The sequence below is a fragment of the Liolophura sinensis genome, chromosome 1 (assembly GCF_032854445.1).
Source record: "Liolophura sinensis isolate JHLJ2023 chromosome 1, CUHK_Ljap_v2, whole genome shotgun sequence".
Lineage (NCBI taxonomy): Eukaryota > Metazoa > Mollusca > Polyplacophora > Chitonida > Chitonidae > Liolophura > Liolophura sinensis.
In genome coordinates, this window is record NC_088295.1 from 27,857,046 (window position 1) to 28,001,224 (window position 144,179).

General features: G+C 38.9%; 10 protein-coding genes across 13 annotated transcripts; 4 read left to right on the top strand and 6 right to left on the bottom strand.

The window, feature by feature from the left end:
- Nucleotides 1-7,356: 7,356 nt before the first annotated feature.
- Nucleotides 7,357-14,775, bottom strand: LOC135461654 (con-Ins Im2-like). Its single transcript, XM_064738841.1, has 2 exons — nt 14,475-14,775; nt 7,357-7,856 (listed from the first exon to the last, which is right to left on the bottom strand). Exons 1-2 carry the CDS (start codon nt 14,689-14,691, stop codon nt 7,666-7,668), a joined length of 408 nt encoding a protein of 135 aa, XP_064594911.1. The 5' UTR covers nt 14,692-14,775; the 3' UTR covers nt 7,357-7,665.
- Nucleotides 14,776-16,592: 1,817 nt separating this feature from the next.
- Nucleotides 16,593-36,440, bottom strand: LOC135480009 (mucin-2-like). 2 transcript variants are annotated; one of them, XM_064759818.1, is made up of 5 exons: nt 36,193-36,440; nt 24,384-24,611; nt 20,960-21,769; nt 19,301-19,606; nt 16,593-18,277 (listed from the first exon to the last, which is right to left on the bottom strand). In XM_064759818.1, exons 2-5 carry the CDS (start codon nt 24,577-24,579, stop codon nt 18,021-18,023), a joined length of 1,569 nt encoding a protein of 522 aa, XP_064615888.1. In that variant the 5' UTR covers nt 24,580-24,611; nt 36,193-36,440; the 3' UTR covers nt 16,593-18,020. The 2 variants fall into 2 exon arrangements, with proteins under 2 accessions (XP_064615888.1, XP_064615887.1); XM_064759817.1 differs by lacking the exon at nt 36,193-36,440 and adding an exon at nt 31,076-31,210.
- Nucleotides 36,441-40,003: 3,563 nt separating this feature from the next.
- LOC135480505 (importin subunit alpha-5-like) lies at nt 40,004-47,060 on the bottom strand. Its single transcript, XM_064760353.1, has 12 exons — nt 47,002-47,060; nt 46,494-46,667; nt 45,511-45,645; nt 44,967-45,148; nt 44,365-44,537; nt 44,035-44,117; nt 43,357-43,567; nt 42,428-42,537; nt 42,041-42,217; nt 41,688-41,870; nt 41,265-41,414; nt 40,004-40,611 (listed from the first exon to the last, which is right to left on the bottom strand). Exons 2-12 carry the CDS (start codon nt 46,557-46,559, stop codon nt 40,510-40,512), a joined length of 1,572 nt encoding a protein of 523 aa, XP_064616423.1. The 5' UTR covers nt 46,560-46,667; nt 47,002-47,060; the 3' UTR covers nt 40,004-40,509.
- Nucleotides 47,061-47,319: 259 nt separating this feature from the next.
- Nucleotides 47,320-67,464, top strand: LOC135469397 (centrosomal protein 43-like). Of its 2 annotated transcripts, XM_064748037.1 has the most exons (18): nt 47,320-47,417; nt 50,936-50,989; nt 51,223-51,277; nt 51,364-51,452; nt 52,193-52,345; nt 53,922-53,954; nt 54,583-54,639; nt 54,828-54,898; nt 55,438-55,499; nt 56,885-56,914; nt 58,445-58,581; nt 59,081-59,265; nt 59,892-59,978; nt 61,532-61,668; nt 61,873-61,941; nt 63,604-63,655; nt 64,259-64,409; nt 64,734-67,464. In XM_064748037.1, exons 1-18 carry the CDS (start codon nt 47,337-47,339, stop codon nt 64,812-64,814), a joined length of 1,584 nt encoding a protein of 527 aa, XP_064604107.1. In that variant the 5' UTR covers nt 47,320-47,336; the 3' UTR covers nt 64,815-67,464. The 2 variants fall into 2 exon arrangements, with proteins under 2 accessions (XP_064604107.1, XP_064604114.1); XM_064748044.1 differs by lacking the exon at nt 59,892-59,978.
- Nucleotides 67,465-68,905: 1,441 nt separating this feature from the next.
- On the bottom strand, nt 68,906-80,497 carry LOC135473476 (arginine/serine-rich protein PNISR-like). Its single transcript, XM_064753330.1, has 13 exons — nt 80,414-80,497; nt 78,091-78,204; nt 77,669-77,878; nt 77,328-77,473; nt 76,945-77,052; nt 76,462-76,573; nt 75,551-75,771; nt 75,118-75,237; nt 74,377-74,488; nt 73,783-73,836; nt 72,646-72,834; nt 70,653-71,999; nt 68,906-69,176 (listed from the first exon to the last, which is right to left on the bottom strand). Exons 2-12 carry the CDS (start codon nt 78,164-78,166, stop codon nt 71,923-71,925), a joined length of 1,425 nt encoding a protein of 474 aa, XP_064609400.1. The 5' UTR covers nt 78,167-78,204; nt 80,414-80,497; the 3' UTR covers nt 68,906-69,176; nt 70,653-71,922.
- Nucleotides 80,498-80,631: 134 nt separating this feature from the next.
- LOC135482237 (ubiquinone biosynthesis O-methyltransferase, mitochondrial-like) lies at nt 80,632-86,390 on the top strand. Its single transcript, XM_064762116.1, has 5 exons — nt 80,632-80,938; nt 82,202-82,484; nt 83,574-83,816; nt 84,316-84,475; nt 84,970-86,390. Exons 1-5 carry the CDS (start codon nt 80,745-80,747, stop codon nt 85,086-85,088), a joined length of 999 nt encoding a protein of 332 aa, XP_064618186.1. The 5' UTR covers nt 80,632-80,744; the 3' UTR covers nt 85,089-86,390.
- Nucleotides 86,159-90,586, bottom strand: LOC135474806 (microtubule-associated tyrosine carboxypeptidase-like). Its single transcript, XM_064754444.1, has 5 exons — nt 90,186-90,586; nt 89,577-89,727; nt 89,066-89,234; nt 87,361-87,528; nt 86,159-87,045 (listed from the first exon to the last, which is right to left on the bottom strand). Exons 1-5 carry the CDS (start codon nt 90,584-90,586, stop codon nt 86,159-86,161), a joined length of 1,776 nt encoding a protein of 591 aa, XP_064610514.1.
- Nucleotides 90,587-91,697: 1,111 nt separating this feature from the next.
- LOC135476970 (EEF1A lysine methyltransferase 1-like) lies at nt 91,698-96,214 on the top strand. 2 transcript variants are annotated; one of them, XM_064757128.1, is made up of 5 exons: nt 91,698-91,803; nt 93,251-93,412; nt 95,022-95,104; nt 95,423-95,700; nt 96,070-96,214. In XM_064757128.1, the coding sequence occupies exons 2-5, from the start codon at nt 93,266-93,268 to the stop codon at nt 96,198-96,200; spliced, it is 639 nt and encodes a 212-aa protein (XP_064613198.1). In that variant the 5' UTR covers nt 91,698-91,803; nt 93,251-93,265; the 3' UTR covers nt 96,201-96,214. The 2 variants fall into 2 exon arrangements, with proteins under 2 accessions (XP_064613198.1, XP_064613190.1); XM_064757120.1 differs by having other exon boundaries at nt 91,702-91,803; nt 93,248-93,412.
- A 904-nt stretch (nt 96,215-97,118) lies between these two features.
- On the bottom strand, nt 97,119-106,399 carry LOC135476959 (dehydrogenase/reductase SDR family member on chromosome X-like). Its single transcript, XM_064757109.1, has 8 exons — nt 106,269-106,399; nt 105,654-105,739; nt 105,027-105,207; nt 99,431-99,465; nt 98,958-99,146; nt 98,080-98,230; nt 97,484-97,652; nt 97,119-97,253 (listed from the first exon to the last, which is right to left on the bottom strand). The coding sequence occupies exons 1-8, from the start codon at nt 106,342-106,344 to the stop codon at nt 97,154-97,156; spliced, it is 987 nt and encodes a 328-aa protein (XP_064613179.1). The 5' UTR covers nt 106,345-106,399; the 3' UTR covers nt 97,119-97,153.
- Nucleotides 106,400-109,900: 3,501 nt separating this feature from the next.
- LOC135474879 (uncharacterized) lies at nt 109,901-111,803 on the top strand. Its single transcript, XM_064754574.1, has 3 exons — nt 109,901-109,957; nt 110,289-110,417; nt 111,609-111,803. Exons 1-3 carry the CDS (start codon nt 109,901-109,903, stop codon nt 111,801-111,803), a joined length of 381 nt encoding a protein of 126 aa, XP_064610644.1.
- Nucleotides 111,804-144,179: the final 32,376 nt, after the last annotated feature.

Consider the following 144,179-nt stretch of genomic DNA (forward strand, 5'->3'; position numbering starts at 1 on the left):
AAACTTTCCTCGGTATACATTTCCCAGGGTAAGGCTTGTTTTGAAAATGATGACCCATGACATGTTAAGTGGAATATTAGAACGATTTTGAGCTAAGGTGAACAAATATCAGTGAGAAAAAATAGAGTATCTATATATAGTACTGAAAAATTATGTCCCAAAATTGGGACTTATCGAACGCTGTAAATATATAGCTGAGGAGGATGTATGAAATCAGTGACAGAAAGTAACGAATCTTCATTTGAAGCTCGGTCACGTGGTCCCATCTAGTGTAAAATTTGTATTTACATGTGAATTTATATTAAGCTTGCTTGGCTAAACAATACATAATTATTTTTAGTTCGCGAGTACGTCTGCCCCAGAAACTTATCCTGAGCAAAGCCCTTATAGAAGAAGAAGTAGACTTCCGGCGGACAGCATTTTCATGATCCATTAATAGGAGATTCTCTCGCGCAGTAAATTCTCCACGGATTATATGTTAATTTTCCGCAAAGATTTCCCGTTTTATTTCACAGGTGGGCCATTTTCCAAAGGATCAGCACCCTGACGATGATGTTGACATAAATCACAACAGTTGGTTTTGCTCCAAGACATCCCCGAAAGGGACAGTTAATAATAAAAATTGATGTACAATGTATCAAACGTATTCTTTGGTTTTATATTTGCTCTAGCGCTAGTTCGCACAATTGAGCATAGTATAAATAAATCTTAAAGTGACATACTCACTCCAACAATGGTCAAGGTCAAAAAAGAAGGGCCACTACAGAATTTAACGTGGCGTTCTTATCTCAGGTCGTTTTCAGTTGTTTTTACACAGCAGCAATGGAGTTTCCACCTTTTACAAATACCAAGATTGCCAAAGGTTTTCTTGAATTTCTTGTCCTATCCTTATATTATTCAGAACGATGATATTTTTGGCATCATTACCGATGATTTTGACAAGCCTGTCATATATAGTCTGTAAACATTGACAATAGTGCTAATGACGCCACAATAGCACTGTACGCGTCAGCCAACACCTGTGTCGTACCTGATATGGACCTCACCCACGCTGGCAAACTTGCGAGTCCCAGGTGTTTAACGTTGTTCACATAGCCTATGTACAAAGACTGGCTCAGTTGTATAAGGCACTGCTCTCACTCAGGATGAGAAGTTACGTGTTCGAAAACAACGGTTTTCATTGGGCTGTTTTTATCAAATGTACAGAATACAAATAGATCTATAGCTATACGAAAGTCCGTCTATGCATGTTTAAAGTCACACACACAAAATTCAGAAGTAGCGCTCTGTTAAAAGCCTGCAGGAAAACAGGCGAATACATGAAAGGCATTCTGATGTAACATTCGTGGGAAAATGTGCATATCTCTTTTTTACTGTTTCTTTGTCCTTATTTCACACAGCACAACAACCAAAGCATCAAAATACATCTCAGTAATAGAGTACACAGACCATATCAATACTATACACTAATTAAATCCGCTTTAATTATGTTGCATTATCTTGTAAGACAATGAAAAGGACAAGAACGCGCAGAACCCTATATAATTTAAACTTATTGCCGCAGAGTACGACAAAACAAGCCTTGTTTATACCTCTAGGGCACCAATCAATGTACAATGTATCAAACGTATTCTTTGGTTCTATATTTGTTCTAGCGCTAGTTCGCACAATTGAGCACAGTATATATAAATCTTAAAGTGACATACTCATTCCAATCATGGTCAAGGTCACAAAAGAAGGGCCACTACAGAATTTTACGTGGCGTTCTTATCTCAGGTCGTTTTCAGTTGAATTACAAGAATCTTAACTTTTAGATTTTCTCAACACCCGTTCCTCTGATCAATTCCACTGATGTCAACTATACTGAAATGCAAAATCGTCACAAATTGTTTGCTTTTACATACATTCTGCCCTTAGCTGGGCATGAAATAAATAATAAGTACATACGTGCCATTTACATCTATGACAGGTGTGAATTTTTTTCCCGCACCACTGAAATTTATTCTCATATAATCCGTTATAGAAACAGACTAACGCCATTTTCCCGTTGTAGCATTTTCCATATCGTCTAAATAAATCAATAAATATCAGAAGCATTGAAATACTGAAAATGAGATCATTTAAAAACGCCACTGGTTTATATGCAGTTATCGATGCAATCGGAAGAAAAACATTTCTTTGGAATGCTCCAAAAAATTCGTTCATTAGAATATCAAATTCAAAGTTGTTTAGTGTTCAACGTAATGCACAACTGTCATCACCATTGTGTAATCATCGCACTGTTTGACAGATATAACAATGAAAAAGTTAAAGTTAGCTGCATGCGCGTTCACCTATAATTATAAATCAGAAGTGTTCGTTATATTAGGGTGCGTCTGCTCATTTCATAGTCTAAGATGTTAAGATTTTTTGCACGGTGTTTTTGAGCAGATGTTAACGACATATTGTGAGATGTGTTTTTACACAGCAGCAATGGAGTTTCGATTAAACGACACCTTTTACAAATACCTAGATGGGGTGGGGGGGGGGGGAGGGAGGAAGGGCCTCCGTGGCTCAGTTGGTTAGCTCGCTAGCGCAGCGATATGGCCCAGAAGTCTTTCACCAATGCGGTCGCTGTGAGTTCAAGTCCAGCTCATACTGGCTTCCTCTCCGGTCGTAATAGGGAAGGTCTGCAGCAGCCTGCGGATGGTCGTGGGTTTCGCCCGGTTTCCTCCCACCATAATGCTGGCCGCCGTCGTATAAGAAAAAATATTCTTGAGTACAGCGTAAAACACCAATCAAGTAAATAAATAAATACCAAGACGGTCAAAGGTTTTCCCGGATTTCTTGTCCTATCCTTATATTTTTCAGAACGATGATATTTTTGGCATCATACCGATGATTTTGAAAGGCCTGTCATACATAGTCTGTAAACATTGACAATAGTGCTAATGACGCCACAATAGCGCTGTACGCGTCAGCCAACACCTGTGTCGTACCTGATATGGACCTCACCCACGCTGGCAAACTTGCGAGTCCCAGGTGTTTAACGTTGTTCACATAGCCTATGTACAACGACTGGCTCAGTTGTATAAGGCACTCTTCTCACTCAGGATGAGAAGTTACGTGTTCGAAAACAACGGCTTCCACTGGGCTGTTTTTACCAAATGTCCAGAATACAAATAGATCTATAGCTATACGAAAGTCCGTCTATGCATGTTTAAAGTCACATACACAAAATTCAAAGGTAGCGTTCTATTAAAAGCCTGCAGGAAAACAGGTGAATACATTAAAGGTATCCTGATGTAACATTTGTGGGAAAATGTAATAGAGTACACAGACCATATCAAAACTATACACTAATTAAATCCGCTTTAATTATGTTGCATTATCTTGTAAGACAATGAAAAGGACAAGAACGCGCAGAACCCTATATATTTTAAACTTATTGCCGCAGAGTACGACAAAACAAGCCTTGTTTATACCTCTAAGGCACCCTACCCGCATTTTGCGAAATTTCTGACAATAACAAGGTCAACTTAATCATCCAAAGTTCACGATTCATGTGGGTTGCATTTCTTCAGCTATTTAGTGATATAAAAAATGGTATTTTCAAAAACCACAGGCGGGGTGCCCGGCATTACCACATGAGGGTTGTTTTACATGATAGATAAGTTTATGAGAGATACTAAGAGTTATGCACATTGTAGTCAATGCCATTGTCTTTGAATATAATTAGATTAATCTTAATTAATGGACGTTTTATATAGGTTGTTTATATTCACTGTTATTCACATAACGACTATTTTTCAGCTTTTCATTTTGGGCCATGTTTAGTATAAACCACGATATACTCTATGACAAATCTGCAGATATTACAGGTACGTTCAATTTCAGCCCAAGGCAGGGAATCCCCAGGATCCCGGGACTTCATGGGAATGTGGATCTTACGTGAACTTTGCTGGAGATCACTTTCCTTTACCAGTATGGCAATAACTGTTTAGTTGATTGGCTGGAATTTATCGTCGCTTTCAACATTATTTCGGTTATATCAGGAATCACCCTGTGGCATGTCGAACCCAATGCATGCTAACATATATATTCATATATATACATACCGAAAATACCAGATACGACATCCTATCCATTATACCGACACCTGTCCAACCATCTATTGCAGTATTTGACCTATTCCCTTTATGCCAGTTACATACGCATACTGAGGTCGCAACTGAGTTAAGCTTGTATGTGGAAAAGTTAGCCAGTTTAGTCTGGGCGGTCCAGTTTCCTTCACTCATATGAAATAATGCTTGAGAACGGCGTTAAACTATGTGGTAATAAGCTTGCTTACGACGAGATGCCTTGGTAAACATTAGCTGAATATACCATAAAGATGATTCGTTCGTCAAAATAAAGTCAAAATCTTTTGTGATTTTGTGAATTCCAAAAACTCCTAAAGTGGTTTATAATAAAGGTATAAAATGAACATTTCAGCCCAACAGGAAAAAAACAAAACAATCCTTAATCTTTATCACTTCGTTAAGGCACCTGAATAAAGTTTTCTGCAAGATACTCAAATTGCAATGAATTCTGCTCGACGCGTTTCCAATTAAGCACACTGCAATATAGCAAAATCAATACTTCATTAGATTATCCTTACAGCTGAGCGCAAACGGTTCCACGTATTCAAGGTTTAAATGTCAAAGCATAGAATTTCTTGGCCTACATTTTTGAGCGATTTCGTTGCATTCAGCGACGTGTCTATATTCTTTGATCTGCAGAATGATGGTTATGTTTTGAAGCTTTATAACACACAACCTACACACAAAACCGATTGGTCGATACAATGATCAATATCACATCATAGGTCATTCATTCTTTTTATTATATATATTGTGCAGGTCAAGTGGATTCTGTCGTGCTCTTGTCCGTAAATATTCTCGTCTTTTCCAATTGTAATTCTTTATGCTTGTCAGGTGACTCGTGCACTCGAGTCAACGGCAATGAGTTTCTTTAGTTAAATCTTGGCGCAACTAAATTCCACAGTGTGGGTCAATATGACATACCGACACGTCCTCGGATTGACCCCCTAGCCAAAACCATTTCCCGCAGGGCGTCATAATTTTGTTGATACCGCGTTACCGGCTCTTGTTGTGCTCATAGTTGAATTCCGCACTAGATCAGAATCGCCTTATATAACAGAGAGCGAGTCAAGTGTTTCCTTAACAGCAGTGTGTGTGTCTCCTCTTATGCGTGACTTTAACTGTTGGATCCCGCTGCACGCCACAGGTGGGTCAGGAGGCCAATAGGTGGCATGGCGTTGACGGATGAATCAGCCTTAACACGGGTTGAACAAGACGTCTTTCCACATTGCTTATCACGGTCGACCTTGCGTTGCTGGAACTCAATTAAACAAAGGCGAGGCAACAATTTAAGCTATTTTTAATAGCATCCCTATAATTTGCAGAAACTTTCAAGAAGGCAGTTTTCGGGAGTACTTTTACAGTCTGGCTCAGGTAGTAGAGAACCAATATCGCCCTGCCCGTAATGCGTCGTGCAGTGGCACGCCAATGGCAGATTAAAGGCGCCTTTAGAAGCCATGCATCGATCTCATACAGGTCGACTTCAGTTTGCCCGCAATTTTTTGTGCCCTGAGCGTAGAAGAACTTAAACATTGACAGTCTGTCTACTCCTGTGTGGTCGGCTATACTTGCTTGTCCTCTATTCTCTAATAACTTGATATGTCTGGCTGGTCAGTAGGACTGAACCAAGGCGATTATTGTCCCGAGAACCTTTTTCCCCCAATCCTATGAATCCACACTGGGAATTGACGTCAGCGTGAACTGATTATGGTCATCTGGGGCGTCCAAATTGGAGGTTAGCAGATCTAGACGGCAAGCCCATCGAATGATGAAGTTGTCCCGAGGCCAGAGAATTTGTTTCTGCAACTATAGCCTGTATGCGTCTGGGCTGCCTGTCAGAACACTGGTGGGACACAGTTTAAGTTTTCATAGCCCTTCAGTAATGGTTTTAACGCCTATTATAATGTCATATCATTTGGCAGAGTAGCGTTATCCGTCAGTTCTCGACAGCAGGCATCAGTTCGCATTACCAACGACAATTATAAAGGCTTTAGCGACGTAAAGACACATTGACATCAAACCTCTCATGGATACAATGTATAAGCGATTAAATTCATCTATTGATGTACTCTCTCGATATGGAGGTTACAAAGAGGTACATATATCAGCTAAATGCGTCGATGGATTCCCGTTGTTCGGGGCCATTGTGTGTTTAAAGATTTCTTCAACTTTAAAAAGGAGAAAGATCTGAGGGATTGGTCGCAAGTCGATTCATGTCCAAGAGACAAGGGATTCATCTCAAGTCGATTCATGTCGAAGAGACAAGGGATTAATGCCAGGTCGGTTCATGTCCAAGAGACAAAGGATTAATCTCAAGTGGGTTTATGTCCATCAAAACGGATTAATATCAGAGCGGTTTATGTTCAAGAGTTTGCATTAATCCCAAACAATTTTGGTCCCATAAACAAGCGATTAATTTGTTCGATTAATTCATGTCCATGTGACAATTGATTATTCCTCAAACGCTTCATGTCTACGAAGTAACGAAATCAAATCCAAGAGACAAGGGATTAATCCCAAGTCGGTTTATACCCAAGACAGCAGGGGTTTATCCCAGTTTGTTTCATACCCAGTGTACAAGGAATTAATCTCAAAGGATTAACAACAGGTCGATTCAATTAAAAAAGACAAGGGATTAATCCAAGGCTGGTTTATGTCCAAGTGACAAGGGGTTAATGCCAAGCCGTTTAATGTCCAGTATACAATGGATTAGTTCCAACTCTGTATATGTCCGTTCCTTATGACAAAAAACAAAGCAAAATTCGGATGGCCTAAGAAGACAAGGCGTTAATCGCAAGTAGTTTTATGTTCAGTAGACAATGGATTAATCCTAGTTCAGTTAATTCATGTTCAATGGATAAGGGACTGATCCCAAATAGGTTTATGCCCAAGACACGTGGGATTAATACAAAGTCGATCTATGTCCATGTTAATCCTCAATCTGGTAATCTAGGTACTCTCCTTTCCTGTCGTTGAGCGTAAAGGTATAGGTCAAATCCTGGTAGATCTGATGTCATTGCACAGCGATTTAGTGAGGTACAACCATGTGTGGTGTTTTCGACATAGCGCTCGACTGAGGCAGCATGTCGACATTGGCACAGGCCTGCGATAAAAACACCGTCCAGAATGAGCGAAGTAAGAATGAAAGCAAGCATATCTTACACCAGTCTATGACCAAACATTGCACTCGACAGAAATATATTTGTAAATAAATAACACTGCATGGAATAGTGCACAATGATTTTTTTTATTTTTTCTGCTATTTTACCATCAAAAATAATCCATTTACAAGTATAAAATCAAAAACAGATAAAAAAAAAACAGAAAGCAAAACATCAGAATCTACATTAAGCAAAAAACAGTACAACATATATTGTGCAAACAAGATACCATCATGCAGCTTACATCACACTATAAATAAGACGATTCCTATGGTAGTTCAAATTTGGCATAACAACACCACTTTTATATCATTTAGAGAAGATGCTGCTCTTCAAATGGACTTCGGACCAGAGTCAGTACAGCATTTCTGCCCTCGCTTCAGTTAAGAATCGGTCGACCTTTTGGCATAGATGTTAGGGGAGCGACAGTACTGTTGTAATTCCCTGAAGCGACACCTGTGATAACAACATTCACATGTGATGCCCTTTTCGTACAATGTCCGTTTACTCAGGTAAGTTGAGGCGTCTCTCTTGTTCAAAAAGATTTCCTTCAGGCCCACATCTTCTGCAGTACCTGGAAATTGAAAGAATTAATTTTGTTTGGTTTTGATATTGAATAGGAGTAATCGTTATCAGCAGCTATGACGTCAAACGTGGATTAATCTATCTTAATGCCAACACAACACTATATATATATATATATATATATATATATATATATATATATATATATATATATATATATATATATATATATATATCCATTGATGTTTAAGGCCGTACTGATGAATTTTCAATACTATAACACTGACCTTCTGACTTAAAGCCGCAAACAAAGCCGCAAAAAGTGATCAGAACACTCATTGGTAAATGGCTTGAATGGCCTGACTGAGATCGGTTGACCAAACCGCTCTGAATAGTCACGTTCTCTAGCCAAGAGCTCGGTCCTGTCGTTTCGCTGTCCTCATAGTGTCAAAGCTATACTTGGTGAGAACAGGTTTACAATGATCTTGAAGTAATTCTGAATTCATATCACATCAGTATATGGAAATAATAAAGACCCTAACATCGGAAAAACACAAATAACACAACCGACGCATCTACTCGGAAAGCATCAGAATCACGTGACTCCGTTACTAGGGTGAACCCGACTACTCTCCTTAAAGTTCAGATCATTTTCTTTATCCACAGTGGTTACTTATAATTCCTTGTGTTCATTATTAAAACATGAATTAAAGTTGAGATTTACAAGCAAGTTGTCAAGAGTTTATCTTTTTTCCGGACAATGCCGAATGCAAACGTCTCGAATCTATAATGGCGGTTAGCGAAGTTTGTCTTGCTGTCGATGAACCAGGTACATTTGTGTTAGTTCCAGATTAGTGAATGGAAGAGTATAGATCTGTATTTTTTAAGGCTAAGATGGGAAAGATGAAACAATTCAAAGATCTATCAGAAACATTATGAACCTTCTCGGTCGATGCGGATGAAGTGCAGACTCCACTATTACCACACTGTCTCATAGGAGATACGATGTGAATGCTCTTGTCAGAGTATTTAGAGACTTGATACTTTATGCAACATGAGATTTAATAAGGAATCAGATATTCCTAATATTGCACAGCACAGGCGTTTATTTATAGTGTGCCAAATGGCTGGTGATGAGCACAAAGCAGAAAGCCATAATAATAGATTCGTCTTTCACAAAGACCGAGTAACCATAAAAATACTCAGTTCCATTGTCAGTTCTGATGTCATTGTTTTGTCGCAAATTGCTATGTTTTTCTGAGCGATATAACAATCACTTGTATCACTGTTTATAAAATTCTTTGACACATACAACTTTATAAAATTTCCATTTCAAACATAATACTCTAGCTTCCGTAAACCGAATGCTTCTGTCATAACAATTTTATTTTCATTGTTTTTCAGCTCCCTAAGCTAAGAAATCTTATACTGATTTGGTGTTGAATTTAATATGGGATTTTTTTGGTATTTATTCTTTTGCCTTGTAAAGATTTTTATGTTGATCCGCGCTACCATCGATTATTTTGGGTTTATAGAATACAAAAAATAACAACCCACCTCAGCTTTTTTCATTGTGTAATATGCTTTAAAATTTATTTAGATATAATGTGCATTATTTAAGAAATGGACGATTTATAAATGGTGTGGAACAGCTTGTGAAAATGTAAGTTGGGAAGTTGAATAAGCGATGTAGACTGTGACTGGGAAAAGTCCAGTAGTTAATTTATTTATCTATTTGATTGGTGTTTCACGCCGTACTGAAGAATATTTCACTTGTACGACGATGGTCAGCATTACAGTCGACAGTGCGCGGAGAAGACACGACCGTCCACAGATGCTGGCAGACATTCCCACGTACAATTGTGCTGGTGTACTATGTAACAAATATAGGCTCATGCAAGTTAGGTTCGACTGTGATTTAGGTTTTGGTCTCTGTCAAGTACATATTTATTTTAAGGTTGTAGTTTATCCATAACACTCAAATCTCCACCACCAATAAATATAATGTAACTACGTATGTACATGTAGACAATGAGGAAACAAATCTCTTCGGCGGCATCTCTTATGTACGCCGCAAAATAAAAAGATAAATTTAATTAGAATGACCCAATAAGCTTTCATGACATGCACAACTACAACAACTGATGGAAACAATTTATTCGTTTGATGGAAATTTTCCTTGATTTTGCATTAATGGCATACTAGACAATAATACTTTATATGTCAGCCATCCCATTTAGTGCTAGTGGAGGCTTAACTTCGCGTCAACCGTAATATAAACGTTTGTGAAAACAGAATCGTTTGGAAGTTTAGATGTAGTTTGTAATAGAAATACAAGGTCAGAAGGCAACATAGACGTCCATTTAGGGTTCTTAGTTAACTAATCCTGAATCGAACTATACCCGAAAGTTCGCCTTTCATCTCTATACATACATATAATGATCAAGGTCGTCCGCCATTCGTCTGCCCATCAGTTTGATCAGCTATTATTGCTACGTTGCATTCTTCTCACTGATGACCAGCATCGGTGAATATTCCACCCAGCTTTTATCAGCAGTCAAGCAGGCTCTCTGCGAACGACAGCGGACAAAAGTGATATTTTATTAGCAGAAACACAAAATGTTTCTAGCCGTGTACACCCTTAAAAGCAATCTCCATAAAATTCGTGAGAAAACTTTTCGCATTCCCATCTGGTCAAGGTATTGATTTCGTACGCTTGATCTCGTTTTCAACTCTGTTACGATTGGCTGAATTTATATCCAATCAAATCTCGTCTGCTAAGTCTGCGAGGTTTCGCCGACAGACCTACTAATTTTCCAACCATGATGAGTAACTATTGTCTGTTCGTCCTACACAATTTCAGGTTGAGTAGAGCTGAAATTTCCGGATGATATGTTTAGTACACATGAAGAGTAAAACGGTAAATATTTACCTGTTACGATAGGATGCGTTCGATTACTAGTCTTTACTAATTATTGAGTTGAGCGACGCCTCGCATCCAGTTTCAGCAATAACTGTCATTTAAAAACTTGCGTCTCATCTTAAGCCTTGAGGTTGTGTGTGTTGATCTAACCTTTCGACCCAAATAAATTATATCGTCTCAGAATGACATTTGCTAACAACTGCCTTCATGGTACGTACAGATGGTAGTTTTATACGATAAATAGTAGCAGATCGAAAGTGTGATTTGTGACACATTGTCTATGGATACTCTAGGTTTCTCCAAAGGCTTAAAATGGCAGACATTATTTCCATTAAGTTGGTTAAGGTAGCCAGCAAATTTATCAGTAGAAATAATAGTTAATATGGCGATGTGCACTGTTATTATTCAGTCATATTTAATCTCCATTTGGTCTATATACATGTATACTCACGAACAAACTTAACAATGATAGATATGTTCGTATGTCAGACATCTCTATACTTCAGTCCCCATAAACCATCTTACTTGGACATGTCTCTTTTGTTTTTCTTGACATAAAAAGCGACTTATGAATTTGTTTTCTTAGATTTTATGTTTCACACGAGAATTTCTTAATGGTTATGTAATTGTCTTAATTACATCGGTCATATCAGCGGATCGCGTGTTACTTGAAAGCATTCAGTTTGGCAGCCTATGTGACATATTCGCAGTGAGGACGGAAGTGACCTGACCTGGCTGTTATCTGGTCAGTACTGGAATATAGATTACCTATATTGACTACCTTTGTCTGTGATGTTTTTCTCATGCAAACTCCATAGTAAAGGACAGGGCATCGATTTGCCTGAGATCCTTGGCGGATGTAGCCTTGATTGGGTTGGTTCTCACTCTTTGTGGGAGCTCATATCATGCGAGTAATTGGGAAATCTTGCGACTATTTTGTCTCTATCCATGGCTCGACGCGAAACGATACCCCCGAAAATGTCACCCGGTCATTGATACAGGCATGTGGATAGATCTAAGGATTTAATCGTGTTTTCAGAGAAAGGGAGAGACAAGAGAGTGACGCGAGATAATGCTCTTGTGGGTCATCAGAGCATATTTACACCGAAGCTTAATAAGGCTGTGTCGACCTCGATAACCTGGATATTTGTACAAGCCAATTAAATAACAACAACGACCCAACTAGATATTCAATTCACACGCAACTTTTGTGCGTCTTAGAGTGCCTTTTCTACGTGTAGTTAATGTTATTTGTATGGGTTCGTATACAAATCAGCTTCCTGGAAAAAAATTTATATCGTCACAAAAATTCGTTAAAACTAGCAACAAATCGCCTCAGAGTTGTGATACACGTATATACATCGCGACAACATATCAGAAGCACGAACATTTCTGGATATTTTACATTACTGTCATTTCAGTCATGTATACAGCAGATGCAAAACATTTTTGCACATTTCGACTCATATATGGATTGTTGACAAATTCTTAAGAGAAAGCCATCTACCTTACCGTATAAGATGGGATAGGAAACTCGTACCGTTTTTCTGTCGAATTAACACGTTTAAGGAAAAAATCTTAACAAATATTCTCTAAGCCTTGTCAGTTTTCTTTCCTAGAGTTTTGTTTCATTTGGGATTCTTCAAAGGTGCGAGCTTTATGATGTTAAATGGTTGTTTTTCATTCGCTCGTTCAGCATGAAAGGGATAGTGCAACAACTGGTTGACCCGTATCAGTAAAATGGCTCGTGCGGGGCTTGCCTTCGGTAAGGCGTTTCAGTGAGGCAGCACTAGATAAAAGAACGGTGGAAATCCGTCCTGCAACAAGGAGGCTCATTACATGCATTCTAAAGATTCCTTCGTCGTCACATGACTGAAAAAATGTTAAATACGACGTCACACCCCAAGCACTCGCTCACTCACTCATTCGCTCGTAGTTGGTCGTGTTCTTATAGAATAAATAACAGTCGGTTAATAAGGTAAGGATTTATTTGTTCATTTATTTGGTGTTGTGCGTTGTTCTCAAGAATATTTCACTTATACGACGGCGGCCAGCATTATGGTGAGAGGAAACCGGGCAGAGACCGGAGGAAACACACGACCACTCTCATGTTAATATCTTCAGGAAGAGAAAATAGTAAACCTGCACAGGAATGCCAATGTTATTGATGCCGTCTACTGCCGAACAGATTTTAGATGAAATATTGATATAGATTTATAACCTAGGAAAACATTCCAATAACCAATGCGCTTTAGAACGGAAAGGACATGCTAAATGTGTTTTTTCACAAAGTGATGACCTGTGTTCAGTGTATCAAGCAATGAATCAAACATGACCCAGCTAACAAAGGCGTGGCGACATATCTTCATGGCGAACAATGGAAAATACAGAATTTATTAGAAATAGAATTTATTTGATTTTTTTTTTACGCCGTACACAAAAATATTTCCCTTATACGACGGCGGCCAGCATTATGGTGGGAGGAAAGAGGAAGGTATGGATAGAAAAAAATCCCATGCATGTTTGTATTACAAAGGGTCTTTAAAGTCTATTCCATTTTTCGGTCATCGCGTAAAAGCCGGTGAACATCTCATTTCGCGATACGATTGAACACCATTGTGTTGGAAGTGGATCTGACAGCTATATCTACTTGGGACGTCGTTTTCCGGTCGACGTGACGTGGACGAAGATCCAATACCACGCTTATGGTCAATGTCTGCTGACATACATAATGTTCCTACTACACAATATGTTGTCAGCATACATAAGCTATTTTTTATGTTAAAAATGTGTATATACCAACTGTCAACCAAAATGAACGTATCGGATCAACATTCGCAAGGCCAACTCCCAAAACAACATTCAACACAAACCACCCGAGATCTAGGTATAAAGCACAAAATTAAGAGGGATTCATAAACAGAGTAGCAGTCAAAAATTTGCTTAACACTGCAATCAAGAAGGTTATACCAGAGGTGTAACCATTTATATTGTATATTAATCATTTTATGCCCTTACATTAGAGTGATTTATCTATAGACTTGGAGCAGGTTTAACAGAATGACCAATTGCTACTTTCTGATTTAGCTCTACCATTTACAAATATCTTACTCTCCTATACAAAATAGTATAATATAATCTGAATTTCGTTGAAAATTTCCAGCAAATTTCTTTCACTAACTATATCTTTATATATATATTTCAAAATAATGACAACGGTTTAAAGAAGATTTATTACTCAAACAAATTCATTCGTATTCAAAAATATAATTATATGCTATATTCAGGGTGTCCTAATATATATCCTGCACATTTTTGTCGACATTTATACACGTCGTAGTTATAGTTTCTTCGAGAAAATGCTTGATAACGGTGTTTGTACCTATACCGAAACTTCGCTCACTGAAATGATAGAAGTTGTGATCCATACATTTGTTATGTTGGTTAATGTAATCACAGAAAGTGGTGACGTATAGCGTTTAAATGTACACGTGTACCGGGCTATGGTGTGAGTGAGCCCTCGGGAAACATAGTTTACGTCTAGACAAACAATATACATTTATTCAAAGACCACTATGTTCCAAAAAATGCATACAGATAAACTGTAGCTGAAAGTTGGAGATTTATAAATAATAGACTTAACTCAGACAAGGCTACTAGGTACCTCATATAAAACCGCCGTCCACATTAACAAAATCAGTCAATTTGATAAAGCTACATAACAGTGTCGACTTTACTACTCACTTATAACGCTTCTCTTTTTGTTGGCGCCATTGATGCCGTATGGGAAGCAAATGTCTGTGACTATCTGCACCAGGTTTGCCCCGCAGACAGAGCCGCTGACGGGACCCTCCCTTCTCCTCTCACTCGTACATAGCTTGTCTAAGTCAGCATACGTACATCCTAAATACATGACGAGCAGACAGACGGAACATACGCTAACGCAACCATGCATTATCATTGTGATAGCTGGCAAAAGAAACTTTTCTCCTTAAGAAACCCTTTACGTTGTATTGTTGATTCTGGCCAGCCCGGCGTGTGCTCACAGACTGGGTCGCTCCGGCATTTTTGTTGGACCTATCAGCCATTATTTAACCCGATTTTATCAGACATATCGCCTAAGCTCCCGCGTGGGTTATGAAGTGGTCTAGAGTCTTGGTGAGACATCAAGGAATTTGTGTTTTAAGCTGTTGTTTGCCTTCGCTGCTTACGACAATACCACCTTCCGGCGAAACGTGTGAAGGCAATGGTCTGGAGATCGCATTGGTGGGCAGAATATGGCCTTGCCCAGATACAAAACTATGCTCAAGAAATGCATGTAAGGTCGGTGTTTAGAGCCAAGACATATAAGCGATAAGAGTTTAGAGATGTGCACATGTGCATGTGCTGGATTCAAAATGGCTACGAGTAGATCACTCAGAATGGCGCACGGTTACCTTGGCAACCAAGAGACCCCAGCTAGGAAAAGAAACATCATTGACGTGAACAGACAACTTTTGACATGCACTCTATCCTAATGGTTCCTGTAAACATTTTTAATTACATTTCCATTTTCAGTTTTGACCCCAAATAGGTCCTTTGGTGACAATTACGTCATTCTGATCCACTTCCAGGGACTGAAACTTCCACTAGTTTTTATTTTCAAAAATTGTATCCCTCCATTTTAGTTCACTTTTTAACTCATTCAAGCAAACTTAGAACCTTTGACTGAAAATGTTACACGAGCATATGCGTTTTGTTTTAACCAAAAGTTGTAATATCCAAATCCCTATTCTGACGACCTACTTGATATATTAAGATTGATTAAAATTTAAGAACATTTTGCCGACAATTTAAGAACATTTTTGCCGAACCTGGACATCCGTAAAAAAGCAGTTTTTTTAAAAAACCAACATCTTAGCTATTCTGAACCTCATCACTCAACTCGTGTCAATTTTTTTTTTCAACATTCCCATTTGAAAAAATGAACCATGGCGGTATTCAAAAATGAGGTCATACGTTTAGGTGATACATGATCTCTGTCATCCTCGACCACATGAGAATAAATATGAAAATAAAAGCTGACGGTATTAATAAACTATAATGGAAATCATAATGCTGGGGTAAATATTGAACATTATGAGAGAGTTTTTTATCGTCACGGTGCATGGCAACTCCAGGACTTTGTTATTTTCTGCAAGTGCCTTCTGGTAGTGCAACTTGTGTGTAGCTAAGGATTCATCCTGAGCGGCTTTTTCAGTCTTCATGAAAAAGAAACAGATTTGAATTTCGCGTGAACTGTTTCCAAATATTACGCGCATCACGTATTGCAGACGAATGAACCCTGTGCATCTTCATGGATCTCTGTGTATACTTTGATCATTAGCCACAGAGACACTGCTGGCTTCATTCTGATGCAACATACTTTCTCTCTCGAATGAATGATTATCTATTGACGTCGTGTTTACAGACATGTTTTTTCCTTGCAAGTCCATCATATTTTCACCCCGTCTAAAACTGTGAGAAATTGTATTAGTAAAACTGAGAAAACACTGACGCGTGTATGTATGACTGTACGCTCATAATATCAGCGGGAATACCTCACCATGATTCAGTTCGTTTAACATATGTGACTGCTACTCAGTGGACTTCCAGGCCATTTGTAGCCATGGATGAAGCTTGTTAGTTCCCCGTGATTGCCACACACAGGATATAGCCAGCAAATTTTTTCTATTGTACCAAAAGGGTCTTCGTACAATAGACCAAACGGAAGCTCTACCCGTCGACATTTCTGTCCTATGCAGACAGCGATAGGCGCTCTATCCTGCAAAAAGCAGATAAACCCACACACGGCAATGACATCAGCTTATAGCAAAATCCCATTTTATTTTACACATTTACAATGACCGATTAGTCGCCGGAAAACAACCATTGATGAATACCTTCAAATAGCATGTACTAGGCCTACCAATATTTGTGCGATGTTGAATAAATTTAGATTTGCTAGAAACGAAACATAGGCAAGCTATGTGTCAACATAATCATCCATAAAGGTGCACTAAATATTAACCTCCGTTAATCCTTAATTATATACAAAACAGAATCACATTCTTGCATAGGTAAGTGACGCTCAAAACCCTATATACGTACTAAAAACAATGCGGAGTTCAATTGGCATTATTTGCATATCTGGATTACAATGTTAGCTTGCATATGTCCAGATATTAAGATCAGTTAATACAATCCGCATTGCGGTAAAATACATATGTCAATGTTTTATTCAGAAAGAAAACTTTGTGATTCTCTGGAATCAAGAACTCCGTCAATTATGTATATCTCAGTCAAATAACTGTTAAACAGCACTACACTACATCTGTAAATAGCTGCTTTGACAAAGAGAAGTATCTGGACAGCGTGTCTGTAGCCCATTCATACATGCATGACCACTACACACTTGGCCTACTAACCGCTTACCTCTATGCGATGACCCCCGCCCACCCGTGACCACCTAAATAACGACGACTTCATCAACTATAAACAATTAAATCATAGTTCAACATAACCCCGCTTATTGCTCACTTAATTCTCAAGCTAACTGGCATTCAACTCGCGATGGAGACTGCGTAATTAGGTTAGATACTCGCAGGAGAATTGCAAGGTGCTCGCTTAAACTGATTAACTTATTCTGTGTTCCTCCTGCGCTATATACAGCCTTAATTAATCCTGGTCATTGGCATATTCTGACCCTGTAGAGACTCGCTCTTTCAATTAGTCTTGTCATGTTTCTGTCGTGGTAATCCTGCCACCCACACATACGTTCCAACACAGTGAAATTTTATATCGACAACTTTTTAGCCCTGACCCACAGGACAGACTTGACTGATTTAAGAGTAAGTGTTCTGGTATAATCGTGTACAAGTAATCCGGAAGTTGTGGTGACGTCAGCTTATGCAATTCGTCAGAAACCTTTTACAAAGTTTAAAATGTATCACAATCAGAGACCACTGATACAACACTTCCTATATAGGCTTCATACTTGATAAATCGTTTAAACTCATTTAAAGCTGCACCAAAATGTTATGAACGTAAATTGAACTATGAGAGAAAATTTAAACAGCGTATTTTAAAAGGGAAATATACAACATGGTTATCAAACTTCAAAACCAAAAACACAACAAGTATGGTCATATTGCACGGCTTTATAATTGACCACACCGGTTGATGAATGATATTGAAAGTAAAATCCTTTAAAAAATGGCTCCTAAAAATAAAAGCACACTATCCACAGTTCACTGGCCGCTGCTGGAAGTTTTAGTTGTACATGCCGTTGACCAGGTAGTCTACGCGGGAGTAATGCCGCCTTTGCCAGCCGTCATATAGGCGTTTGCTTAGCAACACTATCACAGCAGCAAAGAATAGGATTCCGAAGGAGAGGGCAGCAATGAGCGCGGCAGACATCGCCTTATCATTCGCCTCGATGGCAATATCGGCCAAGGAATCGTTGGCACTTATCAGAGGAGTGCTCCCAGCGCTCACGGAAATGGTCGATTCTGTGGATTCCGCTGAATCTATAGTTAAGGAAAAAAGTGGAAAACGCAAAATTAAAAGGACTGAAATGCCAAGTAGCTGATTATATTTATCCAGGTGACATACAGACAGTCCCGTGAGTTTTCTTTTTCATTTTAAGTGTTGTTCTCAGCACAGCCGATCCGTCATGACTATAAAATGAATGATTGTGGTATAACGCCACGTCGACAATATTTTAGCCATATTGTGGCGACCCTAACCACTACGGTTGCAGGTTCGAGTCCACCAAGAAACTTGTAGTGATATATTTTTATTCAATATTAAATGAACTAGTTTTGAGTGGGCAATCTAGGATGGCCCTCAATAGAACAAGCGGAAAGGTCCAGTACTGGTACAGGACCACAGTATCAGCTAACTGTGACTGGGTTGGGCGTGATGCCTAATGTCTTTGGCATGGCATTCCAGTGATGCAGCACGTAACATATTTTGGTGCGTAGATCGACCTGCTACAAGGAGAAACCGTCGTGTAATGGACAAATTAATGTTAAAAGCAACGTGAAGCCCAAATGAAACAAGTAATCAAACAAACAGACCCTGTACATTTCCCAGAAATTTTTTTAAAATTATTTTGTATAAAAACTCAAAACTAAACATTCTTTGGATCCGCCAACCCATTTATGGACACGAGGACATTTTGGTACATCACAGTAAAATCTTTTGCTCGCTTCGTCTGATCTCAAATGAATACTTTTATTCTCGGATAGTATTTTGTGACCTTCGATAAACTCTTAGGGTAGAGATACCTATATTGAGATGTCTCCCACCCACACTAGCCTCAGTAAGCCAATTTTCTACTCCTTACCCCCTGTACACAATCATTTGACCCCCTTGAACCAAGGCATGTCGTCGGAAATATAAGTATAGAGGAACAGAAAGGCAAACACATGGATCTCCAATTAACAGACTCTATAAATTATTGCTCTAATATGTGCCCCTCAGGTGTTGTACACGAATATTCATAGCCAGTATACATATCCCCCGGAAAACGCAAAAGAGATTCGCACCCGTTGCTGGCACCACTGCTGTTGTTGTTCCCGTCGTCCCGGATGACGTCGTGTCGGTAGTCTGACTGCCCGTTGTGTAAGACGTCCCGTTGTTTCCAGGAGTAACTGTTGCCTCAGACCCGGAGGACGTCGTAGTGCCTGCCGTCGTCGAGGTGGTCGGTGGAGACACGGTTGAGATCACAGTTGTTGGAGAATCGGAATGGGTAACAGTTGTTGCTGTAGAAGATGAATCATTTGATGACGGGGCGGAGGTAAGGGCAGTGATACTTGTCTGCCTTTTGGTTGTTGGCTGCTGAGTAGTAGTTCCTTCAACAAAAATAAAGCACTGGAAACTGTCAGACTCAAGAACAAAATATCCAACATCTAAAAATCTTACAAGAATCTTAATTCTACCGTTTAATGAATTATAAGAAGCTAAATGTCTGTAGATAACAACTATAACGGGCCTACTTTGCTACCTTAAATAGCCAGCGTATCTCGATTTCACCAGAAGCCAGTGTTCGTCTGTGATATAATATAAAGCCCAACAGCTTATCGCTGTCTAGCTCAGGCAACGTCAGTTACATATATATAAAAGAAAAAACGCTTGGAGAGAGAGAAGGATTTCGAGTAATTTTGTGCCAGTTCCAGAAAGTGATCGCTGACTACTAGGGACTCATTTTACCAATGCATTTTGTGACTGACTCAACCTATCATTGTAAGGGAAGATTATGCTCTCAAAGTACAAAAGAGAACATTTACTGCAAGAGTACACCGTTGCATTTTATTTCTTCATTAATCTATTTTATCGGTATTTAACGTTGTGCTCAGGAATTTTTCACTCACATATACATGACGATGCTCAAGTTTATGGGAAGAATGCCGGTTTAAACCGCTGATCTTCACCAGGCCAACATGAGTTGGATTCGAACACGCGACCTTCCTCGGGTCAAGGGCAAGGTCGTTTGTGTCATCTGAGAGTTCCCGCATTGTTGTCAAGATACTACAATCTCTACACCATGACCCGTTCCACTAAGAGATCATAGGTTGATTGTAACTATCATGTCCCTGACATGGGTTGCCATAATAGTTACAATCAACCTTACCCGTTATGGCTTCAATGATCAGGGCCCAGTTAAGCCAAATTGAAATGTTCCAAAGCCTCAGCAGAACACTCAACAACTTTAATTGTTTTCAGATTGCTATTTATCAGGAAAAGTTCTCTGCTGGGATTCCTACCTTGGACCACGGGGGATTTACCTCCACCAATCTTGTGAGGAATAGGGTAAGGGAAATATTTGGGAGGTGTTAGGAAGACAGGCTTGCCATCGTGTTTCATGGGATGGCTTGAGGGGTGTATTAGGGGGACCGGGTAAGTCCCGAGGGGGTCTCCATGAGCTTGGTTTCCGTGACCATTGTTGGACACCAAAGACTCTGATCTGTGTTGAGCAAGTTCTGTTTTACTTTTCTCACCCCAGGGACGAGAATTAGTTCGTGAAAACCCATTCCCTCCACCAAGTTTACTATCACCGCCACCATAAATATCAGAAAAAATATCATCCACAAGTGAGCTGTCAAGCGGGTGTGTGACTGGCAAGTGTTCTTGAAAATGTTTCCTTCGCCAGTCCCTTGACCACTGCCGTTTTTCGGCAAAAACAGTTTGCCCATCAACCACCCTACCTGAAACTGTATCAGTTCCACGGCTGACATTAAGGGACGCGGTCGTTGGGGAATTCGAAGGTGGTGGGGTTACATTTGTGTGTGGAGTGGTTTCTTCAGTTGACGATGTGACGCTTGGTGACTCCGTTACGCTCGGTGACTCCGTTACGCTCGGTGACTCCGTTACGCTTGCAGCGTCCGTGGCGTTTAGAGCTTCGGTAGTAGCAAGTGATGTCGTTTTTGTCTGATTGGGTGGCGTAGATTCTGTGACGCGTAATGTCGTCTCCGTCTCTGTAGCTGGCAAACTGGTACTTGCAGTAGCTGTTTGAAGCGTATTGGAGGATAAGTTTGAAATCGTTGATGTTGCCTCTGGGGTGACCTGAGTCGCGTCCGTGCTAAGTTGGGTGGGCGGTGGGGTTTGCAAGGCAGTTGTTGCTGCTACTTCTGTTGCTGCTGCCTCTGTTGCTACCGCTTCCGTTGCTGTTGCCTCTGCTGCTACTGTGTCGGTTGCTGCTTTCTCTGTGGCTACTGTCTCTGTTTCTACTGCTTCTGTTGTTGCAACCGTTGTTGCAGAGCCGGTATTTGCGTTTGTCGCCGTAGACGACGTGGAACTTTCCGGCGACGTCTCTGGCGCCAGCGTCTTTGCGCCTGTTGTTGTTGTTGAATCCAATTGACGAATCTGATTGTGTAGAAGCACGTCCGGCACGTTGTCTGAAATCAAATATAAGGTCGTGGCCGGCTGAGGGGCTCCCACACACAGGTTGTCCGAGGGACAGGTCAGTAGATCACACCTGTTATCCACGGAGGAGAAGAGTGCAACCGAACAACCATCTGTGGAAAGTGAAATATAAATAAAACAATGAAACCCCAAAATACAGAAAAGAGGCGTTCTTCAGAATGTCAGTTAGTACTTTACATAGACATGCGCGTTATGTAAAGTTTGGTAAATTGTGGAAAGTGACCACATATAGATGAGATAATGTGGGATGCAGTTTAAGATACATGTCGTAGATCCCATCTTAATATCTCAAATATTATATATTTTATTTCCTCTGTATCGCCCATGATTGCATAACGAAAGGGGATCAAATATGTTTGTTTTGGAATATATCTAACACACTGGTACACATCAAAGAAATTAGACCTAAAATATAAGTATTACCCCGTACTTGCAAGCTTTGTTTTATCTGCCTTCTGGTTTGGTTATCTGATTGATGGATTGGTTTATAGGAGGAAATGTTAATTTTTACCACGGCAATAGACAGGACTTGTTTTAGTGCCGTTTCCCCGGAAGACAAATGCGGGGATTTTGATGAGCCTCTCCCACCTTGCGCAATAAAGTGGTGGTCGATGGAAGGCTACTACTGACTGTTACCCAGTAAATTTGCGTGCAGACAAGGGAAATGTCTATTTACCTGATGTACACCATCATTAACGCTTGTATGTTCATTTACAACCGTATACTTTCGTGTCTACACCCTGAAAAGACATTTCACCCTGGCGCGCCACTTACCCTAAATCACTACAGAGTCCTACTTGACTGGTGGAGGTTATATATCCGATCTCGCGAGATGATATCCTCATCAGCAGGTGTGCTACAGTACACGTGCTTCTTTAAAGGACAAGTACCACATTTTTCATCCATAGCGATTACAAAAGAAGCTGTTGAAAGGCCACAGTGCAACAGACATTGCGTGGATATGCGTTTGGTAATAGCTCTTTGAAAACAAATGCCCTTCCAGGCAGCGTCGTGGGTTGTTTGTAGCAATGAATCTGTTCGTATCAACCAAAGATTTCGCTCTTTTTTTGTATTACGCTTCGCGTTTAATTTTCAATTCGTGCGCAATAATCTGATACCATCATATCCAGGCGACCACTGTACACACATCTCGCACCAAATAAACTATGTAAAAGATTATTTATAATAACAAAACAGCCTGCAGCGAATTCCGCTTGGAATTTGAAACCATGTCTTTTTATTTTATATTTCATTTGATGCCTATGCAATTACGTGCGCATGTCTGTTAGCGTCAAACACATGTTCATGTGTACCTGAAAAGAATACTCTGTCCTATTAATTAGCCAACATCCTTTTCTCCTTTTTGCTTCTATTAATTTAATAAACACTTGCACCGGATACTGATAATGGCACCTGAAAAACAAAAAGGTTTCCAATTCGTTTGAATTGTCGCTGAGGATATATTATGGCTTTTTTTCTATGTTGTTGTACAGAAAGACGACGATTGCTTTTTACAAGTAATTCTATTTAAACACCCACCATGTTGGCCTTCGTTTACACAGACATCAAAAGTAATCGTTTTGTGTAGGGGAAGCCTAATGATGAATTCCAGTATACGTACGTCCACCTTTAGATATATATGCTTTTGTTTATCCACACGGACATATTTAATCTGGTCATCGCACGGCTGAAGATATATATACACACACACGTATATATAACGTGCAAATTAATAAATTTTCAAATAATTTTGCCCCATCCAATAACTTTCTTTTCACTTCCGAATAGGCTTAATTTATATTATTTATATGTATCCATAATTAACTATATCAGCAATCAATAAACTTCATGTCTCATTTCGCTCAGCTGGTCACTGGTGCGAAGCATTCAATCTTCAGGGACAAAAAGACGTACTTACAAATGCCACGCAACATTTTGGCTGGGAAGCTGCAGCCTTGGAAACGTTAATAAATCTTACAATATACAATTAACAGTTTCCCGATCTAGGATTTCTGAGTGCATTCAAACCATGGAATTTTACCAATGGCTGAATGAAGAGGAAAGTTGAGCCTTATGTGTCCTTTTGCACAAAAGGTTAAAGGTTGAGTATTAGGTATTATCTGCAAATTATTCAAAATTTTTCATATATGAGGAAACACAAAGATCTCCATCAGACATCCTGTAAGTGGGATGTCATTATCAGACAACTCATGCAGCTGTCCGAATACTGTTCTTTTAATTTGAAGATCATCGATTTATTGATTAAACTGTGGCCAGCTTTACTCAATGCAATACTCAGAGGAATAGGCAAAATCAGATTTAATACAGACTGCATGACAATTATGGTAGTGCAACTGCATGATACCCAAGATGTATCATGTAGTTTGCTATAGAGCTAAGCATACGCCCTAAAAAAAGGACTTACACGGTTATATAACTTTAATTCCAAAACAATTATGCTGCTGTGTGGATACTATATACTTGGACACACTAAGCCAAATAAAAAGCGAGAACGGGATTCGAACATGTGACCTTATGAGTCAAGGTCTTGATATACCTAAATTAAAAGAAGTGATAGGGTTATTTTCACCATCATGGCATGAATGGCGTGAAGTCATCGTGAGAGATAAACAATAAATTTGGTTTAAACTAAACTTTAGTTTTATTCCTTGTAAACAATATACTGTATGTAGATTTGATACTAACCGTAGACGCAGCAGTACTGCAAACAATCCTCCCCGCTGGTGCTGGTGATGCGGAGCAGTAAGTGAGTGTTCGCGGATACTGTGGTATCCACGTGTATGGTGGGTGGTGCTGCACACATATCCGCACCACGCGTGTAGTGAAGGAACATGGACAGTAAAGCCAAAGTCCAGGTCAGCCTGATGGTACCGATAGACATTCTGTCGCAGACGTGAGATTCACCAACAGCACCTAGAAAGGCATAAATACATATAGTTTGAGATTATAAACATCTTAACACAATTTATTTATATTTATAAATATAAGTAGCAGTTGTGTTGATAATTTAGTTCTGTCAACCAATCAGTGAATCAGTGAATCAGTCACTCATTTTGTAATATGAATAATATAAACGCAAGCATATGTGGTGAGATATCAGGGTTTCTACTTATGTGATATTATTTGCGAACACGATGATAAATTCAGGGATTTCATTCTGAGAGAAGGTTGATCGAGCAATTAACGACGAACAAAAGTTATCAGCAGCCGGATTCGAACTCTAAACAAACACGTGGGTTGGTTGTTCTTTTTTGCTATTTGTGATGTTCTCTAATTTTCTGAAATACTTACATATCCGTCAGTAAGTTAGCAACGCTATATTTCGGGAAAAAACAAACAAATGACTTTTCTCGTGATTGAGCGATTTTAGCAAAGCGTTTTATTCTTCCATAACAAATTTAGCAATATCATTTGTATGGTATCAACATTTAAGTTATCTAGTTTTACTGCATCTCGATTGATAACTCTCCAGACTTGCAAGTAGGATTATCATATATACTGGCAAAAGGGAGACAACTACCAAGCAGCTTTCCCAAATAAAATGTGCAACAAAAGTAAGTTCTCCCCAAAACGTTGTTTGATATCTCCCTTAACATGTACCAGACCGCAGTGAAATTTTGTGCACACCATCCCAGTAATCCAACGGACGTGGTGTATCAAGGATTAACGTCCAGGTGCAGTTGTGGGCTAATGGGTATGCGCAAACTGAAAATCGGTCCATTTTGAAAATTTCATAAAAGGAGTCAACCAGATTTTTCATCGCCAAATTTTGATTTCATCAGAGAATTCGTGTTACCAGTCCTGAAATATTCGTGCGGGAGGGCATTAAAGACAAGACACACACCACAAGAAATTCATGCGGTTATACATCAGATCTGAGATGGTCAATTGCAATTCGCATTTTGGAGGCTAACACCCCCTGTAAAACAGATTGCACGTCGAATGGGGATGACACCAAACGCCATTCGGAAATTGCGAGAGAAGTTTCTCGCATCAGGAGATGCCAAGGACCTGCCAAGAAGTGGAAGGTCCTGGGCAACCACACAAAAACAAGATCGGCGAATCGTAAACGTTGCACTAAGGAACAGGAGGACATCACGTAGAAGGGTCTGAGAGTGCCACACAAAAAAAAAACCAATGCCATTTTCGACTCTAGCGCGGATTCAACTTTCTCCTCGTGTCACTTGACATCCATTTTGAATTTCAGCACCAGAGGTTAGAGAGCATGCTGGTGTCGGGCGAGACGGTTGAGTGCCCAAACAATCAGAAGACGTCTAAAAGCCGTCCGAGTACGTCCCAGACGGCTGGTGAAGAAAGTCTTGTTGCTCCGCCATGGAGCAACAAATCACGTTCGATGGACTAGACGGCAATGGGGCAACGTTCTTTTCACCGACGAAAGGCGTGTGTGTCTCCGTCACGCTGACGCTAGGAGACGTGTGTGGCGTCGGCAGGATGAACAGCATGCGTGCAGCCAGTAACGGCCTTTGGTGGTTCCAGCGTTATGGTCTGGGCAGGCATCAGTTTGACAGGCAGCACCGATCTGGTTCCTATTGACAGAAACTTGAACGCTGCTGGCTACGTTGCACAAGTTCTCAGACCGCATGTTTTGCCCTACGCAGCGGGCGTTGGAGATGGGTTTGTTTTCATGGACGACAATGCACGTACACGTCGTGCAATGATTGTGAATGACTTTCTTCCAAACTGAATGCATTGACCGGATCTAGTGGCCCGCGTGTTCTCCGGATCTCAACCCCATCGAACATCTTTGGAATCAGTTGAAAGAACCAGTCTATCGTCGAGTTGGGATAGAGTCCACTCTGGATTTTTTGAGACGCCGCCTTCAGGAAGAGTGGTTAGCCATGCCGCAACGTCGGATCGCACGCCTCATCAACACAATGCGAGTGTGTTGTCGAAATGTGATACAATCTCGTGGCGGCTACACACGCTTTTGATAATTAATGCTCATCGAGAGAAAATGATCGAATTCTGTGATAAAATAAAGAACTTCCGTTGAAAAATCTGCTTGATTCCTTTTATGAAATTTTTAAAATCGACCGATTTTCACTTTACGCATGCTCATTAGCGCACAACTGCACCTGGACTTTAATCCTTCAATACCACGTCCGCCGGATTACTAGGATGGTGTGTGCAAAATTTTATTGCAATCTGGTACACACCACAGGCGATATCAGGCAACGTTTTTTTTTGGTGGGGGGGAACTTATTTTTGTTGCACTGTATATATACCGGTAAACGTTCTTGAGTAGCATTAACAATGCAAAGAAGTATCTGTGGGGAGCATGACGCCGCGTCAACCCAAATCGCTTTCTGAATCCCACACCAAATGCCCTTCATGAGAGGCATGGATATGTGAATTTATGGTTACAGTGATTTATTTGCTTATTAAAAACAAATCTGAATATACTGCAAAATGAGATGCAAACATTACATGTGAAAAAGAGTGGACAATTTAGAGCAAATGTCCATTTTGGATCAGCTTCCTTCTCGTCATGAGGTGAAAGAGTTTTAAAAATTCTGACAGAATTCTTTTATATGAGGTTCAGTTGTTACACGTAGCTCTACCAGTCGTTCTGTCTTTCATCATGTGAAATTGCCTGAATGACAGGAACGAGTGCAAGAAGACATCGACTATTTACGAAATGTCACAGTTCTTAGGAATTTTGATCTTGTTGTTGATGAGTATCCTAAGGGGTAGCTGTTCGGATGCACATTATGACAGCAGCATCCTTCGGGCAAAATTAGCCTTGGGTGTAAAAGCCACACCTGCTTTTGCGACTTTCACAGTTTTGTCAGTAGCCTCATTGATCTCCTTGATGCCGCCATCATTAGCAGAGAAACAGCTGTTCTTGTAGGGAGGGCAAAGATGATTCAAACGCCTACAAGGCTAAATTCTGAAACTTACGTTAATTCTCTGTTGCGTCCATGCATTTTGTATAATGACTGAAACATTCGCATTAGTTATGCATGGAATTCTGATCAGGGAAACAATTATCGCTGGCTTTTTCTTTCATCTCTCGAGAACCTTTTTTGGTAGACCAATTAAGATGCCTGAATAAAGTCACTGCATGCTTCAAATAAAATAGAATCGGCAATGCTGGCAGCAACTTCGATTAAAACAAGCAAAAAGTTTATATCATTAATATTTAAATTGTTTTCAGATTTTTTAAAAGTTATTTCACTTGTAACAATTGATGGTTAATAATTATTTCTGTGATTCGCTTTTTGTATAAAACATGAACACAAACATGTCTTTATTGCGATAGCACGCTTACCGCTCAACCACTGGGACCCCTGTTCGTGCAAAGATGGTACGTACATCAATATATCTACAGTACTACTCATTCTCTATTGACTGATTAAAGAATACATTCTTTACAATCTAGGCGTCAAAACAGACATTCGTATACCAGTCAGTTCAACGCAAACCACGAAAGAACTGAGGAATTATATAAAGTATGAAATTCATGATATTGAAAAAAGGCAAGAAATGTTCTCGGCGAATGGGTGAAATCAATATCCGAATCGCGTACCAGGTTGGTTTGTAAGTTGTCGATAATGAAATATGTATCTCAGTTGCGATTTGCTTGCAAATCAACACAAGGAATATACGGGCTCTAGCCCCGGGTTAAGCGAAATTAGACACAGTTATGAAGTAGAGTACCAGAGAACAGATTGCTACTTACAAGAGAATTATCCTCATTGTAAAACTTAGAGTGAAGGCGTTGATGGTATAACCTTGAAATCTTCGCATAACATACAGGATCTAACGCATGCTACAAGGTGAGATATGTACACGCCATTTGCAGGACACTCCCGTATACTGCTGTCCAAGTAAGGATAATTCACAATGTCAAAGTTGAAACTCTCTCTCTTGACGTAAAGTCGGCGTGAGAGGAAACCTTTCAGTTGGTCTTTGAACAAAAAGTTCACACAAGATGTACCATCAGAATCTGTAGTCTCATTTAAATCCAGCGAAGGTAGATAAATATCTTTGACAGCCTTTGCTATACATGGGTTGTTTAACGTACCATACAGAATATCTCAATCTCTGCTGTATACAGTTAAGCACATATATGACCAAATGTCTCTCTGCTTTGTTTTTATGTTATTGTTCAGTTAATGTAGCCACAACATGTCATTTTAGTGTAATTCTAGACCACAGACGTCCAAAAAATGTTCTTTTACCCAATCCTGCTTAATGTAATGAAACTACTATTTAAGCATTTACATGAACAGCTAGGTAATTTGCCCAGAAGTCAGATTGTACCGTTTATGTGTGATAATATTTGACTCCTAGCACACTCTCACGGCTGCTGGTATTACTCCCCATGCTGTAGTCTTTCATATCCATGCAGTTGGTCTGCTTTTCAAAACATACGCATGGCAATTTCTTATCACTTTCTTGGGCTATCCTAAATGTGCTTTGGTGCAAAACAACAAAATAGCTCGTATACCACTCATAACCCAAATTTGTATTGAACCCATATAACTAAGCAAAAACAGTTTACACAACGGTGTAACAGTACATTTCTAATGCAGTCTACAAAGAATGAGAAAAAAGTGACAGACAGACAAATTTAACGGTTTGATCTTAAGTTGATAGTCGAAAGTATGTTGGTAATGAATTACAATTCGATCAGAGAATGCATCACAAGTACTAGTATTTCATACTTTGGATAATCAAATGTTTATTGCTATACTATAGCATTAAGATGATATTTCGACTCTCAAGTCAGAAGCCAATACATATGAACATATGCAGCTTATGACCAAGTCATAGAACATCTGGAATCAATGCAAACAGTACCTGCCCCCATAGCTCTGTTGTCCGCGTCCGCTTCGGGGGCGGCAGATCCAGGGTCAATCCAGGCTCGGGTTGCATCAAAGACTTTAACAGAGGATTTTTTTTTTTTTTTTTTTTTTGATTGGTGTTTTACGCCGTACTCAAGAACATTTCACTTATACGACGGCGGCCAGCATTAAGGTGGGTGGAAACCGGGCAGAGCCCGGTGGAAACCCACGACCATCCACAGGTTGCTGCAAGACCTTCCCACTTACGGCCGGAGAGGAAGCCAGCATGAGCTGGTCTTGAACTCACAGCGACCGCATTGGTGAGAGGCTTCTGGGTCACTACGCTGCGCTAGCGCGCTAACCGACTGAGCCACGGAGGCCCCCTTTAACAGAGGAAGTTGTAACTTCCTCGCTTGGCCTTCAGCATTAAGGGAAGACAGACACGTTGCCAGTAGATTTATGTATATATACTCTTCCCGAGCTCCCATGAAAAAAAACCCAGGCATTTTACAAATGCTCCAAAGCCGGAATTGAACTTGAAATTTCACCGACGTTGATGGAGTCTTGCGAAACTAAATTTATAAACTGAGGTGGTCAATATACATGCACTTCAGTGTAGCTGTCGCAGCTTGTCGCAAGGCGGGTTTCGTCATGTTCTCAGTAATCAATACTTTTTCCAGAACATTTTCTACGTTTCACGCCAAAACGAACTGGAGAATTAGCTTATACCAGTATATAAATTCATAACCAGATTAATGCGGTGCCTGATGTGCCTATCACACAAAGCCGTTTACCTCTGAAGTGCGATCAAGGATCAGTTTTACTTAAAACTAATATGGTACTGCTGTTTGGCGTGTAATCCAAATAATTTTTTTTTTTAAAAGTATCATATATAAAAATGGCCAAGCAGGGAATAACGTGATTAATCTCCAATAAATAAGGAAGACCAATACCTTTTTCACAATTTAATTTTTAAGTATTTACATCCAAGTTATAATTTCCTTACTAAATCATTATAAATATATCATTATCAATGCACACACATGCATAAACGTTATTGTATTCTGGTGGTGGACTAAACCTCCCCGTGGCTGCCCCTTTGTTTTGTTTTCATGTGATTGTCTATTAAATTTGTGTGTAACAAATTACAATCACATCACTCCTTCTTGGCACTACAGTGTGCGTTAGAAGTTGCTAATGTTTAAGCATTTACGTGAGCAGCTACCATAAAGCACTGTAGTAAACTGATGGGCGGCCTAGTTTCACCGCTTACGTGTGAACATTTGTTAATGATCACACTGTCGTCGTTACTCTGGTTTTAATCTTTATATGATGTAGTCTTTTATGTACTACTAAGCAACGTATATATATATATATATATATATATATATATATATATATATCACTGAAACATTAGTCTATGCCATATATAGTTACTGAACATAGCCATTTGTGATCGTGACACATTACCATCTATAGCTTGATGACATCTGACCTGAATGTGTATAAATCAACAGGAATAAATGCAGTTCGTTTGTAGATATATGTAGCAATGTGAAAGCCTACCTTATATAATCAGTCGTTTCGCACATCCTAACCAAGTAGGTTTTAAAATTCCGTTTTTCAGATTGTCCACGTTGTATGTATATATGAAGGCTTAAATCAACACGCTTTGTGAGGTGAGTATAGACGAGTATTGATTGTACGCCTGGTGAGATAATGCGTGTAAGGAGAGAGTAAGCATGGACGGATAAAGGGAGGTAAGCAGTGCACGTCAGCTGGCTGCAGCTGTCACCAACTGGGTCACAGCCGCCACACAACTATCCAAATTTTCACTGGTTCAAAAAATCGGTCGATTATCATTATACACACGCCTTAATTTCTGCTTTTCATGTATGGACGGTAAGAAAAGGTTTCTCCATTTTCTGAATTGCTGTAACTTAATTAACATGGACATGCAGAACAGGGAACATCCCCGAGTGAACAAGGGTATACGGTACACATTGAATATGCGATCGGGATCCACGCAACCAGTGGCAAATTCGAGAGATACTGTATAACAAGAGGTATGGAGCAAGTAAATCATTAAGCCAGTTCGGGCTTATTGGTTTTGATGTGAAAGTTTTCACAATTCTTTATATTTTACTGTTGAGTTGTGTTGAAAAACGTTAAAACCATGGAGAGTGCACTTAAAACTTCCAAAAAATATAACAGAAGGAAAAAAGTGATAGAAGGGATTTTACAATAAGAAATGTGGTATATGTGTCTTCACGATGTGGTTTTCACTGTATTATCATGTCTATCGACATACATGAACATAGCTTCGAGAATAGGCCTAAAGGATACCCGCATATACGGCTGTATGTGGGAGGATCGAAATCTATATACGTAAATATAGGAAAGTCTAATGTAATCAGCTACTCCGCAAATCGCGTGGAAAAGTCAACATATGTTTCATGACAATACTTGCTATGCTCATGTATCAGTCTTATCTTCAGAAAAACGCCCTATATTCGTCACGAAAACTCGTTTATCGTATAGGTATAAAGCTGATCAAAATGTCGTCATCATGTCACAGTTTAGGGTGTGAAGACTTCACCTGTCTGAAATGAAAAGATAGTGTTATATCAAGGGACATTAATTCTGTCTATATATAGTATGCTCGTATTTATTAGCCGCACGTGTGTGGCTCCACTGATCTGAAGAAGTAGGCCTACTAATCTGCCAAGCAGTACAACCCTGCTCAGTACGTTGGTACATTGTTAAATCATATGTCAGTTTCATTCGTTGAGCTAGCATTCATAAGTTACGGTTATCACTGAACACAAGATAAAACATCATCTAAGAGTCCGTGGACATCAAACTTTAAAAAGGGATTGACATGCCCAGATATATACAAGACATCACTGTAACATAAATAGATCCACGTGCTAAGGCTTGGAGGCCAGTCGTTTAAGGCGTACATGCACATGTAGGTCGTGACGCGACTGACAAACCCTTCGCCTGAGTTCGAGTCCAGCTCTCACTGGTTTGACTGCGGCATTAAGGCAGGAAGTTTGTCATGAACGTTGGCAAGGAGTATGTGGTTAATATGATCAGGACAATTCAATTCCCTCAAACTATGACCGCGGTCATGTACACTTTCTTCAGTATATCCTTTAAAAGTCGAAATATACCTTAACTGAATATACAATGTGGCGTTGTATACCGATTCATTCATTCTTAAACGAAAATACTTGCACTTGAGCACCCTCATTCCTGATATTGGTCGCATAAGTCTCTGAAGGTCTGCTATATAATGTTACAACCGTTCTAGACTACCACCTTTAACGCAATCTACTGGCGTATAACAGTCAGGCATTAGGTTATACCACAAATTTCATTCCATTTCAATTCCGCACAAAACAGCATATAACGTCGGCTTACACGAAGTCCACACCAGTAAAATGTTGGTCTATTGGTTCCTGATCCCAAGTATTTACATATTATATAGTCAGGCACATATTTAATGAGCCATATGAAATAATTTATGTATTTATCTATGCACATATTTAACGATGTACTGGATGAAGTTTCCATTATAAAGGACAGAACACCGTTATGGACTGAAGAATCCGACAAGAGCCATGGAGATATATATGGATTCCATGACAGGCCTATAAGCCCATGCCTGAACCACAGTGCCCTGTTTTTCAAAACTGGTTTAAGACTTTATACCAGATTTAACTTTAAACAAAGTCTTCAATTTTGTACTTAGCCAAAATAAAATTGTATAACATTATATTAAATATGAACTAAAACGGCTGCTGTCATGCTTTGACTTTTGAGAACTCCATTGGCTGCTGAGCTTGGCTAAAATTTCAGCCAATACACTTTCGAACAACTGGGACCAGGAAGCTGGGTTGATTTGATCTGATTAGCTTCGGCTAAGCAGCCCTATAAATTGATCGCAATTATGTCTGTTTTTCGGCCGGTCAAATGCTTTACATCCTATGTAAAGATTTCATATTTTTGAGCATGTTATCTTTATGATCATTTACTTTTAGCGAAGGGCCTGAGTGCAAGGCGACACGAAATTCTATGCAAGCGCCGTCGCAGCTGTATTGGGAATTTGGGCTTTTAGGCCGTATCCAAGATTTTTTCACTCATAATTACATAGCGCCGGTTGGATTGATATGCATGTCCCCACCCGAGTTCGAGCTGTGCCAATGCCTTTCGGTCGAAGCTGTTGGCGTATAATATAGCTACACAGGACCTCAGCTATGTCAGAGACAGTATATTGGCGTATATATACTGTATGGTTACGGATAACACCAGCTTTGTCAGATACAAACTATTGGCGTATGATTTTCACGCATGACACCAGTCAACAATCTACTGGCGTATTATGGTCAAGCATTAGGCTACCTCAGTCATGTCAGAGACAATCTATTGGCGTGTGTATACTGTATGGTTACGGATAACACCAGCTTTGTCAGATACAAACTATTGGCGTATGATTTTCACGCATGACACCAGTCAACAATCTACTGGCGTATTATGGTCACGCATTAGGCTACCTCAGTCATGTCAGAGACAGTATATTGGCGTATATATACTGTATGGTTACGGATAACACCAGCTTTGTCAGATACAAACTATTGGCGTATGATTTTCACGCATGACACCAGTCAACAATCTACTGGCGTATTATGGTCACGCATTAGGCAACCTCAGTCATGTCAGAGACAATCTATTGGCGTGTGTATATGGTCACCCATAGTCTCTCAAGATATCTCTTGATATTCAATCAGCAAGGCTCTTGTAGTTGTTACCTTGTCCACGCACTTCAATCATGTAACTGTCTGTAAATTTGCACTGAACACTTTTTCTCAAGTTGCCTGTACATAGCATACTACAAAAATCGGTTTTGCCTGTTTACATATTTATATATTTATTTACAATGTATGTATATATGACGACTAGGAGTCAATAGGTGTATGTCCATGCCTCCTTCTGGCAGGACGAGTCCATGCCGCGAGTGTTGCCGCCACTGAAGCATCATGCCGAAGACACCAGACAATGACATCCCAATCTATCGCATTATACCGACACAGGGCCAACCAGTCATGTTTCTCTGCTCTAACCCCCCAATGCTGAGCACCAAGCGAGGCAGCAACAAGTACCATTTTTAAAGTCTTTGGTATGACCCGACCCTGGTTTGATCCCGGGGTCTCCCGACTTCAAGGCGGACGCTGTAATCATTAGGCCTTTGAAGCGGTCATATTTATATGAGTTTGTGTTCATAATATGATTAGTGCCACGACTGATGAGATAGTGTTTGTACTGTTCGCTACCATCATACAGTTTCCTGTCATATAGAGGAATGTGCGTATCACTTTACTTTGCTGAAGCAATGATTAGGAGAGAGAACAGCGATACTGAGCATTAATGTCCAACCGTTTCAAACCACTAAATGATAAGTATGCTATGATTAATATTACCTATTTGAATATTGTATGAAAAGTTTAACGTTGTTCCTTATCCTTCATACATATCACACAGTGTAATGTACATATAACCTTTGACCTGTGCCATCATGGAATGGCTAGGGGGATCCACTGCCCCTGTTGATCTCCTATAAGCCATCGTTGCAATGACGCTTCCGTCCAACAAATAACATTCCTTTATCCCGACTGTCAAAACAATATATTGAAATAATATGCATATCAAAAAACAATATGACAGCACACAAAACAAAATTCACAACAATGTATTCAATCCAATTTCAGGGTCCTATATACAATATGGTATAATACATGTATATACAATTACATGTATACATAAATAATGCAAATTGCAGTTGTGACAAGTTGCGCATTGCTTATTGTGTTCTTTTCATATAGGCAAACACACAAGTCGAAAGACATCAAATACAACATTTCACTATAGCTACAACACATATACCAAAAGTTTGACATCTCCAACTGTTCATTGCAGAGCGCCAAGCGAGGCAGCAACAAGTATCATATTTGAAGTCTTTGGTATGATCCGACCTGATTTTGATCCCGCGTCTCCCGACTTCAAGCTGGACGCTTTAACTAGGCCACCGATTGAGTAAATGGGCGAAAAAGGCAACCTCTAATGTACTGCGTCCCATTTACAGGTACATAAATATCACGAATTGTATTAAACTCATACAAATTTATTAAAAAAAAAAAAAAAAATTGCCATCGCTCCATAAGGCAATGAATGGTGCGTCTAGATAGTCGTGGTTGCAGTTAGACATTTAAGCCATATGACGCATTTCGGGGATATTAGGCGGAAATCAATAAAATATGACGCGCGTTCTGACATGGATCATAGTTGTAAATCTTCACATACCTGTGGTTATTAACAGTTTACCGCCATGCTTGAAAATTTACTGTCTAAAGATTTAACCTATGAAATACCTAATTCTGCTACGCTTAGTCAATATATACGAGAGTGACGCCAGCTGTGCCAGAAGTTAACAAGAGCCATATGGCTGACTTCGTGGAGTTTTGGTTACCTACCTCAACTCAGCTAAGAGAGCTGATAATAATGTACCGGTAATGTTTATATGCCTCATTCACATGGTCACAGATTGTACAGGCGGTCAGAACATACAGTGACGGTGTTAACTACAGAATGAAGATGAAAAGGTGAATGCATTGTTCTCTTACTGTAACTGTGTCAACGTAGGCCTACATCATCCTGCTACTTTGTAAGCTGGGGATCCAGATCGCTGCCATCACCGTATACAGATGTACAAGTCTACGAGGCTGTAGTTCAGTTGTATATGGACGGTGTAAAGCTGTGCACAAGGAGCTGTGAGCTTTGTAAACTCTGTCCAAGTGTAAACACAAATATTTTCCTGGATAAAATCTGTAATCTATAGAGGTTATACCCTTCCTCCAGTGAGCCAGACTGATAACGTGTGTATAGGCTTAGCCAGGGATTACAGCAGTTGCAGGAGTATAACACAATTTGTTTCCATAAACATACGGCCTTAGTCATCTCCACAAAGCTTAGAGATGCGGGTACTGAACACAAGTACACATGTGCATATATGTCTCATATCTTACAGATGGCAAATGTACGCGTGGAATAGAGCACTTAGCCTGAACTACAAAAAGCCAAGGTCATGGTACACTCCCCTGTATGGCTGCAGCAGTACCTCAACTACATATATATTATATATATATATATATATATATATTATATATATATATATATATATATATACACGTAATATTACACTTATAGTAACGGCAATTCTGTAGTTGAGTTATGATACAGTACAATCACTAAAAAGCAGGAGTATGTGTTTTGCGTTCTTGTAGGTAAATCTGTAATGTTGGACTAAAAGAATATGTAGGCGTTCCAAACACAACCTTAAATTAACAAACCCAGTTAGCCGCTATCGTATGCACTGTAAGTGAAAAATTCTCTAGTAAGCCTATATGCTGTTAACTAACAATCTAACCATGCCGTTGTAGAAGTATATACTTTCACATTATATAATTGGCCGTGTATACATCTTCACCAGTATATTAATGGCCGTATATACGTCCTCACAATTATACAGGGTGTGTCCCAGAAGTCGCGACCATCCTGATTTTCTTTTTTTTCTCTGTTTCAGATTTAATACTGATTTTAATTTTTCCCTCTTTCAGAGTTAATTATGGCTAATAAACTAACAGTACAAGAGTTGAACTGGTTTTTACATTTGGAAGAGATGGGGCAACACACCGCTCTGGTTGGTGCGCGATTATTTACGGCCAATTATATATACTGGTGGAGACGTATAGACGGCCAATTATATACTGGTGAAGACGTATATACGGCCAATTATATACTGGTGGGGAAGTATATACGGCCAATGATATACTGGTGAAGACGTATATACGGCCAATTATATAATGGTGAAGACGTATATACGGCCAACTGCATACAGGGGAAGACGTATATACGGCCAGCTGTATACTGGAGAAGGCGTATATACGGCCAATTATATACTGGTGGAGAAACATATACGGCCAATTATATACTGGTGGAGAAGTATATGCTTGGCTTGCAGAAACATTCAAACTGTGTATATACCGTTATCCTCTGCTTGATATAATGGTACTCAAAATGAGGGATTTGAGAGCTTCAAAACGAGAAATACTGTACAGTTTGAGCTGGATAGAAAAACTATTAACATGCAAGCAATTAACGCTTTTCATAGAATGAATAAATTAAATCAGCAATATTTCAGCCACATCGTGGCGATAACATTTAAACCTAGAACCGATGTAGTAATGAGTACACAGTCTCAAATAAAATAGACGAACATGTTTAAAACCAGATAAAAAAAAATAAAAATAAAAAAAAATACACCTTGGTTAAAACTAGGAAACCAGGAACAAAATAGACCTGATCATAATACAGGCCTATATAGAGATTGCTAGACTAGACAAACACGTCTTGTCGGGTCACTATACATCTAAAGGCAGGTCACCGAGGACAATTAGTTCTGTATCTATATACGTCCTATCACCTGTGTAATCTAGAATGCGGATCACAAACGTGAGCTGTGATCACATTTTAATCGAACTAAGTCTGCGACATCAAACATGTTCGAAACAGCTCCCGAATTCATTCCGAAAAAAGTGGGGAAAAGCAAAAGGCTGATCTCAATTCTGAACAAAGCCGGATTACAATCCAACAGGGCTCCGTATTATTGTGGCAGCGCCTTTCATCTGTCCAATCTTTGGTTAAAAGCAAAATAATCCTGGATGTAGCGGATTTATACATTTCCAAAACGTCCCAGATTTTCGTTTCCAGTTTCCGCGAGCCGGATCAAACACCACAATGTTATTTTCATTTTCTTCCGAAAAGTATGAATTTTTTATATTATAGGTACAGTGTCTGATTGCCGCAAATTAAGAGCCTATCCTACTTCAATACGGCATTGATTAACTCTGTTTAGGGATAAGCACTGAAACTTGATTCTGCGAATCGGCTGATTGGCTCTCGTCTGCCCTATATAAGCTGGGAACTGGCCGACAGATGTCAAAAGCCTTTTTGCCAAACACCCAATAATCAAGTGTCCAAAACATGGGACAAATTTAAATCGATCTGGATCCTTTTTTTTTTTTTTTTCATGCGGGATATACCTTCCGGTCCAAGATCATTACACAAACTTCAGCTCAATCAGATTTTACAAATTAGACTTTCCTAAACTCCATATGTAAAATTCAGTGGCACGTTTCACAAAGCCCACGTAGTTCAACGTGCAGGTAACTATTTATTTATTTGATTGGTGTTTAACGCCGTACTCAAGAAGAATATTTCACTTATACGACGGCGGCCAGCATTGTGGTGGGAGGAAACCGGGCAAAGCCCGGGGGAAACCCACGACCATCCGCAGGTTGCTGCAAGACCTTCCCACTTACGGCCGGAGAGGAAGCCAGCATTAGCTGGAACTCACAGCGACCGCATTGGTGAGAGGCTTCTGGGTCAATACCCTGCGCTAGCGCGCTAACCGTCTGAGCCACGGAGGCCCCCTGCAGGTAACTATCATGGCGACGTAATACCTACAGCACTCCAAGTTACGCACATGTAACGCTGCGTACGCTTTGTAAAGCAGATCGTTTCCTTTCAATCAGTATAATTATGTATAAGAACATTAAGGTGAAATTTCAGAATCTTACCAGAATTTGGTGCGAAGAACTTTCTTGCCACGAAAAGTCTCGCATTTTTGTAATGTTTGGTCCATTATTGGGCGCTTTTTCATTTGGGTCAATAGTTTTTCCGGCAAAAAAGGTCAAGATCGTCGAAAGGCGTCGGATGGTTCACCAAAACCATGGTTTACCCAGGTTGAAAATATGGTATTATATCTCAGATTTCACCCCATTCTTAACCTTTTGGATTGGATCTTCAAAAACAATAGTAGAGTCAATGTCACTGCTCGTTACCAAAACAAACCTTTTGCGTCAAGCCATGAATCAGTCCACCAATTTTTACATTTTTTTAATCAAACAAAACCGAATGGATTTCTGAATCCCTATTGGCTCTTGGTGGGTCAAAGTTTAAATATTGCAAAAATTTTGTATTTAATCACGATTAATATCGTGTCAAAATATAGTGCAGTAGCCCTTTCGTGCTGTTTAATTTGAAGTGGGGTAGATATATTCACTCAGTTGTCAATGCTGTACATCGTAATGACGAAACTTAAAAACTACGTACTGAAAAATAAAACGATAACATACCCCCAGCGGTAACCTTCAAACAACGGATTCGACGGTATAGATTATATGCACCTTTTTTCATATATCCATTATCACTTTTGCCAACTATTCTTTAGGCAAGGAAATTCTATGGCTGTAACGAAGTTAAACTTCTGCAACAGCCGGATTGATTTTGGACACCAGAGAGGGGACAGCATTTTACATCAACAACAGAAAAACTCTGGACACATGCTATGTTTGAAAATTTATTTTTCTTCAGTGTATGTGTTATAAGTTAATACAAAACTTAGACCAGATTTAACACCATTTTGTGCTCGGAATAGAAATTTCATGCTAAAAAAAATGATTTGCACCCTATATACAGGTCTTTGGGGAGCTTTGGTACATGTGTAAATAATCGGTTTAATTTTTGAAGTATGTTTGCATGATTGAATTTATAAATGTATGTGTATGGAAAAAAACGTGTAAACCATGAAATGTAGTGGATATACGAAACACGAATGCATAATTGTAATAGCACTTGAAATGGAACTGGTATGACAGCATATTGCACCATGGTGTAAGAATAGGTTATTTAAGGGCTCCTTGAAAGTTCATAGAGCAGCTGTAATAATATGGGGTGCTGATCCATGAATACAGGAAACAAAACCACAATCCATTGGAATGGTTGAGCCAGGATTGAGGAGTCAGGCTGCCTTTGTTGTCAGGATAGCACTAGGGTAACGGGACTGGGCCAACCTTGAGCATTCACAGGTAAGTCATTCCTCAGAAGGAGAAGCCCTGGGCTGGGATAGGATTAGCTGCAGCTTTGAACTCGTACTGTCCTGTAGCCGTAGTTTTGGGAGCCAGAGCTGTATCTTCCGTTTCCTGAATAGCAAAACATTTTTATCAGAAATATAACACATTCACGACAAGATTAGTGAAATACCAACAGTGCATATCCATATAACAACTACATGCTAGAAATGTAACCTGACAAATCAATTGCAAGTTCCAAGCATTCATTTACTCGACATCATAATCAAGAATTATTTACTTATACGACAGCAGTCAGGTTTATGAATTGAGAAAACCGAAGAGAATGCTCTGCAGAGGAAAACCACACATGTGGGTCAAGCTGGTTCGATAGAATTGAGATTAAGTATTAAGATATCACAGGCTGATTGTACAAAAAGGTGTTACAATTTTATTTCTTTGATTGGCGCTTTACACTGTACTCAAAGAGTATTTTGTTTATGGTGGGAGGAAACCTATGACCTTCCGCAGGCTGCTGACAGGCCTTCCTATGTATGACTGGAGAGGGAACCAGCATGAGCTGGACTTGAACTCACAGCCACCCCATTGTTGAGAGGTTTCTGGGTAATAGCTCCACGCTGGCGCGCTAACCCCCTCAGCCACCAAAATCTGTTACAAGACAGAATATTTCCTCAAGATCATTTCCATCAGTTTAACAGCAGAAGCACATTCTTTTCATGCTAGAAGCCACGTTTTGACTGAATGTGCATGTTCTGTTAACTTACCTCTTCAGAGAAATACTTGTCAATGATTTCCAGCGCTGATGCATAGACATCAGGGTTTTCATGTCTCTGGAGCATATCCAGTTTTCCAAGTCCTCCAGCTTCCTCTATTAATTCGCACACATCTTCGTGTTTGCCTACACGCTCGGCGGTCTGAAAATGAAATATTTCGCAATATGTATTCGATTGTATTTGAAGCCTTAATTACAAAATAACTGATGAATGGTGGGTAGATATGTACTCGGTAACTGGATTTCAACCTGCAACCATATCGATGGCCAGGGCTCAATCGAACCTCTGAAACAATGAGCTTGTGTATATTTAAGCCCTAAAGCCATTTTAAGGTTGCACCATGTATCTTATTTACTTTGAATGGTATGACATTATAAACCCATTAATACTCAAATCCATAAACTACAAAATTACCATGAGAATATTGTGAATAGCATCCAGGATAACCAAGATGACTTTAGCCTCCTTCACACACAGGAGATCACACAGGGGAGGTAATACTTGGATCGAGACCAGGTAACTGATCTGCTCAATGCTACCACCAGAAGTCAAGTTTGTCACAGCCCAAACAGCTTCCTTCTGACTCTTGTAATCTCCCTGAAGGAAGAAACAAAGAAAAATGTTCAGAAGGAGATCTATAAAGCTTTAATAAATTATTTACCACACATAGTATATGAACCCAATGGTTAATAATAGCAGGTTTTACTCAAATTATGTATTCACAGAAACTATCAATATCCAGTCTGTCCCTCCCACCAATGTTATACCTTTCTGATGACATCAACAACCAAGGGAAGGATTCCAGAATTGATGACCATCTGAATTTGATCCTGGTTACCAGCTGTTATGTTTGAGATTGTCCAACAGGCCTCTTTCTGGATGTTGATCTTTGGGTGTCGCAACAAATTGTGGAATGCTGGAAGGACATCAGCATCTAAGACAGTCTGCCGCCAGAAGGAAAAAAAAAAAACATTACACGAATAGGCCAATGCTTTCTTTGCAACAAATTTACAAGTACAGGAAGAAAATGATTTTATACCATCAGAGACTTTAAGGATGAAATTGCAACGGATTTTAAGATGTTTATACAAAATTTTTGGCTTTGATTCATGCAAAACTCCGCAATTTGGATTATGCCCATAGAGTGGTCTTACCTGTGTTTGCAAATCGTTTCCAGTAACAATGTTCCCAACAGCTCTCAAGGCTGGTGTCAAAATAGAAGTTTCCTTTCCTTTAAGCAGTTCAACAAGGCGTGGAATGATTCCTGGAAAACAAAACATACTTTTTAGACTCATTCTCGGCCAACTTAAGTTTGACATGCCAGTGTTTTAAGGTATTAAAGGAGAAGAAAATTTAAATATCAAATACCACTGAAAAAAGTATACATTTTCTCGCAGGTGCATGCCATAAAAAAATTCTAATATGTACCCCAAGTTGACAAATTATAAAGTCAGCACCAAAATCTGCTGTGGGCAATTCCATTTTGCTTAAGAACTAGTCCTGAAGCCTTCTGTGTTGGGAGAATTGCCATCGGAAACCGCCGAAGTGCAGTTCACACATTTCCGGTAGAACTCTTCTTCCCAAAAGGTAGCAAACAGTACAGTTTGTTTTCCGCCTGACGATCGGGAAACCTGAATGTTGGACATAGGTTCTGAGTTTACACGAACTAGCCGGCAGCTGACTCATTGGCAGAGAGGCAACACACCCCCAGCATAAATTACAGGGTGTTAAAGATGGATTTCATGGACTCGGCGATATATGCCAGCTTTGCCATTTTCAGGCTTTACGTGTATGGCGAGGAAAAATGGCAAAATTATACAGCAGGCACCACCAGATAGAAAAATGTACTCTTTTCAGCCCATAATGTCATGTTTTTAGGTTTTCTTCTCTTTTCACACTTCTGAATTCAACACAAGGGAGAGAAGTCAGTATGGATACTTGCTCAATGTAATGATCTTTCGAAGGGTAACGAACTTTAGCAGACATCTTAAATTCATGTAACTTATTAATGCCACGTAGCATTAGGTCTAAAATCTGACAAGCTACACTCAAGTCAATTGATTGCTCCTAATGAAAAACATACCAATATCTACAACTTCTTGAATTTTCTCGTTGGTTCCATCTGTGACGTAGGAGAGAGCCCAGCAGGTGTCTGTCAGGACTTCTTTGTCTGTGTGGTGCAACAAACGAGCAAAGGTTGGCAAACACTGCTTCACAACCTTGAAGTTAGGGGGAGGATTTTTATTTCTGCACAAGTTTGACAAAGTCCAAGTTATGTTCCTCAGAAATCCAGCCTGAAACAGAAAAGTGATGACAAAGAGTTATAATTTCATGGAGAAAACTTGCATAGTGTGTTTACATATTCAAGCAATCCTCTGATAACCACCTGCGCTGACACCACTCCCGTAAGGCAGGCAAGCCACCATGTGGACAGAATTGAGTATTTATTTGATTTATTTGATTGGTGTTTTACGCCGTACTCAAGAATATTTCACTTATACGACGGCGGCCAGCATTATGGTGGGTGGAAACCGGGCAAAGCCCGGGGGAAACCCACGACCATCCGCAGGTTGCTGCCAAACCTTCCCAATTAAGGCCGGAGAGGAAGCCAGCATGAGCTGGACTTGAACTCACAGCGACCGCATTGGCGAGAGGCTCCTGGGTCATTACGGACAGAATTGCATACTGTAAAGTTTTAATATTTTATGCAAAATATCAGCGAGAATCCAACCAAAATCCACCTTTCAGAGACAAAACTTACTGAGGTGTCATTCTTGATGAGTTGAAGGAGGGGACCTACAATTCCACAGTCAGTCACTATGTTTCTCAGTTCTGGACCATCACCTTAGAAAAACAAAATTGATATATATCAAAGGTAAAACATGCATAAATGATTGAATGCATGTGATAGGTTAGACCTAACTGATATTACTTACCATGTCCAATGTACAGGCCCTCACAAATTTCATAATATAATGCTACACTACATTTCTCAAGTTTAATCTTGTATTTCTGATCATAAAAGAAAATAAAAAGGATGAAACAAGAGGTTTCGTACAGTGTGGAAAGGTCGGTCTATCTCGTTATTTACCTGCGATGTTGCCCAGGGCCCAGACAGCCTGCTCACACACACTCTCATTGTTAGACTCTAGCAGCTTGATGAATGGTTTTACAGCTCCAGCATTCACCACCACTTTGGTCTGGTCACTCGTTCCAGAAGCTATGTTTGTCAATGCCCAGGCAGCTTCAAACTGTAGACTAGGCCTGAAGAAAACGTACCACATTGAATATATGTTATAACAATATGACAATGTGTATGCAGCACACTCTTCTAATGCATGTTGGCTCTAAATGACAAAGTATTCTTTTCTGTGATCTTTAAGTTTCCAGTGATTTTGTTTAAGTCTAACATGATCTGTAACTCATCATGGTGAAATCTGTAACTCATCATGGTGAAATCATGTACCAAATAATAAATTTATAACGATTTGCCATTAGGAAAAATCCAAAAAATAGTCAAAATGGCCCAGATCTCTAATTTGATCTGTAACTTGTACTAGTGAAGCTAGGTCCAAATTGTCAATTCAGTATGATAAAGAAAACAGCTTGCAAACATCTGTTGTGAACCTGTAGTTTCTCGTCCCTCCCTTCCACTGAGCGTACTGGTAGGTGGACTGAATAACTCCTGCTTACCGGTCATTAAAAGTGAGAAATTCCACCAAACGAGGGACAAGTCCAGCCTGTATCACATCACTAATTGGGGGGTTTCTCTCTTTGGACAACACCTTTCTCACAGCAGTCGTAGCAGCCAATTCTCTTTCTGGGTCACGGCTCGCCAAGCCCTCTATGATTTGCTCAATGCTTAGTGCTGGTTGCTATAAAAATAACAGGGAACCTTGTTAGTCTGACAGCCAGCATGGTGAAATTTTATCAATAGACATGGGGAATTCTGGACCAGCCAGCTGTGGATACAAGAACGACTTGTCAGAGATGAGATGACTGTTTACTGTAAAACTGTTTTACATTTGTTGCTCTAATTTATATTTGGGATGGAGCAAAAGTCTTCCCTAAGTTTTAAGTGAACAGAATGCCAATTCCAAAATTCTGGAAAAATACAGTTTTTTCTTTGCATATACATGCATCTATCTTGACTGTGTGCATGCCTTAAAATTTTCCAATATTCACAATCGTTGTTGGTTGCCAATGTTGATATACGCATGAAAATACACATAGATACCCTGTTGGAGTTCTGTTCCTTCAGTGGGCTTACTGGGTCTTCATCAACTGTAACATTACGGCGTTTTAGGAGCTGATCATCCTTTTTAGTTTTACGCAGTTCAACAGACACTTCATTTCTTCTCCGCCGCATTTCCTGAAATTTCAAAGGAAAATAATTATATGTAATGAAACCAGTTTGAATGAAATTCATGCTCATATGTCCCCAATGTGATGAATTTAACATATAGGTCACCCATGGATGTTAAGTTTCTAAGGCCAAACTAATAACTGCAAGTATGGAAGGACCAGAATACAGAGTCTGATTCATAGTGGTATCAAACTTGCAACTGTAACACAGAAACCACCAAACTACCTACAAGTGTGGAGTTCATAAGTAACCAATAGAGCTAGGTGTGAGATTGGCTTTTCATGCACTATCATGCAAGATCTGTAACACTGGAGAAATGCCAATAGTACACCTTAATGAACCAACAGTGGTGAAACAGGTGGAGATAATTCAGTCAATATTGCTTCAGAGACAAGATCTTAAGCTCTTGATTCTGGTTAAGACCAAAATAAACTAAATTTTTCTTGACAGCTTGATATACAAATATAGAGGGATTAGTGGAGTTTATGCTGCTGTTTAGTCCTGTCGTAGAGGATTAGACCATTCACTGAAGAATCTGTTTTTCAATCATTTACGTGGGTAATCAATAAGTTCACTGGGCAGCTACTCAACATTATTACTCTCTACGGTGTACTACTTTTTTCATTCTCTACGGTGTACTACTTTTTTTTCATATGGTGGATCTCCAAACAGCAGGCCTAGCCTGATCACAATCAATAGTGTCTTTTCCATCCTATTTATATCTCTGATGTCATTCTGCACATCAGTATATGTCAGGTCATGAAAATTTATTTTCATGTAAGTTATTCATCTGTCAGTTTCACATTACCATACTGAATTACACCATATGCAATGATGCATCACCGATAACTTACATCCATGTCACGGCCTTTGTTTTTGTAGGTCTTCAAGCGCATGTTTTCTTGAGCTGGAGCAGGCATGATTGACTTCACTTTTGTTTATGATACCCAGACTAACTATGGTTATAAAATCTGTCAGCTCTCTGAAGACTAGCTCTTACTTCTGGTCGCCCAACAATCTAGTAAGCTCTGAAAAAAGCACAGAAATGAGAAAAACAGATTATGTATTATCATAACTTCAGATTACCAATTCAACCATTAAAAGTAATGTAATACACTAGTAGCCAAATCAATATTTAGGTCTAAACCATTATAAATGATTATCCAAAAAATGAACCAAATTTCCTACAGGATATTTTTAGTCAAAATGTATTTTACTTACATTTTGAGATTGAACAAATGCATGGCAGAAATTCGTGAAGAGAAAATCTTATCAGCGGTAATTCGTAAGCTAACCTTTATCTCTGGGTTGAACACTGTTAAATCGCAATAAAGCGTTGTATAAAAAAAATATCTACATTACCTTGTTGATAATCGAGGAGTTTCCTCACCGCACGTGCGGTACGCTCAATGTCTTCCTTGGCTTTGAATATGCCGGGTGAAGTTTATGTGTGCCATTTGATTGGCTCCCGCGAACGATCAACATGCATGTAATTGGTCATTGCTATGGAAACGTAGAAAATGATATCCTCATCGTCCTTATGAAATTATTATAAGACATGGGAACCTAAACTCGGTGATGAACATTAACGTTTGTTTTCGCAACTGCCTCGGAAAGAGCACAAAATTTTTAACTTTCATGTTCTGCGGCGATAACTTCAATGCGCATGCGCATGGCAATGTTTTCAAACCGTCAAAATGTCTGCAGACGAAGACACTGAACTGAGAGATTTAGTTGCTCAAACTTTAGAATCAAATGGTGTCCTTGGAAAAATAAGGGTAAGTAAAGCTACCACAACATTACTTATGAATTTCCCTTGTGAGATTTGTGTTATATAGATCAGATGACTCTAGCCTAAACGTGAACGACAGGTGGTTGTTCCTCGCCGAGTCCAGTTTTCGTGACGGGAGCATGTGCTTGTGCTGACATGTTGTGGGCAGCCCTTTCTGTTACGGCATGTGATTTCAATTAAGATGTATGACTGTGTGTATTTCATAAATTATTTTTTGTCCACTTGACAGCTTGTCGGTCTCAATTGATTTTCTTCCTCGTAAGATGGATTTGGGTTGGGATGGGTTCGTTCGTTCGTTCTTTCGTTCTATAACGTTCAACCCAAATTTTGCCAGAAAGTCTAGCTTGAGACCTCTGTCTAAGGGTGGCTTATATATACTGATATGCGGGGACTGCTGGCCACAATTAGCTTGAGAGCTGTGTGAACCCTATTCCGGTATAATGCTTGCAAATAGCTACCTCCTCATTCAATTTCTTTTCAGGTGCGTTAGAATGCACATAAAGCCCAGCAGTTCTGAAAGCTAAAATATTTACACACATTTTGCCACAATCAGTACTTGCCTTTACATCACCACTTGCCTTTACATCACCACTTGCCTTTACATCACCATTGTCTTGTAAATCTTAGCCAAAGTCAAAAATAGGCTCATATTTAGCAGGTCGACGTGTGCTGCCATGTTTGGAAAATCTGTGCAGTGAGGCACGCATACGCAGCAGTGGTTGACCTTTCCGTGAAATATAGAGTGGAACAGGTACCAAAGATAACTCCCACTTTTTAACTGCAAACTTAATTTGACAGTTCTCACAAGCTCTGGAGTCTGTCATTCTGCTCAATTGCAAATTCACACTTCTGCAGTAAAATGGCTTTCTGTCTATCAAAACCAACAGCCAGCTGTTCAAAACATAGTGATATCGTGAAAGATCAACCACACATATGCAGGGAGTAACAACCCGGTTTATTAGGTCACAATGTCGGCGTGGCATGTGGGCTAAGTTACAACTGTGAATTATCTTGGATTTACTGGCCGTAAAGGCTACAAAATGTGGAAAAGATTGGCAGAGGAACAGAGAATGTCTTGGTGAACATAATTTACTGGAGTTAATGCATGGATAGGGTTATTTTCCACAGAATTTTTTTTTTTTTTTTGGGGGGGTGCTGTTCTTAAATGCCACTATTTTAACCTGGAAGACTCCTCGACTGTGATCTATACCCAACCGCACATTAAAAGATCACAGCTGAGATCCTTGGCTACCAGAAAATCCTTACTAATACACACTGCCATCCTTAGCAAGCACTTGTGCACCTGATTATCTCATTCAGCATACTTGTTAGCTATTCTACAAGTATGCAGAGCCCTGGGCCGAATTCCACAAAGCCGTTTTAATGTAAAGAGCACATAACTACCATGGCAACCAGCATTGTAGGCATTACATTGCCGTGGTAGTTACGTGCTCTTAAAGTTAAGAGGGCTTCATGCAAGATGGCCCTTGGGGGCTAGCTATCTGTCCCGCATGAAAAATTTCACCACCCTTTACTACAGGAGCCAAACCTGTCCTTATGTTTGGTATACACAGATTCCCTAAGTCATCCAAATGTACTTATGTCAAAACCAGCATCGATAAACCTTGTTCGAACACATTAATCCAGCCATTTAAACTTTTCAATCAAACAAGTCGTACCAGCATCTGCCATGTTGTGAGTTTGAACCAAGTTTGAGACAAGTTCAGGCAAGGTATGTGCTATAAGACATGACTGTTTGAAAATTTCTTCCATTGGTGTTTTTCCTCTAGGAAATTATTTGGTTTTTCTTTTTTTTTTTTTTTTTTTGGCTTTCCAGAATAAGGGAACTCTTGTCATTGGATTTTGTGTCTATCTTTCGCGGAGCCAGCACATACCTTGCTTAAGGTTCAAGCATGAAACATGGAGGACGTCAGTTGCTCTTTTCGATTCAAAATTCTCAACGACTGGGTTGTCATTAATAGAGGGCTTGCTGATGCACATTTTGACGTCTTTTAAACGCGGATAACTTATGGAATCAGTGTATACCAAACATTAGGATGGAGTTTGTGTAATTTTCCTGCTGGGTTAGATATGACGAAGAGACGGGTTGTATGTACCAAGTCAGTTTAACACATCTCGATGGGCTACATATATAATACACAGTACCTAAATCCTTTTAATACAAGATCAGTCTGTAGGCTGAGACATTTACACTCATTTTGCAAACATTGACGCCAACCTTCGTTGGATAATTCCTCAAAAAATCCGTCAAAATTGGAGCTACTAGCCACTTGGTGCCATGTCAGCCAGATTGACTCTCGATTGGTACATCGATTACGTTATTAAAATGACATCTAAAAGTATGTCACAACTTTACTTGAGTATTACAGGTTAAAGAACTCCTAGAAGATTGCGAATCCATCAGCGAACATAAGTCACCTGACGTATGCCCAAGATCTAACCAGTCATTATAAGTTCACGTCTGATTTCTCAGCAGACAACCATCAGGATCTATCATAACAAATGACACATTTCAAATTTACTTGTAACAGTGACACGTAAACCTTCGGCTCTGCAAATGATGTATCGAGTCAGGCAAAGTCAGAGAACAGGACACCTCTTATTGTTTATGCTTGTAACAATTAGAAATACTGTATTAGTGCCTGTATGGTAATTTTCAGATCTGCATTGTGAAAATCAGAAAAGATAAAAATGGATAAAGATAGTGTAGCAGCCTTCCAAATTGTTATATGAATACAAGAATTGTTTACATGTAGTGAGTATGCCAGGGAGTGATTACAAGTTAAAACAGGGGGTTTATTAAAAGGAAGCCACCAGCTACCTGAGCCTGCTTCTATAGTAATATTTTAAGCAGGTAGCCATCTACTTTTGTTTCATTTAATTATCTGCAAACTAGCCAACTAGTCTTCCAGGGTAGCCTTCTACTCAAAGCCCTGATATAGGATGTTTGTGTTGAGGACCGACTTACTCTGTGAGCCAGGATTATATTCCAAGTTGCGCACCGCTACACTCACCATAACAGAGCAGCTGTGGTTAAAGTAGATCAAGATCTTGTGACATTTTGACAGAAAGAAATGTTGACAGGATGAAATGCAAATGTGAGTTATTAATTCATATTTCTCAGATGCTTTGTTTCTGTTCAGGGGCCTCCGTGGCTCAGTTAGTTAGCGCGCTAGCACAGCGTAATGACCCAGGAGTCTCTCACCAATGCGGTCGCTGTGAGTTCAAGTCCAGCTCATGCTGGCTTTCTCTCTGGCCGTATGTGGGAAGGTCTGTCAGCTACCTGCGGATGGTCATGGGTTTCCCCCGGGTTCTGCCCGGTTTCCACCCACCATAATGCTGGCCACCGTCGTATAAGTGAAATATTCTTGAGTACGGCGTAAAACACCAATCAAAAAAAAAAATAAAAATGTTTCTGTTCAGTTAGGTAGTTTAACATGTATATATTATGTGTATATATGTTATTTTTTTCTTTCGGTGCAGGCAGAGCTGAGGGCAAGTGTGTTTTTGACTCTAGAAGAGCAGGAATCTGTCCAGGTAAAGTATTCTACATGTACATTGTGGTCCTAATAATATTCATTGCTGCATTTCTCTCAGTATTTCCCAAAATTAATTTCATTCTGAAAAATTTTGGGGGGAGGGGGTGGCTTGAGTGTCTTCATTTTTGAAAAGTGTGTTTAAACATACTGTACTCATATCATATATTGTAAAAATATTCACATTCTAATGAATGATCATTTTAAAATACTACTTTGTTCACTTTTTGGCAGAATAAAACCCCATTTCTGAATGCAGAATTGAAGAAGTTTTTGATCACCAAAGAAGGTAAGTTGATCTTCTTCTTGCAGTATGTACTTCCTAAGCCTAGTCTTAATTTAGCCACATACATAATATACATTCATTGGTTGTAGGAAGGCTGGTGGCTGGCTTGGTGCAAGAGTTCCTGGAGCACTTCAATCTTGAATTTACTCAGGCGGTGTTTGAGCCAGAAAGTGGGGTGGTAAGTCAAGTGAAGTATATTACTGTAGAGGCTTTCCAGCTTTATTGAATTTCTTACATGTAAATGGTGTACCAGCATTGCTTTGATTGTCAGAGGTGCCTGACCATGGCTGTTAAGGGTTTCAATCACTTTAAATGGAGCAGGGAATTGTTTTCACAAAGTGCTCTTACGTGGACGTAATCTACATGTGCCATGGTGACCAGCAGTGTTGCCATTACGTCACCATGGCAGATATTTGTATGTAACGGCAGGTGTGATTTTTGGAAGGGGCGACAGTGTTTGTTTTTTTTTTTGTTTAGTTTGATATGACAGTTAACCTGTTTAGGAATACATGTAGTTCCACTCTCTCTAAGTAAATGTTTTCTTTGATAACACAACCAGTGGTCTTATTTCAAGGTGGAAAACACCAGCCCTGATGGCTTAGTTGGTAGAGCGTCTGCTTTTGGGGGCGGTAGATCCAGGGTCAATCCTGGGTCGGGTCACACCTAAGACATTAAAGGAGGAAGTTGTAGCTTTCTCGTTTGGCGTTCAGCATTAAGGGGATAGCGCAATGACTGGTTGACAATGTGGGGTTCGTCTCTAAGAAGGAGCACTAGATAAAAAAAACGGTGAAAAGTCCTGCAACAAAGCGGCTCCTTTGTCGTCATATGACTGAAAAATGGTTACGTACAACGTTAAGCCCTAAGCACTCACTCGCTCACTCCAGACAGAAAACAGTAGATTTGTATGTTTTGTTACAGAAATCTGTTTATGACGGTCGTGAATCTCTGGCTCACGAGCTCAACTTACATGTAGACGCTACCATAGGGGACAACAACAAGCAGCCCCTGCTGAAGGAGCTTGTCACCAGGTTACAGGGAGAGAAAACCAACAGATCTGGCTTTGATACCAGTGTAAGCATACAAGCTGTAGGTTGAAAGTGTGGCTGGAGGGGTAAAAGTGCGGCTATTCAATCAGTAACACATTAATGACATGATTAGAAAAGTATCAACAAGTGTAGTGTGTACTTGTATGCAATGTGATTATGACAGAAGAAAGTTTTACTCATAATCCCCGAAATACTTGAAGTGGAGTAGGTCTTTATAGTGTTAAAATAGATGTACATGTATAGTGACCAGAGACTTTTGTAGAATAACATTAACAAGTTAGTGTACATGAAATCCGAGGTAATATATCAAGTGGGCATAAAAAATGGGACTTAATTGATGCTACATTGCTCCATTATCCTTTGTTCAAACCCTTTCAAACTGTAGACAATCAAGTGGCATGATTTTGTTAATATATTGACCAATTTTCAAGGTCATAGCTTGAGTAGTCTGTACACAGAGTTAAAATGAAAACATAGCCTTAAAAACGCACGTTCCGGTGACCCACATTGAATCACCTATCAGGGTCACATGGAAAAATTCACTGAGGATGAACTAAAAGCACGCATCAAGGATTGCTGGAAAAAAATTACTTTTAAGGAGATTCGGGACTCAATCACTTCATGGAAGAAACGTTTGCGCACCATCTGCCGAGAAGATGGAGGAAAAATTGAACACCTTTACAAGTAAAACAAGGTAGAACATCATTTCAAAATGTCCGGAACATGCGTATTTTGATTTTGGTCCCATGAACAGAAATCTTAAAGGATGAAATTGAATTTTGTCTGTATACTTAGGACATAATGGCTTTTGAGTGTGTAAATTTTTAGAAGCTGACGTAGGAGGGTTTCGGAGATATTGAGTGTCAAAGTACGACGCATTTTTTTATGCCCACCTGATATAGGTATTAGTTGTGGAAAATTTAATACATGTAGGGTTCGATGTGCATCACTAATCTGAAGATTAGGTGTTTCTAGATTGGGTTTCTAACTCATTTGGCATTTACATATCTATACAAATAGCTTGTTCCATAATCAGTACCATCAGAAGTCAATTGCATACAAGTATGCAACTTCCCTATAGCTAGCCTCCATGGTACTTTTCTTCGATCTTAAACTCATTATGTGACGTATCTGTGCAGCCATGTATTTTTCTTTTTCTCTAATGCATATGAGAATGTTTGAGAAACAGCTGGTGCATGATAATTTCCAAACGCGGTTGTGTTGAAATAGACTTAAAATTAAGTCTAATAAAAATTACGACAACGAAATGTTTTTGATAGTAATGGGTTCTTAATTGCATAGCAACAATGATTGTCGAAATCATAGTTTTTAAATATAAGAGTTTCAGTTTAAAGGTGTGGCCAGTTCTTGTCGCAGCTGTGTACAATAAGATTTCCCATGATTCAGTTCACAATTTCCACCCATGAGGTTCGCATATTTCTTCACCAGATGATGTCACGTGTTCTGTGCCGTGGAGACTAGCTATAGAGAAGTTGCATACTTCTAGATGATGAACTTGTTGTACTGTGTATAACCATTGATGTCTACTTTGACATTAGCTTCTAAGATTCTCTGCTGTTTTTTGCTTTGAACTGTAACAGGTACCCTGTTCTGGCGACTGGAATATACCAGAGGTAAACCATCTCGTCCTTCAGTCACCTGTTTTATTGATTTCATTGCTGTAAACATAACAACATTCTCTTTCCTTTTCTCTGGCTTGTGTTGGGCTTAACTCCTAAATATTTGATGTATATGTTGCACATTGTCAGTTGGCTTTGTTTCTTCAAGATGCATTGAAACATGCTGAAACTAGAAGTAAATGTATTACCTAAGGAATAGAATTTTGGGGTTTGCTAAGCATATTAGTTGTGTATCAGCCAGTTCACATTAATTGTTTATAATTTTAATTATTCTCAAAAACAGAATATTTATACATGCATGTATTGTTCTATGCTGACTGAGAAAACACTATTTCATGTAAGGGCCAGTTCTAGCCATGTCTTGTGAGGGCCAGTCCATATTATATTTCTGCATTTAGCGAAAGCCGATAAAAGCCACAGTTTTTGTGAAGGCCAATCCAAGCTATGTTTGTTATGAAGGCCATACCAAGTTGTATTTCTTGTTAAGGCCAGTCCAAGTTATCTTTCTTGTAAAGGCCAATCCAAGTTATATTTCTTGTTAAGGCCAGTCCATGTTATATTTCTTGCAATAGATAGTCTATCCAGTGTGGCCTCCTCTTAAAATTGTCTCTGCTTTTTGTAGGATCTGTCTCCAAAGCAGATTGAAGACGCCAGGAAGAAATTTGAATACTATGATAAGGTCTGTGTAATAGTACTTGTGTATGTTGTGCTGGTGTTTTTTTTTTGTTTTGTTTTTTTTTTTTGGCATTATTATTATTGCCATATGGCTTTATTTTCATGTTTTAAGTTAGAATAGATTTAAACATTTTGTGAAGGTGGAAATTGGATAAGTAAAAATTAAAGATTTTTCTCGTTATGCATTTTCAGGATCAAAATGGAACGATTGACAAAGATGAACTACGCAGCCTGTTCACTGATATTTTCCCGGGTTTTCACAGGTATTGGACAAAATGTACATCCCAGTAGTGTCATTTTACAAAGCAGTAAATATATAGAGCTGAGTATCACTTTCACATTTATGAAGATTACCAACATTATAAGCATCCCAGTATTTTCCGTGTCAAAGAAAAAATTTGCCAGAGTGTGAGAACCACACTCATACAGTTTTTACCTATGAGGAGAGCCTACAATGGGAGGACTGTTGTCTTTGTCATGTGTACTAGTTTAAGTAATGCGGCAGATTCCAGCTGTTGGGAGACATCTTGTGTGAATTACATTGTATTTATTATTTCCATATATTAAAACTACTGTATTTTACCTAGAGTTAACTATATAAAAATGCACATTTAGAAGCATGTAAAAGCTACTTTTGATGCTAACATGTAAGTTTTTCTCATAAGAAATTATTCAAACTTCATAAAAAAAAAAAATCCATGAGATGGATGAATCAATGGATGAGTCAGGCAAAATATGTCACTTAAAAATGTTAAACTCTTGGTGAAATACAGTACTTGATGATTTCAGTTTTTTTTGGCAGGAACATGTTGGAACGATACGTAAATGATGAATTTAGAGCTGTTGACAGAGATTTTAGCAATAGTAAGTATACCAAATCACATCTTTATACATACCAGTCAATCCAGATTATGTTACAACTCATTCATTTCTCAGTCTTTATCATTTTCAAGTATACAAAACAACCTGTACACCGTTTAACTGCAATCCTGAGATAGTGTCAGTTGGAAGAGTTTTTGGGCAATGTTCAACTATCAGACTGACATATTAAAAGCCAAGAAGCGTCTGCTTAATGTACGTCTAAACAATGGTCACTGTTGCAGTACCTTGAAATGTATGTGTATTCATGATATGTATGTGTATCTTCCCTTCCATATCCTCTATCAGTTATCCACAGTTAGTGAGATGATGTCAACCTCATTCCCTAAATAACAACAGAAAAATGACACTCACCTGTATTGTGTTGTAGATATATGTATATTAATTGTTGGATAATGCTGGCCGCCATTGTTGAAGTGATATACTCTTGAGTACGAAGTAAAACACGAATCAAATAAATATATAAATAAATTGGTGGTATGTTTCTGTGGGAATAAGGTTGTTTGGGACTGGTGGGTATCTCCATGGATAGTAGTACAAGTATCTGAATGGTTTCCTCCAGGAATAAATCGTGCTGTTGTCTGTGTGGGCTATTAATCAGTACTAAGTAAAACAAAAATGAAATAAGTACATAAATTGACCGTGAGTCCTGGTGAAAAAAAATTATAAAGGTGGTGAAAGCTTCAGCTAGAAATTTGCTTACCATGTATTAGAGTTAGCTATTCATTTCCTTTATTAATATGAATGTTTTAGAAACTCAGAGGTACACTTGATCTAAACATCAGTACTGGTGCTTTAGAATTTTTTTTTCTGTACGTATTAGTATGATACTTAGTAAGAATTAAAGGTATTCTCTCTTGATTTGAATGCTTAACGTGATCGTGGGTTTGAGTTGTTTCCTCCCACCAGAATGCTGGTCATATAAGTGAAATATTCTTGTGTATGGCGTAACGAACCAATCACATAAGCAAATAAGTTAAAGGAAGTTTGTAAGGTACCTTGAGAGGCGCTTTGGTTTCCTCTAGCCGTTACATTTATTTCGGTCACATAAGTGAAAAATTTTTGAATATTGATATTGGCACCACTCATATAACAAGTGGCAATCATCAGTAATGTGGACCGTTAGAGAATTATTGTGCGCCCAAAAATTGCAGTCAGTGAAACCGCCCACTTAGAGGGGTATGGAAGGATTGCAGAATATTGCAGTTGTTGAAACTTGTGCAGAAAAAAAAAGGAAAGACAAAAACGTGTGTATTTATGAAAGCATGCTCACTAGTTGTAATATGAGGGCTAAAACTGGTACTTTTCTTAGTAAAACTGAATTTTCTTAGGATTGTGTCATTCTTCTCTGAATAATATGGCACGCACAGGTTACCTGACCTTGACTGTCACGGAGCCAGGTAGGGGACGCTCTGTTGTCTGCATCACTCTTACCCACCCTTGTTGATGTCCCATGCATTGTATGGAATGCTGTTTATTAGTTAACACAAAATTCACTTCAGTTTTTCACAAACTTTAAACTTAAGATGAACAGATAAATTTTCTGTTTAAATAGAATTGCACACCTGAATTCATACATGTAAAATGGTATCTACAAGTATTTGTGCTTGCTGTCAGAAGCTATGGTCTACAGCACATTCCAGAGGAATCTAGTAAATGAATGTTAACTTACAGTGAAACAGTGGAGTTTTTTGAGCAACATTCATAACTTCACAATCACCGCACGTAATTAGCATACTTTCTGTTTGGTTTTATGACCATTCATATTGTATGTACCTGTATCAAAATGTCCAGAGCATGTATTTCTGTTGGACAGAGAATAAATTCATGCATTTTATTGTACAGATTTTGATGTGAAAATTCCTGTTTTCAACCCTAACCAGTTTGATAATGACTTGGCCTGCCAGTGTGGTTTTATTAGATACAAAAAAAAAAAATAGTCATTCATGGTTCATGACTGCATATATAGTCAAGGCTAGTAAAATCTGCCATGGGATATAAAAGCTCTCAGATTTGTCAAACATAGGACAAAAAATGCTGAATGGTATGCCCTGTTTGCATGTGAATCTGTCGTGTTATGAATGTTCAGTGCATTTATGAGACCACTGTTTTAGTCTATTAAAGTAAAAGGCTTGTAATTTGTGTAGTGTAAATGTGAATCTTCAGTGTGCCAGGGTATCTCAGTTGAATATTAAACAGTATCATGTGCGTCTACAGTGAAAATGGTAAATATTGATTAAGGTCGTATGACTTCAGCTGTTTGTTCCAAATGATGTATCTCTGTGCGATTTATTTACAATTGTGGAAAATTGAATTGACCGCATGCTAATCTTCTAGGTGCATATTATCTGGACATAGTGTTGCCATTTACGTATAGTAAATGGCAACACTATTTCTAAGTCTTTTTTTATCTGAAAAACATTCAGCATCACTGTAATTTCTTGCTTTGTCTTTCTCTAAAGACATATTTCCATTACATGTAGCTCATCTCAGTACCATTGCATGTATTACCATTAAGGCATGAAAACGCCTTGGGGCCTCTTGCACAAAGGAGGAATAAGTGAAGTGGATTGTAACTACCATGGCAACGTGAATGGTTTTTACATGTTCACCATGGTAGTTACAGTCAACCTAGCCTTCAGTCAATTTATGAAAGTGGCCCTAGGGCAGTTACTGTATTTTGTCAACTTTTTTATGTATGAAAGAGCAACTTTCAGTGCATTTTATGCACTTTTGTAATTTGATTTGATTTTGAAGACAGAACTACATTGGTAGTATTGGCCAGTTTCAGGGTTTCACAAAAAGTATAATTTTAACTATCTTCAATGAAGAATGCTTTCAGAACATGCTTGAATAACAGTGATACAAGTGCCTCCCTCCAACACCTTCTCCCTGCTTGGTTGACATGTCATGTTTTGTCTTTGTTCCAGGTATAGACTTTGAAGAGTTCCTGAACATGTACCGGCGATTGTTCATCCAGTGTAGGTCTGTGGTTGCTGGGGATGTCTCTGACCTTGTACCTCAAAGAAGCACCAAAGACAGCCCGCTGTCCAGTTCCTCACATAAGGTATGGATGGTTGTATATTTCCTGCTCTGCTTTTCTTCTTAAATAACAAGAGGCCTCCGTCGCTGAGATGGTTAACTTGTAATGATCCAGGAGCATCTCACCAATGCTGTCGTTATGAGTTTAAGCCCAATTCATGCAGGCTTTCTCTCCGGCCATATGTGGGAAGGTCTGTCAGCCACCTGCTAATGGCTGTGGTTTCCCCCATGCTATACCCGGTTTCCTCCTCCCATAATGCTTGTTGCCATATAAGTGAAATATTCTTGAATGCTGGTCATCATATAAATGAAATATTCTTGAATACGGCGTAAAACACCAATCAAATAAATAAATAAATGTATTCTTTGTAGTATGGGAAACTTTTGGATAATGCTGGACTTCTGTGACGTCAACCTTGATAAGATTTCTGTTTTAACATTAGAATATATTGTCATTAAACCTGTGCACTTGTTTGCAAGTGACAATCAAATTCTTCTACATATTGCTCTGCTGCTATTTGCAGGGTACAAGTAACCATGTTGGGAGTAAAGGCGGGCGTGGCTGGGATGAGCCAGCCGGGGATTCCCAGCACAGCTCAAAGGGACAGATGAAACCAGCTGTAGACCCATACAGCAGTGATGTGGAGGATGACCCCTTCTTCGATGACCCAGTGCCCGTGTCTAACACAGCTGGATTACAAGCCATCAGGTATGGGGTACAACAACCAGCATTCAATAGTTAGGACCAAGGTGTCGAGTGTGGAAAAGTGTGCTTCGTTCTGTATGTGTTATGAAAAAGACTTCTCTCACAAAAAAGCTTTTAAAAAAAAGACACAAAAAATACACGAAACCTCCTTATTTAATGCAGGACACACAGGGCCATGCATGTTAGGCGCCTAAACTTATAAAGCTGTATCAAAACTAACAAGTAAATTAAAGGGAAAAAAATGGCTTACCATCCAAAGTTTATTTTTCGAATAAATTTCTTTTGTCAGCATCGACTTAAAAATTCTCACTGGTTTACATGTATTTTCTCGCAAAGATTAAGAGGTGGTGGTAAAGTCCACAGAAAGAAATATTGTTTATTTCAAATATTATCACACTTTTCATATAGCTTTCTGTTTGAAACATTTGCTAAGCTTGTCATTGAAGAAATATCTGCTCTGTAGAATTTCGTTCTCTCCAAATCTGACATTCACATTGTTCACAGTGAGGATATGTATATTGATAACCGTCTTTGGGTATGAAATTAAATTGTCTGTCACATTTTGGTTTTCTGTGCACAAAGAAGTTTTATGGGAACTGTGTATTGAAATGTTTTGCTGATTCTGTCAGACGTGGGATAATGGCCAACTCCAGGGACAAGGCACTATACTCAGGTGGCAAACCTGATATGTATGGTAGTGTTAACTGTGGTGAAAGGTCAGTGCAAAATGCATTGGAATGACAGATTTTCTGATTGCTTTTGCATGAAGTCACACTATTTACAGCATGGATTTTTGCTTATGACAGAAAGTTTTGCCTTTCATATAAAGGGCTGATACAATAACCATTATGGCAAGCTTCCTCATTCAGCTTTGGTCTTTGCTGTTTGTCCATGCTAAAATGGAATGGTATTTGGCAAAACGGTAAATATTGAAGACTCGCTTAACCTGAACTGATTTTACTGTTTCCCAGCTGTAGATGAACTCCTCCCTGCAGGTGTCCCAAGATAATAAATGTACACTTATATCATAATGTTATTAAGTGAGGCATGTCATCGTATCAGTGAAATATTCTTGAGCACAACGTAAAACACCAGCCAGATAAATAATTTACCTTTTACCTTTGCGTGGAGATCTTGTGTGGTTGAGCCTCAAACCAAGTGTGGGCCATACCAGTTTTCACTTCACTGGCATGAAAAATAGATCGTTTTATTATGGGACTGAAATATAGGAAAATGATGAAGGCTGTTCAAGGCATTGAATTTCCTCAGTGTAACACATGAGATTAAGACAAACATAAACTAGTGTTTTTCTGTCGTGTAAAGGGATTTGTTAAATCTGGCAATGTGTTCGGTTGTGTTTGACTTATTGTGTCTTACGGCCATATGTGAAGCTGTGGTATACTACTATCATGAGCAGTGACCATGGTCAGTGAATGCTGAATCAAACAAAAAGAAAACAGCAGTAGTCTTGAAATAGTCTGGAAACCGTCTTGATCTTCATGTTAAGGAGAGAGTGGAAACTCGGGAAATTAATGGCATGGCCCTTTCCTACTCCTGAAAAGTGAAGTTTCTATTCCAGGATGTTGTATTTGACGGGACATTTTGTGAGTTTATCAGAAGGGCCCTCAGTTTTATTAATTGAATGCTGATAGGCCCAGTGGTCATTCATGTGCTTGTACACCATGACTAGACGGGCGTCTTGCCTGATTTTGCCAGCACAATGTTTCAGTGAGACAGCACGTCATCTACATGCATCTGTTGCTGCATTATACATGTACTTGTATTTGTTGTTTCATTGGGACTGACATGATGCAAGAAGCGAAAATATAGAATATACAGTGTGTATGTAGAAGTGAGAAGTAAACCCACAGTGGGGCATCTACATGTAGACATGCATGTGTCGTTGATGTCATTGTATGAACACATTTGGCTTTCAACTGTGAAAGGTTACATGAATGTCAACATTTGTTGGAAATAGGTAAACTCTTTGCAAGGGTGTGATCTGCGATAAATATTTGTACGCATGAAGTGTGTGTGTACTCTACTTGCATGCAGTATACTGCAGTTAAATCTCTTCACCCATTGATCATTGAATTTTATATCAAAGGATATGTACTTTGGTTTTGTACCATACAATAGTATCAAGAAGCCTCTGGAAATAAAATTTTGTTTGCATGGAACAAACAAACTTATCATGTGAATAGATAAATGAATGAATGAAACATTACTGAAGACTCTGATTAATTGATGTACATCGATTATCTTACAGTTCAACATCACAGAGCAAGCCAGATGACAAAGTGCAGAACAAGTCTGACCATAATGAAGTTGATTTGTTGGGAGATTTACCTCCCCTTCCCACCAGCAAACCACCAGAGTTACCTTCCCGACAGTCACAGGAAAATGGTAGGTGCATATTCAGCTTGTCATTAAGTTTGTAGCAGTTGAACGCTAGGTTTGTACATATAAGTGCCTGTTTTTTGTAAGGAAAGTTGAAACTTTCTATGAACTGATGAGCATGGCTAGTTTTCTCCACGTGCATAGGTGTTAAAGAAATCTGTTGCATTCAACATGATCTAAAATGACTTACTTTGGACATTTCCATTTTAGATTCCAGAGGAAAAGACAACAGCGGCAGTTTGAGACCTTTGGATAAACGGATGTCAGACATGGATCTGAGTATGTTAATATATTTGCCAATATAGTAATAAAGTTATCATAAATGATCATGGTATGACATTATACACGTAGGTCTTGCAAAATAGTGAAAGACATTACCCGACTAATGTTTTTGTCCACTGAAAGACTACTATTCAAAGTATCTCGAACCGATATTAAATATTTTTTTAGATTTTTTTCAAACCACTAAAAGTTAAGGGAAACTTTCTCTTGACACAGCTTCAGCACGTCTCCATTATCCAGAGAAAGGTGACGTCACAATTACTCTAGCTCTCTAACGTCGAAGGTATTTTTTGTGTAATAGTCCAAGCAGCAGCTGTCACATATAAAAATTGTGGATTTTGGCAATGAAGGTGCAAGTGATATATAGGACATTCTTTGCCTGCTTGAACTGTTGATACAGTAGCTTGGCCTACTGTATAATTTACTAGGAACTCTTGCGATCCTGTCTAAATACCTTGGAGATGCATGGCCGGGGTATTCCTGGTTTAGGTTGTAGGCTCAGGAGGGGTTGTGTTGGTGATTTTGATTCCTATTAAATGTTTACAAAACTATAATAGGATTATTGTACAACTAGATTGATGCTTAATTCTGAAACAAAATGGAAATAAATCTAAGCACTATTGAGGCTGATCTAGGCATTTGACTGTCACTGGATTTTATGCTTCAGTTTGATAGTGGTGGCTTGTCAGATGAAAACAATGCTGACCTACTCTGTAGTTATCGCGCACCTCGTCGGGACAAGGCATTTCAATAATTTAACTGTATTTTATAAAAGAAAACAGAAAAAAAAAAACATCCATTGAATGCGAGAAAGACAAAGGAGCAAATTTAAATTCTTCAGTTCTAATAAAAATGTATGATAAGATTTAATTAATATTAAGCATTGTCAGGTGAGATGCAGTCTTTTCATTGCCGTAAACGGCATTCCTAAAAAGTTTTTCACTGACTCTGATGTTTATTATTGAGAAACTGCTGACTAAACACTATCTGTTTAGTATGCTACTGTCTGACATAATTTGTGATACCGTCCTTGAGTGTTACACGGCTTGTATATCAACCGATTTTACGTCTGTGGTGGTCCATAAATGACACAGACATAGGTCACAATATCGTGTGAAATGACCCTTCTGGTGCACGTAACTAAACGATCTCAAAATGATGTCTTCTGTAGTAGTTCTGTGTTATCATATATGTGTGTCGTATGGTGTGAATGGGTTAAGCCTACGTCACAGCTTAAGCCGCTCAGTGTGATAGCAGCGTGTTTGATTGGATAAAATTCTAAAGTTGTCAGCCTCGATTCACACCAGCCATTTGTGCAGTATTGTCATTTTGTTCTACATGTTATTTGGTGAAATCTCATTAAAATAGTAAAGTATGATGCTTTGTAGAAAGCTTGAGTATCCTGCTTTCAATTGAAATGTGCTTTAGCCAGGTGCTGTCTTGTCCTTTAATAGTGAATTTTAGAGACATATGTATGTGTTTTAATAATCTCATATGTCAGAAGGTCTGTCGGCAACCTGTGGATGCTCATGGTTTTCCCACAGTCTTTGCCCAGCTTCCGTTCATCAAAATCCTGGTGGCTGTCATATATGAAAGTGAAATATTTTTGAATATGGATTTAAAACAGCATATAAAATAAATGAATAAATTTCATTACAGGTGACATGGGAGGAGATTTTGACATTGAATATGAAGATGATTTCTTGAGCACGTAAGTCAAGTGGCAGTTGAAAAGCTTTCTTTACATATTGTAGTGTGAGCTGTTATCAAACCTTGGCTGAATTTTGTACTTACTGTTCTCAGCCTTGTTGAAATAGCAACTTTAAATGTGAATTAAAATTGAAGATTAAGATCTTTATGAACATAAACATTTGATTGCTGTATTGGCTACCTCTACTACAAACTATTAAGTTCAACATTAAGATCTCTGGACTGGCATGGAAGTGAATAATTTTCTCATTTCATTTTGTTGAGACCGTGTAAAGCTGTAACTGTTGGTCCATGTATAGATGGTCGTACTACTTGTGTATTTGTGTAGAGTGGTCTGTGGCCAAATGTGTCAGGTGCTTGCATTTGAATGCCTATGACACCCAGCATTAGACAGGGAATTTGTACGGTCCCCTTCTAGGTATTAGTCATGCCTTGATGACAGCAAGCGGTTGATGGGGCTTGTGTAACTGTTTGCCCAGTTCAATACTTGTTGATACACACCATGATGGTGTCTATACTTGTACGTCGCATAATGGGGCGGGGGGTGGGGGGGAGTTGATCAGTAACTTGCCAATGGTTGAGGAATGTTTGTGTTTGTGAACAGGCAGAGCCTTAGTCAGAAGAGCCCACGTACTTTGAGCAAGTCTGACCACAGATCACAGAATGAGAACGGCAGCATAGCTGAAGAGATCGAGGAAGAGATTGATGATATCTCCATAGAAGCCGACGATTTACTGAAAAGTCAAAACAGCGCTGTAAGTTGCATCCTTTGACCCCTGTTAAAGTGAGGTGGATATAATTTCATACTTCAGAAAAATTCTCTTTGCAGAATGGTGAGGGCCTTTCAGTGGCATGGTGATCCTCTTTATTAAAACATCGACATCAGGTAATGGCCGTGTCCATTGAGGATGAAAAATAGTGAAGTGTGTGTTTTAGTGCATACAGAACAGAGTCTCTTGCAATTTCAAATTAATCTTCTGTAAGAAAATAATGGAGGTTAACAAGGAATTGAAACTAGTGTACGAGTAGAAGTTTAGAAATGTAAATCATTCTTATGTGCTTTTACTGTCTGCTTTCAGTTTGATGACCTCACAACAGATAGGACCATTTCTCAACATGACACAGGCTTCGATTACGCTGAAGATATTCAACTACCTTAAATTATTTTTTACCTGGGTATTACTGTTATTTCTTCTTAAATACCATACACTTGGTACGATTGAAGATATCCATATACAGTGATGCAGTGTACCAATTCTGCTTGCCAGTTGCAGTTTCTGCTCATTTTAGAACCTTACTGAATCAAGAATAAGTGCATATGTACATCCAGCAATGTATAACTTTGTACACGTATGTCACAATTCATTGCTTTACGAGATCTGGGACAAGTTTCTTAAAGTACATTCAGTGTTAAGCTAAATGTACTTTATATCTTACTTTAATAGCTAAGTACAGTTCATGGACTGGGGCCAGAATTAGGTTAGCTCAAGGAATCTCTTCAGGCCTCTAAATTAGACACCTATATAATTAGGATAAACCTGTATAATGTAACCTGAACAGAATGATCTATATACCCTGGCTGAAATAGAATGACCTATACATGTGTATAACTTGGATAAAATGAGATCACGTATACAAGATGAATTTGACAGAACATGGATCACCTATATACCTTGGCTGAAATAGGATCACCAGACAGAAGTTACCATAAGTGATTTTGGCTCCTAGTTTTACTTAATGGAGAAGAACGCATTTATGCAATGTATACCTGAAATGAATGAGCTATACAAACTCTATGGAATTCTGTTTTTCTAAGTATTCCCCGAGAGAAAAATGGTTTTGAATATTATCATTTTCGACAAAATCCACTTGTTCAAGGCACATTGAAAGTCTCGCCATGTTTGAAGGTTGTCCAATGAAAGGCCTCTTTTTCCTCTTGAATATTTATTTTGACTTACTAGGTTTTACTCCTACCATATGATTAATGTGGTGCCTTTCCAGTCTCGGCTAAATACATATGTATATCGTGATAATCGTGGATTTTAAGGTCTGTGATAGCCAACTCAGAAAAGAGTTTGGGATGTACATGTGTGGCTAAAGGCTACCAAAACCATAATGTGTCTGGATTACCATGCCCTGAAGAGCTACTGGGCAAAGCTAAACACGATGACCTATGTAATTTAAAATGGCGGCCTAAAGTTGACTTCTAAGCCATTGATATTAACCTATTAAATACTCAAATAACAAGCACTGCTGCCAGAAAATTGAGATATTTTATTTAACCGGAAATATAGCTCTTTCATTTAAGGTATAAGTTGTGTAAATGAATTATTTTCTTTCAAAACATAGGGTTCATTTCCTAGTTTAGTGATTATCAAATCAATCATGGGCTGTCATTAATCTAGACGAAAGATTTGAGCCAAACGGATTTGCATATCCGAACAAGATATAGGCTACATCACTTTTGTACACAAATGGTTATTTCACACAGGACAAGAAATCTACGAAAACAACCCACTTGGACAAAGATTTTTTTTTTACATATTTTTTTATATGTATATATATATATATCTGTGCACATCATTGCCTTCACAGGCAAACCAAATCAGATTCATTTTATTTTTTATTTTTCAGTCAGATTTAATTTTAACACGTTTGGACCATTTTTTTTTTTTTTTGCTCAATAATCAAGCCCCTCTGTAGGTGCATTCTCATGGTACAGAGGGATGAATATTCACTTCACCATGAATTTGAAGTTCACTCATAAATCTATTGCTTTTTGTTCAATGTCCAAGTGTTTGTTAATTTTTATACGTGTGTATTATTAGTGACATTTTATGCACCTGTATAAAAAATATTGATAACTGATTGTGACAAGCATTTTCATGATTATTAATGGAAATTAAGTATTTATGATAAAAAAGACCGGAACTCTGGTACTGAGTGCAGTTATGATTTGATTTTAGTTGTATAGCTTGGACCATTGTCTCCATCATCATTTGGCATGTTTAAGCCAGGCAGTATTTGCAGTAAAGTGCACCTAGTGTAGGCCTATCAAAGGATGACTTAAGTACCAAAGCAGGCGTTGTGTGTTTACAGTAGATGTACTTCAGATTATGTGCTACATGGAATTGTTTCCAGTTGCAGAAGAATCAAAAAATCTTTTTTTACGAATATATAGAGGACAGTGGTATACAAAACTCACTGTTAAGAATGTGCATGTTGTATTTTACTGTGATATCGTTCTTATTGTTGCCGTCCATGGTTTTTGTTGTAAGAGTTGTATTATTAGAACTTACAAGTGTAAATGCATTATCCATGCGGAGACAAAATTATATGTGAAGGAAATACATATTCCTGAATTTGCGGTGGTAGAAGGTATCCTGGTTCCCACCCTTTTTCAAAGACATAATATCGTACATGTTCCAGAAATTGCCCAGACCATTTATAGAAGTAGAAACCTTTTTCTCTTATTCTTCTACCTTTCAACCAATATTTTCAAACATCGTGCGAAAACCATAGGGTGTAGAAATATAATTTGCAGTTTTGTGTAGCTTGCATCCTTTTAATGTCATTTTCTCAACAAATATCTGCATAAATTCCACAGAAAAAGTGCTTTAGAGGTTGAAACGGTTGAAGAATGTATTTAGCATTGAAAATTCAAGTACTTGTACTTATCCCAAAAATTTCTCTTTTTTGAGGAACCAATGGGAATCCTGGTACATGGAATTCAGAATTGTTTCTGGAGTTATGTTCTTGTATTGTTACTTTAATCTTCTAGTTACTGGATATAATTTATTTTCTATTACATCATACAATGTTGTCACGATAACCTTAGATACATGCATCAGATATTGACATCCAAATTTTTCTCTCCATAAACCATCTCATGTATCTGTCTTACATGTACAGTTGTGTTATTGGTAGTTGTATAAATATGCTTTTCATGTAAAAGAAATAAAATACCAAATCAGATGCAACATACTTTTGTATTCTCTGTTTCACGGTTATTCCTGCAGAACTGACTTAAGCAGGAATGGATTTGTAATAAATCTATGAACTAGTGGCTGAGTATCAATCCTGTAGATTCCATCCCAATTCTGAGTTAGGAACTTCAGTCCCAAGGGAAATCAGGTGGAATTATTATAGTGATAGGCATGATATCCTAAGGAACAGAGTTGATGCCAAAGGTCAGTTACGATGAATGACACTGTCAATTTATTCATATTTATGTCAAACACTTGTGTTCATTTTATTTGATTGGTGTTTTCCGCCGTACTCAAAAATATTTCACTTATTCGCCGGCAGCCAGCATTATGGTGGGAGGGAATTGGACAAAACCTGGGGAAACCCACGACCATCCACAAGTTGCTGGCAGACCTTGCCACGTACGACAGGAGAGGAAGCCGGCTTGAGCTGCACTTGAACTCATAGCAACCGCATTGGTGAGAGGCTCCTGGGTCATTGCGCTATACTGGCATTCTGACCTCCTCAGCCGCGAGCGCACCTGCTGCGTAGCAATAAACCATTCTGTCCGAGTTTCTTAACCCAGCAGTTACAGTAAAAAGTTTCCCCTGCAGATAGTATCTCATGGTGCCTACCCTTAACTTTTCAACATTTTGGGAAACTATTTCCATAGTTTAACATACATTTAAGTATTTAACAGTTCAGGTGGGAAATTGGTACACCATCAAGTCTTACAGGATTATTCACAGAAGTAACAAGTATGTGCTATCTTCCAGTCTCCGTGAGAACCCCCAGCGTTTTGCGCTCTTTACTCATTTTGTCCACAATGGACAAAGTTTCTGTTCCACCCATTCACAACTTAGAGAGAAATTTGTATATTAGCATGTTTTGATCACTTGGGTTACAGGTGTTACCCATTTGTGTACACACGTTTCAGCTATTAGTAGAAAAAAGACGGTGAAGATCTTGTGTTCAATTGTCCATCACTAAAAGTATGCCTATTTGATTTATCGTAGTCAGAAAACACTTATTGGATATACTCAAGAAATTTTCATTTATCTGTCAAGTTTTGGGGTGAAGGAAACCATTGGAGGAGTACATGACCACCCTTTGCCATCTATCTGACACATCTACTTACTTAAAACAGCAACAGAACCAGCTCAGATTCAAACACACATCTGGCAGCCAAGTCAGTGCTTGTAGCCATCTGAGTCATCGACGGTCTGTTCCAGCTATAATGATTGAAGTTGTGCCTAACAGTACTTCAAGAACAAGATCAAAGGAATATGATATTATGTTTATTTTGAGCTGCTAGTGAAAAGCCAAATTTAAAGTAATTGTATAAAACGAAAAAAAAAGCATCAAGAAATTCGATCAAAGTCTTTTTTTTTCTTCTTCTTCATATATAGCAGAACACAAACTGAAATAAGCAGACAACGATGATACTTGTTGTCTGATCCTTAGCAGGACTCCATAATGATCTCATGGGGCGGTTTTACAAAAACATAGAATTTCTGTGTCTTTGTCAATGTCGGCTGTGTCTTGGAGATCGGGACCTGAGGAAGACAACAGATCAATAACATTTATTCACATCTACACGACCCGCTTCATCTGTTGTATACTACATTAAATAAAACTCCCATGCCAACAGCAAGAATCTGAGATCTGGGTCAATATTTATCAAACATCTTAAGACTTCAGTCAAAAAATTCAAACACAGGTAGAAATTAAAATGTTTTGCTCTGGGAAGTCTGAAATTTATACACTGAACATTTACTCCACAACAATGTGCCAACCACACCTTGAGAGCTTCCCCTTTCTTATTTTGACTTTTCAACCCTATGCAATTTCTGATCTAAGTCTTAAGTTGTTTGACAAATACAGGCTGTGTTTCATTTTTCCGTGCTAAACTTTCAGGAATACAGATCTGTACTCTTCTAGCACTATCCTCATCACAACATGAATGTAACCCACACACAAACAGCCGAACCTCGCTAGCTGCCATTCTGAAACTGGGTTGGCTGCACTGACAGCAAATACTTTTTTTAAAATTTTAACATTCTTTAATTAATGACCGAAGTTACTAATCACAATTATCATTGCTGGGGTTTTTCTAACCACAACGAGAAGTATAGGAAAATAGGAGTTTTAGACAAAACTTTTTATTGAGTTTTCATGAAATAAATTTCTGTATTTTTCTGACTTTAGGGTTGTTCCTTCTTTCAAACGTGTGTTTCGTTGCTTAAATCACTCAAAATCACTAAAAGTATATTACTCAGTATAACGACTTCACTTAAGGACTTTTTAGATTTATATGCATGTAAACAATCACGTATATAAAGGTTATGCTACTGTACATTGGATTATACAATTTCCTTTCCTGTTGGAAAATAGTATTTAATATAGATTAGAAATATCCAATCGCCCTGCATCATTATCACAAGAATTAGCTGTAAAAATCAACTGCCGAGATGACATAATTTGTTACCTCACAATCAAATCAATCTTATAAATATATATGAACACAGAAACTCAATTTAAACAATCAGAAGACATTTTTTCGCCATCAGTGTATGAAAAGCTCAATTTTTCTCCTCGTAGTAGAAATAGTATTTCCAATACCTAAAGCTCAGTATTAAATCCATTTTAATCTTTTTTCATTACATGCCTCATAGTTAGATTACGAGGAGAAAAATTGAGCTTTTCATACACTGATGATGAAAAAATGTCTTCTGATTGCTTAAATTGAGTTTCTAAAACGAAAATGGCTTGAAAAACCTCTGCACTGTGAAAGTAGAAAATGCTCTTCTTTAGGGAAGAGAAGCCTGCCCATACAGTGACACAATTCAAAATGGTGGCTATTGAAGTCTATGTCTCGTTTTGAGTCTATGTGCTGGTTACTTCTGTGTCTAAAGATCTGCGTTATTTCACCGACTGACAGACATTTATGATGAAAAGAAGTTTCCAGAGCAGGCGTCAGTGAAAATAAGCAACATAACACTACAGAGTATAAGTAAGAATATGAATCCCACCTTGATCTGGATCTAGACCTGTGTTTACTGGACCGCTTACCACTTCTCTCCCCATCATCATACTTATCCTTGTGGGATCTGCTCGTGTGGTACTCTGGGGACGATTCAGACTCATACCGTCGTTTCTTCTTTGACCCAGAATCCCTCGATCTGCTCCTGCTTCGACGTCGTTCCTTCTTCCGTCGTCTCCTCTCAGAATCATCCCTGTCTGTGTATTTGTCACGACTACTGTCTTTATGATCACTGCGTCTAGAACTGTCTCTCCGTTTATGTTTTCTGTCAGAGTCTCTTTCTCTGCTGCGCCTATGTTTCTCCACACTACGTCGTCTTCGGTCACGCCTGTTTTTTTCCCTGCTTTGGCTTCGTTCACTGCCTGCTTCTATCAGGACTTTCGCTTCGATCACGCCTGCTTCTATCAAGACTTTCACTTCGTTCATGCCTGCTTCTATCAGGACTTTCACGCCTACAGCTTTCACCTCCTTTTCACGCCTACTTCTTTCACGGCTTTCACTCCTTTCACGCCTACTTCTTTCACGGCTTTCACGCCTACTTCTATCGTGACTTTCACTTCGTTCACAGCTTACTTCTATCACGACTTCCACTTCGTTCATGCATGTTTCCATCATAACTGTCACCTCGTCCACGCCTATTTCTATCAAGGCTTTCACTTCGTTCATGTCTCTTCTTCACGCTGTCCCTTTCATGCCTGTTCCTGTCAGAACGGTCCTTGTCATGTCCTCTTTTAGAGTCCACTTTGTCAGATCTAGTTCTCTCAACACTGTCACTTTGGCTACGTCGCCTTACACTTTCTCATCGCTATCTTTATGCTTGTCCCTATACTTTTCTACTGCTTTTTTCTTCTTGTCTTTTTTTGTGCCTTTCAACTTAGTCCTGTCTTTACCTTTGTCTTTCATACGCTTAGACTCTTGTCGATTCGGGTCACTTTCTTCGTAGCTGGAAGAATGTACACTGGAGTCAGAGTCTGAGCTGTCTGACTCGGAGTCTTCGAGGAGTCATTAGAAGAGCTGCTACTAGAGTCACTACTGCTGCTTTCCTTCAACCTTCTGCTTTTTCCTGTTATTACTGCTCTCTTCGTTATCAGACTTCCGTCGACCACTCTTATGAGTTTTATCAGGCTTTTCCTCCTTAACACTTGCTTTCCTCTTAGGCTTCTCCTCCTTCACTGCCTCTGGACTAATGTCCAGTCCTGGAATGCCCTCATATTTATTATTAAAATTATTAGAATGTTCGTCTACTGGTGCCTCCTTCTTTAGTTGGTCTTGCCGTCTGCAGGCTTTGCAGCTTCCGACTCTTCCTTCTCAGGTTTAGGAGAAGCTGGTACCTTTCCTGTGGAATAAAGTTTCTTGTACCATTGACACAACATCCACGGCAAGCAGTGATGGCTGAATGCCATTCAACATATCAAATCTGTTTATCCATATGTAATCCATATGGTCTCCTAGAAGGTTCAATAAAAGTATTCAGCACCATACATTAAATCGCATATTATTTCACTGAATTCCCACAAACTCATCAACTTGCTGTCCTAATAAAGTGGAAAACCATGTGAGATTTTTTATATTTAACAGTAGATCACACATAACTTCACATGATTTCTCACCAACTAATCACACTATAGAAGGGCGATTAGTTTTAAGTGATTGACTGTATTTCATTCTGTATGTACTGATCATGTTAAACTGTTTTAAAACTACTCTTTAGGAGAGGACAACCACTGAGGGATAAAATATCTTCAGCGAAGTTTCTTCATCGTAAAGACAGTGAAAATAACTACAGCTATGAGATAAAACATGACTAACAGCCCTGAAAACCACACAAATTTCATCACTAATGCTGCATTTAACTGCAAAACATCTGCAGTACAACCAGGCCTTGGTATTAACCCTTGTCTTGCCATGATATTACACAACTTAAAACATGAGTTCACCCACACTTGGTTCACAGTCAACAAGTGGCTGTAGCATAAAGTTACCTTTCTGCTTCTGGGCTGCGACTCGCTGCCTTTCCTCCTCAAATTGTGACATTACCTCTCTGTGTTTTTTCTCAAACTCAATACGTTTCCACCTGATTTTATTCTCAAGATCTTCGTCCTCGCTATCTGATTGGTCCGACTTCTCACTAGCATCCTGCTCCTCTTCACTGTCCGAGCCATACCCAGCACCTAAACAGGGGACCATCACATGTGATAATACAAGTTAGCTAAAGAGTACAGTGGATTTTACTGATCTGAAACAGGGAACAATCCTGGATACACTTAACTCTGCTTAAGAAGAAAAATAAGCAGGTGCTTATTATTTTAGACTGGACATCTCATACACAATTTAACATGCCTGCCGCCTTAAAGCTTAAAGCTGTACTGTTAACACTGGATTCAGCAACTCCATAAACCAGATAAACACACTGCCAAATGGTGACTTAAAAAAATCCAATTGTGGACCGCTGCTCAAAAACACAAAACGTTTTGGTACTCCACATAAACTAATGCAATTGATATTAGTGTTTTCAAACACTTTACATCAAAAAAGTATAGTTACTTATGTAACAGAAACCCAAACACCACAAGAAAGGATTCTGTCCATTGTAACAAAGTTTTTCTTTTCTCTCATAATTTTCTAATGAGAAGGCAAGCAAGAGACAAATGTGAGCATAACTTCTAATTTATATTTATAAACACTACATGGAAATCATTCTTTCGTTACTTGCCCAGCAATACCACCATGAACCGCACAGTATAAACAATAGTCAACTCTAATTACAGAAATATGAGATTGTGCATTTCAAGTAATGACTACCTCACTCTTCAACATGTACTGCCCAGTAACTAGCAGCAACATCACACAAGGCAAAGAGCTCATCTAACAAAATTAAGCTGCAAGAAAAGCCACCTTTACACATAAAAATGTTTCTTTACATCACATTACTTTGGCTTTTTGTGAGGTTAGAATGCCAGGGTTCTCCATCGTGACAAACAAATGGGATGACAGTAAACTACAGCCTCACAATCCGCAGCATGAAGGTGAATAAACAGCGTCTTTATGCTGCTGGTGGAATTTGACATGGTGGAGAACCCCGGCTTGATGACAAACTTAAATATTCAGAGCATACTTACCAAGGGATGTGAGAGATGCCAAAGCTGAGGACTTGGCTAGCTGTTTTGCTGGAGCTTTACAATTACAAATGACAATTAGTACACAGACCCAGATAGATCACAGCACAGTCATCATAAAACACACATAAATCTAAGAAGTTGGCCACTCTTTCCCCGTCACCAATACCTGAGTGCTGAAATAAGAGACTTATTACCATGGCAACCACAGAAGTTGTTACAATTAATGAGTATCAAATTACCAAATATAAACTATATATCACAGAAAGCACATTTTGAGGCAGTTTGTATCTGATGAAGATAGAAGTTATAACCCACTTGCAAAGTTCTGAAGAAAAATCATAGGAAACATGAAGATATTCACATCACAATCGCAGTGGATTCCTGCTCAACAATACAGAGATAAGACTCTTTTTCATCAATATTTATTTCCTCAAGGCAGTTATGTCACAATTTCCTTGAAAAACTGATAAAGTTTTGTGCAAAGTGTAAAGGGATGAACCCTACTACAGTCAGTAACAGATGGACTTTTGTGCCATTCAGTAATCATAGCTCTCAATTGTTCCTTTATGAAAAAACATTGAGTCTTGAGGCTACCTTTGGCTGCCCTGTTCTTAGCTTTGTAATACACTTCTTTTGCCACAGCTTCTGTCTCTTGGTTGGTGACATCCAGCAAAATCTCTGTCAACATCTTGCGCACTTTGAACATCTGTGGAACAAACAAAATCAATTCACATCAACAGATGTTGATTAGCATAAGCAGGTGGGTTTATTCCTTGATCTGATAGAACTTAGAACATTAATATTTCACTAACACATTGACACAAACCAAATACTGTTTCTAACCTAATGGCTATATTAATTTCATAATGAACAGTAACACCATCCTGCAGAAAAAAAGTCTCTTATTCCAAATCTAAGTTTTAAAGCTGAGCTTAAAACGGTTAGACTTTAGTGAAGAAGTCTTCAGTGGACTTGCCTCTAGTGAGAACTCAATACCACACGGTTACGGTCATAGGGCAGGTACACTGTTTTGATTCTAAAGGGTGTCTTAGAAGGCTGGGTGTGCTCTATTTGAGCCATTTTAAACTAATTCTTGCTCAAAAAAGGGCACATTTCAGTCTTAATTTGGAACAATGGACAGTTATCGCCGTCTGATTTAACCTACACTAGGCAAAAACATTTAACACCAACAATTATAATTATTATTATAACCTTGATGAAATCTACATCCATGTTAATAAACTCAAAATTAACAAATCGTGCAGGTACAGTCATTACACTTTTTATCCTTCATTTCCTGTTCTGGCTCAATGTTTAACATCCCTTTGAACTTACAAGCTCTTGCTGAATTTCTTCCTCGGTCTTTGGTTCTGGGGAGGGAGATCTTGCTCTGTCCACTTTCTTGATCGGGGTAGGTGACGGACTTGGGGACCTGGACTTTTCCTCATCAGAATCCTGCAACGATGTAGATATTTAACTGATTTTAACTGAATATTAAATACTGACCTCTGTCTATTATTGATACAAATACTGGCATTTATATATGTATAATAGCATTACTGTTCAGGAAAGAGTCCATCCTACTGTTCATACACAAGAGACTAACTTTTGTATCAATTTCCATATAAAACTATAAGATTACTTACAGAAGAGTGTCATCATCTACTTAAACTATGCATAATTTTGAAGAAAAACAACAATACTGTGTCATGTGATGAAGTAAACGTTTCTGTACCTAATCCAGTCTGTATCTTATAAACCCACTCACAAATTTGCTCCTGCGTGGTATACTTGGCTCTCCTCCACCTCCTCCATTCCTTTCCCTCAACACCTCCTCAGCAGCCTCCTTCTCAGCCTCCTCTTTGGCCCTCAGTGCTGCCTCTCGTTCCCTCTCCTTCTGTTCCTTCTCCAGCTTCTTCTGCTTCTCTCTCTCCATCTTCTCCAGCCCTTGGCGAATCCAAATCGGCAGAGTTTTCCTTTTGGCTGCATCTGCAACACAAAATAAAATAACATCAATTAGGCAGACTTAAAAGGGAAACACCTGCAGCCGGAAGAAGGAAATGTCTAGAATAAGCAAAATTATTGGAACTGAAGTGTGTGCCTCAGAGTAACTAATAGTGCAGCATAAATCTGTAAGGTGTACATATATACTAACTTTACTGTTAGCCAATTGGCATGGAATAATGCCAACAAGCTCAATTCATAACGGACATAAATTTAATCAAGCAACTACAAGAGGACAGGCAATAATACTACATAATTAACACAATGTCTGCAACGCTTTCACATTAAAATTACACATGCATTAGAATAATTACCAAGCTCTCCATGATGTTGGATATGTGATGACAAAAATACTTGTATGGAAATCATTTTTTCAAAAAACTTTAATAGTCAAGGAGAATGATGCATTTACTTACTTAGCTAGTGTTCACTGTTTACCTAATTTCAACCAATTCCAAACATACTGCCTGGAAAATGCTAACCACTTTTTTCAGATACCTGACACACAAATTACCTTGAAGCTGCAACCAAGCTGGATTCAATAGCCAGTGAGACCACTGATTTGGCTCACCAGAAAGGGCAAAACAGGAGAATGAAATAAAACATCAATTTATCAGGTTGTCTAATTGTTGCTTTTATGTTAATAACTGAATTTGAGGTACAGGTTGATTTTACCTAGAGGTGGTGTGTCATCATGGCTATCTCCCATAGGAGGGAACTTCTTCCTGTCTGAGCGGTACTCATCTGGAGCTGGAGCCGACCAGTAACTGCCGGAATCATTGTAACCCTAAATACAAACATTTCAACGTATCAAAGACAGTCCACTAAACACAACTGCCTGTGGCACAAATAAATATTTCTAAGTGAGATCGAGGAAAGAAGAAACTCATCTCACAGTACTGATATATTACGAACCTTGAATTATATGTATGTACTTCATTGGTGTTCAACACAATACTCAAGATTTTTCATGTAATTCGAAAGGCAGTCAGGTTTCTACGTAGAGGAAATCCAACAGAAAGCATTGCTCTTTAGTTTAACCTAGTAAATACTGGAGATGTATCATGGGATAAATTAAAAATTCTGAAATTAAGTTGACCACAGTAAACTTTATACATTGAAAGGTTTAGCTTAACGTTACAAAGTGACAGACTGTACCTGATCGTAGTCATACTGCTCTCCTTGACTATAGCCTTCCTGATATCCATCTGAGAATGGTATATTCACACCTCCAACTGGGCCATAATCATATGGATGCACTGTTCCCTGTAAATGCATGACAGAATGGTCTTCACTATTCTAATAACACTAATAAGTAAGATACTGTTTATATTACTGAAGCAATTATTGCATAAGGGAACATATACATGTCACATTCCTTTAAAACACATCAGAATGTATGCTGGCTAAAAAATGCCGATAAAGATCTCCAGTCCCTGCATGGAAGGCATGTGCGAGATTTGTTCACAGTAAAAATACAAAATGTTCCCCTGTGAAATTTTTTTGTTTTTTAGCTCAAAGTAGCGCCTTTCCTCTATTACCTTTGCATCTCCCATGCCAGGTGGTGGAACACTCCAGTCAGCAGGTGGGCCATTTGGATTCCAACCCCCCATGTTCCACTGCCAGCCACCAGGAGGAACCATGCCAACGGGTGGCATTCCTACTGGCATCTGGTTGTAATTACCACCTGAAAAATAAAAAAATAGGAGTTTTGAACATAAAAATTCTGGAAATTCTCGGCTTTCAAAAATCTTAAGTTTTCTTTCAAAGCTAAGTGGCAATTAAACTAGCCTGTGAAGTATCACCTTCCAAACTTAACATTTGTCGAATTTCCTATCAATGGATAATTATACACAGTAAATGTCATATTTATTGAATTTACCATTCTTTATATCAGTAGTTGGTTGACTATTTTCCCCTTCCTCATCCGAGATGTCCATCTGGTTTTCATCCTGATTGTTACCGGTTGTGAGGGTGGTTTGGGCTTCCAGTGGAGGTGGGGGTGGCGGAGCTGTGGTATTGATAACAGGCCCATCTGTTGCTACAGCTTCTCTCTGCTGAATCCACTGCTTTGCCAGCTGAGCCCAGTCAACTAAAACATATCACAGAGAAAATAAGTTTTTTCATTATGAAGCTACAATTAAGAATCTTTACTATCTTCTCATTCTTTTTGGAGAATGACCAATTCTTTCAACATTATTTTGATTATATCTTCTGAAATTACCCTTTAGCAAAGTTCTCATTTGAAGCTGTCTTTCTAAATAAAAACTTCCGTTTTGATCACTGAATAGAAGAGACACTTACTCTGGTCATGTGGAACATTTTGGTATGCATTCTGTTGAAGTGGCCATGAAGCCTGCCATCCTGAGTTTGCCCACATTTTCAGAGAATATTTTCATACATGCTTCCTCAACATCACTGTACAAAATAAGAACAATATAAATGTTTCCTTTAAAAACATACCAGCTTCATCCCACTATGGTACCGAATGGTCAGAAGAAGAATGTGCTGTGTAAAGAGAAATAACTAGTCCACACGGTCACGATTTGATGAACTCCAACAAACTATTTGCCACAGACACCCATGAAGTACTGGTTGGATCAATAAAGTGACCTGTGGTGCCAAGCATAGTTTAAGGCAGGGAACCAAGATGAAATGTTGGTGGGTGGAAGCTACTAATCCTGAATATACCAACCATTTCAAACATTTGCAAAGCCTGATTTCTTCATAAATATCACAAAATTAAGTTTATAACAGGGGCCTTTGGGGTTGCTGGACTCAACATTTCAGTTCAATTAATCAATGGCAGTATTTGACAATGAATCTGATAGCTGAATGACATCACATCAATGTTTCATGAAGAAATTTTCAAATCCACTTGGAATTTTCCGATCCCTTCTCTCAAAATTAGATTAGATTAACCAATCTGGAATAAAATAGTAGTAGCTCAAAAAGCGGACATACAAATTTATCAGCCAAAAGGTAAGATGTTGCCATGGTGGCTAGCTGAGGTGTGATTTTCACTGTACACCTGTCAGAAATATCCACCCATCTTTGGAGCTAGCCCCAAAAGACTCCTTTTCTTATACTCGCCTAGCATTGTTGGAGTAACAACGCTAAATGTCAATTTCGTACTCAACGAAGGTTCAGCTACCATATGTCCCTCCTGCATTTAGAATAGATTTATTATAGCCACAAAGGCTTCCATGGCACACACACCTCAGCCACTGTTGCCATCTTCCCACTGCTCCACGATGAAGTACAACATGCGGGTTAACCTGAGGTGCTGGCGGAATGGTGGATGAGGAAAACAGGTCTTTAGGTCGATGTCTTTTATTTCCTTGAGATTTGTTTGATTAAAAAGACAATCAGCCTGAAACTTTGCTGTATACAAAATTGACACTGTTTGCGTTGAGACTCCAATGAAACTAGGCCAGTATGAGAAAAGGAGTTAGAGTCTTTACTCTGGAGCTTGCTTGTGAAACTGACAATCTAGCCCAAGATCTCGGTCTATGGGTGGCTTATATCTACCGATACATGGGGACCACTGACCTCCCTTAGCTCGAGAGTTATGTGGATCCAAGTTTGTTTTATAATGCTTACAAAGAGCTACCCCATCGTTCAATTCTGATGCAAGCACGGCAATTCTGAAAGCTAAAATATTTACGCACATTTGGACACAATACCTACTTGCTTTTACATCACCATTCTCTTACAAGTCTTAGCCAAATTTGAAAATAGGCTCGTGTTTATCGCCGCGCTGCCATGTTTTTAAAATCCGTTTTTACAATTCATTTCTGTGAAATTTAGCATGGAAGGGTTGCCAAAGACAACCCCCCTTTTATACTGCAAATTCAATTTGGCATTTCGCACAAACTGCGGGGTCCGTCATTATGCTCCTTAATCTGCAAACAGTGGCAAATTTGCGCCCCTGCAGTAACATGGCTTTCAGCTGATCAAAACAGAAAGATATGGTGAAAGGTCAACCGTACATTCGCGTTGAGCAACAACCGGATTTATTAAGTCACAATGTCGACACGGCATGCGAGCGTAAGTCACAACTGTGAATTATCTTGGATTTACCAGCATTAAAGGCTACAGAATGTGGCAAAAATTGGCACAGCAACAGAAAATGTCTTGGCGAACATTATTTATTCGAGTTAATTCGGTAAATGCATGTTATGGTTCATTTTGCCTGGATTTTTGCTGCGTGGAGTTCCTACGTGCTAAGCTGTTTTTAAATACCACTATTTTAACCTGGATGACTCGTCGGCTGTGAGCATGTTAAAAGATCACAGCCGAGAACCTCGGCTAATGTAGGACAACTTTCAGGCGAGACAAAACTTCCAACCCACACTACTGCCCCTTTCCTTGCTCACCACAAATGTAAAGTAAAGCAATATGAAATGTCACTCATTAAATTAAATAGTTTTCGACTTGAAGAACTACATGTACAGATCAAGAAGCATGGCGACAAAAGCTGTGTTGTTGTTGTTACGAAGAGCAAAAGATTGTCGTTCGGGTTATTTAGCAAATTACTGCAACGATTATCTTTGTTTTGACAAGTTTCTCTTCTTTGATCAAAGTCTTAAGTAGGTTAGAACGTTTGCCATCGTTGATTACTTACAAATGCGCAAATTAAATATATTTGCGCCAACTTAGGACAGGTACTTTGCGGTCTATGGATCTTCTCGGCAAATGCCAATAGGGGTGATTGAATTGCTGAATAAGCAGACCCCTAAAACTGATTCCGGTTCCGTCTGCTTTCGGAAACCTTGTAAACTGATCTAACGTATTGGTTGCTTTGGTTTCCGAAGTAATATAGCTTCAGCGGCAGTACATGTTGATGTTGTTGACCACGAACAGCCTGTTCATCCTTTTTTGGCAAATTAAGTGGCAACATTATACAGTAGTAGGCAGCAGATCCTCTCCTTCGTCCATAGGAGAAAAGAGAAATCATGTTGGCATCCCGTTTAACGCGCATTATTACAAAGAGGGAAATTCTGGAGTTGTCAAAGCACGATTACAGATTTTGCTGTTGCCGTTATCACGGTGTTGCAGACAGGAGTGCCAAGATGAAATGGATTAAATCCACTTTCAGAAACTCTTCAAAACTTCCAGTTAAGGACCCTCCAGTTACGCTGTGGACAAGGTATATTTACCTTCACACTCTGCTGGCAACTAGCAATAATCAGTTGTTTTGATTAAAATAAAATTAGCTCTCCCCTTTTAGCTGCAGTTTCCCATGCAGCCCTGCAGTGACTTCTGTTGACTTAAAGCCTTGGTGGAGCACTGGACCTATAAAACCACTAACTAAGAATTCGGCTGTGAACCTGTATTATTGGATATGGTCTTGCTCACATGGATGGCAGCAGCCTCCGCTTAGTCAGGATTTTAAGGCTATAAAAGTGCACATCTCTTAAGGCTTCTTTCACACACTATGCCATACAATGTGCTGGTTCAATTCAGAACATAAATAGGGTGTATCTGGATCCCCCTACTCTCACAGATAGGGGCCTCTTTGGCTTAGTGGTTAGCCTGTTAACACAGCACAATGACACAGGAGCCTCTGCATGGCCAATGTGGTCGCTCTGAGTTCTAATCCAGCTCATGCTGGCTTCCTCTACTGTTGTACGTGAGAAGGTCTTCCAGCAGACTGCAGATGGTCGTGGGTTCCCCCCAGGCGTTGAAAATGAAATATTCTAGTGTACAGCATTTCAGACCCCAACCAAATAATTAAACAAATACTCTTTTGTTAGTAGGGTTGTGGTGACAACGCTTGTTTGTCCATTTGCACAATCTAATATTCGTTAAAGAGCACATGCTAATCCACATCTACTATTATGGTGCATATATATAGTTCACTCGTCAGCACGCCGGTTTCCTCCAACACGTAAAAGTGACTGGCATCATGTAAGTTGAAAATTCCTGAATCAACATCAAAGAAAAAAATAAATTTTTTTTGCCTTGTACAAATATACTCTTAATTAATACCAAGGAATGGAATATGCTGTGTGGAAATCCAAGTGTAACTGGATTATGTCATTATCACTTGCTGTAATAAGGAGAATTGTAAAAATTCCTGTGTGCAGGTCTGCCAACAGCCTGTGGATGGTTGTGGGTTTCCCCTGGGCTCTGTCCAGTTTCCTTTTAGCCTAATGCTGGTCGCCGTCATATATGAGTGAATATTCTTGAGTACAGCATAAAATTCCAATGAAATAAATAAAAATCTGTTCCTAATAAAACTGTATTGGGGTATGAGTACTACATCTATTTAACAATCTAGTCAAACCCTTTACGGAGTTGTGTGGAGAAATGTTATAAACATGGCAGATAAGATTGCAAATTTCTGTATTTTTAGGACACCCGAAAGGAGAATAGTTCTTAATAGTTTATTTTATATTGTCCTTTCCAGACACATTGAGACAGCAACCAGTGATGGAGGTGCACATCAAAGGCCAAGAGCTAGCTCAACCATCGATGAAGAAGATGTTAAAAGATTTTCGGCTCTGGCAAATTACTGGTGGAAAGAAAGTGGAGAATTTGAAGCTCTGCATACATTGAATGAACTGAGAATTCCATTAATTAGAGATGCCCTGAAAGGTCAGAGTCTGAGTGAGAACAGAGGGCAGCAATCCCATCCTTTAGTGGGGCTGAAAGTACTGGATGTGGGCAGTGGAGGAGGTATATTGGCTGAGGTAACTTTGCATGTTAATTTTGTTACTGAATTTAATAAACACAATAATCTTGTTAGCTCTGCATTAATTAATAAAGTAAGTGAATAAAAGAAAATTGATCAAGTAACTTGGGTGGAACTGATGCTAAACATAAAGATCTGGTTCCCTGCACCCATGGAAAGCCCAGTATTTTTTCAATTTTGAAACGAAGATGAACCTCTACTGTTATTATAAGACTTTACTGGCTTCCAGTAAGACTTGAATGTATATATTATTGCACCTCATTAGTTATGCTGCTTTTCTAGTGACTTTTTTTGGTGACCAGAAATGTCTTAAGGCTTGTCTCCAGCTACCTGGAAGACAAGAGCTCTAGCCTTTCTCACCTTTTGGGCTGAGATAGTAGTTTTGCATGATCCCTCCCCTTCCCTCCCACAAACGTCTTTGACTTTCTAATGTCCTGATAGGCACACATGTAAATATGCAAAAACAGTATTTACTAATGTAGAGCTTACTCATGTGCTAAGTTTAATACATGTTGAGATAAATTATTAAAAAATATTGAATGATCTTCAAGCTTACAAGCTGCAAGTCTGGAGGCCCTAATTACTTAAAACACCTTCTTTGGATTTGCTGTTTGGGCTGGGATAGTTGACATTCATCTACGTCTGCCCTTGTGACATGTCTAACTCACCCCGCTTTGTTATGGCTCTGAATAATGTAGCAAATTGGCTTATCTTACAGTACTCTTAATAAAGAATTAAATGGCAGTATATATGATAGGATGTCAAGGAAGCAGGAGTTGTGTTTACAATGTGGTGTGTTAAATGTAAGTGTCAAATAACTGACCGTTAATTTAAACCCATTGAGTCACATGTGAGAAAGTTTGCCTGTAACTTATCGCAGGTCAGTGGCTTTCCTGGGACATTCCAGTTTCTTCCACCCATTGAAGTATTGACGTTGAACTGACTGCTGTCATCAACAAAAAATTCTTGAGCATGGCAATAAGCAACATAAATCAATGTCAATCCACCTTGAAGTTTGCTCTTCTCGCTTGCCACCACACATAAACCTGACATTCAGCAATACAAATTTATCGTCACGTTCTTGCAGCCACTTGCACGCCTGGGAGCATCTGTAATAGGTGTTGATGCATCTGCGGAAAATATTCGAGTGGCTCAAACACATGCTATGCGGGATCCCCAAGTGGCAAAAAATGTGAAATACATCCACAGTTCTGTGGAAGATTTGGTGGGAACAGAGGAGGACAGTTTTGACGCAGTCGTTGCATCAGAAATCATTGAGCATGTCTTCAATGCCCCAGAGTTTATAACATCCTGTTGTAAACTTGTCAAGGTATGGTATAGATGTACCCAGTGCTCTCTTTTCAGTTACTCTGTGCACTGTGTGGAATTGCATATATAATGTACATAAAGAATACTTAAGTGTGTTGGTATATGGACATTTAATAGTTATACTTGTTCGCAATGAACCAGAAGCCTCCTACCAATACAGTCGCTGTGAGTTCAGGTCCAGCTCATGCTGGTTTCCTCTCGGAGTCTCCGGCTGCATGTGGAAAGATCTGACAGTAACCTGCGGATGGTCGTGGGTTCCCAACTTCAGCATTTAAGAATTCATTTCCAGTGAAATGATGGTGAAATTCTTTTGGATGTTCATTGTTATGGGATAACTTGCCTGATTTTAGAACAAGAAGGGTTACAAGCTTTAGTAAATATTTTTTGTATAATTCAGAAAAGTGAACTTTCATTCTGTTACTGGTCAAATGATCTCTGTTGAATGAAGAATTCAGATTATAAATGTCTCCCTTCTTCTAATTCTGCCTTTTTTGTTTCAGCCTGGTGGTTCCTTGTTTTTGACAACAATAAATAAGACATACATATCCTACCTTCTGGCAGTGATTGCAGCAGAAAACATACTACATCTAGTACCACAGGGAACACATGAGTGGGACAAGTTCATCAGTCCTTCAGATTTACAGTACCAGCTCTGTCAGAGTAAGAGGATTTCACTGATATAGATTTATGGTAATTATTTATTTGATTGGTGTTAAAAGCTGTACTGAAGAATATTTCATTTCTGTGAAGGTGGCCAGCATTACAGCATTGGCCAGCATTACAGCATTAAACACTGATCAGATAAATGCCATAAACAATACTTAATGTTTTTTTTAAAAGTAAGTCAGTTGTGATGTAACATTTCCAGTGTTAAGTATAAGAAATTTCATAAAACTGAAATATTTGAAGCTTTGTGTAAAAATAGACAATAATAAGTACAACCAATTGTGGATGAATGGCACTCTAGGCCATGTTGGATCTCTAACAAAAGAATAGCAAGGTCCAGTACACACAGTAAAAGATATGCTACATGACAGAGACCATGGAATTTCTTTGGTAGAGCTGCAACATAACCACATGTGTAGGTCATCTACCTACATGTAGTGCTGTTTGAATTCTTGTTATTGTCTTGTCTCTCTCTCTTTCTCCTGCAGACAACATGACAACGAAGCTTGTCCATGGTATGTGTTACAACCCATTATCTAGGAGGTGGTCATGGATACGGGATTCCAGTGTGAACTATGCTATACATGCTGTAAAACTTAAAGTATAGCCAAAGGCTTAATCAATCTGTGAATAAACCATTTCCCAGCTCCCAGGATCATGAAGCCATCTTACACATAAGTCAAAATTTCAAATCACCTTAAAATTGTTATATTTTATGTAACAAGGTCAAAATATTGTTTGACAACGTAAATTCTGGGTAACTTATTGTACAACAAATATTGGAAAGGAATGTATAAAATTAGGTCTAAAATCACGTCGTGATCCTGGGAAAAAGACTCTTAGAACAATGTTTGATTTAGGATTTGAAGTTAAGTTTCAAACCAGGATCCCTGTCATAACGTGGAACTCTGCTGCTTGTCTTTCATATGTTGCCCAACTACATTAGAGGTGAACACACCATGATCTGTGATATACTCGGAAATTGTACCATGTAAAACCTTATAAATTCTTTTTTTTTTCATTTAAAATCCTGCTAATGTAAAGTGTGTGTCAAGCAAATTTTCATTGTTTTTGACTATTTCGGTTTAAGATTCAGTAGCAGGTATATTTCGATTTAAACATCAAATGCATTTTTGTTACTGGAATGTTTCTATTTTGAGATGTTTTCTTGAAGAAAGTGTGTAAATTGTTTGATACACGTGTTGCCCATTAGAGAGTAAAGCATTATATACAGAAACAAATGCAAAATTGTGGAGACTAGAATTGGTAAGAATCTGTTTTCTGACAAGCCAACTGTTATTATATTTATCTATTGATGGATTGCAAATCAGTTAATCTAAGGTAAAACAAGATCTGGGAATAAATGTTTTTGACATAATTTTTGTTTTGCATTTACTTTCTCAAGCTATGAAAGACCGAATCATTCCATGGTGTAAATTTGTAAAAAAAAAATTTATTAATGTTTTTTTGTATTGCACACCTCCGCACACATATCACCTCAGGCAGTAGTCAGGACAATCTCAGGGATGTCAAGCCTGCTAGCGGGTACGTTACACTCAGTTCACCAATATTATGTTGACAAATTGTTTGGCTTAAAAAGAAGTCTAGAGAATAACAATAAATCATTAAGCACAAAACTACTTCTCGTTTTCCTATTCGGTCATCAAGACAACCTTTTCACCTATCATTACTATCCTCAATTTTTAGGCACCCAAAACGGTAGCTGTTGTTTGCTTCTTCGTCAGACACTGGTTGCACATCCAGTATGTCTACTTTAGGGAAAGTTCCTTTAGCTTTTTTCAAGGCTTTCTTCTTTCTCTTGCCGGTGGGTTTTGATTTCTTGAACTTCCTTCTATGAAGCATTCGCTCAGAGTACCGGCGAATCTCATGTGCTGTATCTTTGGGACGTACAATGTGAGATCCACGTGGTGCTGGGGTATCAGGAGCCGCCCTGCTGGCCGACGTTGCACTGGCGGGGCGAACATCTGAAGAGGACAGAAAACTGACGGAACTGCTTCTGGAGTAGATGTATCTCTCTGGATCGCAGGGACTGGTGGTGGAAGCTCTGGTCTCGAACGGCTCGGGATCGCTGTCCTCCTGAGGCGAGAAGGGGGATGGGCTAACGGGCATGGGAGCATGCTTGTAGCGAAAGGGCTGTGGTGTGAGAGAATAGAGTCTATGCCACATCTCAAAGTTCCCGGAGACGGAACGGCTGGACTTGTTAAGTGTATCGACAGATTCCCTTTTCAACTCCGCTCGATGCACGGACGTGGTCTTCGGAATGTTTTGGACAGGGGTTCTGCTGTCCTGATAACGTTTGTTTGATCGTTTTGAATGTATGGACCTGGGAGTTTTTGGAATAGTTTCATGGCCTATGCCATTGATTTGTGCAATTTGGCGAAGAGCGCTCTTGTATTCTGCCATGTCCGCCATGAATTGAGGTAATCGTATAATATCTGTTCGAGCTAGACGCTTGCACCTTTGTACCTCATCTGTGCAAATTTTCCCAGCCATTAGAATGGTGAAATCAATATTGTCAACATCCTTCAGAATTTTTATGGCACCTGGAAGAAACAAGAAAGATATAGAATGACAGTATTCCTTACTAGTGATCTCTAATAAATCGTAATTAACATCATTTTTTTTTTACCAAATTCTGCTGAAGCCATGGTACTAGGGGGCGTGTGATTTGCTACTGTTTGAGCATTCACATTTGCCAGCTATCACACTGTCGTCGCGGCTCTGGTTTTACTCTCTATGCTGTACGTCTGTAATTATATTGTAATTGGACAAAAATGGTATCGTTAGTTAGCAGTTGTTGTTTTTCTAAGCGGAAACAAGAATATTCACTGATATCTATTTGATATTCCTGTGATTACCTTCCAGGTAACACTGATCCTTTCCGTATCCACCAGGTACGTTGACATCATCTAGCCCACGTTTGACACGTATGCAATGTTTCCACCTTTGTTCTCTGTCGTTAACAAACTTTTCTAGATGCTCATAGAGCTCTCCGAAGCTCATATATTCGGCTTTGCAGGCAGAATCTGAAGAGCGATCAAAGAAACTTAGTTTCATCTTTTTGTTGTAATGTTGGAATCAACTCTAGTAGGGATTAGACAGTCATGTCTAAAACCATCATTAACACCAGTTCTGAAAGAAATTCATTTAAAAACAAATTAATGTAAATGTAGGATTATATTTAATAAATAAGGTTGTTCCAAAGCCAGTCGACAGTTTTGATAAACCAAAGACTACTGGATATCATACGGTGTAAGAATATGCTTCTGAGCAGCTCACTTGAATAACGATCAAACAAAATTCCTGGTTCAAACGTTCTTGACTCCGGCTTTCTTCCTATTCAGCAGGAACTACCACACAGAGAAAATAACTGTGACAATAGCGAGCAATACACTAACTACTCCCATGAGCACGAAGGATATTTTACAAAGTTGTGCACAAGCGAATGTGTATTTACAAGGTAACGAATACATGACTATAAATATAGTACAGTTAAATAAGTCAAAGTTTCTTAAACTGTTCAAGAAATGACCAGACGGTCACCAGATGGAATGTTACCCAGTGAACAAAAAGGAAACTAGCAAGAAATTTAAAATGAAGCTCTGCTGGAAAGTACAGAACAGGCGAGAACTTGGCATGTAAGGTGACGCAGATGGACAAAGTTTCATTTCCCTTTGTAGGGTCTATAATAATCCGAAAAATATGCACCTGCAATATTTAAAGCAAATTCATAGTCACCAAATCACCAATGTCAAAGCCATACACAAATGCACAGACCTAACTCTTATGCTCCTTATGTACATGGAACTGATTCGATCTTGTGAATTTATTTGCCTGTAGATGCAAGGCCAGCTGAAGTCTCAGATAAAACTAGGCACTATGGCCAGTAATAAATGTATAGATTCTACCGACAGAGACGTGCAAGGTCTATGCTAAACTGTGTGTTCTATATAACATACTTCATCACACAGGAGGCCTAAATATAATGGTCCAGATGGTGGGAAATAAGAGGCTTGGAATTAAGAACAAGAGTTGCTTAAATACGATTTTCCTGTGTGAAATTTTCCGTGAAATAAATCCACACAATGACAATTCACTATATCATAAAACCTGCGCAGGCCTGCATCGGGGGCATATACAGTATACAAAGCACAATGTTGATCACACATTTTGCAGGTAACAGTACATATTTTGGCAAACATCTAACTGTAGGCCTATTCTGTCCCGGTATGCGTTTCATCTCATAATTAATTTCTTCTTGTTCGTGGTACATGAAATATTTTTAAGGAGTCGTCAACATTTTTGGGGGCCATTTGTGGGTTCGTTGAAGACAACTTGTCACCCACCAGCAGGCATATAGCGTACAGGTCTGTACTTTGTGCACACTTAAGGAATGTCGTCTGCTCAGTAACTTGCCAAAGATCTAGATTGATGGTTTACCCCTGGCACCCATAAAAAGACGGTTATCATATAAGTGAAACAAGGAAGGCGTTAAATCACAAAAACCAATGATAAATACCATTCAGGAATCCTGCTCAGTACTTGCAATATACATGTACTTACAATAGAGAAGAGCTGCTGTCCATAAGAATTGAACTCGGGAGTCCAGTACAGTGTTAATAGTGGCCAAACCCTCTTCCGTGGACACCAGTTTACGGGAGGACATTGGCGTCAGACGAAAACGCTTGCGATCGGAGAACCATGGCTGAAGGCCGTCGTTATGCATGCGGAACTGGTGTTAATGTTAAGGATGTGCTAATTTTAACAAGAACGAGAATCTCATATCCAAAAGAAATATGCAGAGTATAAACAATGCTCATACAGATCCTATACGATTTCCCCATTTTGTTCACGTCAAGTCTTTGAGATGAAGCAGTGGGTTGCTCTTTATGTGGCTTAGCATTACATAAAAATGAATCATATACTTGTAACCATTTTGCGACCAACAACCTCTTGAAAACACAAGAGAATCAGTCAAATTATATGATCTGAATCGTCATATTTTGAATGAAAATATCCAGGGACAACAATGTGATTATATTTTTAATGACATACCTTGGATGAAAAAGGATACAAAATGTGTGCCTATTTCGTGATGCAGTAAACTGGTGATGCCTCTTTCTCGAAGGAAGGTGTTCGCCCTTGAGTCATTCAACCACAGACTGTACCGCCTGGCCTCTGGTCGGTTGTATTTTAAAGCCGGACCTTGCCACATCATAGTAGCACTGCGAAGGCAAGATAGTTCATATCAGGAGTGTAATGTTGATTTTCGAATGATACATGCAATCAGAGGTTTTCCTTCTCCATGCAGTATAAGCTACGCGTTATTGGTTACTCCGTTGTCTTTAAATACTTTGACTGGGTGGGGAAGTTCAGGTGAGTTGGAGTATAGGGGGTGTTTTCAGCTTGGCGTTTCACCATCGGGTTGATAACCTATTAATGCTGTCCCTTTCTCTCACACTGGCAACTTGGGTCCAAACCAAGTCGACCATTGTTCTCCTGTAATATGTAAGTACTATATGCACGTTACCAATTTTCCCACAAATCCCCATGCACAGCAACTAGAGGGAGGAATGAAGACGGACTACACAGCTATAGAACTGAAACGCAATTGGTGAGTAAGGTTCCCCACTGAACATTTACAGACCTTTACAGTAAAGCGATTAGTTGTTTCCACACTCACCTGCATGCCAGATCAGAGCACCAGGTGATAGTTATGCAACCGTCCAGGTTATTGTCGTTGATATAGTCCGCCACGGCCTTGGTCGCTGTTTCCTTGGTGATCTCCGGACCAAACGACGCATCAAGGAACACGTTCCCGTCTCCATAGGCAGATTTAACGATGTTCAGAATTCGCTCTGCTTCTTCGAGGTGGTCAAATCGAACTACCGCCTTCTCACGACTTGTAATTTTCTTTACCTCCTCAGAACTTCCTCGCAGCACGAACTCCGGCGGTTTCCCTTCGCGGAAAAAACGCTGTTTCTGATCTTCAAAGTTGATGGGTAAAATTGGTGACTTGTAGCCATGTTCATGCGACTTGATTCTTTGGGCGCTCCTTCGAGCCTTCTTTGAGTTCATGTTCATGGTCGTTACCTACCACATCAATCTGAAAAACCTGAACAGAGACAAATACGTGCAGCTTACAAATATGTCTAAAAGGACAAACTGTTTACTGCGAGTATATTTTGGTTTTTGTTTTGTATATTTTGGTTTTTGTATATTGGTTTTTGTTCCCCATGTTATGGGGTATGTGCATGATAATGCCGTTATATGCATTCGACTAATACCTCGCTTGGCGGTCATGTACTTGAACTCACTATATAATTCATGTGACGGACGTTTTAACCCCAACATACTGACGAAGACCAGACGAGGTGTCCTGGCAGCGCCGCGTGAAGTCAACCAGGTATATACAGACAATTAACAAAGATTACCCGTGATAACCTTTACAAATGCACCCTTTGTAAGCTGACTCACATATGTCACATATAGGTAAGCACCGTACCGATACAGATAACATGCCATGAGACAAGTACAAGCCAACAGAGCGTTACATTTGCCATGCTTATTCTTTTTCAGTGTCTGTTTACCACAACGAAGAGCAAGCTAGGTTTGTTTACATAAAATATCGTATAGGCCTAATTTGTTTTACAAATCCGTAAGAGACAACTATTTGAGGGCATAAAATACAGGACTAGTTTAATGGAAAAGCCGAAAAGTTCCTTCGATATATATGTATAAATCTAAGATATGTATAAGAATATGCCAGTTAACACATAAATGGGAAAAAATACATATTAAGTATTGGGAATACAGGAGAATGATATATATCCACGTGGTTAAATATAGACCTGTATGTATAGGCCTGTAAAGGATGGAATGATGAGGATAATGATTCATATAGGCCTCTAATATCGGCATTAATGTAGGCCCGTTTAAGTGGCCTGCTGTATTTAGAAATCTTCACACGGAATATTAAAATAAAACTTGAAGTGCAGCTTAGTATTTCATCTAAGCCAGACAAATGTTCAACCCATGCTTACCATCGCAGTGTCCTGTTAGATTAAGTCCAAAGGAACCCCCATGCTTTATTCCCTGAAGGTCCTCCACCTGGGACAACGTTAAGGACTATTACACGTTTCCATGGGCCGGGGGAAACCTTTATGACGTCATTTGGCACGTGGTATCTCAAGCGGGGGAATCCCCGACTTACTCGTGTGAAATCTCTCTTGCCATGTTGTGCGCAGTAATCGAATACTTGTGAGATTTTCTGATTTGTAGTTCAAGACCAAGATCCGAGGGTAAGTTACTTAAAAGTAGACTAACCGTTGCCACACGTAGGCCTAGGTTTGGTGAGAAATTGCTGGGTGTTTGATCGCAATGTTGACGCTAACAACAACAACAACAACAACAACGTCAGCATTACAGGAACTTTTATCTACCCTTAGTTCAAACGTAACAGTATGTGTGAAGAGACGAGATTGGACTACGGGTAGATAAATGTTCCTTTGGTCAGCATCTCATAGGGCCTACATCGTGAATTGAAACATACAATATATGTACGTCAGTCACACGATATGACTTTCTCACCGAGTCTGCAGACGGAATAACTCGGCGTCATACTGTGTTGTTATCCAACGAAACAGTTGGTGTCGATCACAAGGCTTGTTGATGGGATTTTCATCTTTCTCAATTTTTTTTTACAAGAAATTCTGCCAGTGTTTTCAAAGACTTTTATGTACAGTATGTATGCTTGAGGTTTTATGTCGCACAATCAGTCAGATATGAGGACGAGCAGTTATATTAATTAAGATATGTGTACATATATTGTGGCTTGTTGTGGTAATATTAAAGACACCAGACATGACACTGCGCCCAGTCACATTATACTGACGCTTGACCTCTCAGTGCTGAGCGCCAAGTAAGGCAGCAACAGTCTTTGGTATAGGATCCGACTGGGATTTGATCCCAGGTCTCTAGACTTGAGGCAGATGCTTTACCCAAAGCGGTTTGTTTTCATAGATTTTTTTGAATTAAGGTAGTGTACACTGAGTAGTAGGTTGAAAAATAAGCCTGCATGATTATGGTGTATTAAAATATTATCCTACTATCCTACTAGTCAGTGTACTTGGACCAGTTAGCATTGAGGTAAAACAGAATGTTCTACTTCCATGGTTATTCATAGTCATATGGAGTAGTGTTAATCAAACAGGATAGAGATTTGTACCCCCCATGGGTGTGTGATTGTAAAACCCCATGGGTGTATGGGAAGGTATCAGCATATTGCAATAATTTAAGCTGAAATTTAAATTACTTCATATGTTCATATACAGATCGAATTAATTTATAAGGGATGCCCTGCACAGTCATGAAAACAGCTAAATAATCATAGACTATCCCAGTGGTGAATTGTCTTGATGTTTGAAAAAGTGTAAGTGATGCAAAAGCCATGGATTGTATGTAAATGTATATTCTGATGTTACTGATATGACATATTCATCAGGTATACAAAGGTGGGCTGTGTTTCCTCTTTATTCCAATCTTCGGTTGAATCATCTGAATCATCAGATCATTTAATGGTGCAGTGAATACTGATCTGACTATCTTCAGATCTTGTCCTTTCGTATATGATACAAATCATGTATCACTGTCGGATTGGTATATTGCTTGTAGACTGGTCATAAAAAGCCATAAATTTTTGTTTTGAAATACCTTTCCCAATTCTGTCGCATGTTCTTTACCCAGCAGTACTGATCACTCTTGATGGAGGATAATGGTGATACCCCTAAGCTGTCTGCCCACACGCTGGCTGCATTACAAGAATTTTACGCTGAACAAAATGCAGAGCTGGAAAAGTTGAGCCAAGCTCAGTCTGGTGACCAATCATCATATCTTCCAAAAGAGGATTGGGTGAGTCAGTTTGAATAGACAGGTTCTGAACTGTCTTGAGGGATGCCAGATAAACATATTAATAGATAATATACAATAAGTGACCCACTATATCAGATTTATTAAACGAACGATGTAAGTTTCATAGGTTCCGAGCCTTTGAAAATTACACCACTCGTTTCATAAATCAGACATAACGGGTCTCGAATTGCATATCCTCTTTATCTCATAGTTTATTTTGAGCGGTTTTAGGTGGTTAACAGAGAAGGCAACGTCTGTTTGATTTGACAAGGATGTAAATGAGATGCGTATTGATATCGATGTATGTGAAAAGGTTGGGAGTGTACCACTCATTTCCCAAAATATAATTCTAGAAAACATTGAGGAAATCTGTGATTTTTGCCAACAGAAAACATAATACAATCCAATAGTGTGATAAAATGATGCGCTTTAATTTCTTTCGAAAATGTCAGCATCCATGACTGCTTATTTGTCGAAACATTTGGCTCCAAAAGTGTGACCTAAATCCAGGTCATAACTCTGTGACAACTGACGTCAGGCGATGACTTGGAGGGTGCATGGAGCGGTGATTTTGAAAATCATATTGAAGAAAATATTCAAATATAGGCTTTTAACGCGAACAGTTCACCTCAAAACTTATTTGCGAGCCTTATTAACCATTGTGGGGCTTGGACAATGCAACAAAACAGTGTCTTCGATATTTCAGAAGGCTTTATTTTGGTCCCGTTTGGGCTTTCTGTGTGATGATAGATTTGATGTTGAATCAAAAGGTCAGAGTGGGACCAGTTATCCTGTTCGATGTGGAAAATAGAATGAACTAGATTTAAGAATAATCTTGAGGTATACCAATTGCTGACGAGTTCACTCCTACACTCCTTGATGCTCTACGAAGTAATAAGGTAAGTTTCTAGATGTTTTCGTGAAAATCTGACACCGACGCACGCTGCTGTCATTGACGAATGGCGCAGTGACGGTTGAACTTGTTTGTGAATACCTTGTTTTAGGCGTGTACAGTGTCAAGTGTTTCATTTCCTTTCACCAACCTTGGCTGCTTTTTACATTTCATGAAGATTCCTTTTTATTCCTATCGAGCGTACCGGAAACTCAACCATTTTGGTACCAAGAAACCATTGTCACGGCGTAGAAAGTGATTGCCAGCCTGTTTGTTTTTTTTTGCACAGCAACAAACAATAGAAGTAGTCCAGTGTGTTCATTGGATAAGCTAGCCGATGAAAGTTCAGGTGACCAATCAAAATTTCTGGTTATTTATACGAGTGGTATATTGAAAATTTACATCACTGTTTTTATATCACCGACACGGACAAATTATGGGATAAATTCAGATTATGTCCCACAACCCCACTTCTTGTGACAATGTTTCTTTTCATTCCATTCCCGGTCAAAGCAACACGGACTGCATTTACATCACAGTACATGTGATTCTTGACTTAATTTTTGTGTTGCTAATTCCTCTGTGGAAATGTTGATTCTGTTTTGTAGCATGACAAGGTTTTGTCAGACGTGGTTGTGTTGTTCTGTACTTTCTGTACCTTGTGATTAATGACATTTCACTGCTTTAATGGGTATTATATTATTCTTTCTGGTCCAGCAATTAAGCCAGTTCTGGTACAACGATGCAACAGCTACAGCTTTAGCGAAAGAAGTCATTCAGGCTGCAGGTCAAAATGGAAGGTATTTACAAACCTGCTGTTCTACTTTTCTGCGTTTATGGCATATTTAATATAAACTTTGTACATTCATCTTTGATTGTTTCACATGTTATACGTACTGCTTTGTCAGGTGTCAGTATACCGTGACTACGTGAACTTTATGTGTGGTGTATTTGGAATGTTATTTCAATAATGCAGCATTATAACTTTAAAATACAGGGGTCAGTCTGCTACCATAATGATTTCACTAAAATTTTGTTGAAAGCAACTAACGTCAAGCAACAAAGAGAAGCAAACCAACACTATGTTACAGCAAAGTATGATTGGATGTGTTTTTCAGAATAGCATGCCTTTGTGCCCCGTCCACATACTCAAGGATTACTGAAATGAAGTCACCACAGTGTGAAGTCAAGGTGTTTGAGTATGACCGTAGATTTCAGGTCTATGGAGAGGACTATGTACATTACGACTATAAAGACCCGCTCAATCTGCCAGCTGATCTTAAGAACAGTTTTGATGTGGTGCTAGCAGATCCACCTTTTTTATCTGAGGAATGTTTACAGAAGACAGCTGAGACCATAAAATATTTAACAAAAGGGAAAATTTTATTGTGCACAGGTGAGAACAGACAAATTAAGAAAAATATGCAACATGATATTTTCATTATTAAAACACGGTTTAATGGGCTTAGGGAGCGTAAGGTAATAAAAATTACATTAAAATCCACGATGCAGTAGTTATTTTCGGTTGAGCATATGGAAGTTTTGCCTGGTAAACCATAAGCACATGTAGCATTTATTCAATTCATCTAGTTATAAACATCATCACAAAACTCTTGATCTTTACATAAAGCATAGGCTTGAGCTTCATTGAAGACTGTCTTGTGGTTTACTCTGCATGTCATTTAGTCAGTGTATCATTAACAACCGTCACAAGTTCACAATATTTTTAGTTTACTCACACCTTTTCATTGTTTCTCTTTTGCAGGTGCAGTAATGGAGACATCCGCTAAGTCCCTTCTAGGTCTAACTGTCTGCAAGTTTATACCCAAACATTCCAATCAGCTGCAGAATGAATTTCGTTGTTATGCCAATTATCAAACCACTGCCATTCAATAAATGTTTTACTGGGTGAACTCATTAAATTATTGTAGTATAGCTTTCATAAATACAGGAGTCAAAGACTGTAATGTTATACCAGCAGATCACCATGCAAATGTCCAGCAATGTTTGAGCTGCCTACACCCATCTCAAGAAATGCACAGAATACATAACAAAGCGTAAGTACATACGAGTAGAAAGTCGTGTAAATACAGAGCCACTTCAGGGTTTTCTGTGTATATGTCAGTACCGATGACCTCCGTGGCCTAGTTTTTATTGTGCTAGCGCGATGGCTCATGGGCCCTTCACCAATGCAATCACTATGAGTTCAAGTCCACTGTGAGTTCATATCCATTTTGATGGTACATGGGAAAGTCTGCCATTAACCTGTGGATGGTTGTGGGTTTCTCACACTCTGCCTCCCACCCAAACATGGTATAACAGAAATATTTCTGAGTATGGCGTAATGCAGCGATCAAATAAATAAGTCTATAAGATTACGCCGCATTTCTGCTAACAAAGGTCATGGAGCCTGCCTTAAAGTACAGCTTTGAAACGCCTTTCTTTTCTACAAAGTTACACCATTGTCAATGACTGCAAAGAATTTTGAGGTACCACTTCTGAACTCATCTCTGCAGTTATTATTCATGGACTTAAGACATTTCATGAATCGGCAAATGTACTGTCAGGGATTCATCCATTAATTTATTTGATTTGGTTCACTGTCACGCCATAGATGAGAAAGCCTCTATATATTCTTGTGTGATAAAGCATGATGTTGATGGCATTGATAATATTTGTTAGAGACCCAACATGCCTCTAGTGCAATTCATCAACCAAGCTTGTTGGTTAACATAGCCCGATCGTATGCCCTCTTGGTTTAGACACAAGGTGTATGGTCTGTCCTGAAGAGTGCCATGTTTTTGGCACAGTAAGTTTCATTTCTATGTCATGATACAGTCCACAATCTGTTACTTCTTGAGATTGAGTTCTTCCAGCGTTTCCCCAGGAACATATTTCTCAATACACTGTAGACTGTAGTCTAATAACATTTCCTGACGCTCCTCTCTCCTGAAACATTCAATCATTTGGTTACTACAGAACACCCGTTATCGTTTCTGTGACTCAGAAATCAATTTTAAAGCATATGTTGTAACTATATTCGCTCTTCCCCATAAAGTCTCGGAATAAATTTAATTAAAAGTACGAAGAATTTTAACCAGACATCTAATGCAAGGCTTTCAATTGTACAAGAAAACAGATGTGAAGGAGACTGTTGTCTCGGCCTTTAGCAAACCTACCTCGACTCTGCTGAGGTCGCCCGCGGAACAGTTTCGTCATAATACAAACATTTGATGCCTGCTAGTTTCGGACTGACGGCCATGTAGACAATTGACAGAGCAGCAGAGTCGGCGCCCCTCATAAATCCGGTCTTGTGTAAGAGGTACTTCACGGGAGGCAGGGAATAAACTGGAAGTAAAACGGTGTTCATGAGGGTCAATGAAACAAGGGGTAAAAGTGTGCAAATTTTAAGTTTGAATTTGACTTTGCACAAATAACTTGAAAGATGCAGAAAGATATCCGGAGAATTAAGTGATATCCTAGTTAAGCTGCAAAAAGTTTTTCCAGATCAGGTTTTTTTCTCTCCTAAAATGATCAAAGTATAAATCAAATTATTATATCCTTCATTATTGCTCTAAATAATGAATTAGGTCTTTCCAAGACTAAGATTTGATGAATGTTATTATATAATGAAGCCAAAAGGATCATCCTTAAATTAAACACGGCTGCCAAAGTGGAACATAAAAAACAATTTACTTAGCATGTGACACAATGTAAATGAATTTTGCCTATAGTGAAGCTGGAATGCATATGTAAAATGACATTACGATCTAACCCATTTTCAAGCCTCGGTTGAACCAGCCAAACCAGGTCTTGTCATCCATGATTCCCTGTTGAATGTTCGTCTCGATGACCCCTGGGTGTAAGGAGCTGATGGTCACGTGAGAGTTGGTGATCCGCCTCTGAAGCGCGTACATGCTCATGATCTGTTCGGGTGGAATGAGTTGAAGCTGTACAATCTCCCATACAGAGGACTTATTTATGTGATTGGTGTTAAACCCTGGTTGTAGTTGGTAACATATATACTATTTGTATATTTTACTGCATTTCAATATTCAAGATATAAGTGAAAGTCTTTCGACCACATAGAAGAACGCAATGCCGATTTTTTAATAGCGTAGGCCAAAATGTAGTGTGTATCAGATGAAAAACTGTCCAGGAAAATAGTTCCATTTTTTCAAAGTTATATATATATATATATATATATATATATATATATGTATATAAGTATGCATTTGGATTTTGATGTTGTGGAGATAGCGACATGGCGAGTGGCTTCTCTATGATACATTAAGCTTAACTCCACAGAATATGTGATAGTTTTAAGTTCACCGTGCATGAAAACTTTCACGGAAACCTGGCCTGACCGGTTATATTTATTTATTTATTTGATTGGTGTTTTACGCGGTACTCAAGAATATTTCACTTATACGACATCGGCCAGCATTATGGTGGGTGGAAACCGGGCGGAGCCCGGGGGAAACCCATGACCATCCGCAGGTTGCTGACAGACCTTTCCACGTACGGCCAGAGAGGAAGCCAGCATGAGTCCGGTTATAAGAAATGTTTCAAGCAAGCAGGCCTCGCAAAAATAAGTTGTATGCTGTGATAATATCTGTACACTAAAAAGTTGCATCCGCAAATGTATTTTACCTGATAAAGTTTAGATTTACTGTAGAATCCCACTCGGCCGTACGCCTTCTCTCCATGAATGTTGTCCATTTCAAGGCTGGCAAAAAGGTGTAATTTGGCAGAAACGTTCACAATTCGACAATCCGGCCCAGAATCCATCAAAACGGGAAGTAACAGAAGCGTCATCAACAGATGGGATAAATAATTCACCTGCAGAAACAAACACACATTCAACGTTTTACCGTTTTTTAACTGTCACATGATTAGTTGTATTTAGATGATATATAGGGTCTACGGCTGGCCTTAAATTTTCCTTAATGATGACAAGAAGTTGGACATTTTTCCGGGTTTCCAAATCCTAGTCAACGTGAGAAATCACTCATAACCTGAACACCAAAACACAGTCCTGACTGAATATACCTATGACGTATGCACGTTTGTAAAATTGAAAAACATATGTAATATGAGGTGACTGAAACCAAAGCAATACACACCTGAAAATGGGTTTCGTATCCATCTGCTGTAAAACCTGGAATTACGAATTGGTACGGATTTATTTGGCTGCATACGATCATCATTTTTACATGTTTATCCACGGCGAAATCCAATAAAATCGTTACAGTTTACAGAATATGCATTCTAATGAAATTTGCTTACATGGAACTAAATTGTTAAGCATTCAAGAAACCAACCATATGTGTGTATATACGGACGAACACAGTATATCACACGCACAGTATGAACTCCCACAGTAGATTATTTCATTATGCTGCATGTGGTCCTGGTCCTAGTCAGACGCTAATTAAAGCGCTGGCTGGTAGCAACTGATACTCTCTTAAGAAAGATTGGTTCTTCCAGGCACCCGGATTCGTTCTTTGGTATGCCACACTGGTGGAACCAAAGTTAGTAAATCTTTTTTTTTTTTTTTTGCTGCACAGGTCTTCGACCCGCAGCCAATCGCAAGCACGGTCTATGGACTACTACGGCAATTCATCACTGTCCTGCACTGTACTTTCCCACTTTTGATTCTTAACGACCCACACTATCAGAGGGCCTTTAAGGTTGAATCAGGGCCACCTGACGAATGCGAGAGTACCTATACCCTACACTAACGGTTTGATTTCTCACCTTTTCCAGAGGTTGTTTTGTTGTTGATAATGAATCACAACAAAGATCGGTCCGTAAAAGTAACTGGACTCTTCTACTAGCTCACGGCATGTGTACGTGTGTGTCGTCGCGACTATAGTTTGTTTCAAACACAAAGTTTGCTTCTTTGCGCATATAACACAAGTATAGGATAGAGGTCTGAAAAGTCTTCACGATTATGACGGGTCGGAGCTGTCACGATTCGTAATTGAAGTTCGAAGGAAGGACGGAACTCCGTACCCGCCCAACACGTTAGTCCAGATTTCTTCTGGGATTCAGCCGCATTTGCGCGATGACTTAAACCGCGCTGATGTGAACTTATTTTTGAAAAGTGACCCCACCTTTGACAGTTTCAAAAAGGCAACTGATGCTCGTATGTAGGAACTGACGGTCAGCGGTTTTGGGACAACTGTCCGTAGTGAAGACCCGGTCCTTGCCGAAGAAGAAGCAGAATTCTGGGATAAAGGCGTATTCAGATTAAATAGCGCCAAAGGATTATCTAATGCTGTGTTTATTTTTTTCCAACTGCAAAGCATTTGGCTCCAGAGGGATGCAAGAACATCGTAACATGGAATCCGAACAGTTTTCCATAGAAACGGACAAAACCTATGGATTACGATACCTTCGGTATGTTTCTCGTGTATCCAAAATGCTCAAGGCGGACTAAACCAGAGAAAAGTTGCCCCTAAGGATATCAAACATTCTGATGGTGTGAGCAACGACAGGTGCCTTGTAAAATTGTACAGTTTTTATAGAAAACCATTGCTCGAAAACGATAAATTCAAATATCCTAGATTTAGTGCCACAGCCTTATCAGAAAATGAGATGAAGAAAATGTTACAGAATATTTATAAATCAGCAGGGATTGACACGGGTAGCAGAAACATCACCAATCACAGTGGACGTGTTACGTGTTGTACAATAACGGATTTGATGACAACGCGGTGTGTAGCAGATCCTGGCACAGAAGTTCCGCGGTAAATGTATATGTTACAGTCAATCTGTGTAATCGGTCATTACGCGTAATGACAACAAATCAGTCATTTCGTGAAGTGCCTGTGAGCACCAGGCAATATGTGTAATGACTAAAAATTCCAGTCATTACACGAACTGACTAAAAATCATGGTCAGGCATTACGTGAAATGACTAAAGGCTATAAAACATCAGTTGAATATAAAGAGTTTATTGGCGATTGATCATGATGAAGTAAATCATTAAGTAAAGTCAAAAGCACAAAATGAAGTCATACATCACAGTTAAAATCATACACAATGAAAGTCTTACAGTCAGTTCTCTTTAAAAATACTACATGTTGTTGGTTAGTATTATGAGTCATTTATTTTTGCACATTAGGCTGCTGTGACACCGGCTGGAGCATTTTATTTTATTTTTAAAACACTTGCACCTATTGGTTCCACATCTCTTGGAGCCTGCACAATTGCACCGTACATATCCCTGACCACCACAGCTTGATTCCATATGTACAGCCTGGCGTAGTGTTACCCTCTTTGTACAGTCTACATCAGAATCAGTAAGTAAATACTGGGGACACAAATCAAACTGATTGCGTGAAAACTTTCCTTTCAGAATCCCAGCTTTAACACAAATGGTGTACATGTCATTCATATCACGGCCCAATATCATTCCCTGAATATTACGTGAATCACCACGTCCCCCTATCCACAAGAGGAATAGGTACAGCCACATTGTCTCCCACCTTACCACTGGCTAGTTCCTCTTGACCATACGCTGAGCTTGTGTCATCTGGGCAGAGCTGGCACCCTTTCTCTCACTTGAAATGTTTTGTAAGCGGTCACTTAATAAATCTGAGGATACGACAGCTGGATCATTGTCACTGCTCATTTGATCAACTGGCAGACTAGCTGGAGGTGTAAAGCCCATATCAGTCGTTTGCGCAGGTTCCTGAGTGGTGGTTGGTGTTGGTTCCTGGGTGGTAGTTGGTGTCAGTTCCTGGGTGGTAGTTGGTGTCAGTTCCTGACTGGTTGTTGGTGTTGGCTCAAGATTAGAATATGCTAACACTAGATCATCCTCACTTTGCATTCGTTCAACAACCTCAGTCGGCAAAGATGATGATGTTAGGCCATCTTTAGCTTCACACCCAAACATAGCGGCATATTGTGATCGCTGGATTCCAGAATGCAAACTGCAATTTTTCTGGAACTGCACAAATTTGATGCCTACAGACCAATCATTTGTGTTATTATCTCCAATTCAAGCAACAAGCATATCCTTAATGTCACCATTTGTTCTTTCAACAGAGCCTTGACTTTGAGGGTGTCGAGGTTTACCATGTATCATGATAAGTGTTGGCCTAACTAGTTTCAGTTCAGAGATTACTTCAGCAGTAAATTTACTTCCATTGTCGCTCTGAAGGATGGATGGAGTACCATTAAGAAGAAAGATAGCTGATGGGCAAACTCAGCAGCACGTTTTGAAGTTAATGCTCTCAGTATAACAAACTTGGTCAAGTGGTCCTGATAGACCATGATCCACTTGAATGAATTTTGGGCCATAGACTGCATATCAATAAGGTCAATCTGTGCACGCGAGCCGAATTCCTTCGTGAGAGTGGGACGTACTACTACACCCTTGGTCCTTGGGCGCTTGTGCTTCTTCTGGCATTCCTGGCAGTAAAACTTGAAAAGAGCCTCGCGAGTTATGTTGGCATACTCTTTGTTGACCTTTCTGACCATTCGATCACGTCCACCATGGCCTGTGGCTTTGTGAGCTCTGTTAACCATGTCGTATGTATCTTCTATACTAGCATATACTGGATCCTCATCTTGGGTGGCTCGCTTTTTGATCAGTTTCTCGACATCACCACACTGCAGTATCTCAAACCTGAAATAATACAAGAAATTTATTTAACAAGAGATTTATATAACAAACATAAATAGATCGTGCATGCATGGTCTTGAATAAGAATACTTGATATAAACTGCCAAATATCGATAGTATATCAAAATGACCGTTACGCTGGCTTAAATCTTAAATCTGTTATACGGCTGTTAAGAGCTCTGTAACTTGGCACCATATGCCTGTTGTTTTTAAATTGAATAAATCTAAACATAAACTTACTTTGATAAAAGGTAGTATCCATGTCTGTTCTGCGTTCCAACAGCTCTCGCTGTCTCTTTTAAATCTTCTTTCATTGTGAAGTAGGTCTCCTTCGGAATCAAAACATTCTTGCAAACTTGATAATTCTTATAAAGCGCCTCAATAAACTGGTTTTCATAAAATTCTGCCATGGTGATATCTTGTAATGGTTGTAACAGAATGATTTATGGCAAAATTCTGTTACAATGCAGGTTATATGGGAAAATTTTCTAATCCACAGGTTTGCAGGATTAAGAAGTCACTTTGGGTATAAAGCCCCTGGAGAAAAGACACAGTTTCGGGGCTTAATTGCCATGTGCTTGGGGGCTTAAGAAGAAGTCACTTATGGAAGCCACTCATTCTAGGAAGCCACTCTCACTTTGGGTATAAAGCCCCTGGAGGGAAGACACAGTTTCAGGGCTTAATTGTCATGTGCTAGGGGATTGAGAAGACGTCACTTGGGGAAGCCACTCACTCTGGGAAGCCACTCTCACTCTTAAGAACTTTTCATTTGGCGTGTTTAAAAAGGCCGTATTACATCTGTAACCACTGTGCTACTTGTTGTATGATAGTAAAATCATACTGGCATCGAGATCAGAGTAATCCGATAATAACAACATTGTCGTTTTATGTGTTACACACACTGCCTGGTTTGCAGAATTGGCATTCAGGCATTTTGTTTAGAAGAAAGGCTTGATTTTTAGTCAGTTCGTGTAATGACTGGAATTTTTAGTCATTACTCGTATTGCCTGGTGCTTACAGGCTCTTAACGAAATGACTTTGTTTAGTCAGTACGCGTAATGACTGATTACACAGATTGACTGAAACATATATAAGAAGGAACTGACACTTAATCCACCAGCTCCAAACAAATCTCAGTTAGCTGGTTCTGAAAAAAGTGCCACGCCACCCGGTGAGCGCAATTCTTCATGTTGTCATTCATCCACAAAAAATGACGAAAACACTTGTACTGTTATTTTACCTGTCTCTGTCAAGTATGTGACCATAGTACAAGGTGACAAGAAAATTAAACATGAACTGTAAAACTGTGTTATCTGTGACATAAGGTCAATGTGTCTAATTCTAAAAGCATATATTGCCTTTATAGGGACTGTTCTTTAAACTTTGTGGCGTAAGCAAACTTCTTTGTGACTTGCTTATTGCCAAATTTGAGAAACATTGTTTAATGTTCCCAGTTATAACCTGAGGTAAATATAAAATACATACCTTTTGATACATGTAAGTTCCAGAACGTGAGTTAACTTTATTAAAAGAATTCATTTGTTGCAATTTATGCCTTGTTTCATTTTATATACAGCCGTGCGAAAGCAAGAAAACCCGCGTCGTTTAGTTGTTATTCATTGATTCTAGGCTGCAGGTGTTTGATTATGTTCATTACTGTCAAACATTTGCGGCTGGGAAATGACCTGTCAATCAATGTCTGCTCACTAGGCGCACGGTTTCTTTGGCTCCGCCCCTACTGTCTTCATATGACGACGTTTTCTTCATCAATAAGTACTTTGGAATTAAAGCCTGTAATGGGCTGAAAACACCATCGATAGCCAATCTGTCGTCTAATGATATGACAGAGACTTTTATTGCTTACCCATTCAGTAGCATATTTTGGATTATATTCCATATATAACAACAGGTTTCATAAAGAACCACTGATGAGAGCAAAAAACCACGCAGTTCTATAAATAACCAAGATTTCTGAGAGTGTAGGCCGTTTACCAGTATATATGGTAGAGTGCTCAAATCTGGTACCAGGCGAAGAGCGATGGTGTACATTGTATAAAAGAGAAACACAACAAGCGGCTGCTTACTTTGTGGTATCCCGAACACAGCCGCATTACAGATGAGGATATGTAACGGAAGACCAGTGTCTTTAAACTTCACACAGAAGTCGTGCACACTCTGTAGATTAGACAAATCCAGTGGTATGAACCGCAGATCGGGTTCTGTAATTCCATCCGCCGCACACGCTGTCTTGATATCCTCTATTGCCTGTAGATTAAAAAAAAATTGTATGTTTTATTGTTGTGTACCTTGTGAGACATGCATATATAATTATAGGCCATTCTACAAGGATGAGAATAAGATACATGAGCTCCATGTCTCATATCTGCATTGTATAATATACGTAGAAAAATCGGCCAATCAGAATTTTTTAAAAATTTTAATGGAGGTCAAAAATAATGTACGGTACACAGTTTAATGTATCCCGAGCATTTTCCTACGTTCACTGACCGCAGCCTCCGAAAAGGTCGCGGAAATATGGTATAATATATGGGAAGGCAAAATGTAATGTATATGATGCAAACTTGCAGTCACTCTGTAGTATATACCTTGTACTACATATGCTCTGTTGTGTATCTTTGACTGTCCATGCCATATCTCGTGTGAGATTTGTGAGAGGTATATAGTCCTCTCATTTTAAATTCCTTTCTTACTTTCAGGGCTCTTTCCTCGGATCTGCACCCTAACACGACCTTACAGCCCAGACAGGCCAGCTGTTTGGCCGTCTCCAAACCCAGACCTGCCAAACATAAACAGTAACTTGTATTTGTTGTTTATCAGCCCAGAGTGAACTTCATGTTCACCCAAGCCATGTACAGGTTTGACCTGATTTTCTTTACAATCAAAACAAAGCCATGAACTGTTATGATTTCATCACCAGATTTATGCAGGCAAGAAGACATCACCTAAAACACAATATATATTATCCAATGTCATTTTAGGCTGTATGTGAGCAATATACGAAAGTCCAGGCAATAACAGATATCAAATATATATATATACATGTATAGGCTGTATGTTGCAGCTAATTAGTAACACAACCAGTGCGATAAAGATCCTTGGTGATGCGATAAAGATGCCACATACAGACTACTATAGTGCAGACTCTGTCATATATATATATATATATATATATATACACAGTCGATAGGGCTGAATAGCCGCCATATACGTCCTGCATGCTGTGATCTCAGGGTTAGTAGATAACACCACAGTTACATGTTAAGCCTTCGGTTTTCAGACTGGAGTTGGATAAATCTTGTACAAACCCTGGTTAGCTCCTGTGACAACAGCCACCCTGTTCAGTGGCGGCTGCACATCACTAAGGGAGAGTGTAGCGCCCATCGTCTTACTGTCTGTCTTGTACAGCCACCGTGACAAGTATACATGTAATTGTATACTGGCCAGGAAATGAACTCTGGGAGTGACCTAGTTTGTGGAGGTGGTACATACAGGCATGAATGCCGGATCAGTAGTATGCACCTCTTCGGAAGAATTTCAGCCATATCGTGGCAGTGTGCACGAGTAGTGTCGATCAGCTTAGATTGCGTGTATCTGATCAGTTAAGTTCAGAATAGTAAGAAATCCAGTCACAATGCAAAGGAAGCATACTTTAGGCTCCCGTGAAACATTTAACTGATTAATTAATAAATAAATTTGTTTCTTTGTTATAGCCATATACTCCAGATTTTCGAAGTGGCTGGGGGAAAATCATCGTGCTTAGGCATGTATAAGGAAAGTTTCTTAGGCAATATACGAACACATTTTCATTGACCTCAAAGAAAATGTTCCACTTTGTGTCTTAGACAAAACAATGTCATTCACCAAATATGATTCAGCGTGGTTTGTGCCTTAAAATAGACAATAGAAAACAAAGTTTGGGGCCTCCGTGACCGAGATTTAAGCCGTGCCATCTCAGCATAATGGCGGAATTTCTGTAGTTTTGGATTTGCGTAACACATGACTCTGTTGAACAAAACGATTCAGGGAACTGGATGCTCTTTCTGTGGTGCTGAACCTGTGACCAATGAGGTTACAGATCGAAATCCAGGTCCTGTTGGTTCAGCTGTGGATTTAAATCTGAGGAGGGGCATCTCTGGCCGAGTTGCATAACGTGATAATTCAAAGCAATGGCTCGGGAGCCACTGACGTCACCAATGCGGTCACTGTTAGTTCAAGCCCATCTCTTGGTGGTTTCCTCTCTGGTCGTCTGTGGAAAGGTCTGCTAGTATCCTGCTGATGGTCGTGAGTTTCCCCTGGGCTCATCCACGTTTCCTTCAACCATGATGCTGACCGCTGTCTAAAATATTCTTGAGTACGGCGGAAAGCACAAGTCAAAGGAAATAAATATAACAATTCCATTGACCATGCATGCAGTGGCCATCATCTTGTTAGTTGAGGTGCGAGGTTAGATTTTGCTGGGTACAATGTCGATGGAATACAGAGAAGTCACTGGGCGGTTTCGTTGCAGATCAGCTGTGAACGTGAGAGAATGGTATGTTTTATGTAACGTATTAGACACTGTGGAACAAGTGCGCACATAAAAGTTAGAAGTCTACACGCCGACTTACAAATATTAATGTCTGCACTTTACTCGGCTTAATGGTTCTGTATTATCGACGGTGTAGAACATTATAAATAGAAAGCAGCCATGCTTATTTAATTACATGTGGTGTATATGAATGCTGGGGCAGTTTTATCTATAATGCATATACTGCACGCGGATGCTTATCGTCGGATTCCGCTAGTCTTTTCAGCATAAAGTATGCAGTTTCCCCAAACATACTCGGATAAGAAATAGGAAGGAGATTGCACATGAACGGCACAGTATACCGCTGTAAATAAAACAAGCATTTGATGCACTTAGTGGTATCTTAAGCATAATATTGTGAGCAATGAAGCAGCACTGTGCACTATCTGCTTTTCACGCATTATCACGCGAGATTTGTAATATTGGAGCAATGCTGCAAGTCACGTGGTATGTCTGGTCGAGAAAAGCCAGTAGTGCACCTTAACGGATGATGCGAGCTAAGGTGATACCTAACTTCAAGCATAGAAGCAGACAGAGTAAACGAATAAGCTTCCACTTGACGAAAAACCACTATGTCAAGCATGTAAGAGGTGTTTATAATCAGTGATATGTAGAGATACATATATAATATTAGTAAATTCATGTAGTCAGTGCAGTCCGGCTCATGCTGACTTCATCTCCGGCCTTACGTGGGAAAGTTTGTCAGCAGTAAGAATACGATAAATATTCTTGAGAACGGCGTAAAACACCAGTCAGATAACTAAATAAATATAAGCAGTACAGGGCCACTTTGGGTGTCGAATGGCTACGGCGGCCTCTCCTTTCACATGTAGACACAGTATACGTACACATATGCATCTAATGACTTCTCCTCGACATATGACAAAATTGTACCATAGTTGTAAGACGGAAAACGTTAAGCAAACATACATACTTATATTGAAACAAGCTGAAAGTCTTTGTCACCAGGTTGGACATTGGAAGGGCATAGGAACTGGCTCTAGAGTATACACCCAGGTAATTAGGCCTAAATATTTTATTCCATTAACAGCAAATGAGTTTTCACAAATGTCAAATTTTCAGAAATTCTTATTTCTAGACACGCGATTTTCAGCTTAAGATTTATTTATACCATTATGATGGTGGAATATCAGCGCTTAAAATCAACGATTTTACAGTACAGAGACAATCTATGCTGAAGTGACTTTATTTAAATATACAAATCCGTGTATTTATATAACCAAAATTTGACATGTTAAATATTCTTGTTAGTATGAGACATGCATGCACCTGACTGCGTGTCGTCATATGACACGTTTTATTACGCCATAAAACCTAAGCCTCTACAAAGTTAAAGTACAATCAGTATGTTTGCAATTCCACTAAGATTATGGCCTATTGTGTAATGGCAACTTTGTAGATAAGATTGTTAAAAGGGTGGATGTATATAAAGCCAAGAAAAACCTTGCGCATTTCAAACTTTGTTCAGTATACCTGGTTTGACACACAGCGCGTTGAATTGTAAAGTTACAATGATGAAAGCTGCGGTTTTCGTGGCGGTCTGTCTGGCCTTTTGTGTGTATGGAGACCATCATGGCGATCACACAAGGGCAACTGGTAAGTGTTATTAGCATGGAAGCAAGATAATGGGTACCTGTTGTTTAATTTTACACACTTGTGACTAATTGTAACGAATAATCTGGTATGGATATTAGTCATACAAATTTCCTGCATAAATCTGATGTTCTTCTTTTTTATATATTTCATCGAAGTAAAACATATCTTTGCACAGAGGAAGTAAGTTTTTGCCACATTATAACAGTGAAGCTTTCATATTTATTCAGATGACTGCGTTTGCTTGGAATTATCCTGTAGTCTAAATAAAAACAAAAAACACAGCCTATGTTTCTGTACCCAGGCGATAACACCGGTGAGGCCTTGTCTTTATCACACTTCAGCCAGGACAGCCAGGAATTACTGAATGAGCTAATCCATTATCAGATAGAATCGGTGTTTCATTACATGGCAATGGTAAGATATGGTGAACAGTGCAGAGTGAACCTGTAAAATTTTATTTCCGCAAGTGTGTCCGAATTTGTTCTCCTCTCTTTAGGGATATTTGGTCATGAAGTGTATAAAATGCGCCAACTTTTTTTCTAAAAATAAAATGTGCATGACACTTAATTCATAGCTGTGAATATCAATTTCCCTTTGGTTAAAATGCCGTGGAGTATATTTCTACTTATTTATAGAGCTATAAAATTTCGTTCTTATTTCCAGGCAACTTGGTTTCGACGCCACGACGTTGATGTTATCGGCATGTCGTTAATGTATAATTCATGGGCGAGAAAAAAGATGACTATGTCCAAGATGGCGATGATGTACATGGTTAAACGAGGGGCGCCTATTAACTTCATGGATGTCAAGGTATTAAGACGAGGGGTTAACCACATAATTAACATTTGGTTGATAATCTCACCTTACACACTTAATTACAGATGTACTATTTTTAAAGACCCCATTGCTGCTTTATCAGGATATGAACTTGCGTCCCTTATAACTTTCTCATTAAGTCTCATTAAAACCACTTTACTAGCGTACCAGTGAAGTTTCTGTTAAGCTAAGATAAACACACGAGTCTTCCAAATATGTTCTTACTTATGATATGAGTTTGTAATCTTCACATGCATGGAAGGTTGCTCACTTTGTTACAGTATTAAACAAGTAATTGCTCCATGATATATATGATTGTTACTAGAAACCATCAGCCACATCTTGGAGCACACCTGTGGATGCTTTAGTCTTGACGCTGAGAAGGGAGAAAACTCTTACGGAGAAAATCAATCAGTTGGCCAGACACAGTATTAAGGAACATCACGATCCCAACGTGAGTATACTTGAACATCTCTCAATGCTAAGTGACTGGAGCACAAGTTCAAATGAATAAACAACAGTGCGCATGCGAGTTTTTATTCATCTAAATTGTTGAATTGTGCTTAGTTTGAAAAAAGGTCGCCGTGTCTCATGAGGACCGTGAGAGCGACGCATGAAATTCGAATCAACATTATTTGGCGTCGTGCATAGAATTTTAGTGTAAAATCATTTGACTTTGCGAATTGGTTATCAATAACCAGTTAGGGATGAAAATAGTTAAATACCAAAAAGTCGCAATGGTGACCAAAGCTAAGCATGAACTTTAACTTGTCTTAACTTGTGGACTTTGTCATAATAATTTACATCTATCTGCTCGATGAAATTAAATAAAAATGTGAACTGTTAAAGGCAAACTTAGCAGAGCAAACAGTACTGAAATTTAGACTAAGTTTGTCTTATAAGCTTAAATCACTGTCATGACACTGGGGCTAGGGATCTATTCCACAAATCCATGTATGACTTATAAATCAAAATCAAAATTTAGAACCTTGTCATTTTGGTACTGGTACAGTTAGTTGAAATTTTGACATATTTATCAATAGATAATATTTATAAGATTGACAAAATTTTAATTTCTAAGGCCCAAAAATAAGCCTTAAAATCGTATTTCAAATTGTAACTTCAGTGCGCATATGAGTTGTTAAAAGGATTTGAATCATTGAATTGTGCTAGGTTTGAAATAGCTCGCCGCACCTCACGAGGACAGTGAGTGCGAGGCAAGAGATTCGAATCAACCCTATTTGGCTCGTATACAGAAGTTTAGAATAAAACCATGTGTCCATACGGAATTTACCGAAGTCGCTCAAAAAATTGTCTTTCAGTATATATCAGACTCGTACCTGCACTATTTATAGTATGAAAATGCTTCTAAATCTGGAAACAGTTTAAAAGCTACTGCGCATCATAAATTTTACTTGTGTATAGACAGTCGGTACACGTGAACAGACGAGTGCCTGTATTTTTGAAACGTTATTATTTCTGCTATCCTAAAAATAATAACAGCAAAAATTCGACTGGATTTGAGCTGATGGATTTTTTGCCAGACATGTCTACCAAATTCTCTTTGCATCGAAAATAGTTCTGTGGAATCGGTACTAGGGGAATAGGCCTATACGAACCGCTCATTCGTTTATTTTCTTTGCAGCTGTTTGCCTTCCTGATGAACAACGTTGTGGACGCTCAGTCGGAGCACGTGTTTGAAGCTGCTGCCTACATACACAAGATGGAGAAAGGTGGACCAAAGTTTGGGCTGATGGCAATGAACCGACAGATGGTCACAAAATATCGGAACTTCCTGGATTGTGAAAGCGATGCGGAGAAATATAAGTGGAACTACTGAATCATATTCAATATGTATGGCGAGTGAAATTTATCAACATGTTTTTTACCATTTCATGGTTTTCATTTTCTTTATTGCATTCGTGTACCACATATAGTAAGTCATTTTGGAATGTTGTTCATTATTATCTGCGAAGGCATAAGAACCCAGTGTACATCTGTATAAAATTGTTCCAACAAAGAGCGAGATGATATTATCTGTTGTTTCAGCATCTCGCTGCGAGCTAAAAAGATTATCCTCAGCCATAGGCTCTCTGTAGTCTTGAAGAGTTAATATGGCTCAATATATCAAGGTAGATGATGTTAGACAATTGTTTATGAAGATGAATATACCATATGTAAATATACATATTAAAGCCATTGTATTTGATTTATTTTGTGCCTCAAATGTAGTGTATATACGTATATGTATACATATGGATATCGAGTCAGTGTATTTATCTACTGAACTCTACAAAAGTTGGGAGTCATCTTAAAGCACCCTTCAACACTCTCTGATAAAAAAATCTTTTCTTGTCTTAGCGTTTGGTGTGGTTCTAAGTGAATGTATTGGAGCATGTTCCACATGTAAGCTGAGCGCCTTTGTTGTTTTGTCAGCCGTAGACCATTGGCGCATGTAGTCTTTTCCAAATAATGATTGACAGCATCAGCAGATGAGCACGACACCTTGACAAATAGCTGTCCAAGTAATACATTATACACGATCATTGGATTTAGACTGGTCTTAGCTAACTTCACTTTATAAACACGATCATTGAATTTAGATTGGTCTTAGCTAACTTCGCTTTATAAACTTTGAAATGCATCATTAACAGATGTTTTTTTTCCCCTCTTTCTGATGATTGTTAAAAATGCAGTATTCATGAATTTTTCACCTCTATACTATGGTGGTCACTAATCTAGTCAATATTGTGGAGGAAAAAGGAACACTCGGAGTAAACCATCGGCCTTTGGCCAAATACACATGCGAATGACTTGTACACTCCAAAAATTAATCTGTTAATTTTAATAGAAATTGTCTGAGTGATGCTGAAATGTATTCTGCTACAGCAACAGATTATTTGTTAAAAATAACACACAAATTATATTAATTCAACGTTAAGATTCTATTAGATTAACAGGATATTATGTTATTATATGGCATAGTATTATGTTATAATAACAGAATACATTCTCGCATCACTCAGACAACAGACGTACTGTTGAAATTAACAGATTATTTTTTTTAATGTATGTCAGATTTGTGAAAGGCAAATGGTCTCCAACGAACTTCATCCTGAGACCTACACTAAACAGCACGGTTAAAACCTTACTGGCATCAAGGCCCCGACAATAATGGAACCAAGGGTTGTCTCGAAAATTTCCTGATAATAATATTGAACCCACGCCTCATGTGACTTGCAGCGGCTGAAAAACAAACACCTTAACCACCCTCCCATGACCCGCTCTCATTAACAGATGAAGGAACCTTGACACACCTTACCCCAGTTAGCACATACATGTGTACATCATTAGGATTAGTGAAGATGGTGCCATGTCGAAGCTTTCTGCAAAATTTCGTTTTCTTTGTTGGTCTGTTTTCAAGCATTCATAGAAAACCGGTGATGAATTTGCTTTGAGAGTGATATTAACATGTATAAAATCTTTGTCAAACCGAATAAACTAAGGTCCGTTATTGCGCGTCTGTAAGAAGATTAATGGATAGATCGCGTTGACGTGACTGAAGACAGCCTAATTTGCTCATTCCACCAAGCACACTGACGCATCACTATAAATAACCCCATCATTATGCTTATATATCATCTCAAGGACTACCACCTTCATGAAATAGTAAAGAAAATGTCTACGTTGACGAGAGGCTTTTGATGGTGTTTCCGTTTATGTGAAACAAATCACGAGTGAGTGAGTGCTTGGGGTTTAACGTGGTACTTAACAATTTTTCAGTCACAGGCCGACGAAGGAATCCTTAGTGGGCATGTAATATGCCTCCTTGTTGCAGGACGGATTTCCACCGCTCTTTTATCTAGTGTTGCTTCACTGAGACGCCTTACCGAAGGCAAGAAAGCCATCCCGCCCGAACCATTATACTGATACGGGTCAACCAGTCGTTGCACTATCCCTTCATGCTGAACGCCAAGCGAGGAAGTTACAGGATTGACCCTGGATCTACCGCTCCCGAAGCGGACGCTCTACCAAACAAATGTCGAAGGGGAAGTATACGGTGAAAGTCCCCATTCCCTAAAGACCACATTTCTTTTTTTCAAGGCTTAGATAAATTGGACATGTCATTGTGTAGAACCAAACCACCCAACATGCTAGAATTATAAGATGTTTTATCATGTTTTATAAGATGTTTTAATTATGTTCTTACAAATATACTATTAATTTTAGCGCTTAGAATGCATTTGCCTTTACAGATATATGGCTCTTTTCGATTCATGCAAACGAGTGAAGCTACCACACTGTCGTCGCTGCTCTAGTTTTACTCTATATGTTGGTCTTTAATTATATTGTACTCCTGCATAAACCAGAATTCTGTTGGTGGATTAAGCATCTGGTCCCTTTGCATTGTTTTAATGTGATTATATGTTAAATGTGATGACCACACGGCATTTCGATTATTTCTGGACCAGTGACGTCCAACAAATTGCAATTAATATCACTGCATCTTTTTTTTAAGACACATGTTGACTATATATATCACAGCGTTTAGACACTGTGAAACAGAGACAAAAACACTCAATACTAAAGTGTTTATAGCTTTATACTCGCTCCTGCATTATAATTGCACACTACTGTACTTTCCGCGACAATCGAGATAACAAATATGTTGAAAAGATCTGCGAATGATTCATTTCGTGACCAACACTCCATTGTGGAAATGTAGTGGCCTTGTATTCAATCTCCCATTAAGGCTTGTATATGAACCATTGAGGTGAAAATACTGCAGGGCTTCGTGACTCACAATATTAAGTCAAAGCGACACTAATGTTTTATAAACCATATACATTTAAGATTACTTTGCTAACGTCATGTTATGGTGCAAAATGTGATTCTGTTAGGTATTTAAATGAATGGGTCATGTCATCGAAATTCTGACTTTACTACAGTGTGTATCAGTATACTAAAGTCTGAAGGTTACGGGAAGTAGACACACATGCAAAATGTACACTGTAAAGTCAAGCTAGGTGCACTATCAGCTTTTTACGCATTATCACGCGAGATATGTAATATTGGAGCATTGCTGTAAACGGGAGTTTGCGAGTCTCGTGGCCTGTCTGCCGAACAAAGCCAATAGTGCACCTTAATGGTAAAGTCACGGTGGTCACGTATACACCGTTGTGGACATGTACACACATATACTCATCATCTTTGTGTTTGTACAGCTTTTATGATCAATAGATTTTCTTTACACTTAGTCTCAATAAATTTATCATCGTGTGTTGCCAACTCTTAGTAAAATCGGACAACTAACAGGTCGAAGGCTTTTACCCTTTCACATGTTTGGCAGCGAAAGAGCAGTTAATTGCTGTTTATTTATTTAGTTTATTGTTGTTTACGATGGCGGGCAGTTTTATGTGTGGTGGAAACCAAATACCTGGGATAAATCACTGACCTCAGTTTGACAAGTTAATGATCAACTTTCTAACAGATCAGGCGTAGGTGTGCACCGGCTGTATTGATGAAAGGCAAGTGTTGTTCAACGAACGTTACACGCGGTGCAAACGATCACATGAGGCTTGCTGTCAACTAACCGAGTGATGAGAGCGGGGGAATGCACAAATTCTCTGTCCAAGACCGAGTTTTGATTGTTGTTTTGACGCCACATTCAGGACACATCTCCACATATATATTGCTACGAGTCATGGATACAGACCTGTTGGAGATGGGTTGTGTTTGCATTTGATGTTTTGTGTAAGGGAGAGACAGAACATCATACCTCACCAGATACTGGAAAAGCTTCTTTAATTTAAAATCTTGAAAGAATGAGAAACAGCTGGATTCGAACCCGTGATCTCAATGGTCTAGCGTAAGGGTGCTCTCGGCAGAAGTCATTTTAAACCTTGACAACTTATGAACCTTCGGATTTTTCATCATTCCTGTGTGCACGTTGTACTTTCGTGAGACACCGTTTAGTTATGTTTCGTTAAGGTGGGATTAAACGTAAAAGTTCATCATTCACTGACTCGTCACGAAGAACGCAGGTAGTTTTGAGTGGTCAGGTGCGAAATGTAACGTGACACTTCCTAAAGTTAGCTATAAGCCTTTGCTTGAAGCTGGAGGGGGTGGTAAGCTTACTGTATGTACAAAAGTTATATGACCCTACATTTAGTCTGAAGTATATAAACTTAAAGTATATCTTTCCTATTTTCTATATTGATATTTACTGACAGTTTATTCACGTAAAGAAAATTTGTTTCCTCGATAAACTACGATGTACATAATACCTCATTTTCATTTTGAGTTAACAGTTCTGGACTTAATCGGATGACAGCACGGTATGATGATATCCAGGATTTTTCCTCTTTCGTTAACAATCCATATCGCGCAATGTCCACGTCACGTGATCGCCGGTGTATAGACATACATGTACATGCATGTACTAACATTAAGTTTGAGAGACGCTGCATGGGTGGCCTTGCCACACAACATGTGGCTACCCACAGGTATGCAGAGAAGTATAAAATCTGCGTGTTCTTAAAATTGAAACGTTTTACATTTACAGGTATCTTTAATATGTTAAATCCTACCTGTTGGCAGTGCTGGATGGAGGAGAGCATTTATAACGTTAGCTTAACAAACCGTAATCTGAACCGTAGATGATTCATGGGGCACCGAGGTTTGGAATGGAACATCACTCATTGGGCACCAAGGTTTGGGTTGAAACCCCACTCATGGGGCACCAAGGGTTGGGCTGGAATGTCTCTCATGGAGCAACAAGGTTTGGGCTGGAATTTTATTTATAGGGCACAGAGGGTTGAGCTGGGAAATTCACTCATGGGGCACCAGAGTTCGAGCTGGAATGTCTCTCATGGGGCAGCAGTGTTTGGACTGGACAATTCACTCATGGGGCACCAGAGTTTGAGCTGGAATGTCTCTCATGGGGCAGCAATGTTTGGACTGGACAATTCACTCAAGAGGCACAAAGAACTGGGCTGGAACAGTCACTACAGGGTTGCATTGATCATATATCAAAACGGGTTTAAATCGAGATTAGTGGACAACCCGTTGAGCACCAAGGACTGGGAATTTTTCTCCGGCGTTACAACAATGATTAAATCGGATGGTCGAATTACTAAAAACTTGGGAGCATCAGCTGGCAAAGATGGAGAGATGGATGAAACACTGGTGTTCGCATGTGGGGTCTGGACATTTATTTATACTGGCGTATAACTATTGACCAGACGTTACACTTTAATCCAAACACGACGGTTTCAGTCTCTCTTCACTATCTGGCTGTTGCTTCTGTACAGGAGAATCAACAGGATCCAGCTGTAGTGCGCAGTTTGGCAATATATAAATAGGACTGTATATGTGTCCTATTGAATAATATTGCCACTTATATGAACAATTGCAATCAAAGCACATCTATGATATAATTAACGACATGGATGCTACTTAAATTTATGTGCCCAGAGCATCCCTTGCGTCTTTCTAGCGTCATTAAAATCATTGAAAACATATGATCCCTTATAAACTTTCAGCATACAGAGTGTAAGAACTATATCCGACAGATTTGTTACACATTACTCGTTATATGGAGAAATAAACAGTATTAAGTAGCAAACAAAAACATAGCAATATTTCACTAAATATGTCAAGGCGGAGATATTTAGGGGTGGATGGAACGGGAGTAAGCCACCGCCCAATGGCAAGTACAAGTAACAAACGATGTCATACGACGACGAGTCATTAGGTGTGTGTACCTATACTGTGTCTTATTGTGGCAGGGAGCGCCAGTGCCGCCAAAGTGCTGCCGTCACTGAAGTATCATGCCGAAGACACCAGACATCATACCCCAGCAAGTCACATTATACTGACTTTGGTATGACCCAACCCGGGTTTGATCCCAGGCCTCCCAGTTTCGAGGCAGTCGTTCGAACCATTAGGCCACCAAACCAGCAGTCACATTGGTGGAAGATAGGTGATCTCCAAAGAACAATCACAGTTACAAAAAGAATGCAAAGTGGCCAGGCCTTTGGGGATCCTTAGTCAACTACGAGAATCCTGGTTGATGCAGGAAGCCACAGAAAGTGGCTAACCGGGCACTGACGACATGTTGCGCTGTCCGAAGCTATACGATTTAACTTTGGGTACAATACTGAATAATATTGTATCCAAGACTTGAATGAAAGAATGAAATGCCAACAAATTTGCCGTAAGCACAAGGCGCCATAAAAGTTCCGCGTGATCCACACCCACGGCCTTGTTCAACCGGAAACTAGTTAGGAATTGGATATATATGGTTTTGAACACAATCTTCCTGTTTTTGAAGACTTGCGTCATTGTAATGCGCCCTTTTTGGGGGTTCGGTTAATCTCAAACAGGATTGGTAACTAAGCGAATCACACGGCTTTCTTGCCAGACACAAGGGGGAGTTTCACGTTCGTTTGAGGAACGGCGCTTGAATGGTTCGCACCATGATTGCAACACATTTGTGGATTTTTTCTGCGTAACTCTCTATGGAGAATTTCCCGGTCTATTAACATTTGCCGACAACCGTACGGCATGCAGGCCTTGGCTGGGTATAATATACTGGCGTAGTACAATACACAACGTTTATTTAAGCATTTTATTTGTACATGCATGTATATTATTATTGGTGCTTTCATATATTACTTATTTCAATCTTTAAAAAAAAGTATCCATATAACCATAAATGTACCTATTTGATTAATGTTTTCGATTTAGGTAGGCATATTTATCTTTTTACTCTCAGCTTCAACTGCATATCTATATGTGACATCCCTTACTCTTCACAGTGCCGTAGTTCAGTTATAGATAACAGCACCGAAACATGATATATGTGTCATTATATTTTTCACAGTGCACGCATGCGTTGTTCGAGTTACCATATCATTTAATAAGGTACTTTTACAAGTGTTTTTTTACTCATTACTGAGATAACTTTATATAATTTCTGCACAAATACATTTTGTGCTGTTAATAAGTTCCCTTGGCCCTTGCAGCGTGACTACTGCAGTTGTCTCTTTCGTCAATAAATGTCAGTTTGCCCAATCTACATGCAGGAGCAATGTGTACAAATTCCAGCATATTTTGTATTCTCTGCGGGAGTCTCCGTGGCCGAGGTGATTGGCACGCCAGCATGGCGCTGTGACCCAGGAGCCTCTCACTAATGCGGTCGCTGTGAGTTCAAGTCCAGCTCATGCTGGCTTCTGCTCCGGCTGTACGTTTGAAAGTCTGCCAGCAATCTGCGGGTGATCGTGCGTTTCTCAAGGGCTCTGTCCGGTTTCCTCACACCATTGTAAATGAAAGATTCCTGAGTGCACGAATCAAATAAATAAAAAATAAATACATGTATTCCGTGCATAACATGAGCCGTACAAATACCTCACATCCCTCTTCACGTCTGCAGCCCTTATCATGCAGTCAACGGACTCGGGATTCAACTACGCGAAAGCATTTGGGTCGGAACTACGCAATATTATGAGACCTGGGTCTATGCGGCTATTATATTCCCAGATGTAGGGTGGGATAGCAGTGAAGCAATCTGTATATGTGGAGCGCCATGCAGAGGTCCACAAGTGGTTTTCAAAGACAAATTTCACGGAGAGGTATTATTAATTGCGAGAGGGTGACGCGAGTGCATCGGGAGGGGAAGGTGCAAATACATGTCGTATTTAAATAAACCGAGCAAATATCGACAGCACGACTCCTCGTTTACATAGACATCTAATCGAACAAGATACTCAAATGGCACCTAACTGTGTAATCGGGGCTCACCAGTGTTTATACCGTCCGCACAACTTCACATGCGAAACAGGAACAAGGTATTTGGAAGAACTCCAAGTCGTGACCAACCTATAAAGCTGCTGGCTAATATATAGTTTTAGGGTTGCGCGCGCTGACCTCAAAACGATATTCTCTTTGAGGTTTCATATGGCTCGAAATACACGCACATATCTGATATACCAATTCAAATCACTTGGGCCGATATGGAGTGAGATACAGTCAACATCTTATTTCTGTTATCAGTCATTTTAAAATATTGAACAGAATACACGTGGCCAAGGCTGGATGCTGTGAGAGTTAACAGATTACTCTTCGTATGTGGTTTGTCTCCTGATCATGCAAATTGCTTTGGACAATATTTACACATGACAGTTCAAATGTCAAAGGCAATCATCAGCCCGTATAAGGGACGTAAGTATATTACTGCTTCGTACTCACACCATTTTATTGTCAACAGTGTATATCGCATAAACCGGTATATCCAAGCAGACGCTGAAATCACTTGCAAACCGAGGGCTCGGCATGGAATCTTCAACGATCTCAGATAATATAATGGTTATGTACTCCGTGTTTACACGTGGCTCTCGCTGACTCAGACGCTTAAAGCGATGGCTCGCTGCGACTCAGCCGGACAGCTGGGCAATGAGATCACGTGTTCCAATCCTGCTCTCGCTGGTTGCAGGGGTAAATCAGGACATTTTTCAGGTTTACGTCACAAAACAACAATTAAAAAAATAAATATATATATAATCCAGATCTCCACCGTACAACTTTGCTGAATATATAATACTGAAGTCAAAAATCTTAAAAATTACTATGGCCATAATAGTTACACTAAAAATCATGGACAATTCAGTCTATGCTTTGTTTTCAAAACACATAACATATTTGTATATTCCAAAACCTGTACCATGCATGTGTATGTTTAAATGACTGAATTATCTACAAATGGAGCAATTTTCTTCTTTCAGCATATTTTAGTATATGCATTTACAAACAAAGGCACTTTATATTTGTGAAAATTAAACGATAGCAAATAAAACATAGACAAAGTCTTAGGCACCTAAAATAGACCTCAAGATATATTTTGATATTGGTTTGCATTATCATGATGAGATGCAATTCACTTGATCCATGACAAGCTTTCTGCACATGTACCAAGGTCCACATATACCTATAAGACTTCAAATCTCCTTCCCCACTTCGTCCCACCATAATGCTGTCTGCCGTCGTATAAATAAAATATTCTTGAGTACGACGTAAAACACCAATCAAATAAATAAATGAATCAAATCTCCAATTAATGCTCGCATTTCTCCGCCTGTATGCTCGTAGTATTTTACAGGATAATGGCCAAATAAAAGGAGGTCTGATATAATATATACTTTGACAAGGTGCGGCTCCAGTCAAGCTGCTCCAGTCAGGCTGCACAATGATGAATGCTTGCTTAGGCGTTTAGATAAGCATATATTATACAAGGCGACACCGTCGTGGTGTATATTAGCAGAAAGATGTTGAAAACGACGTTAAATAATTTTCCAAACAAACAATCGGACAAATCAGATTTTCATAATCTGCGTAAAAAGACTGTTGACAATATACTCAATAATAAAAAAAATGAGAAAAAAAATGTGTGTTCCTGGATATATGTTTTTAAACTGCAGCCTTCGTAGAAATACTAATTGCAGAGTACTAACTGATCGTTCAGAGAAAAATGATAACGCGGTAACATTCTTTGGTATATATAATGGAATAAACCAAATCGGCAGTTTGAGCAGATATATTTCATATCGCATGAATTCATCGTCAGCATGCATCAGAAATTCCATGATCTGATGTACACCGAGTATTCATCAGCCAGTTGGTCATTGCAGCCAGACTAAGTATATGTAAATGTATGCATCCGCATCGCTCATTGTCATGGTGTGCATGGGTTATCTCCTTCATGTCACTTAATCTAGTCATATACTCAGAATAAATTGTTTGCCATGTTTGCCAACGTATGTATAGTGGCCAGCTAAAAGATGTTTCTCACGGACATGTTATAGATTGTTGACAAAATGCTTTACAACAGCTTTAAATTATGCTATGTTATTTATATTGCCATTAATGGGCGACAAATACACCTAATGCCACAATGTATATCACAGTTCACTAATGTAACGCAAGTGTGGAATGACCTTAATGACAACCATTATGCATGGATATACAAATTCAGAACTCCTGTGTAGGCCTGCATAGAACACGTATCTTTTTATAAAGCGCACACAGACGTTCGATGCAATTGTGGAGGCTTAGATGTAGAGGTCAGTTATTGATGGGGCATCAACTTTTTTTGTTAATGTCTTTACTTTTATGACTGGCCTTTAATTATACCGCGTGGTCAGTTTTATGGAAGAAGAAGAACGGAGTGCTCAGGCTAAACCCTTTGCCCTTTACCAGGTAACTAACAAAAGTCCCGATAAAGCGGCATGCAACTGAAACAGCGGGAACTGGATGAGAGCTTCCGAACTCGCTAGTTATTGCCCAATTGGTGCTCCAGTAGCCAGAGACTATCGCGGCATTATCATGGGGACACATAATTCACGTGTTGGTTCCAATCTAACCTTGGCCAGAAAATTTGCAGATTCCCTCACTTGCTCGGGGGAACTTTGATGACAATAAGCGGTGGACAATGTTCGTGAGCAAAGTATATACCTCATAACTTAACACAAGTCGGTGGTTTACCCAGGACACTCCGGTTTCCTCTATAGAAGTCATTGCATGAATTAGTGAAAACGTCTTGAATATACATGTATGTCGTTAAACAACAATTAGGTAAATAAATAAATAAATCATACACGCATATATACACATACATTGGCCATAATGCTCCACGCGATGTCTCAGGTTCATATATTCGCAACATTTTAGACCATAATGTTGCACATGGTTTCCGAACCATTGCATTACCGGATAATAGTCCGCGTGATTTCTCGCAACCAAACTTGTACACAAGCATTGGCCATGCATAATATTAGACATCATTTCTCTGATGCATGCACATACCCTATACCTTAATGTTACACATCCTTCCTACATACCAGCGTATGCGCAATCAGTGGTCACGATCATTATACTCACAGTATTATATATTTCAAGTTACATTAGCCTACACAAGCAGCGGTGCAGCAGCACGGTGATGATTCATGGTTAAGTGTTAGCGTGCAATACATGTATATCTTCCCTGCGTATAATTCAGTTCTTATTGCATGTGCGTTTTCTTGAAGATCTGTAGCTATCATTTACAGGAATGAGTACCATCTGCATGTGGGTCAATAAGCCTGAATGTATGGGAATACATAAATATATATACACTCAAACTGTAATGTGACCACTGTGTGCAGCAGATCAGCATGGCCATACAATGGATAAAACAACGGACTAGATATAGGTGAAAAGACATACACATTAGTATGGATTAATTTAATTTCTAATGACGTAATTAGTGTTGAGACAAAATCATGCATGGCCTGTATAGACAAAATATGTAGGCCCTATATCCGCGCTGCTCTCATTTATAGACCTGTATAATATTTGTTGCGCGTTAGGTGTGTTGTCCACATAGTTATATTTACGGGCATTTTCTACTTTTCTTTTAGTTGCGCCACCCTGTTCCTTATGTATTTGATGTATTCATAAATATCTGCAGCTAACTTACCGAAGTAACTTGCCAAAACATCAGTCTGAAAATAACTTACCAAAATCATTGATGTCAGGCTGCATAAGTATACACACGTGGGGTGATTTACTTATTTAATAAAATGTTTTACGCCAAACTCAAGAATGTTTCACTTAGATGCAACGACAGCCAGCATTTTGGTGGGAGAAAATTGGTCCGAGCACGGTGAAACCCATTACCATCCGCAGGTTGACCTGGTAGACCTGTCGACGACGTACGGCCGCAATTGGAGTGAGGCTGAAGTCACATTGTATACACTGTTTGAATGAAAGTGTACTTTTTAAACACATACACTTAGGTTTAAGTTTAGACACAGACTTTAATTATGAGGTTTCAGGGCTTCCTTTGTCGGTATATAAAGCTGGTTTCTGTTCGTTGGAGAAGAATCATTTCCGATCCCATGCACGCTTAGCACATGTCATTGTATACATATACATATTATACAAACCTGTACTTTACAAGTGCTCATGGGAGTAAATGTTAAGGCATTCTTTGTACCCGCATTCTTTGTAACTGTACAGGTTTACAGATCGGCTCGAAAAGCGTCTCACATATGTACATGTATCTTGAACACCGCTTGTACATACATGTTACAAATGTCCACAGTTCCTAAGTGTTTTTAGGCCAACGGACCTCGATCTAAATTTAGTCTTCGTGAATGCCGATGGCGGATAAACATTCATGTCGTATATGATGTATTTATAGACACAGGCGACATTGGTATGCACGGAGCTATAGAAGACACCCCCACAACTAAGGACCGTAGAATAAAGACAAACTGAATCAATGCACCGCCGATCTGCCGATAACTGTTTTTATGTGGATCATATTGGAGCTCCATTCACGTTAACAGGTCTTATCTCTTTAGGTATAAATGAGTTACATTAATAATATATATACGACTGCGTTTAGAGATTGCCAGCTAGATTCGCTTAAATGGACCTGTAGGCGTATATATTGAAGTGAAAACTGGAGATATGCCATACAGCGAAATATGAGGACAATTTATGTATTGCCACATCCGGTTATCAAAAATGAAGTTATATCAGTACCCTCTGTGGTGTGTGGTCATTCAGTCTTACGCGCCTTTGTGTGCAGCTCTCCTGACATAGTCATTATGTTGCTTCCTCGTGTTTTTACAGGATTTCCCTTATATACCTGCACACTGTAGGTACAGTTTATATATAGGCCTGCACAGCTATAGTTTGCATCTCTTAGGCCCAGTGTGACAAGGCTTTTAATCCTTTCGACTGAATCACCATTGAACCGTTTTTCACACGTGGACATGTACCATATATAGATGCGCGAAGTAATGCGCGCGGTACGCACACGTTGAACTCGACCCAGCCCACCTGCTCGAGCGTTGTCAACTGTCATGCATAAACTTTGTTTATACCCAGCATCCTCAGGACAAAATGGCGCTGTTGAGGAGACTTTAGTGAGTGGATTGTACCGCTTTCATAAAGACACCTCAGAAAAGTCAGCTAACTTTCTGGTCATGCTGCGGTAACGGAGGAATCTGAGATCGGTTTATTCAAGGTATGTGTAACCTATAGAGTGACTTTGCTGATTCGAATATAAAAAACCGTACCACTTATTGCCTAAGCTATCTGTGAGGCTGAAGTCCAGTCCACACGTGTGATCTGCTCGCCGCTGTCACTTCACCGTCTCTACTTTCACTCACACTTAATTGTTTGTCTTTACCCTTATCTTGTCTGTACTTCATTTAATAGTTGTGAAAGACAGGCTGTGGATGTTTAAATAATACCACAAGCCCTTGTCTTTAGCTCAGCTCCATATTCACTCGATTGTGCTATCTTAACCGCATTATTTCGTAGGGCGTTAAATGAATATTATAATACTCTCAGTACGTTTTTAAAACTAGATTTTCACGAAACAACAACTGACTAAGTAATCAGTTGTTGTGATGGTGTACTAGTTTAATAGACAGATTGTGGTTCAGTTGGCAGTTCGTTACAGTTAATAAGCTTTGAAGAGCATTTTAGTTAGACTGTATATAAGTTGCCATAGTAACCATACGTATGCAACTTTCTTATACTATCACTACCATCATAAGTGCATAATTTAAAGTATACTCTACAAACAGGCTCATGGCAGTGTGAGGTAAGGTCTGAAATATTGTGCAGGAAACATAATCTTGCAAGTGGGCTATGGCAGTATCTTTTGACTTTTATACAGATTTCAGGGTTGTGTTTAATCACATATTCATTTGATGAATCAGTGTGCTACGTGCTTCCATGAAGTAATTCACACTTGACAACATTTATTGCCATGAAGAAAATCACAATGTCCAGAGTAAACCATCAACCTTTCAAGAATGAATGTCGTTGTGTCTTTCAGAAGGGCAAAAAAATTTGAAAAAATCAAATAAATCTTGTCTAAAAAAAAATGTGTGCGTGAGATAAGATTTAGAATGTAACTGATATATTCATTTTATAGTATGCACTGAAATATCTAATCTGTTTCAGAGCTTCTAGAAAATCATAGCATTTGAAGGTGTGTTATTGATTTATACATGTACTTACAAAAATTGGAAAACATACTGGTAACTATTTATATTGTTCCAATTCATGAATTGTAGGACTAACTTCATGCTAAATTTTTATTGTCAGACACATTTTATAATAAGCGCAGAAATGGCTTAGGACGACTGAGAGTGCATTTCCAAGCAAACACAAAATATGTGGCCTTCAGACCCCCAGTCTGTTTCACCTCACTGCCCATGAGGAAATTTTTCCAAAACTGCAAATAAGGACTTCACAAAACTTCCTGGATCCAACACTATCCTTTGGCAAATAACTTCATGCTGAACTTTCTCAACTGCAGAGGAAGCTCAAAGTGACCAGTGGCTACTTATTACCTGAGTTCAGCGAAAGCAGGAATCAAATCTTGATGATTTCTTGTTATGGCCTTTTATGGAACCAACACATCATGTATCCCGTAGAGACATACTTTTCACAACTGACCTCACAAATATTAGGACTGAGATTTTTTGGAAAATGTTATTTGTTTCTGTGAGACATTACTTTATCAGAAGCTTTATATAAGTATGTTGTTGTGTTTAGGTATACCAGTATCAGTTTAATAAAGAAATGTTGTCATTGTGTACCTTTGTGTCATTTTCCTGTGAATATAATGCTATTTAGTCACTTGGTTGGTTTGTTGACTGGCCAGTGGGTCGGTTTGTTGACTGGCCAGTGGGTCGGTTTGGTTCGTCAAATTCTTCATATTGCATTTTCCAATTCAGTTTTTTTGATGGGCCATTCACTTAACAAGGGGTTTAAGTGCTTGAGATATTGAGTATTTGGGCCAGTTATTTGATGAGGCTACCAAGACTCCCCAAGCGTGTGCCCTGGTGCAGGTGGCAGGAATGTCACATTGGTTGCTTTGTTACACAGGCTATGGTCATGAAGTGATGGTTTGAGTGTGTTAAGAATTTCACTAGCATTGTCCTTATGTGAGGCTAAAAATGGATGCCTCCTTCTTAAGCTGAGGTGCTGTATTTAATGTATTGTGCACATACATTGTATCTGACAATTTATTTGAGGAACATGGGGACCTCCGTGGCTCAGTTGGTTAGCATGCTAGTGCAGTATAATGACTGACCAATGCAGTTGCTGTGAGTTCAAGTCCAGCTCACGCTGGCTTCCTCTCCCGCCAGGTCTGAGAGCAGCCTGCGGATGGTTGTGGGTTTCCCCGTGCTCTGCCCGATTTCCTCCCACCATAATGCTGGTAGCCGTCGTTTAAATGAAATGTTCTTGAGTATGGTATAAAACACCAATCAAATAAATAAATCAAATAAATACTTGAGTAACGTTGTCACCGTCGAAAGGAAGTGAAATACATAGAAGTTAAAGAAAAAATATTAGACACAAGGCTTTATTTGAAACTGGAATAACTGAAATAAATCATTTGCTTCGATGGATTCAAACTAGTTGAGCTAATAATCTTAGGGAAAACTGGGTAACAGATGCATCGTGGAGAGTTTGCTTTTACGCCTGATCTGACAGAATCTTCATCACCCATGTTACCACAGAGCCAGAGTTATGGGAGCTGTTGTGTTTCCCTCCAACTTGTGACAGCACAGCAGTGCAGGTTTAACATGAACATAAATTCAAGAAAATCTGTTTTTGTTGATAGCATATAATATAGTTTGTCATAGAGCGTTGCCCGGTTGTTTTCATCCTAGTGACAATACTGGAAAACTAGGATGTAAATAAGATGTAATTTTTATTCACACTTTTTACTGGTATTCTCCCATATCTGGTATTGGTATATGGCGGGGAACAATGCTCATTGCCACACTATTTCTAACCTGACATATATTCGACTGTCACAAAGACACAGTGAAATGGTGGTCAGAACAATTTGTTTGTTTGCTTAATATATAATGGTTTAAGAGCAAAAACTCATTCATTCCCAAGAGGTATCGCATTTGTAACAGTATTTTTCAAATGCAGAAATACATACATGCTACCTCATTGAAAAAGCCATGATGAAGACACCAGACAGGACACCCCACACAGACTAACGAGACTAAAACCCCTTCCAGACTATCCAACATCATTCAGCTTTTGTTGACTCAACATCAAGTTGAATGCTGTTGAGGTAAGTTGAGTGTTCATCCACACTACATATCAGATAGGTCAACATTGTCGAACACCGTTGTCGTGTATTGAGCTGCGTGTTTTACACAAACTTTCAATAAACTGGAAAGAAATTTCCATCTTTCTCTCCAGTGCAATGAGACTCAATGATTTTGTTTTGTCCCTGTATTTGTAATCTTTAGAGAGAGTCTTGTACAGGCAAGAGTATTTTTTCATACTCCTGTGTCAACGAAACTGTCTCATTGTGAGACCAGTCTCTCTCTTTCGCCTTTTCTGCACGCCTGCTGATTTCCTGCTTTCACTCAACTTGACTCAACTTATTGATAAAAAATAATCATGCACATTTCAATGTTCAATGTTGTTGGATGTTGTTGAACGGAGAGAATGTTAGTTTTGATGGGTGTCTGTGACACATACTCGTCTATTTTGTGATTGTTGATGTAGCCAGTCATGACAGTTCCATTATGCTTGACTTTCATTAGAGGTGTAAGTGGCCTGGATGTGTTTATTTAACACTTCCAATAGGTGATCTGTACATGTATTTGGTATGCATTTACTGTACAGCTGTATGTATTTGTAGGTGTGCATGATTCCTGTTTTTATCTGATGTTCATTTAACTCCCTGTATGCAAAGCATGGAAGGCTGAAACTATGAACAGTTGATGATCTTGTAATAAAAACATTACAAGCTTTATACACATCTGTCACCCAGATTAAGTATTTCATTAATGATGAGTCATACAAATGAATTGACCCAGTGTATTGGCAGATATCTAATGTAGCTAAATGTTCAGTGCATTCAGCATGTTTAGTTAATATCATAATTTTCTTTGATGATCCTTCCAAAAATATTGTGGAGTCATCCTTTCACTTAGTGTCAGCGCTTTTCTGTGGTAATTCTGTAGCATGTGAGAGACTTCTAGACCTTGGTATGTTTATAGATGAATTTAACGGAATCCAGTATGGCTTGCCAGTTGTGACTTCCACACTTTCTCCTCTAGTCTTGGGCATGGCACAACACCAAACAAGTAAACAGATTAATGAAGTAATTTAAAATTTTCACTGTTCTGCTCTGTCATTTTTATGTATAATTTGATATTAATTTAGAATAACCCTACATGTGTATTTTACAATCCACCATGTGATCTATAATGGCCATTGCAACAGTAGAAAGGTTATGCCCATATACCTGAAAGTAAATTTTCTGAAGTTATCATCTGACACAAGGCTCTCTCTTCATTTGGTAATCGAAAGAGTTTTTCGTGTACACTTTTCTTTTCAAAGTGTTGCGGAACTTCAGTATAAATCACAGGCCCTTGTTAGTGGTATAATGAGCTATTCTTGTCACTGCCAGACCTGGCCTATGAAGGCACAGGCTTAAATCTCTGCTGCTTTAGATGTGGCTTTAAGTCAAGAAAACAACTCCCCTCTTCAAACCTGACCAATGACATAGAAATAAAATAAATTCTTTAGTGTGGCATTAAAGAGGCTATACCAGAGATTTTTAGCCAAAAAATCCATATTTGATGTAATCAAATCCAATATTCTGTATTTACCTGTGCCAAGAATAGCTCAAATTATTGTCTTTTATTGAGCTTTATGACAGATTTTAAAAGGGTAACACATGCACAGATGAGGTTGATATTTTGTGAAAGATATAATTTGGGCTATTGTAAAATACATACATGTAATAGCAAAAATTTATTGGCATTTGCTCGGATTGAGTTTTTGCACAAAAACTCCGCTATAACCTCTTTATGGAAAAAAAAATCTGTAATATTGTACACAGTATGTACATATAAAACAAAGGCAAGGTAATTTTCTGTAAATTTGTCAAACTCTTCAATATGAGGTAAATGTACATATATACATGTGTATGAAAAGATATGGACGACAACTTTTATTTAGGAGACCTATCAACATGTCTAGATGTACAGGACTCACTTTATACATGTGTATGCAAATGTGCATGAAAATGTCACTCAGGTGATAGGATAATATACATGTACATGTTTACATGTGCCATGAATAACTACATGATCTCCTACCAGATACATTGAGTGACATTTAATACATGTATGCGAAACAACCAGAGGCTTATTTAACTGCTGACTGCTTATAGTTGCAAACCTTTCTGCTGTCATTCCAGATGTAATCTAGCAGCTTGGAGGCCTGGATAGTTTGCAAAATTTGCTAATGAGGATACGGGATTCTTTTGACCCATATTTAGGTGACAGCTATCAGGTTTACTTGTTGAAAAATATGTGTCCTCAGGAAACATAAAACCTTTTCATCCACCAAACTCTAATCGTAATCATCAAGAGATCTAAAAAGTACATGTATTACTAGTGGCCAGTATACATGTATAGGCACAAAAGTGCAAACCTCTGCCACAGCTAAATGCACAAAAGCACATGGTAAAATCCTTTAAAAATCATGTGGTGATGCAGATCTTGATCGCAATCTTAATGTAATGGATTAGATTGCTCAAAATTTAATGCAAGCCTTTGGATAATCCTATGTAAAGTTACTGACAGAAAGACAGACAGACAGACAAATAAACACCGACATAAACATAAACTCCTTTGATGAAGACGGTTTAGTTGTGTTAAAATGAAGCCTTCCTATTATACTCAAGATCATACCAAAGATCATACCAAAGACTTACCAAAGAATGGTACATGTTGCTGCCTTGCTTGGCATTCAGTACTGAGAGCTTTGAGCAAGGATTGGCCTGGTGTCAGTAGAATATGACTGGGTGATGTGTCATGTCTGGTGTCTTCGGCATGATACTTGTGACAGCAGCACATAATAGGACACAGCATACATGTATGTACCCACACCTACTGACTCCCGTCGTCACATGACTGAAAATTGTTACCCTACAGCATAAAACCCCAAGCATTCATGTATATACATACCCATGATGTGCTTGACTCTAGGCATGGGAGTGGGTTTGTGGGACAGATTTATTAGGTTGAATTAACTTTTGTTCTTTCCATATGTACATACATCTGGTCAACATTTTCTTAGAACATTTCTAAGCACAAGTCACCAAAGGATCTGTTCGAACAGTTGAAGTAATAAGCAGTTAACATTTACAGATGATCTGGCTTGTCTCCTGAAGTGCACAGGTGTTAAAGATGTTGCAGCTGTACATGTAGCTCTGAAATTATGCATTATCCTTGTGTGTATTATTGACGAGTGTAACAGTGATGCAGGTACTATACTGCCAGATGTGCAGCAGTTATCATTTACATCTGATCTCTTTGATCATCAAAGAGCCAAACGTCGGCGCACAGTACAAGTTCACAGTCACCCTATTTAAGTTCTTCAGAGGCATGATTTCTTCAGGTCATTGAATTTCTGTGAATTAATACTTTTTTTCAGATCAGAAAGTGCAATATTTAAAGATTTATGACAAAAATGAAGAAGTAGTTCAAAAACTCAGGTACTTGTCTATGATACCTGTAATTTAGGGGGTGTAAAGAACAGCATGATATGTTGGCTGCCTCTTGAGTGTTTCTGTGCTAGTTTCCTGAGTAAATATATACATGTCACATCATACTGGTAAGCAGTATTCTGTTTGCTGCATATATACACGTAGTTGTGTCGGAATGCTATTGTCAACAGTGGCAGAGTCTGTCACATTATTAAACATCACGGTTAAAGGTAAACAAATATGCATATACAATCTCTCATTTCCAGTGCTCCCCGCTTAAGCTTACATACATTTACCATATCTAGAATCATCCTATCTGTCTGTTATCTATACCTCTGAATAAGTCATTGAAGGAGAAGAAAACCTTAAAAACATGACACTATAGGCTGAAAAGAGTCAATTTTTTTCTATCTGGTGGTGCCTGCTGCATAATTTTGCGATTTTTCCTTGCCATTCACGTAAAACCTGAATACAGCGAAGCTGTCCATCGTGTCCTCCATCTTTAACACCCTGTAATTCATGCTGGGGTGTGTTGCCTCTCAGTCAGTGAGAGTCGTTAAAACTGCCGGCTTGTTCGTGTAAACTCGGAACCTACGTCCAACATTTCCCGATCGTCAAGCGGAAAACGAACTCTACTGTTTGCCACCTTCTGGGAAGAAGAGTTCTACCAGAAATGTACGAACTGCACTTCGGCGGTTTCCAACGGCAATTCTCCTCCTAACGCAGAAGACTTCAGGACTAGTTTTTAGGCAAAATGGAGTCACCTACACCAGATTTTGGCGCCGACTTTATTTATAATTTATCAACTTGAGGTACATTTTTTTTTATGGCATGCACCTGGAGGAAATGCATACTCTTTTCATTGTTATTTGATTGATATTTAAATTTTCTTCTCCTTTAAGCCACTCACTGATGATTCAAGAAATATTAATGTCTGTTACTGAATGTTACTCAGGTAAATGACAGGTGAGCATACGTCGGAAACTGTCCAATTTAAGTGTTGATAGACAGGTATCTTTTTTGGATCTCAAAGGGCAATTTAGAAAGTTTAATGAGCTAATTTTGATCAATTTTTGCCAAAAATAAATTAACGTATAACTACAATTAAAGTTGATATTAAAGTTTAGTTATATCAAGAAAGTAATTGCATTCATGTGAAACTATAAACACAACGTTATGTTACAGTTAGTATTATTTTAACTTTATTGTAGAACTTTGTATGACTGGTATTTCCTTGAATATTCTTATAGTGAATACAAATACCAAATTAAGTGAAGGTCCTAGTTCTGTGCATCCATATGTATTTATAAAAATGAAAGTACATGTAAGTCTGTATCTGTATATGTATATATATATATCTTCCATCTCTGAGAAAAATCTTGGTTTTTCACTTCTGCAATTGACTAAATTACACATCTAAATCACACGGCATGTTTTCCTGTGAAATGAATCATGTGGAGTTACAGCTGAATAAAGCATTAGTCAGTGGATTCTTTCTGTTGTACAATAACTGAGGAATCTGAATCAATAACCAATAACAATAGCTGCTCACAGTCTGATGTCATCACTATCAGTTTAACTGTCATGTGTCCTATAAACTGTGGGTATAATATTACTTTTAAATCATGTGTGTTTGGTGTCTTTCACTTTATATCCCCTAACTTGAAGTGGTATATATATTTGACCTACAATGTATATACTTGTATATAATGTCTTAATCTTGTACGGATAGGTGTATATCACACAGATATAAACAGGAAGTCCTTAAGAATGTGGATTTTGTTGAGTTCAAGGTGAGCACTTGCATGTTATTACAGCAGTTTTGCTTTGGTGGAGGTGTCTGTGGTTATACTTCAAGTTTGTAACATTATACAATCAATCTCCAGTATTTCTGCACAGGTTTATTATTATTCATAAGACATTGTGAGGTGAAGTGTCTGAATCCACCCAGAGAAATCATTACAAGGAGCTGATCATTAGTTAAATTTATGCCTTTTTGTCTTGAGAAAGTTGTTATGCAGTTAATGACAACAACAACTACTGGTAGACTTACGCACATATTGGAACTTGTCCTGCCTTAAGTAGGGATAATGTTTACAACAGAAAATAGCATTAAATTTAGATGAATTTCTAGTCTTGAAAATTCTGAGTGGTAATGGATTACTCCGATTACCTCTCATATACCCTGGGAAAATCCCATATATTCCAAACAGGAAACAGTGGGCATAAAGATTAGGCTTGATATGACACATGTAGGCCAGTTTTTAAAAATATTTTTCTTTCCTTTCTTTCATTGTATTGGGAAAGTCCTACTCTTTAAGAGTATAAAATAGGATTTCATATTTCAATATTTCAATGATGAGCACCAAGCCTTTGGTCTTTGTCTGTTATTCACTCTGCCATGATGGGCATGTCTTGAGATTCTGAAACTTGGTAATGAACAGTGGCTTTAGAGTTGCAAATAGTACATATACGATTCATTGAGTAGGTTATGACAGTATTGTGCAAAACTACCGTGTAAAATTCCATAGTCATAGAAAGTCCACAGTAAGTGTACTTGTAGAGGAGTGAGATTTTATTAGGTAGATTTTCATTTGATTGAAGTGTGCGGTTTGTTAACCTGATTAGTAGACATGTTAATGCTCCAGAGACTATTGAACGCACGCCGATATACCGATGTAATAGGCTGTTGCTCTGGATTTCAGTTCTGCACACTTTATTGTGCGTGAGTTAGGTTTTGTCTAGCATTTCCATGTTACAGTTTCATTTATTTATTTATTGGTGTTTTATGCCGTACTCAAGAATATTTCACTTATATGACGACGGCCATTATGTTGGGAGGAAATCAGGCAGAGCCCGGGGGAAACCCACGACCATCCGCAGGTTGCTGCAAGACCTTCTTACATATGGCCGGATAGGAAGCCAGCATGAGCTGGACTTGAACTCAAAGCAACCACATTGGTGAAAGGCTTCTGGGTCATTTCTCTGCGCTAGCGCGCTAACTATCTGAGCTGTAACAGTTTCATGTCAGAGGTCTATCAGTACAATGAATATACACTACATGGGAAGCCTTAAGTCAGTCTATAATTACGGCGTGACTTTTGTTCACATTATACCCAACTCAACCAGTTGATGACTTAAGATCAGTTCATGCTGTGAAATATTCACCATTAACCGGAGCCTCACATGGGAGAAATTAGATTTGAGTGTTCAGCAGAAAATGCAATTGACAAGGATTGTCGCCAAATTAAATTAGGTGGATGGGTGATTAGTTCTTCTGTGTGTGAGAGCTTGGTAACACAGCTGTGCATTCATTTGGCTGTGAAATGGGATTCAAGCTCAAGGAGGTTTATAGCCATACTGTAATTACCATGCAATTCTTAAATGACGGTGGGAAAGACGGTCTTTCTCAAAGGGCATGACAATGGCAACTTTATTAATCTAACCTTCCTACACAGCTGATTTAACATTTACATGTAGACAAAGGCCTCTTAAGGTGGTTGTAATTATAATGAAAGTTTGAATTTTTTTTTAGTTTAATCATTAACAATCAAATATTTTAAACTTCATGAAGCAGCTCCCTAAGTTTCTTTGATGCTTTGGCCCTCAGTCAGTCGCTGAGGTTGTTGATTAGATTTGTGTCATCCTATCTTCTAACATGGACCATTCACTTAAAGTGAAAGACAGCACTATGTTTATGTCCACTGAAAGACTACCACTCAGAGTATCTCAAACCGGCATTAAATATTTTTTTAGATTTTTTTTTCAACCAAATGAAAGTTTAGCGAAAACTTTTCAGCATCAGCATGTCTCCACTATCGACAGCAAGTTGACAGCCCTGTTTAATTTAGTTCTTTATCGTCGAAGGCATAATAGTCTAAGCCATAGTCTAGGGCAGATTAAATTCGTGGACTTAGGCAATGAAGGACCAAGTGATAAAGAGCTTTCTCGGAAATTGGACATTCTGGAAGAATTTCTTCCACTGCTTGAACTGTTCGTGCATCAGACCTACTTTTGTGCAGTGTATGAGTAGCTTGCAGATGCATGGCCGACGTATTCCTGGTTAAAGTAGTCTCCGGACGTGTTTTGCTTGTACTGGTAATTCTGACCCCTATTAAATGTTTACAAAATTACAGTAGGATTGTCATATAACTGGATTCATGCTTCAATTCTAAATCTAGGCGTTTGACTGCCGCTAGATTTTATGCTTCAGTTTTATTGTGGTGGCTTCTAAAATGAGAGCAGTGCTGACCTAGTTATCGCTGACGTCAGAGAAGGCACCTTGGCTTAAACACAGCATTTCAATAATTTTACTGTATTTTATAAAAGGAAACAGAAATAAATATCCCTTATATACGAGAAAGACAAAGGGCAAAATTTAAATTCTTCAGTTCTGATAAATTCAGAAAAAAAATGTTTATTAAGATTTAATTAATTTTAAGCATTCTTCTCTTTCCCATAAACCTTTGGCATCCCTTATGAATTTTTCCCTGACTCTGATATTTGTTATTTAACAACTGCATGCTGACTAAACGCTAACATGAGCGACAAAAAATGTACTTGTATAATTTGAAAAAGTGGGCCTAAGGTCTACTGGGGAGATGAATGCGGTGTGGGTCGAGACGGTATGCTACTGTCTTACATACTTTGTTATACCGTTATTGAATATTACACTGCTGGTAAATCAACTGATTTTACATCTGTAGGGGTGTGTAAATGATACAGACCTGTCCCACAACACTGTGAAATTGCCCTTTGGCTACACGTAACTAAATCATTGTAAACGATCTCAAAATGATGTTCTATGCAGTAGTTCTGTGTTGTCATATGTCACTTCATGGAGTGAATGGGTAAAGGCCACGTCACATCTTAGGGCGTGCTATCTGATAGCAACGTGTTTGATTGGATACAATTCTCAAGATGGCCGCCTTGATTCACACCATTTGAGTAGCATTGTCATTTTGTTCTACATGTTATTCACTGAAATCCCATTAAAATAATAAAGTATGATACTTTTTAGAGTATCCTGCTTTCGATTGAAACATGCTTTAGCCAGGTGCTGTCTTGCTCTTTAACAAGGCACTCAGCGTAAAATGATTTCACCGTTTTGGGTGATGGTATTTGCAGCTTTATGTTGACAAATATGACTTCAAGCCCAATCACAGCATACTGACACTGCCAACAAAAATATGACGTATATCCCCTTATGTTTAGCAGCCAACCAAAATTAAGAAGGTGCAAGCATGTACTAAGATTGACAGTTTTAAAGTGTTAAGTAAGACGTGCCTAGACCTCGAACCTTGGTGTCTTCGAGCAGCAAGTAGGTGATATATTCCAGGTGACTGTGGAGCTGGATTTAAAAAAACATTCAGATTATTGGTGCAGGGATTGTCATTGTGAATGATGGCACAAAATGTGTGGAATTTGGTCTTTAAAAGTGAGTTGTCACAAAAACATTTATGTTTACAGTTTATTCTCTACAATTGTAACTAGACTGACACATTTTTTTGTCATTGTAATAATGATGAAAGGAGCATCTGGCAGACAACAGTAGACTCCAGAGTTATTCCAGTGGAGAATAAAAATTGAAGTTGTCATTGTTAAGTTTCTGGAAATGTTAAAGCCAAAATTTGATTTTTTATATATTTAATTAATGATCAAATTTATCTCAGTGTTGCACTATAAAAACCACTGGTTAATCTCCGATATGTGTGGGATGACCGATGAAGGTGTATGAAATAAGGCTGCCAGCTACTGAGGTGGAGAAAAAGATAATTTTGATAGCTGTTAAAACAAACTGTATGTACATGTGTCTACAATATCTCTTTTGAGATACAACTACTAGTAATACTAACACATTTGTTAAATTTCCTATTTTGCCATTTTTTTTTACCATTTTTTTGTGGAATTCTGAAACCAGATTTTAAATTAGCACAAGCTTTTGTCTACTTAAACACAAGAATGTTTCCTTTTTGCACCGAGGGCCACCAGCCTTTTTTGCATTCTGCTGGCCATATAAAGCTGCGGGTGTGGATTGATTTATTGATGTAGCTTAACTGGATGACCATGCTGTTAATATCTTTTTTCCCCAGCTGAGCAAAGTGTGTCAGGTTGACCTTATGGAGGTTGGACAAAAAGATAAAGACTGGCATTGAAGTGCCAGGCTTATCAGAGCCATGATTCTTTTGATGTTTTGTTGGGAGAATTCTTATTAAATATCTCCCTACCAGGAGTCATTTTAGGTTTCATAGTGATAATGATTTTTAGTATAATGTGGATTCATGCAAATATATGTTTGAATGGTTATTGTGGATACTACAAACGTTGCTGAACTGTATGTGGATACAGTCAATGTCTCAATGACCTTTTTCAGGTGGAAAAAGAAAAATCAAACTAAATAGTAGTCAGATATGTAGACTAAATAAGTAGTCATCACTATCTGAAATTCTGAAAACCCTATAATATTTAATACCTATTTATGGAGCACTGATAAGTTAATGTGATATATTGGTTTGTTCTTAATAACACTGTCAATATGGTGGATACAGCTTTAAAGTATCATTTATTCGTTTCACTGCGTTGAACTTTGAAATAAGTGAAGATGTATTTTCTGAAATAATTTTCAGGTGAGTTCTTCAATCCTTAGCGTCAATCCCCTGTACAAATACAATCATTTATAAAACTGACATACTGTAATTCTTCAACCTGTTCAACCACTAAAGCACTTTTTGAGTGGAAATGATGCATATAAATATTCTGAAAATGATGCTGAAAACAATTTGTTCGTGTCATTAAAGATGGCTGCTTCATAAAACTGTGCAAGTTCTTTCTGTAGACGTCAAGTTCTCTTAGAATGTTTGAAACTATTGGCTGCAGAGATGGTTGAAAAGGTTTGAGAATTAGGGTAGTTGTACATATATTGTATATGTGTTTGGGGAGGAGCTATCATGGGGCGATTTGGAGGTATAAGGCTTTGATTTATTTATTTATTTATTTGATTGGTGTTTTACGCCGTGCTCAAGAATATTTCACTTATACGATGGCGGCCAGCATTATGGTGGGTGGAAACCGGGCAGAGCCCGGGGGAAACCCATGACCATCCGCAGGTTGCTGACAGACCTTCTCACGTACGGCCGGAGAGGAAGCCAGCATGAGCTGGACTTGAACTCACAGCGACCACATTGGTGAGAGACTCCTGGGTCACTACGCTCTGCTGGCGCTTTAACCGACTGAGCCGCGGAGGCCCCACAAGGCTTTGAATCCAGGCTCAAATCCAGCCTTGGACTGGAAATTTGTAGACTCTCCTCCTTTCATTGTTTGTGAGATCTTGGTGACAATAGCATTATGCTCTTGTGTCAGTTTGCGCTGTCTGTTCATTGAAGACCACTTCATTTGTTTTCACCAGTATGGTTTGGATGTCCGTACATTATATGTGGAAAAATTCGTGAGCAACTGGCCAATTTAAGGTTGATGATTTACCCTGGGCACTCCGGTTTTCCTCCACCTACATTTAAACTGACTGCCATTATTAAAGTGAAAAAAAGATATTTCATTCAGTTTTTTTTTTGACAAGTATTGAATGAATATTATTCAAGAATTAAACAGTTTCACCTGCCATTTGGCTTTAGAACTCAGAATGTACAGACATATGCATGTATCTGATAACATTAAAAGCACTCAGTACATATTTCTACTGAAGCTCTTGCACCTTGTTGGTCATACATTTATTGTCAAATCATATGAGTTGAGGGATCTAAAATACCATTGGAAACAAGACACCCAAAGAAATAGCCCTAGGGAGTACAGTACAAGGGTAGTGGAAATTTCATTTCCATAAAAATTGAAAGTTGTAATCAAAGAAACCTTTCCACATATCGAAATGTCAGTTTTCTCTTTCTCAGGATTTGATATATCGTGTCTAGTTGGATTTTTTTCCAGATTTACATAGAAATGTATTAGATTGTTACCTCTGCAGTCAACGGAAGAACCCTTCAGAAATTGCTTTCTCTGTGATCACAATAGTAAGGACAACAGTGTCACACTTAGATATATAAATGTATACACTTACATTGGTTACTGTGGGTGCATATTACAGTGTGTGATTTGGTAAGCCATACATGTATATGGTGTCCTCCAGCCAGAGGTAGATTATCTGGCTTCTGAAGTAGGTACCTTAAATATCTGCTTCTGTAGTCACAAACTTATAATGGTATGTTACACACACTTTGTCAGAATGGGAGCGAGTGGTTAAGGTGCTTATCTTTCCTTCACCAAGTGACACAAGACATAAGACAGTTGTTCAGCTTTTTCGCATGTTTACAGGGTATCATTCAAGCAAATTCTGACTGCATTATTCTGTGTAGACTGATAAAATTATACATTTTGTGAAGCCCTGAAATTAGCCTATCCAACCAATGTAGTTTTGTCTCTAAATTAAAAACATGCATAAATTGCACTGAAAGCTGATCTTTCATATGCAAAATGGTTCAGGAATTATGGTGTCAGATATGCCTACCATTCTTGGGCTGGGATATTTCGACATTCTCTGAGTGACTTCTATTGTTCTTGTGGCCTTTCTGGCCCTTAGCAGTCAATGTCCCACTCTTGTACCGTCTTACATGAAGTTTACTGCCTTCCACCAACATGACACGTGTAAAAGTTCATCTGTAAAGTTGCAACATTTTGAAGGTCAGCGGTTTACTCTGGGCTGTTAGGAGTCATATCATATACTCTCTGCCATAACTTGTGTGAAAAAATTCTTGAGTAAGTTTGTTAACTACAGTAAAAAAAAAATTGTTTTTTTTTTTAATTTTTAGCTGCAGCAACTGCCCAGTCTCCCTGTTAATTTGTTTTCAGGTTCACAATAGTTGGTCGGTCAGTAAGATTTTTACATCATATGTTTACATCATATGTTAACATAGAGGATATTGCACGGTGGCATGGTGAAGGTTGAATACCATAAATATTGTTCGAGTGAGAGATGGAATGATAACCCACAAGATGCAAATTTTTTTATGGTATTCAATCTTCACTGTGCAATATTCTGTTTATTATTTATATCCTGACATTTTCTCTACATGTATAAATGTGTTGCAGTTTTTCTGTTGCATAGGTAAAAAAAATTAAGCACAGGAAGAATTTCTGCCTCTTTTTTTGGCGAACTATATATTGTGCGGAAGTACACTGCCTTGTGATGCAGTCCATGAAGGGTCAAGGTCTCCAGCAGTGTAATAGCAAAATGTAATAACAAAAGTGATATCTAACTAGTGAAGATATCATTTTTATCAGTGAAGGAAATGCTGGGATTACACTGATGCATAAATAATAAATCATATGTTTAACAACATGGGCCATTCACTTAATGAGAGACTTAAGTGCATAATGGCATCAACTTTTTGCAGACTGTTGCAGTTCAACAGTAGACAAATAGAGCTTACATTCTAGTTGATGTAGACAAGTGCTGCCCTCAACTCAATTCTACTAGAGGTTCAAATCGAACCTTTGTTGGGTCAGCGCCTGTTATATATATTCAAACAGCCTCCTTGTTGTGTGAGACAAACCCATGGAGTTCATTTTTTGTATCTTTCTACCTTTTCATTAAACTTGTTTTTTTCTTTCTCTATATGATTATGTATCTTTATTGTGTTCCTATCTGGATGCATATCGCATTATGCGTGCAGTGCTGATCAAATGTGAAAATAGATGTGCAGATTGTATTTGTACACCACTTTAATTCATTGCATCTCATAGTGAGAGCTGCTGCATGATAGTGTGGAGGTATTGATAGAATTTGATTCATTTCAGTGGCCTCGAGTGTGATTTGCCATCCATATTGTTGCTCTCCCGCACCTTGCTGCATGCAGTAGTAGAAAGCATATACACGCACACATTCCGATGATGTAGCGATTTGGCATTCAAAGCATATGTACCTGGTGGATTGGCCATGCGGAGGAGCATAATATAATGATCCCCATTATTCTGCTTTGTCCATCTGTCTGTCCAAATATTATCTGGACCAGATCCTTCTACAGTAAACACAAATGCAAACAACTAATGAACAGATCATCAGATTTCTGATGGTCCAATCTATATCTACCAATAGGAGTGATGTAGTCCTATAATTTTCCAAATGCAGAATGAAGATATGTAGACAGATTGGATTTATTTATTTATTTGATCAGTGTTTTATGGCACACTCAAGAATGATTCACTTATTCGACTGCAGCCAGCAAATTCTGGTGGGGGGAAATGACCATTGGCAGGTTGGTGGCAGACCTTCTGACATATGGCCTTGACTTGAACTCACAGTGACCGCACTGGTGAGAGGCTTCTGGGACATTGCGCTGCGCTGGTGTACTAACCTCTCGGCTGCGGAGGCCCATACAGTACATACAGTGTATTGGATAACTTGACAAACTAAAATTCTGAGTTTTTGTTGGAGGATGGACTTAAACCGTTCAGCAAAATGTCTGTTATGGCTTACTGTCCTATCATTCAAGGTGTACAAAATAGTATTCTGTGATACAAGGTAAAATAAAAATTTGCTTTTAAGTTTTCATACCTTGAGGATGACAAAATTTAACACGAAGAATGGAACATGTTATGTGTTGATTTTTGAAAGGCTTTTATCCTTGAACAAATTGGTTTAAGATTTTTGTTATTATTTTCAAAAGCAAGTATTCAGGAATGTTTGGGTTTTTTAATCATTCTGGAATGTGGGTACAGGTAAATCATACAGATTGGGGTCTGCATTGTTTCACTATTATGAATGATGGCAATTGTTGTGAGGTGTTGAGCAATCAGCAGTATACAGTATACAGTATTAATGTTACATGTTCCTCAGCCACAATGTCTTACCTTTATTTAATCCTCCATTTTGTAGAGCTGGAAGCCAGGCATTGTGGAAAGTTTGTCATGCAGACAAAATGGTGGACCTAGCTTAGTTATTTTGATGTCACATCTTGATAGGCTGAAGATAATTTGGAGGTTTGCGGTCAGTGGGTTACTTATGAGAGGGAGGTGGTAGTGTGTTGCTGTTGATTGGTGTCTTTACTTTAGTTTAATACATGTTTCAAAAGGAGACACAGTTGTCAATCTGAGCACATACTAGGACAAGCCATATGGTAGCTTGTAATACCTTCACTGAACAATCTGGCATAAATATTTCATCACCTACATTACAGTACATTTTCAGTGATTACATGTGGACAATTAAGACTTGGTCAAATAAATCTTTACTTCTTGAATGTTAATACTAACCTCACTGCTTATCTTTTTTTCATTCTTTAACATGCATTTTGCCGTTTGATATTAAAATTATATTCTGTGATACATGTAGGGAAAGTTCAATAATGGTCTGAGGTATTTGTCAGATGTGTCAGAAACAGCTATTAATAAACCTATTAAAAACTGTTGACTTCAGTTGGCCATTGGTACAAGGGTTGGGTTATAAGTGCATGTTGGTTTTGTCAGCTGACCAACATGAGAACTCCCACGTTCAGGCTTAAGTTGGGTTGTTTATTGTACTGATGTTTATTTGATAAATGTCTGCGGCCATGACAGTCCTCTGTTTATTGTGGTTCGAGCCAGAGTTCTGGGATTTTCATTTATATTGTGTTGAAGCATTCTGTGGGAAGGTCGAGCTAGATGACAGCAATAGAAACACCGGCCAGTGGCTATTGATTACAAGGATATAGGATTCGCATGGACCGACAGCTCGGTAAAGTTGTCTGATGACAAATCTGTTATGACAGTCGCGGTAATTTGCCCGTTTTTTTCCATTAGCGTGGTTTGCAAAGTGTTGTTGGTGTCCAGAGGAGGTGTTGACTGTTAATCTGAGCCAGGTACGGATCTCAGTACTCCACATGTACAATTAAACAGCAACTGAGGTGTTTTGATTCATTGCTCTTCTGGTTTGCCGTTTTGCCTGCTCAATTTGCTCTTGATATGTGCACGTAGCTGTTAATGGCCCAGTAAATGGCTGTGGACTCCTTTGATAATGCTTTGCTCAGAGTGCTACCTTTTGCTAACTGTCATTATTCGGTGGCTGCCGTGACGTGCCAGTGTCATGCCGCATTTCAGCTGTTCAGCGTAGCCAGTGCTTCCAAGGAGGTTATTGATTTTACCAAGTCCCCACTCAGAGGCTGACTCAGCAACGGACAGATGCAATAGCTGTGCTTCTTGGGCGGTGCACTGGTGGTAGCTCTGGGTAAACAATTAGTGGTGATCAGCCCTTAAGGTCTTTGAGAGCCTGGCTCTGTGAGGTCATCACGAGCTGATCAGTTCTATCATTCTGTGATAACAGTTTACTGTACAATCTGCCACTTACATTGGAATATCCGAGGCTGAGACAAAGAACTTTTCTAGGAAGTATCCCTGCCACGTAGTGAAACTTGATCAAAGTCTCTTGTATCTGCCAGTCTCAACTGATATCATTACTATAGTGTCACACCTGAGGATGACGGATCTCGGTTAACACTCCCTTCTCTTGCTGCTCTCGTTGTTTAGCCTGCTTATAAGTCACCTGGACATATTTCACAGTGATTATAAGCCAAAGTAAACCAAGGTAAGCATTCATATTTTGATCTTTGTGCTCAACGCTTCCATATATGA

Bases quoted from the DNA above. Each gene is read 5' to 3' on its own strand.
- LOC135480009 (XM_064759818.1), bottom strand. From the start codon at position 24,579: ATGTCTATCGGTACCATCAGGCTGACCTGGACTTTGGCTTTACTGTCC. The intron at 21,770-24,383 runs GTTAGTATCAAA...CACTTTCCACAG, and splicing joins GCAGTACTGCTGCGTCTACG to ATGGTTGTTCGGTTGCACTC. The intron at 18,278-19,300 runs GTGCGAATCTCT...CCTTAACTATAG, and splicing joins AGCAGTGGTGCCAGCAACGG to ATTCAGCGGAATCCACAGAA.
- LOC135474806 (XM_064754444.1), bottom strand. From the start codon at position 90,586: ATGAACATGAACTCAAAGAAGGCTCGAAGGAGCGCCCAAAGAATCAAG. The intron at 89,235-89,576 runs GTATCCTTTTTC...CATTAACACCAG, and splicing joins ACGAAATAGGCACACATTTT to TTCCGCATGCATAACGACGG. The intron at 87,529-89,065 runs GTAAGTACATGT...ATCGCTCTTCAG, and splicing joins GACAGCAGCTCTTCTCTATT to ATTCTGCCTGCAAAGCCGAA.
- LOC135461654 (XM_064738841.1), bottom strand. From the start codon at position 14,691: ATGATAATGCATGGTTGCGTTAGCGTATGTTCCGTCTGTCTGCTCGTC. The intron at 7,857-14,474 runs GTGAGTAGTAAA...TTCAATTTCCAG, and splicing joins CAAAAAGAGAAGCGTTATAA to GTACTGCAGAAGATGTGGGC.
- LOC135469397 (XM_064748037.1), top strand. From the start codon at position 47,337: ATGTCTGCAGACGAAGACACTGAACTGAGAGATTTAGTTGCTCAAACT. The intron at 56,915-58,444 runs GTAGGGGACGCT...TCTTTGTTCCAG, and splicing joins CTTGACTGTCACGGAGCCAG to GTATAGACTTTGAAGAGTTC. The intron at 64,410-64,733 runs GTAAGTTGCATC...GTCTGCTTTCAG, and splicing joins TGAAAAGTCAAAACAGCGCT to TTTGATGACCTCACAACAGA.
- LOC135482237 (XM_064762116.1), top strand. From the start codon at position 80,745: ATGTTGGCATCCCGTTTAACGCGCATTATTACAAAGAGGGAAATTCTG. The intron at 82,485-83,573 runs GTAACTTTGCAT...ACGTTCTTGCAG, and splicing joins GAGGAGGTATATTGGCTGAG to CCACTTGCACGCCTGGGAGC. The intron at 83,817-84,315 runs GTATGGTATAGA...TTTTTGTTTCAG, and splicing joins CCTGTTGTAAACTTGTCAAG to CCTGGTGGTTCCTTGTTTTT.
- LOC135476959 (XM_064757109.1), bottom strand. From the start codon at position 106,344: ATGGGCGCTACACTCTCCCTTAGTGATGTGCAGCCGCCACTGAACAGG. The intron at 105,208-105,653 runs GTAAGAAAGGAA...TTTAATCTACAG, and splicing joins CCGAGGAAAGAGCCCTGAAA to GCAATAGAGGATATCAAGAC. The intron at 97,653-98,079 runs GTTAGATCGTAA...TTTTACTTCCAG, and splicing joins CAACCGAGGCTTGAAAATGG to TTTATTCCCTGCCTCCCGTG.
- LOC135480505 (XM_064760353.1), bottom strand. From the start codon at position 46,559: ATGCCTGCTCCAGCTCAAGAAAACATGCGCTTGAAGACCTACAAAAAC. The intron at 45,149-45,510 runs GTATCTATGTGT...TTATTTTTATAG, and splicing joins AGGAACAGAACTCCAACAGG to CAACCAGCACTAAGCATTGA. The intron at 41,415-41,687 runs GTAATTTTGTAG...TTTCATTTTCAG, and splicing joins CTATTCACAATATTCTCATG to ACCGCCGAGCGTGTAGGCAA.
- LOC135474879 (XM_064754574.1), top strand. From the start codon at position 109,901: ATGGCGATGATGTACATGGTTAAACGAGGGGCGCCTATTAACTTCATG. The intron at 109,958-110,288 runs GTATTAAGACGA...GATTGTTACTAG, and splicing joins TTAACTTCATGGATGTCAAG to AAACCATCAGCCACATCTTG. The intron at 110,418-111,608 runs GTGAGTATACTT...TTTTCTTTGCAG, and splicing joins AGGAACATCACGATCCCAAC to CTGTTTGCCTTCCTGATGAA.
- LOC135476970 (XM_064757128.1), top strand. From the start codon at position 93,266: ATGGAGGATAATGGTGATACCCCTAAGCTGTCTGCCCACACGCTGGCT. The intron at 93,413-95,021 runs GTGAGTCAGTTT...TTTCTGGTCCAG, and splicing joins ATCTTCCAAAAGAGGATTGG to CAATTAAGCCAGTTCTGGTA. The intron at 95,701-96,069 runs GTGAGAACAGAC...TCTCTTTTGCAG, and splicing joins GAAAATTTTATTGTGCACAG to GTGCAGTAATGGAGACATCC.
- LOC135473476 (XM_064753330.1), bottom strand. From the start codon at position 78,166: ATGTGGGCAAACTCAGGATGGCAGGCTTCATGGCCACTTCAACAGAAT. The intron at 77,879-78,090 runs GTAAGTGTCTCT...GATATGTTTTAG, and splicing joins AAATGTTCCACATGACCAGA to TTGACTGGGCTCAGCTGGCA. The intron at 74,489-75,117 runs GTAAGTTCAAAG...TTTGTTCCACAG, and splicing joins AAGAAATTCAGCAAGAGCTT to ATGTTCAAAGTGCGCAAGAT.